General features: G+C 42.3%; 3 protein-coding genes and 1 pseudogene across 8 annotated transcripts; 1 reads left to right on the top strand and 3 right to left on the bottom strand.

Moving 5' to 3' along the window:
• Positions 1-28,898: 28,898 nt before the first annotated feature.
• On the bottom strand, positions 28,899-30,861 carry LOC112255463 (vasopressin V2 receptor-like). Its single transcript, XM_024428442.2, has 2 exons — positions 29,801-30,861; positions 28,899-29,592 (listed from the first exon to the last, which is right to left on the bottom strand). Exons 1-2 carry the CDS (start codon positions 30,663-30,665, stop codon positions 29,387-29,389), a joined length of 1,071 nt encoding a protein of 356 aa, XP_024284210.1. The 5' UTR covers positions 30,666-30,861; the 3' UTR covers positions 28,899-29,386.
• A 9,771-nt stretch (positions 30,862-40,632) lies between these two features.
• LOC112254356 lies at positions 40,633-46,700 on the bottom strand (annotated as a pseudogene).
• A 1,347-nt stretch (positions 46,701-48,047) lies between these two features.
• LOC112254355 (PRA1 family protein 3) lies at positions 48,048-51,414 on the top strand. Its single transcript, XM_024426844.2, has 3 exons — positions 48,048-48,369; positions 49,995-50,212; positions 50,343-51,414. The coding sequence occupies exons 1-3, from the start codon at positions 48,191-48,193 to the stop codon at positions 50,519-50,521; spliced, it is 576 nt and encodes a 191-aa protein (XP_024282612.1). The 5' UTR covers positions 48,048-48,190; the 3' UTR covers positions 50,522-51,414.
• A 5,052-nt stretch (positions 51,415-56,466) lies between these two features.
• On the bottom strand, positions 56,467-120,173 carry frmd4ba (FERM domain containing 4Ba). 6 transcript variants are annotated; one of them, XR_006083724.1, is made up of 25 exons: positions 96,643-96,819; positions 93,612-93,677; positions 93,399-93,493; positions 93,003-93,095; positions 92,438-92,522; positions 89,474-89,530; positions 89,097-89,119; positions 73,170-73,253; positions 72,182-72,247; positions 71,623-71,680; positions 70,776-70,862; positions 64,834-64,910; positions 64,024-64,162; positions 63,250-63,391; positions 62,981-63,111; positions 62,775-62,891; positions 62,378-62,606; positions 62,064-62,120; positions 61,786-61,933; positions 60,974-61,138; positions 60,022-60,752; positions 59,658-59,802; positions 59,033-59,283; positions 58,491-58,655; positions 57,809-58,029 (listed from the first exon to the last, which is right to left on the bottom strand). XR_006083724.1 is itself a non-coding variant. In XM_024426841.2 (24 exons), exons 1-24 carry the CDS (start codon positions 96,802-96,804, stop codon positions 58,019-58,021), a joined length of 3,219 nt encoding a protein of 1,072 aa, XP_024282609.1. In that variant the 5' UTR covers positions 96,805-96,819; the 3' UTR covers positions 57,809-58,018. The 6 variants fall into 6 exon arrangements, 5 of the variants coding, with proteins under 5 accessions (XP_024282610.2, XP_024282606.2, XP_024282607.2 ...); XM_024426841.2 differs by lacking the exon at positions 58,491-58,655; XM_024426843.2 differs by lacking the exon at positions 59,033-59,283.
• Between the last annotated feature and the right edge of the window lie 24,006 nt (positions 120,174-144,179).

Raw genomic sequence — 144,179 nt, 5'->3', positions numbered from 1 at the left:
AGAAAACTGCAAAAGACGCAAAAACAAAACTTAAGAACATAGAAGCATAGAAATAGCACACATAGAACAGATATACAGTTTCTTAGACTTGCTTTCAATGAGAATGACAGATCTATAACTCATAGTTCTATGTGAATTTGGTCAGACAGCACAAAAAGCTGCATATGCAGCATGTGCATGTATTGCTGGTGTGATATGACCTCATGTACTTTGTTGTAATTTGAATGTAAAATCCTAGGCATGCTAGTGCAGTATATTGAGTCCTGTGATTTACAACAGTCAGAATGACACCATCAATAAAATTACTATTGAACAGCTAAAGAGGTATGCTTAGACATATTCTTTACATAGAATTAGGCATAATGATTTTGGCTCTAGATTGCAGGAAGAATCTCCTTCAGGTGTTTGAAAAATGCTAAGTTCAACACATACTTTGTGCCCCCTCAAACATAACGGGTGTATGATGCCCCTGGCCACAGTCTATTATTCTACCTCCCACAGTCTATCTGGACCAGGCAGACACACTGGTGACAGCAGTGTTAGTCATGCTGATTCCCATTCAAATGAGTCTGTGACAGTGCATATTACTGTGGAATATATTATGTTTGCTTCTCAGCTTTGCAAAATTAAAATTGATTACTGTCCTCATATTGTGAGAATTTTCTTATTGCTGCCGTTTTGTAATGGTATACAGTGCCCTACGTAATTATTGGAACAGTGACATTTGTTGTTTGGTGTCTGTAGTTCAGCACTTTGGATTTGAAATGATACAATGACTATGAAAAGTGCAGACAGTCAGCTTCAATTTCAGGGTATGTTCACCCATATCAGGTGAACCGTTTAGAAATTACAGCACTTTTTGTACATAGTCCCCCCATTTAAGGGAACCAAATGTATTGGGAAAAATACACTAATATGTGTTTAAGTAGTCAAAAGTGTATTTGGTTCCATATTCCTAGAACGCAATAATTACATCAAGCTTGTTAATCTACAAACTTGTTGGATGCATTTGCTGTTTGTTTTGGTTGTGTTTCAGATTATTTTTCGCCAAATAGAAATGAATGGTAAATAATGTATTGTGTAATTTTGGAGTCACTTTCATTGTAAATAAGAATATAATATGTTTCTAAACACTTCTACATTAATGTGGATGCTACCATGATTAGGGATAGTCCTGAATGAATCGTGAATAATGATGAGAAAATTACAGATGCACAAATATAATACCCATCCAAAAATGCTAACCTCCCCTGTTATTGTAATGGTGAGAGGTTAGCATGTCTTGGGGGTATGGGTATTTGTGCGTCTGCAACACAGGAGAAGTGAGGGAGAGGTCAACAGTCAGGTGAAACTGCCAGCGGAACAGCTCTTAATAATACAATTGACCTTTACCAGGCACAATGTGACCATATCCTCCTTCACTTCAATGAACCTTTACCAGAGGTGCTGTAAGTGTAATGTAGCTGAAAGGGTAAAAACACAGACTACACTATATACACAAAAGTATGTGGATACCCCTTCAAAGTTGTGGATTTGGCTATTTCAGCCACACCCGTTACTGACAGGTGTAAAAAATTGAGCACACAGCCATGCGATCTCCATAGACAAACATTGGCAGTAGAATGGCCTTACTGAAGAGCTCAGTGACTTTCGACGTGGCAACATTATAGGACGCCGCCTTTCCAACAAATCAGTTCGTCAAATTTCTGCCCTGCTAGAGCTGCCCTGGTCAACTGTAAGTGCTGTTATTGTGAAGTGGAAATGTCTAGGAGCAATAACGGCTCAGCCACAATGTGGTAGGCCACACAAGCTCACAGAACAGGACCGCCGAGTGCTGAAACGAGAAGCTCGTAACAATCGTCTGGCCTCGGTTGCAACACTCACTACAGAGTTCCAAACTGCCTCTGAACGCAACATCAGCACAAGAACTGTTCGTCAGGAGCTTCATGAAATGGGTTTCCATGGCTGAGCCACCGCACACAAGCCAAAGATCACCATGTGCAATGCCAAGTGTCGGCTGGAGTGGTATAAAGCTTGAAGCCATTGTATTCTGGAGCAGTGGAAATGCGTTCTCTGGAGTGATGAATCACGCTTCCGACAGACGAATCTGGGTTTGGCGGATGCCAGGAGAACGCTACCTGCCCCAATGCATAGTGCCAACTGTAAAATTTGGTGGAGGAGGAATAATGGTCTGGGGCTGTTTTTCATGGTTTGTGCTAGGCCCCTTCGTTCCAGTGAAGGGAAATCTTAATGCTACAGCATAAAATGACATTGTAGACGATTCTGTGCTTACAACCTTGTGGCAACAGTTTGGGGTAGGCTCTTTCCTGTTTCAGCATGAAAATGCCCCCGTGCACAAAGTGAGGTCCATACAGAAATTGTTTGTCAAGATCGGTGTGGAAGAACTTGACTGGCCTACACAGAGCCCTGACCTAAACTCAATCAAACACCTTTGGGATGAATTAGAACGCTGACTGCGAGCCAGGCCTAATTGCCCCAACATCAGTGCCCTACCTCACTAATGCTCGTGGCTGAATGGAAGCAAGTCCCCACAGCAATTTTCCAACATCTAGTGGAAAGGCTTTCTAAAAGACTAGAGGCTGTTATAGCAGCAAATGGGGGACCAACTCCATGTTAACGCCACTGATTTTGGAATGTTATGTTTGACGAGCAGCTGTCCACATACTTTTGGTCATGTAGTGTATTTCCTCCATCTTCACATCCTTCACTTTCAACCAGGTAGTCTACTTACAACCCCCATGCGATTACTTTAAATGGACAAAGGCTGTAGGGAAAAGTAAAAAGTTGAAACTATGTCTAGTTAAATTCAGCTTGAATCTTCCACTTTTTGAATGAGTCACCACTCAAGGAAGATTGAATGGAAGTGATTTAGAGGTAAGTGCAAATGCCTTGGTGGAATTTGATGAAATGGTCTGACGAACATTGCTTTCTTTTTGCACTCAGTTTTTTTGTTGTTGATGAAACTGAAAAGGGGACAAAGAACAAGTACCAGCAATCTTCCATAAAAACACCATACAAAAAGAACCTAACTTATGGTAAATTGCAGGAGAAAAAAAGTACAGTCGATTTCTGGTGTAGAGGCTATTTCTCCACTCAGAGCAAAAGCATGAGAATGACTTGAGGGAGAAAGCGTCAAATCTCACTGACAGTGCAATTACAAATAAGTGCAGGGAACGTGAACAGTGATGGGTGTGAGTAGATGTAAGTAATAAGAGGAAATAGACAAGGGAAAGAAAAGTATCAAAAGGTCAGAGGTGTCTCTGCTCTACTGCAGATGATGAAATGGAGTACGCTTCTGGGGTTGTTCTTGTCAAACATTAATATGTGGCTGATCATAGATATAAAAACGTTACATTTTACATCTGTAATAGAGTGTATAATTAGTGACTGATTTTTATGTGGTAACTGCTCGAAATCTCTATTGGAGCTGTAGCTTCACCTCAGGGTTCAAGCCAGAATAAACCTAATAGGCCCTAAGAAGCCTTCCAATGATAAATGCCACATCCATCGCTGTTAATCCTGACATTAAAGTCTCCCGCATGTTCTTTGTGAGAACGGCCCTGTTCCGAGAATAGTATGTTATGGTATGGCCTCAGTGGCTGGTTCTCTCTCCCATTCATACTGAAGCCACCCACCGACAGATCTAAGGGACTGATAAGATGCGATGGCTGCATTCACACGTTCTCAGATACGTCCCACCTGGCCTCCTGCCAGCCTGTCTGCAGTGACTCTACCCCTCAGACTCATTATGGGTTATTGGAACTTGGACCTAATCCTGGCATTTTCTTGGCAAAGCTGGTTTACTTGTGTCAGTGTATTCCCTCAGGATTTGGCAGTCTCATCTAGAGCTATAGGTTTATGTTGTATGAGGTGAAGCATTGACACTGCAACAAGCATTGGCCCAGTACAAATACAGACAAATGCATCAACAACAAAAAATCACACATTACTACATGTACTTTGACAGTTTGTTCAGAGAAGGAAATCATATGATAAATGCCACACAAAAAAACAGGTGTAGCACTTTATTTTTGCATAATAAGTTCATTCACAGGCATGTCCTGACAATACCTAAGATAGGTGGTTTTCTTTCCAGCCAAGAATGCCATTACTTTCAGTGAGCACAAGTGTGGTGAAAGCTAAATAGGCTGTGTAGGTATTTGTACATTTTATCTGAATGAACAAAGACACATACAGTGTGATATTAATGTTGGGACATCAACAGCAGTGTGCGCACATTCCTGGCACCTGCAAAGCACCAAAGTGTTCAGAGCACCAAGTAGATCAACACCATCATCCGGAAACCCTAGACCCACTGCAATTTTCGTAACAGCCAAACAAAACCACTACCATGGGTAGTGCATACGGCCCAGTACTTCACTGGGGCAAAGCTTCCTGCCATCCAGAACCTATATACTATGCAGTGACAAAGGAAGGGCCATAAAATTGTCAAAGACTCCAGTCACCCAAGTCACGCTGTTCTCTCTGCTACCGCACAGCAAGCAGTACCACACCGCCAAGTCTAGATCCAAAAGGCTCCTTAACAGCTTCTAACCCCAAGCCATAAGACTGCTGAACAATGAATCAAATGGCCACCCAGACTATTTACATTGACACCCCCCCTTTCTTTTTACACTGCTGCTACTCGCTGTTTAATATCTATGCATAGTCACTTTACCCCCAGCTACATGTACAAATTACCACGACTAACCTGTACCCCCGCACATTGACTCAATACCCGTACCCCCTGTATATAGCCTTGCTATTGTTATTTTATGTTACTTTTAATTTTTCTTTAACTGCATTGTTGGTTAAGGGTTTTTAAGTAAGCATTTCACGGTCAAGTCTACAGCTGTTGTATCTGGCCCATGTGACAAATACAATTTGATTTGACCAGTAGTCATGACACGTGCCACTCTCCCCTGGTCCTGTGATGAGACATGGAAGTAGTCCCTAATCAGACACTAAGGACTTGTGCCGCCTTAAAGGGACGAATAACTGCTCCACATGAGAGGTTCTCCAGACGCCACTCACAAAGCAGGTGGCCATGTGAATGTATGTGAGCAGAGCTTTTCAAGCTCAAGAGAAACACATCAACAGTTTATTTCTCAGCTTTACAATTCAGCCTGAGAATGGATTCCCACAATAATGTAGCAGGTAACCACAGAGGGTAGGAAGCAATGTAACAACATAGGGTGGTCAAAGACTTAGTAACGTAGTTGTGGTCACGATCTGGTTACCTATAACTACAAACAGTTATGTTTTTGTGTTTTTACATATTTAGAAATGCATTTCCGGAGATCTTCGGAACTACCCACAATGCAATATTTCTCAACATCATATGCAGTGGCGATTTTAGCATGTAAATCTTGGTGCTTGCCAGCAAAGCCACTACACAACACAATATTAAACAATATATGAATTGCACTATGACGGTGACCAAACTGTTAGGGCCTACATAAAGCTGTCCCCACACCTTACCACTGCTACACCTGGCTATCAGCGGAGACTTGTCTGGCAGCAAAAGTAAATACAGACTCATTTACTAACTTTAAAAAAAACATAGATGATATGGCTGACTTGCTTAAACAAATGTGGTTTCCACTAACAACTGAGATGTACAAACTTATGGCATAAGGGAATGAGGAGTGGATAAGAGGTGTCTTTTATACTAATAACAAGTTCAAACAGGTGCCATTAATACAGGTAACGAGTGTAGGACAGAGGAACCTCTTAAAGAAGAAGTTACAGGTCTGCGAGAGCCAGAAATCTTGCTTGTTTGTAGGTGACCAAATACTTATTTTCCACCATAATTTGCAAATAAATTCATAAAAAATCCTACAATGTGATTTTCTTGATTTCTTTTTCTCATTTTGTCTGTCATAGTTGAAGTCTGTCATTAGTAACACACTACGCCGTCATGGATTAACATCCTGCAGAGCACACAAGGTCCCCCTGCTCAAGCCAGCGCATGTCCAGGCCCGTCTGAAGTTTGCCAATGACCATCTGGATGATCCAGAGGAGGAATGGGAGAAGGTCATGTGGTCTGATGAGACAAAAATAGAGCTTTTTTTGTCTGTACTCCACTTGCCATGTTTGGAGGAAGAAGAAGGATGAGTACAACCCCAACAACACCATCCCAACCGTGAAGCATGGAGGTGGAAACATCATTCTTTGGGGATGCTTTTCTGCAAAGGGGACAGGATGACTGCACCGTATTGAGGGGAGGATGGATGGGGCCATGTATCACGAGATCTTGGCCAACAACCTCCTTTTCCTCAGTAAGAGCATTGAAGATGGGTCGTGGCTGGGTCTTCCAGCATGACAACAACCCGAAACACATAGCCAGGGCAACTGAGGAGTGGCTCCGTAAGAAGCATCTCAAGGTCCTGGAGTGGCCTAGCCAGTGTCCAGACCTGAACCCAATAGAAAATCTTTGGGGGGAGCTGAAAGTCCGTATTGCCCAGCGACAGCCACGAAACCTGGAGGATCTGGAGAAGGTCTGTATGGAGGAGTGGGCAAAAATCCCTACTGCAGTGTGTGCAAACCTGGTCAAGAACTACAGGAAACGTATGATCTCTGTAATTGCACACAAAGATTTATGTACCAAATGTTAAGTTCTGCTTTTCTGATGTATCAAATACTTATGTCATGCAATTCAAATGTCATACTTATGTCATGCAATGCAAATTAATTACTTAAAAATCATACAATGTGATTTTGTGGATTTTTGTTTTAGATTCCGTCTCTCACAGTTGAAGTGTACCTATGATAAAAAGAATTACAGACCTCTACATGCTTTATAAGTAGGAAATACTTGTTCTCCCCACTATCTATCCATCATCTAACTAACGTTTCACATTTATTATAATGTACTAGTAACGTTACTAGTAAGGCTACACTGCCTGCAGTGTTTTTGACCAGACAACTTAGCTAATGTGTCATAGCCTCTTCTCTGTTAGCTAGCAAGCTTATCCAGATTGTCCTTGTGACTGTGCACCAAAGACACATGTCAACGCATTGCTGGGATTGAGACATGGGGGCCAGCCAGCCACAACTTGCCCAGCTAGCTAACGTCCGTAAAAGTTATTTTTGCCAATGATCTTGTTTGTCAATGTCATTGCATTGCACACCAAACGTTGTACGCCCAAAATTGGCTGCCAAATTTGGTCAATATCATTGCATACCAAAAGTCCCTCAAAGGACCAGACAGTGAGGGAGTAGATCACGTAAAGTGTAGGTCTTTTTTAAATGCAGGCGGCTTTCCTTATGCCTCAGCTTCTCCGGCCTACTCTGGAACAGCTTGAGATAGTAATAATATGATCTAAATGTTTTACAATATGTGAGAACTTGAGTAACATCCTAATTTATTCTTCTTTCTCCCTCTTCCTCTAGAAACCTGAGTACCACCTCAGTCCAACATCAGAGACCTGACCGTGTGGTGCATGGACAACAACCTCTCCCTCAACATGATCAAGACAAAGGAGATGATTGTGGACTACAGGAAAAGGAGGGCCGAGCACGCCCACATTCTGTAGTGGAGCAGGTTGAGAGCATCAAGTTCCTTGGCGTCCACATCACCAACAAACTAACATGGTCCAAGCACACTAAGACAGCCGTGAAGAGGGCATGACGAAACCTATTCCCCCTCAGGAGCCTCAAAAGATTTTGCATGGCTCCTCAGATCCTCAAAAGGTTTTACATCTGCACCATCGAGAGCATCGGGACGGGTTGCATCACTGCCTGGTATGGCAACTGCTCGACCTCCAACCGCAAGACACTACAGAGAGTAGTGCATATGGCCCAGTACATCACCGGGGCCAAGCTTCCTGCCACCCAGGACCTCTATACCAGGCGGTGTCAGAGGAAGACCCTAAAAATTCTCAGACTCCAGCAGCCCTATTCATAGACTGTTCTATTACTGCACGACAATCGGTACAGGAGTGCCATGTCTAGGTCCAAGAGGCTTCTAAACAGCTTCTACCCCCAAGCCATAAGACTCCTGAAAAGCTAATTAAATGGCTACACAGACTATTTGCATTGCCCCTGCCCCCTCCCTCTTCTATGCTGCTGCTACTCTCTGTTATTATCTATGCATAGTCACTTTAATAACTCTACCTACATGTACATATTACCTCAATTACCTCGACACCGGTGCCCCTGCACATTGACTCTGTACCAGTAGCCCCTGTATATAGCTATTGTTATTTACTGCTCTTTAATTATTTGTTATTCTTATCTCTTACTTTTTTTTAGGTACTGCATTGTTGGTTAAGGGTATGTAAGTAAGCATTTCACTGTAAGGTCTAAATCTGTTGTATTCGGTGAATGTGACTAATAACATTTGATTTGATCAGCCTTCTTAAGTCACACTGCCATTAACACACCTGTATTCAGCCCTAGGTGATTCCTGTCTGTCTGCTAGGATAGAGCTATAACTGTAATTAGGGTTTTGTTACACAGTGTTGTTCCCTTGTACCCTTTGCCTTTGTTTATGTCCCATTTACTGAGCTGAGATCATTGGATAAATTTAAGCATCACCTTGAGCCGGTAACAAGCTGAACTCCACACCTACACACCCGCCTGCGGTCTATGTTCATCGGACATTGGGCTCCTTGACACCTCCTCACACCAAGCACTGCACGTCTTTGCTGCTGCCACCAAGCTTTCAGAGTGGTGTACAAATATTGTTATAACATATATTTGTATAACTGTTAATAAAAACATACAAATGTGTTTGAATTATTTGTATGGTAACTTGAAGCCCGTTTAGGGCATATTATCCTCATTTGGGAACTACAGTATTTCTTATCCCATTGACTGTACATGTTGGAATTGGCGGATGGTTGTACCGCCCAAGATTCCAGATGATGAACTGAACTGCCTGTAGGCAAAGTGTCTGAACTTTCTAAAAAAGAAAGGGGGGGGGGTGTAAGATTATTAGATTGTATTATTGCATTTGATTAGTGAGGATTCTATTTATAACTCGTGTTGACTAGGGACTCTGTCAGCATCCTGGGCGTAGTCTGCCGGTAAGTATTGTAGGCCGTGAGCAGCACATTGACATCCAGGCAGACCTCTGTCATCGTGGACATTGTCTCCGGTATTCCTGACACGACACAGACTCCATGGCTGTCTGCATGGGAATACACCTGGTACGACAAGTAATGTTTCCATGGTTCAGGCGTAGTAACGAAGGAATTGACGTTATAGGATATATTCTCAGTAGGGAACTAACTAGCCATAATTATCAATCAACATCCCCCCACACTACCGGCGCGCTCTACCGGTTAATACTTTGTAGTGCCATCTTTTGCTGCGATTACAGCTGTAAGTCGCTTGGGGTATGTCTCTATCAGTTTTGCACATCGAGAGACTGACATTTTTTCCCATTCCTCCTTGCAAAACAGCTCGAGCTCAGTGAGGTTGGATGGAGAGCATTTGTGAACAGCAGTTTTCAGTTCTTTCCACAGATTCTCGATTGGATTCAGGTCTGGACTTTGACTTGGCCATTCTAACACCTGGATATGTTTATTTTTGAACCATTCCATTGTAGATTTTGCTTTATGTTTTGGATCATTGTCTTGTTGGAAGACAAATCTCCATCCCAATCTCAGGTCTTTTGCAGACTCCATCAGGTTTTCTTCCAGAATGGTCCTGTATTTGGCTCCATCCATCTTCCCATCAATTTTAACCATCTTCCCTGTCCCTGCTGAAGAAAAGCAGGCCCAAACCATGATGCTGCCACCACCATGTTTGACTGTGGGGATGGTGTGTTCAGGGTGATGAGCTGTGTTGCTTTTACGCCAAATATAACGTTTTGCATTGTTGCCAAAAAGTTCAATTTTGGTTTCATCTGACCAGAGCACCTTCTTCCACATGTTTGGTGTGTCTCCCAGGTGGCTTGTGGCAAACTTTAAACAACACTTTTTATGGATATCTTTAAGAAATGGCTTTCTTCTTGGCTCTCTTCCATAAAGGCCAGATTTGTGCAATATACGACTGATTGTTGTCCTATGGACAGAGTCTCCCACCTCAGCTGTAGATCTCTGCAGTTCATCCAGAGTGATCATGGGCCTCTTGGCTGCATCTCTGATCAGTCTTCTCCTTGTATGAGCTGAAAGTTTAGAGGGACGGCCAGGTCTTGGTAGATTTGCAGTGGTTTGATACTCCTTCCATTTCAATATTATCGCTTGCACAGTGCTCCTTGGGATGTATAAAGCTTGGGAAATCTTTTTGTATCCAAATCCGGCTTTAAACTTCTTCACAACAGTATCTCGGACCTGCCTGGTATGTTCCTTGTTCTTCATGATGCTCTCTGCGCTTTTAACGGACCTCTGAGACTATCACAGTGCAGGTGCATTTATACGGAGACTTGATTACACACAGGTGGATTGTTTTTATCATCATTAGTCATTTAGCTCAACATTGGATCATTCAGAGATCCTCACTGAACTTCTGGAGAGAGTTTGCTGCACTGAAAGTAAAGGGGCTGAATAATTTTGCACGCCCAATTTTTCAGTTTTTGATTTGTTAAAAAAGTTTGAAATATCCAATAAATGTCGTTCCACTTCATGATTGTGTCCCACTTGTTGTTGATTCTTCACAAAAAAATACAGTTTTATATCTTTATGTTTGAAGCCTGAAATGTGGCAAAAGGTCGCAATGTTCAAGGGGGCCGAATACTTTCGCAAGGCACTGTAGACACACTTGCTTTACCCAAAGCCAGTGGCATGTCATTAGTAAAGATTTTAAAAAGTAAGGGGCCTAGACAGCTAACCTGGGGAATTCCTGATTCTACCTGGATTATGTTGGGGAGACTTCCATTAAAGAACAACCTCTGTGTTCTGTTAGACAGAATATAGCAAGGGTTGTAAAGTCATAACACATACGTATTTCCAGCAGCAGATTATGATTGATCACATCAAAAGCGGCACTGAAATCTAAAAAAACAGCCCCACAATATTTTATCTTGAGGTTCTGCTCACTTGAGTTAGAATACTTCATGATAAGGGCAAATCCAGAAGTGGTGCTCCTAGTAGCCGCATGACTTGATTTTAATGCAGGAAAACTGAAATACATTTTCTACCTCATTTCTGCACCAGAGCTGTATGGGCCCTCAAACAAGCAAATCTGTGCAACTAGCAGGAAAACTGAAAAACCTCATTTCTACAGAATTGAATCCTACAACACCGGCTCTGACACTTGTTGGATGTTGCAAGTCCTGCAAACTATCGCGGAGTACAAAGGGAAACCCAGCCCCGAGCTGCCCAGTGATGCGAGCCTACCAGATGAGCTAAATGCTTTCTATGCTTGTTTCGAGGTACCAGCTGTTCTAGACGACTGTGTGATCACATTCTCTGTAGCCGATGTGAGTTAGACCTTTTTAAACAGGTTAACATTCACAAGACAACAGGCCCAGACGAATTACCAGGACATGTACTCAGAGCACGCGCTGACCAACTGGCAAGTGTCTTCACTGACATTTTCAAACTCTCCCTGATCCAGTCTGTAATACCTACATGTTTCAAGTCCTTGTGCCCAAGAACGCAAGGGTAACCTGTCTAAATGACTATCGACCTGTAGCAATCACATCTGTAGCCATGAAATGCTTTGAAAGGCTGGTCATGGCTGACATCAACACAATCATCCCAGAAACTCTGGATCCACTTCAATTCGCATACCGCCCCAAAAGATCAAGAGGAACACCTATGTGGGAATGCTGTTTAATGATTACAGCTCAGCATTCAACACCATAGTGCCCTCCAAGCTCATCACTAATCTAAGGACCCTGGGACTGAACACCTCACTTTGCAACTGGATCCTGGACTTCCTGACGGGCCAGCCCCAGGTGGTGAGGGTAGGCAACAAACAACACATCCGCCATGCTGACCCTCAACACAGGGGCCCCTCAGGGGTGCGTGCTTAGTCCCCTCCTGTACTCCCTTTCCCTCCCTCAGCCTCTCCCTCGATGTCAGCAAGACAAAGGAGCTGATCATTGACCACAGGAAACAGAGGGTCAAGCACACCCCCATTCAAATCGGCAGGGCTGTAGTGGAATGGGTCGAGAGCTTCAAGTTCCTTTGTGTCCAAATCACTAAGGATATATTATGTTCTACACACACTAACACAGTCATGAACAGGGCACTAAAATGCCTCTTCCCCCTCAGGTGGCTGAAAATGTTGGCATAAGCCCTCAGATCCACAAAAAGTTCGACAACTGCACCATTGAGAGCATCTTGACTGGCTGCATCACCTCTTGGTACATTCTTAGAAAAAAAGGTGCTATCTAGAACCAAAAAGTGTTCTTCGGCTGTCCCAAAGTAGAACCCTTTTAGTTCCAGGTAGAACCCTTTTGGGTTCTACATGGAACCCAAAAGTGTTCTACCTGGAACCAAAAAGGGCTTATCTGGAACCAAAAAGCGTTCTCCTATGGGGACAGCCGCAGAACACGTTCTTCTAAGAGTGTATGGTAACTGCTTGGCATCTGACCACAAGGCACTACAGAGTGTAGTATGTACAGCCCAGTACATCACTGGGGCCGAGCTCCCTGCCATCCAGGACCTCCATACCAGGCAGAGTCAGAGGAAGGCCCTAAAAATTGACTCCAGCCATCCAAGTCATAGACTATTCTATCCGCCGCATGGCAAGCAGTACCGATGCACCAAGTCTGGAACCAACAGGACCCTGAATAGCTTCTACCCCCATGACATAAGACTGCTAAATAGTTAGTTAACCAAGTAGCTACCCGGGCTATCTGCATTGACCCTTTTTACACAAACTTTTTTTACTTATCACATACGCTGCTGCTACTGTTTATGTGTATTGTCTGTCACTTATTCCTACCACATGTCTACCACAATTACCTTGTACCCCTGCACATTGACTAAGTACTGATTACCCCATGTATATAGCCAAGTTATCATGAATCATTGTGTATTTATTATTACTTTTATTATGTGTTTTACTTGTCTATTATTTCTCTATTTTCTTTCTCTGCATTGTTGGGAAGGGCCCGTAAGTAAGCATTTCACTGTTAGTCTACACCTGCTGTTTACAAAGCATGTGACAAATACTATTTGATTTGATTTGAACAATGGTGGACATCTTGAAGCAAGTGGGGACATCAGACTGGGATACGGAGAGATTGAATATGTCCGTAAACAGTCCAGCCAGCTGGTCTGCACATGCTCTGAGGACACAGCTTGGGAAGCAATCAATGTGTTCCACTATGGATCCCCTCTTTTCATCCCCATCATCAGGGGCAATTTACTTTCACAATAATGCCTGACTTCTACCTCTGAAGCACTGGAGATTCAGCCGAAGATGGTCGATAAATGAAGATGTCCCACTCGGGCCGTTTAACATTGAAAAATATTGTCACAGTTGTGATCTGCTTAAGGGGTGGCTCTCCTATAGGCACCAATGCATTAGCAGCTGGGTCTGGTTTGCTTAGTTCATTGACTGTTAATGAACCAGAAAAAAGGGGGCTCCTCTTCCGTCTCTGATTCAGCCATAGTTGGATCATTGATGGCTGTAGTTTACTTTAGAGATTACTAGTTTCCTAGATATGTTTATGCAGCTTCTTTGTTTCCACTGCGCTCTAAAGACATGCCTCTTTCTTTACCACTGTAACATACTAAGGCGATGCAATAATGAAAACTCTATCCAAGTAGTTTGTGTCCAAAATTACTTTTATCTATTTGATATCAAAGATATGCATGTGCTAACACTAAAGAGGTCCTGAATGTCCAGAGAATTTAATACAATCTTCTACTACAGTAAGTAGTAGTACTTCTACTACTACTTGCCATTTTTATTCTTTGTTGTAATAAGTTTTTGTTTGATACATTCCCTAAATGTATTTTTTTTATTTAACTAGGCAAGTCAGTTAAGAACAAATTCTTATTTACAATGACGGCCTACCCTGGCCAAACCCAGATGATGCTGAGCCAATTGTGCGCCTCCCTATGGGACTGGCCGGTTGTGATACAGTCTGGAATCTAACCAGTTTCTGTAGTGATGCCTCTAGCACTGAAATGCAGTGCCTTAGACCGCTGCGCTGAAACTGCCACGTCCATTTCCTTCCAACAACACAGTTTTTTCCCTCGGACATCATTGCACGTGCAATAGTACAGCAGATTTTTTTGCCAAGATTCTGGATTCTCCTCTCCTCCTTTCACAAACAAAACAAAAATAGCTGAGAGCAGCAATGATTGGGGTTCACAGGATGACACAGTGACAACCCAGGTAGCACATTTATTTCCTTGGAAATTGTGGGAATGTAAGTTTTTGGTCTCCCATTGGTTCAGGGAACAAAGCCATCTGTTTTTTTAAACATTCTTAGAACGGAAGTGAACATTTTGCTTGTTCTAGGAACGTACAGTTAGGTTGCAGGGAGGTTCTGAGAATGTTTTACTATGGTCGCCTGAAAGTTTTCCTAGGAGAATTTATTAACGTTCGGAGAAGGGAAATGATCCGTTTTTGAATAACTTCCATAAAACTTTCTCTGAATGTTTCAATAAGACTTTTAATAACAATGCTAGCTTAGTTTTGGTTCGCTGTTTGGAACTCCAAGCACAGATAGGACATAGGATAAGCAGGATAAACATTAATCATGCAAACACATTTATTCTTTATTGTGGCCTAGGATCTTCTGTTCTCTATCCATGTAAATTAGTCCACTGCGCCTGGATGGAGCTAAGAGACCATATTTTTTTCTTTAATCATACAAAGCTGTTCATTATGGAGTATGTTCAAAGAACACTGAGAATGTTATTGAAAACATATATACTCTATGCTCAGCATCAACAAAACTTGCTCTATCCTCTATCTTGTTAAGTGTATTCCGGGTGTTAGCTAATGCCTCTTAATTGGCCACACCTGGTCTTAATGAGTGCTTGAGTCATGACCGTAGTCAAATTCCACGTGGCTGTTGAGTCACGGTAATGTACTTAGTTTTTAAATTATTATTATTATTATTATTTTATTTTTTACATGCGTTCTACAGGAGGTTGGTTGCACCTCAATTGGGGAGGATGGCTCGTGGTAATGGCTGGAATGAGTGAGTGAAATGGTATCAAACACATGGGTTCCAGAAGCCATTCGCTCCTTTCCAGCTATTATTATGAGCCATCCTCCCCTCAGCAGCCTCAGCTGATACGTTAAGGGGTACCCAATTTGCTAACAACCGCCAGGTCGCTAATGGCCTTGTACTCTGCTCTATTATCCCTCTAACCACTCTGACCTCTCCTCACCGCTCTCCTTCATTCCTTTCTCGAGCACGTAGAGAGAGGGGCAACAGTCAACAGTTCAATTAAATATGTTTTGTTGTAAAAACATGCTACGATCAATGTTCCTGAACAGATATCACTTGGTTTCTTAAATTGAGCACTGGGTAGCTGCAGGAACAGGGTTGGCGAGCCCAAGGCATACAGAGTTTTGGCAGAATACCACCTGTCACGCAGCAAGAGGCTGCATGCTCCTCAAACAGGTTGATGCGTGGAATGAAATATGTGTTCTTAAAAGCCCAGACATTTCTATATACAATCCCGATTGATAGTTGATGGTTGCCAATAAAAAGAGAAGGATCCCAGCTGCTACTGTATTTATGTCTCAGCTGCTAATATTAAGCACATGCTCCACTATAACATTGAAAAACTCCAGAGCGCCCACTCCTTCTGGACAGGAGAAACACAATGAGTCCACTTCATGTTACTTTCACAGACAACAGTCGCCAACTTCTTCTCCACCCAACCTGACACCACATATGGATCAGCCAGAATACAAGGACTCATTCTCTACACATCACTCACTCCCACTGTGCCAAAATCATCCTTGTCATCATCGGGACGAGGCTTGAAATCAGCGGTCTTCACCGCAGGTACTTCACTTGTCAGGTTCCATCTCTGAACTACTGGAGCACGTATCCCTATTTTTGCACTTGACGCCAAACTTCCTCACCACACCGCTTCCCTCTACACTTAGCTCCTTCTCGTCGGTCATCACTCCACCTGGCGGAGCATTGAATTAATCCTCACTCTCGTCACGTTCAATTTCCTTCTCTAGCTCTTCCAAAAGTGCTGTGTAATCATCCATTCCATATTCACTCAAAACATATTCCAATTTTCTATTTTTTTTCTTGTCCATCATCTTGTCCTTCAACAGATACGCCACTCTATATTTATTCATAATATGTTCCACTTTGCTCATTTTTTTCTTGTCTGCCATCTTCCAAGTGCGGTCGTACCCTTTAGACGAAAAAACAACCTTCTGTAACCTGTTTCCTCCCCTGCATCTACACTGATTGAAATGAATTCAATATTTTTGTAATACAGTAAATAGTCTAAAGTTAAGGCTCTTACAAACAAATGTAAGAGTATTTATTCAACCTTACAATGAGTAATAGATCCCATGGTCACATCTTGAGGTTAGCCTACTGTAACTATAAATGTCTTCTTATGTAATCATAGAAAGCATGCATGTTAAAAGTGGCATGCAAAGGTCACAGTTCTGTGGAGATCTTCACAATTGCTTTAATAATCTGTGCAGAACCTTGAACAGCATTGATAATTTGCACTTTTAATGTAATCTCAACTGAAATCCAGGTCATTTGGTTGTGCTATTAGATGAAGCACAGTAATAACACGTTGAGTAGTTAAATAAATACAAAATAACACAAAAATAACACAAAACTCAGACATTGTTTTTCCATTGGAATTTGGTTGTGCTTTTAGATGGTTGAAAGCCTAGTAATAACACATTGTTGAATTCCCAAACTTCTAGCTGGCTTTTTGAGTGGATGAATTGTGGTTGAAATCTCATTGATCAATGTCTCAAACAAATATTACCCAAATGTCCATGTTGAGATGATGTGGTGTGCCCAGTGGGCTGCCACTCCACTTTATAATCAACAGTTGTCTAGAGCATGCGCCAAGATGAGCTTAGGCAAGTGTGCAATTTATCGCAACAGTTTTTGTGACAAAACCATTGTTAGAGTTGAAAATGTGAAATAAACACATCAAACTTTTGATTTTTATTCAGTACATGAAAGCGTATGCAAAAAAACGCCCTTGTGCACTACACACAGCTTTTTATCTGCAACAAGTTAGTTTGATAGAAACACACCACTAGTGGGAAGATGTGCATATTTTCTTTATGCATATTTTATAATATTAGCCTACATAGCTACTGTCAGATCTGAAGTATCAACAATGAATCAAAGTGATACTTCCCAGAATTTATATCAGATATGACTGAGGTAAAAACAGAGTAGCCTAAATTGCCTCAAAATACAGCATACTGTACAATTTAATAGACCAACCTTATATAAGCCCTGAGAGACACATAACAAAGCAAATCATCTACAATACTTGTTTTTCTCAATAGGCTCCAGAGTTTCCATAGCTTAGCATACTATTAAGTAATCAATGACCTTCCTGTCAATCTTTACCTCCGCTCACCTCCCTTCCCACTGGGCACAGACATCAGTTGAACATCTAGTTTTGTTCAATGTCTAGCTTTGATTTACATTTGGTTGAGTTGTCAACTAATATGAATTCAATGTGAAATCAACAAAAAAACGTCACCATTTCACCAAGTCATTGGATTTGGGTTTTAAAAAAAAGACAGAATTCCCTTATGTTGATGACTTTTTGCTAATCCAATCAGTTTTCCATGTTGATTCAATGTCATCACATTGTTTTTTTGGATTGAAATGACATGGATGAAAACAACGTTGATTCAACCAGTTTTTGCCCAGTGGGCTCCCTCGGCTCCCCTCCCCGCGGCTCCCCTCTAGCTCACTTTAACATTGAAGACACTGATGGCTTCAATGATCAGAGAGGCCCTAGCTATCTACACTGAACAAAAATACAAAAGCAACATGTAAAGTGTTGGTCCTATGTTTCATGAGCTGAAATACGCACAAAAAGCTTATTTCTCTCAAATTTGGTGCACAAATTTGTTTATATTCCTGTTAGTGAGCATGTATATTTTCCCAAGATAATCCATCCACCTGACAGGTGTGGCATATCAAGAAGCTGATTAAACAGCATGATCATTTCACAGGTGCACCTTGCGCTGGGGACAATAAAAGGCAACTCTAAATTGTGCAGTTTTGTCACACAATACAATGCCACAGATGTCATAAGTTTTGAGGGAACGTACAATTGGCTTACTGACTGCAGGAAAGTCCAACAGAGCTGTTGCCAAAGGATTGAATGTTAATTTCTCTACCGTAAGCCACCTCCAACGTTGTTTTAGAGAATTTGGCAGTACGTACAACCGGCCTCACAACCGCAGATCACATGTAACCACGCCAGCCCAGGACCTCCACATCCAGCTTCTTCACCTGTGGGATCATCTGAGACCAGCCACCCGGATAGCTGATGAAACTGTGGGTTTGTACAACCTAATAATTCTTGCACAAACTGTAAAAAAAAACTCAGTCTCAGGCAGCTCATCTGCGTGCTCGTAGTTCTCACAAGGGTCTTGACCTGACTGCAGTTCGGCATCGTAACCGACTCCAGTGGGCAAAATACGAATTTCGCATTGAAAAGATGCACAAAAGTCACTTTGTGGTCTGATTGTGTTCAGATGTGTCTGCCCACTTCAGGTGGTCAGGGATTCATTTTGTGTGGATTTCTCCACAGTCTGGATGCAATCAGGCTACCGAAAACGCATACAGTGGACGACATCATCAGCACTCCTCCCACAAGTCTCCAGAGAACGTGTGTTTTCAGACCGAGCAGGAAATACGTTGGAGGAAATAAGTTCCTTGCATGTGGGGAACGTGTTTGCTGGCCTCATAAATGCTAGCCACCTGGCTAATATTTAGAAGAAAATATGACTAAAGTTATGCTAACTCGTTTGCAATCCATTTACGTTGCTTCCTCTGCTAGCTTGCTGGTTACCTACAGCAGCCATCAGCTGTTGTTGTGTTATCATATTTTCCCTACTGGCACAATGTGGACATGGAGGGCACATTTAAATGTAAATATAGACGTATGACAGGTTTGGATCATTCCATGATCAGAATACAAAAGCTGCATGAACTGTCATGTCTAGATACGGCCAGAGATAATGTGACGAGATCCTGAGGTCCATTGTTGTGCCATTCATCCGCTGCCATCACCTCATGTTTTAGCATGATAATGCACGGCCCCATGTTGCAAGGGTCTGTACACAATTCCTGGGAGCTGAAAATGTCCCAGTTCTTCCATAGCCTGCATACTCAACAGACATGTCACCCATTGAGCCTGTTTGGGAAGCGCTGGATCGACATGTACGACAGCGTGTTCCAGTTCCCGCCAATATCCAGCAACCTCACGCTGATTGAATGTGAGGCTGCGCTGCACACAGTCATTGAAGAGGAGTGGGACAACATTCCACAGGCCACAATCATCAGCCTTATCAACTCTATGTGAAGTAGATGTGTTGCGCTGCATTAGGCAGATAGTGGTCACACCAGATACTGACTGGTTTCTGATCCAGGCCCTTACCTTTTTTTCAAGGTATCTGTAAACCACCAGATTCCCGGTTGTGGTGTATTGAGAAATGTGTTAATGAGTTTAGATTTAAAATGGTGCAAATAGCCAATGGGAATTGTTTGCAGGGGTTGAGTTATTTGAATTAACAAATGACAATGGAGTTTCCGTTCTGGCATTGAAGTGATTGGATTACGAGACGCAAGGGCGGTTAGAGTTCAATGATGTATGGGAGAGTTGGGCTGAAGACACTGTAGAGAGTGGTCAACTGTAATGTGATAAGGAGAACGCAAAATAAATCTGTTCCATTTATTATAAACCCGCTTCGGAGGCTTCAGTAAGAGAACCCAGCATCTTAGGATGAAACACCAGTCAGGCGAAATCCATAATGAATTTATTTCAATTGACAGATTTCTTTATAAGAACTGTGCCTTCGTAAACTCTTTGAAATTGTTGCATGTTGTGTTCAGATTTTTGTCCAGTGTACCTGCTCTCTGAAAGAAGTACTCTTTTTTTAAAACACAGACTCCAGAGTCATTTGACAACTCTCTCCCAAACAATCTCATGTCTGCACCTGAGTTTTGGGGGCTTGTCTCCAATTGTTTGCCACGTATTAAGAATGATTGGAAGGCAGAGGAGGCATGAGGATGTCTCTGCTCTTCTTAGTGTCACAAAGTTGTCAACTGTTCAATGTGTGGTACTTAAGAGATATGCATTCACAATGCACTCTGTTACATCTCTGCTTTGTGAGTTTAGCTGAAGCTCTGCTACCTTGACATTTCCTTCAAGCTTTGTGTGCCATGGATGCCGAGAGCCCAAACTTTTTGGATGTGAACAAGGTCAAGCCATTGTTGGATCTAACCAAATCTGAACCAGTGGAAGTGGAGTTTATTGCGGGTCGCATATTCTTGCAAAGTGAAATTGAAACCACAACCAGCAACAACAAATGGAACCCTTCTCAGTGTTCTTCAAGGATATGACAGGCCTTTGTCAGCAATGCCGACTATGCTGTTGGCACTGAACCATTGATTTGGGGCATCTACAGCAATGTTCGAATATTCATTCTCCACCCTGAATAACATATTCAGTGAACACAGCATGTTACATCAAGGAAAGCCCAGCTGGTATTTAAGAGGGACCTGGCAAGTAAATTTCGCCAGGAATGATAATGTAATCAAATGTATCATGAGGTTCAACACATCATCAAGGAGGCTGCAGCTCTTCTAAACGGTAAGCTACAACCTTTATGGCCATGCCAGAATGATTAATGAATTGGTTTTCCACTCATGTAAGCCTGGCAGATTTGTAAAAATGTAATATGTAGTTACTTTAGGCCTTTCCTTTTTACTTCAATGCATTTTAGATTTATCTATGATTCTTAATGTCATTGCTTGCTTTTGCAGGTCTAATTGCTATTGATAGATATACAGCTTTGAGTTATTTTATGTGTTTAGGGACAATTACCGATGTAGCCTATTGGTTGTGCTCAGAGGCGAGCCCTGGCACAATGCTCCTGTTGTCCTGGCTGTCCACTTCGGTGGTGCTGAAATTGGCAGTGCATCCTTTCGTTGCGCTGACTGGCGGTAGCCTTCTATCCATGTCCCTGAATCGATGGTTACGGTGTGTGCTGTTTTAGTGAGTGCATCTTGGGCTGCCAATCTTCGTGGGGCTTCTCTTCAACATCGTGTACTTTCGTGTACTTTTGTTGTGTGCTATATGGCTGCATTTCAGATAGGAATAACGCAAGGAGGCCGAGATGCTAAAATAGTATAATTGAATCCATGCTTGAAAGAATACAAGTACTGTACAAACAAATGAATAAGACACCTACATAAGACACCTGCTGTGCATAACAGATGCAAGCAGATAGTTGATTAGAGACTGGCGAATAGGGAGTCAATGCATATTAACAAGGAATAATATAGACTATCAAATAATTGGAAAGAGACAACTGTCTGGGCTACATAACAATATCAGAAGCAAATATATGTAATACTCTAGTCGGCTAAAAAGCTCAGAGAGCGGCAGGGTACCGAGGTTAAGTTGGTTTTACATTCGGACATTCAACAGACATTCGCCAAAAGATATTTACAAATGTAAAAATCAATACCTAATTCACCGTTTGTCACAGAATCATCAAACTATATATGATTTATTCTATAAATGTCTAGCATACTTTTACAACCTTTGTTTTGAGTAAGCATTCCAGTTCTGATTTGATGGAAATACATAACATCTATCAAATGCCATTTAAAGCGGTATAAATCAATAGAATCATCAAGCTAGATTGGATTTATATGGCTTTTTCTTCGCAATTCCGCCTAGAAGGCCAACATCCTGGAGTCGCCTCCTGTTGACATTGAGACTGGTGTTTTGCGGGTATTATTTAATGAAGCTGCCAGTTGAGGACTTGAGAGGTGCCCGTTTCTTAAACTAGACACTCAAATGTACTTGTCCTCTTGCTCAGTTGTGCACCAGGGCCTCCCACTCTTCTTTCTATTCTGGTTAGGGACAGTTTGCGCTGTTCTGTGAAGGGAGTAGTACACAGCGTTGTACGAGATCTTCAGTTTCTTGGCAATTTAACACATGGAATTGCCTTCATTTCTTATAACAAGAATAGACGGACGAGTTTCAGAAGAAAGCTCTTTGTTTCTGGTCATGTTGAGCCTGTAATCGAACCCACAAATGCTGATGCTCCAGATACTCAACTTGTCTAAAGAAGGCCAGATGTATTGCTTCTTTAAATCAGCACAACAGTTTTCTGCTGTGCTAACATAATTACAAAAGGGTTCTCTAATGATCAATTAGACTTTTAAAAATGATAAACTTGGATTACCTAACACAATGTGCCACTTGAACATAGGAGTGATGGTTGCTGATAATGTGTCTCGGTATGCCTATGTAAGGTGTGGTTAGAGCGTTGGACTAGTAACCGGAAGGTTGCAAGTTCAAACCCCCGAGCTGACAAGGTACAAATCTATCGTTCTGCCCCTGAACAGGCAGTTAAACCCACTGTTCCTAGGCCGTCAATGTAAATAAGAATTTGTTCTTAACTGACTTGCCTAGTTAAATAAAGGTTTAAAAAAAAATGTTTTAAAAAATGTAGATATTCCATTTAACAAAATCTGCCTTTTCCATCTACAATAGTCATTTACAACATTAACAATGTCTACACTGTATTTCTGATCAATTTTATGTTATTTTAATGGACAAAACATTTGCTTTTCTTTCAAAAACAAGGACATGTCTAAGTGACCCAAAACTTTTGAACGGTATTGTATGTTATGGTTCACTCTTAGTTTTCCTTATCTCCACTGTGGAATGTCCATGTTAATCCTCTTGGTTGTCTTGGTCCTCTTGATCCATCCACCTGTCTTCTTTGTTAGTCAGGCCTGACCCCTTCATCCCGTAGTTTAAAAAAACCCTGTAATCTAATTTAATATGACTGAAGATGCAGAATTGTATGCCAGACCCCTTCTAATAGGGTATAACAGACTCGTTAAAACTTTGACCACATGCCCTCTAGACAGACTACGTGCCCTCTATCAAATCAAAACTGGAATTATTACTCAAAACAAAAGTTGTACAAGTATGCTAGACATTTATAAAATAAATCATACCTAGTTTGATGTTTCCGTGACAAACGGTGAATTGGTTATTGATTCATACAGCTTTAAATTGCATTTGAAAGATTTGATGTATTTCCATCAAATCAAAACTGGAATGTTTATTCAAAACAAAAGATGTAAAAGTATGCTAGACATTTATAGAATAAACCATATCTAGGTTTATGTTTCAGTGACAATCGATGAATTAGTTATTGATTTTTACAATTGAATTTTAAATGGCTTTTGGTGAATGTCTGTTGAATGTCTGATGAATGTTTGTTGAATGTCAGTTGAATGTATGAATATAAAGCCAACTTCACCTGGGGGGCTGCTGGTGAGTGTAGACAACACTACAAGAAACATACAAGATCCAGGTCCTCATTAACAAGGATTATATAGGATTAAAAAAATGGACAATTAAATGTCACAAATAATTGGAAAGAGACAACCGTCTGGCTATATAACAATATCAGAAGCAATAGATATGAACTACTCGAGTAGGCTAAAAAAAAAGATCAGAGAGCAGCGGGGGAACATTTTAACATCTAAAAAGTCCATCAAATTCAGTTCTTTCGTGATAAATAAATAATACACCATCAATAGATTAATTAACTGTGGATCTAACGATGTATGGTCTTGTCCATGCGGCTTGCAACACTGGTATTACGCGCAGACAACTACGGTTACGCATCAACGAGCATCGCATTGCCATCCGAAGAAATTACCGAAAATCACCAGTGGCCAGACATTTTCATGAGGCTAATCATGCTGTGACTGATCATACATTCTGTGCCATTGACTGTTTTCTTAAGCCACAGATGCCGCAATTTGGATGAGCGCCTTCTCCAGCGCGATGCCCGATGGATCTTGGACTTAAAAACTCTACATCCCCAAGGGCTTAATATGCATTGATTCCCTATTCGCCAGTCTAATCACGTATCTGCTTGCACATGTTGTAATGCCCAACACGTATGCTCCTTGCCTTTTATATATATATATATATATATATTTATACACCTTGCACTTTCACATTTTGTGAAGTGTCATTTTAGTGTGCAGTGTTTTAAACTTTAACGGTAGGGAATGGCACTTTGTATAGTAAGTATAGTACAGTACCTGCGCTGGGAAAGCTGTTGTCCTGTCAACGTAGATTTGATATATGGACGGATTTGGAGGTATTGTGCTGCAATTTGGTAATTTGCAATCTGTGTGTGGGGCTTGTTTTGAGGTTTGTTGTAGTGGTAATTTTGTGGCCTGTATATGTATTTGTTATTGCAGTAGTAGTGGTAATTTTGTAGCCTGTATATGTATTTTTTATTGCAGTAGTAGTGGTAATTTTGTAGCCTAGGATCAGGAATGTGCAACAAATTAACGTTTACACCCCTGAATCAATCTTATTGAGTGATACATGCTTCCCTAACGCCGTCTCTTTGGAGTCCCCCCCCAAAGTCTTCCCCATGGTGATTTTGTAAACACAAGGCAGTAGCAGGTCATTTGATCATTCAGTTGCCGGAGAAGACACGATTGTTATATACAAACCCGAATATTAGGAACACTTCTCTTCAAGGATCAGAGAGCGAGACAGTCCGCATAAAATTGCATTGGCATTAATTCTCCTGTGAATTTTCCGTTACATCTTGGTCATATTCATGTTTACTCTTATGCAATGCGTTGCATAATTAAAACATGATAAACATGATGCATTTCTTATTATGAACAATCATGTTTGTAAGATGGCTGTTGTTTAAAAAGTAATTTCACAAATATTGGTTCGATGGATGATCCACCAGGAGCAGTGCATTTTTATCTCGTTAATGATCCCGGTTGAATAGCCATCTGGATAGTGGGAACATGCTCTGATAGCGTCAAAACTGACAGAGAAGGAAACATTAAAACCCCAGCAGATGACTTTTCAACATTGATGAACCAATCTGATTCACACTGTAGCCTACGTCATACAACAAGACATGATCGATATTCCCTGCCATTTTGGAAACAGACATCGTCTGCTTTGTCAGTGTCAGCCCAAGCATGGAATCGATCATGATGTTACGTGGCTTCGTGTATTGTGTTTCACAAAATACATCACTTCGAGCTGTCCTATCTTGCATGGGGATCTGACATGTATAGCTGATCTCGATGCATCATACAAACCATCACCTCAACAGTGCATGGAACCAGCCCAGCCTATGGAACAGTCAGCTAATGTATTGGGTTTAGTTGTGTCCACTTCATTTATTTAGCTTTGTACTTAAAGATTAAACATGTACATCCTCACCGGACATTGAAACATGTGCATTGCCCAAAGCGATGTTATTTATCTACCACAAACCTCTGTTCGCATATACTTGGTAAAGCAAGTTTGCCATGAAAACAGATAAGATATTTTGGAGATGTCGAGATCAGTTATTTAGTAAGAGATATTTAAGACAATATATTTTATATACAATGGTGTGAGATTTAATCTTACAAAATATTATGAAAATGTTGAACCATGTTTAGTCATTTTCGCCGTCATTTGATGTTCACAATACTCTTAACAAAACCATACAAAAAGGAGACCGAATGCTTTCACCAGAATAGTTCTCCCCATGCTCTCACTTATCAACTGGTTTTGTTTTCATGCGGTACTCGTGGATCGATGTCGGTGGTCGTTATCACAGTATGAAAATCCACCTCTTTGGAATCGCAGTGAGCTACATTAGTGGATCCTACATGCAAAGTAAAGCTCAAACACTGCGTTAAATGCACTTAGAGCTAGCCCATTTTGCTTTTCTATGTTGACTGTTAGATTTGTTTGGGGTTAATTGAACCCTCTACAATAACCTTTGTGCGAATGCAAACACAGGTGTTTACCAAATTACGAATGCATTTGAGCCATTGAGGTTGATTGTTTAATTTGTATTTCTAATCAAATCTATTCTGTGACAGGCTATGGTAGTTTTAATGAAATACATTTCAACCATAATGTGCGTCATCATCACCTTTTTACACACTTACTTTGAAGCAATTATTGTCAGATGTTAGTGTTTTTTTTGTTTGTGTGAGAGATAGAGAAACAAGTAAATACATGTGTGCAGTAGGCCTATGTGTGGTTTGATTCCTAATGAGTTTTTGAGTCCACTCGCCAGGATGTCTTCCTGAATGAACAGACTTACAGAGTCGTCTGATTGTCAGAAATCTGGCCGATGAATGGTGGGAGCCCTTTATCATAAAAGGTCCAAACTGAGACAGCTGCCACACTGGGGAAGATAACAGGTCTTAGCAGTATTGTGTGAGTGTTGATCCCACTATCCTAAGGCTTTTAGTCCACCAGACTTCCAACGGGATTTTGTGGGAGTGGAAAAGAGTTTCTTGAAATTTCTCAAGTGTCATTGATTCAGGATGGAGAGCCATGATAAGATCCTCATTTTTTATTATTTTTTATTATGGCCTGTGCAGGATACTTTCCAAAATGTCTCATATAAATGGACCATGGTGTACTAAAATAGGAGCCAACTCTTATTTCTTACTTATTTTGTCACAACTAACTTAAGTACAAAGTAACTAAGAGCCAAGGTGTCCTTCCTTGTAAATATATGTTTTATTTTGTCTTGAGGACATCATTAGGCTATTTTATTGGAATTCATCTTACCTCCTATGTCTACCCATCACCTCCCTTGGCCGTAGGACACAGTGCCCTCTGACACTCCTTGAAGTAGCCTACCTCTGCTGTGAATATACCCAACCCACTCTCCTGGATCAAATGAGGAAAACAGATATAGTCTACATTTACTGGCATCCTAGATGTATTGTAGCCTACATCATAAAGTATCTTACTTTCTGCACACAGTTCATATTTTATAATTGATATATTAATAAATTGCATATCTGAAATCAATATATTTTCCACCCAGCATTTTAATGCTGACATAATTTCATAAATCAGATGTGCAAAACACTGAGGCTAACAACAGTTACAATAACTAAATTGCAATAAATATGAATTCAAACACTGACAGTATGTTGGGCATAGGCCCCTTTTTTACATAAGTTAATTTCACTGCGTATATGTCACCTTAACCAGCTCGATGCTTGAATGTTCAAATTCATGCCATGAGAACATTCCTGAATCACAATGACTATCTGTGTTCAAAACATATGCAATGAGGTTTCTTTATAACACTGTCAGTGTCAGTATTTACATCTGTGTACACAGCTCCCTGTCTATATTCATTTTCAGTGCTTGAAAAACATATAAACATAGATGTGCTGTAACAATTTGCAGATGTAGCTAGATCTTAAGAGTTATAGCAGCAGGAAGATGTTTGAGGGTGGGGGTGCTGCGATTTTTATTTTGCCTGCGCTATAGACTGCTAAACTCAGCAATAAAAGAAGTGTGCCTTTTTCAGGACCCTGTCTTTCAAAGATAATTCATAAAAATCAAAATAACTTCATAGATCTTCCCATGCTTGTCGAGGGAACCATAAACAATTAATGAACATGCACCTGTGGAACAGTCGTTAAGACACTAACAGCTTACAGACAGTAGGCAATTAAGGTCACAATTGTGAAAACTTAGGACACTAAAGAGGCCTTTCTACTGTTTCTGAAAGACACCAAAAGAAAGATGCCCAGGGTCCCTGCTCATCTGTGTGAATGTGCCTTAGGCATGCTGCAAGGAGGCATGACGACTGCAGATGTGGCCAGGGCAATAAATTGCAATGTCTGTACTGTCAGACGCCTAAGACAGCGCTACAGGGAGATAGGACGGACAGCTGATTGTCCTCGCAGTGGCAGACCACGTGTAACAACACCTGCACACGATCGGTACATCCGAAAATCCCACAGGTACGGGATGGCAACAACTGCCTGAGTTACACTAGGAATGCACAATCCCTCAATCAGTGTTCAGACTGTCCGCAATAGGCTGAGAGAGGCTGGACTGAGGGCTTGTAGGCCTGTTGTAAGGCAGGTCCTCACCAGACATCACCGACAACAACGTCGCCTACGGGCACAAATCCACCGTCGCTGGACCAGAAAGGACTGGCAAAAAGTGCTCTTCACTGACGAGTCATGGTTTTGTCTCACCAGGGATGATGGTCGGATTCGCGTTTATCGTCGAGGGAATGAGCGTTACACCGATGCCTGTACTCTGGAGCGGGATCGATTTGGAGGTGGAGGGTCCGTCATGGTCTGGGGCGGTGTGTCACAGCATCATCGGACTGAGCTTGTTGTCATTGCAGGCAATCTCAACGCTGTGCGTTACAGGGAAGACATCCTCCTCCCTCATGTGGTACCTTTCCTGCAGGCTCATCCTGACATGACTCTCCAGCATGACAATACTGCTCGTTATGTGCGTGATATCCTGCAAGACAGGAATGTCAGTGTTCTGCCATGGCCAGAGGAGAGCCCGGATCTCAATCTCATTGAGCACGTCTGGGACCTGTTGGATTGGAAGGTGAGGGCTAGGTCCATTCCCCACAGAAATGTCCAGGAACTTTCAGGTGCCTTGGTGGAAGAGTGGGGTAACATCTTACTATAGCAAGAACCGGCAAATCTGGTGCAGTCCATGAGGAGGAAATGCACGCAGTACTTAATGCAGCTGGTGGCCACATCAGATACTGACTGTTACTTTTGATTTTGACCCCCCTTTGTTCAGGGACACATTATTCCATTTATGTTAGTCACATGTCTCAGTTGTTGAATCTTGTTATGTTCATATAAATATTTACACATGTTAAGTTTGCTGAAAATAACCGCAGTTGACATTGAGAGGACGTTTCTTTTTTTTTGCTGAGTTTATATCGGTCCCCTAATACAGGCCTCGTGAAGGCCTGTATTAGTTTAACATAATATATATTTTTTAAATGCCTGCACTACAGACAGCTATTTTGGGCCTTTAATACAGGATTATGAAAGGCCCAGTGCACTACTTTTGTGGAGAAAAAAATACAATTTTCGAAAAAAAATGTGGCTATGCTTCAGATGGCTATATTGGTCAGCTAATACAGGACTCGTAAAAGGCCCAATGTGTGCGAATTTATTATTCTCAAAATTATTCAAAAGGTATTCTGATTTTTCAGGGGGTGCTGCAGCACCACTACTTCCCGCAGCTATGCTTAGTGAGCTGAATATTTAATATATGCTCTTTACATATATATACACCAAGCTCTATCAGCATTAATCATCTGTGTTTGCTAGGGATGGAGAAAAAGTGTGACACCAATCAGGCCCCTGAGGACTGGAGTTGCCCACCCCTGAGCCAGACTGAGCTCCTGTCAACTTGTTTCATCTGGAGTTAGAAAGGCTCTTGGAACTGTACCGCGAGCTAACCACAGTGGCGTCCTCTTGTATGGAGTCATTCATGTCCGACTGGCTAACACACACTAAAGCCACACGTATCTTGGGGCGCTTCCCACTGAAGAGCAGGTAGATGCAGGGGTTTGCACAGCTGTTCAGACTCGCCAGGAGCATCAGGATGGTGAAAGTTGCAGCTGAAATATATGTCAAAAGATGTAAAACACTAAATATTATCTAAAGCATCCTAATGTATTTATATTCCTTAATACATAGGAGGTGGCGCCAAAATGCCAAGTACATAAACTATAGTAAACATACATTGCAAGTAAAGTTGTAATCCAGGTATTAAAACGTGTGACAAAAGGAGGGATTTCTTAGATATACAGATTGAACAGCTCTTACTCTCAGTGGGTGCTTGGACATCCCAGACGGACCACAGCTGGACAGTGAAGAAAGGAGTCCAACAGATAATGTAGGCAAGAACAATGACCAAAGTCATCTTCACGGTCTTGATCCTGGCTTTGGACACCCCAGCAACGCTACTTGCCCTGGAGGGCAGCGGTTTGGCGAGAAATGTCGATACTTGTTGAGTTTTCATGTGAAAGTTGATTTGAACAGCTCGGCAAATACGCACCTGGCACACGATAACAGTTAAGATGGGCAAGACAAATATCACTAGAGTGGTCCAGGTCACGTAAGCTTTTAGCCCCCACGGTTTGATGAAGTCAGCCCAGCAGTCATAGACACCAGGCGCGATTTGAACTCGGGAGAAGATGAACACTTGAGGGAGACTCCCGATGAGGGATACAGACCAAGCAACGCACACAGGCACGTTCCAGCGCGCTCTCCGCCTCTGGAAAGTAACCATTGGGTTACAGATTGCTTGATAGCGATCAATGGTCATCACTACAATCATGTAAGTGGAGGCAAACATGCCAACGACCTGCAGGTATTTCACCAGGCGGCACAAAACGTCAGGACCGAAGAATCTGTCCGTTACATCCCACATCAGCTGCGGACAAACTTGGAAAAATGTGACAACAAGGTCTGCCAGGCAAAGGTGAAAAACAAAGACGCGCATCCTCGACAGCTGCTTCCTCCTCTTCCACAGCACAAATAGCAGTCCAAAATTTAAGATTGCTCCACTGAAAAATATTATGCTTAAAAGGGCTATTTCAACTTGAGCCAAGCGCTCATCCCGGGACAAATTCTCGGCCAATTCCGTTTCCAAACTTCTATTACTAATATTTGGACTAAAGAAAGTCATACTTTGAAGCAAATTGTCAGTTTTACAGATAAAAACGAAAACAATTTGGCACGTACGTCCACAGGTAAAACATTGGCTAGTACAGTAAACATGAACCAAAATCTGCCTAAATGTATACAACTGAAATACACGTTTATGTAAATGTGCAATTGTTGAAAGTGTAGAGTAGAAAACGTAGACGCGGGAAAACTTTGGAGACGGATAGCACCACCACTGCGAATGAAGAGGAGCGGCGGCGGTGGCAAAGCATTTATATCTACGGATGCACCCCAGGAGGGAGGGGCTACCCTTCTGCACCTTTACAATAACCAAACGACGCCTTAAATACATTCACATTTGAGTCATTTAGCAGACGCTCTTATGCAGAACGACTGACAGAAGTAAGTGCATATATTTACATACCTTTTTTTTCGTACTGGTCCCCCGTGGGAATCAAACTCACACCCTGGCGTTGCAAGCGCCATGCTCTACCAACTCAGCCATAAAAAAATATATAATGCAATACATCTGAAAATAATATAGGCTACCAGCACTAAGGATTCACTGCAAACATGCAGAAAAAGGCATGCATTAGTGTTCAAAAATTATTATGATGACTTGTGTAGGCTACACAGTAAATTGCATAGGGAGGTAAACTAAGAATTAAGAATAATATTTGTTCTAGTCAAACTTGGGATTTATTCTTGTCACTAAAGTAACATCCTTTAGCTTGTAACTTTTTATACACCCGCTTTATCCATAAAAAAAGAGTGAGTCCTCGCGAAACCAGGACAAAGAAATGTCATTATGTTGGGGATTTGTATGCAGAACCCTTTAGTTTTCCCACGTTTTGTTACGTTAGAGCTTTACTCTCAAATTTATTAAATGTATGTTTTTCCTCAATCTCCACACAATACCCCATAATGACAAAGCGAAAACAGGTTTTTAGAAATGTTTGCAAATGTATTAAAAATTAAAAACAGAAATACCTTATTTACATAAGTATTCAGACCCTTCCCTATGAGACTGGAAATTGAGCTCAGATGCATCCTATTTCCATTGATCATCCTTGATGTTTCACCTGTGGTAAATTCAACTGATTGGACATGATTGGGAAAGGCACACACTGGTCCCACATTTGACAGTGCATGTCAGAGCCAAAACCAAGCCATGAGGTCGAAGGATTGTCCGTAGAGACAGGATTGTGTCGAGGCACAGATCTGGGGAAGGGTACCAAAACATTTCTGCAGTATTGAAGGTCCCCAAGAACACAGTGGCTTCCATCATTCTTAAATGGAAGAAGTTTGGAACCACCAAGACTCTTCCTTGAGCTGTCTGCCCGGCCAAACTGAGAAATCAGGGGAGAAGGGCCTTGGTCAGAGAGGTGGCCAACAACCCGATGATCACTCTGACTGAACTCCAGAGTTCCTCTGCGGAGATGGGAGACCTTTCCAGAAGAACAACCACCTCTACAGCACTCCCCCAATCAGGCCAACAAGATTATCTGGTCTGATGAATCCAAGACTGAACTCTTTGGCCTGAATGCCAAGCGTCACGTCTGGAAGAAACCTGGCACCATTCCTACGGGAAGCATCGTGCTGGCAGCATCATTCTGTGGGGATGTTTTTCAGCAGCAAGGACTGGGAGACTAGTCAGGATCGAGGGAAAGATGAACAGAGCAAAGTACAGAGAGATCCTTGATGAAAACCTGCTCCAAAGCTCTCAGGACCTCAGACTGGGGTGAAGGTTCACCTTCAAAGAGGACAACCACCCTAAGCACACAGCCAAGACAACACATGAGCGGCTTCAGAGCAAGTCTCTGAATGTCCTTGAGTGGCCCAGCCAGAGCCCGGACATGAACCAGATCGAACAACTCTGAGACCTGAAAATAGCTGTACATCGACACTCCCCATCCAACCTGACAGAGTTTGAGGATCTGCAGACAAGAAATGGGAAAAACTCTCCAAATACAGGTGTGCCAAGCTTGTAGCATCGTACCCAAGAAGACTTGAGGTTGTAATCACTGCTAAAGGTGCTTCAACAAAGTACTGAGTAAAGGGTCTGAATACTTACGTAAATTTGATAGTTTTTTTGTTATACATTTCCAAAAATGTAAAACACACACACACACATATTCGACTTTTGTAGCTAAAAGCATAATTTATAAATAATAAAAAAGTTGTTATATGTATGAAATTTGATTTGGCATTACCCAGTGGCGATTTTAGCATGTAAATCTTTGTGGGGTAAAAAAAAACACAAAAAAAACGATTTGCACTATAAAGGTGACAAAACAGTTTCCACAAACTGTTAGGGCCTACATAAAGCTGTCCCAACATCAGAGTCCCAACACAGCCACTGCTACACCTGTCTATCAGCGGAGCCTTGGCTATCAGCGGAGCCTTGTCTGGCAGCGAAACAGTTCATTCAGCCTCATTTACTGACTTTTAAAAACATAGTTGATATGGCCGACTTGCTTAAACAAATGTGGTTTCTACTGACAATTGAGATGTACAGTACAAACTATTGCATAAGGGGACGACAAGTGGATAAGAGGCAATCCGTAATTTCGATTAAGACATTAATGAGCAAGGTAGGACGGACGTAGTCAATATAACTATTTGTTCAGCACTTTTGAAATGTACAGCAACATAATTCAGAACATGGGCTGTTCTTAGGGTGTTCTCCCTGTACACCAAGTCAGAACAGTAGGATAAATAAAAGGGGGCATATAAGCAGACAATGAAAGCTTTTATAATATTCAATGATTACATTTCTAAAAAACAGTTTAAAGGCTACATGTGCAGAACAGTCGGTGAAATTAAGAGGTGAAAATAGACCAAATGATTAGGGTGAGGCACATGGGCAACTAACAGCTTACTACACAACATACACTTGGTATTACTTTCTTAGTTACAGTATACATATCTCCCTGGCATATTAATAATTTATGCAGCAACATATGAGACAATTTTGGACTCACCTTGTTGTGCTGTGCTCACTTGAACAGGAAGGTGGTGAAGAGAAGGTCCTTTGTGGGAAAATGTTGTCATCAAACTGTCATCAAAGTCTGGTATTCTCTGGATTGATGGTGCTTTCAGGGGGGGCATAACCATGATGACATCAGTGATCTTTAGGTGGTAGCTCTAGACAGGCCTGGGCAACTCCAGTCCTCGGGGGCCTGATTGGTGTCACACTTTTACCCCAGATCCAGCTAAGACACCCAACTCCAATAATGAACTAATCATGATCTTCATTACAGAATGCAATTAGTTTAAATCAGGTGTGTTTGCTAGGGATGGGGAAAAGCATGACACCAATCATGCCCCCAAGTACTGGAATTGCCCAGGCCTGCTCTAGAAAGATGCCCGAGTTCCGAATGTACAATTCCTAGTTGGATGAAAGTTCAAAATGTATTTTTCCAGTCGTAGCTCATTTTTACCGAGGTCCCAGTTGTCTTGAACTCACTAAAGTCTGATTTCGCAGTTCCGAGTTGTTGTTTGAGCGCGGCACAAATCATGCTTCATTGGCCATGCTGTCAATGTTGAATGTATATCATTTTAAACTAGGAAAAGAGACCCTTAATCTTAGATTTAGGACCACACAGCTACTCAACTGAATAGCAGGCTAATGATTGCTTTGCAATGCTTGCAGTTTGCCACTGATTCCTTCCAAACCACTCATTGTTGAATTTGCGATTTCTAACTTTTTGTGTAATGTTTATGTCCAATGGCTGATGAGCACCGATTTGTTTTATCTATAATTTCTCTTCATTATTTCGCTTCATACAGTTGAAGTCGGAAGTTTACATACCATAGCCAAATACATTTAAACTCAGTTTTTCACAATTTCTGACATTTAATCCTAGTAAAAATTCCCAGTCTTAGGTCAGTTAGGATCACCACTTTATTTTAAGAATGTGAAATGTCATAATAATAGTAGAGAGAATAATTTATTTCAGCTTTTATTTCTTTCATCACATTCCTAGTGGGTCAGAAGTTTACATACACTCAATTCGTATTTGGTAGCATTGCCTTTAAATAGTTTAACTTGGGTCAAACATTTCAGGTAGGCTTCCACAAGCTTCCCCCAATACGTTTGGTGAATTTTGGCCCATTCCTCCTGACAGAGCTGGTGTAACTGAGTCAGGTTTGTAGGCCACCTTGCTCGCACACGCATTTTAGGTTCTGTCCACAAATGTTCAATAGGATTGAGGTCAGGGCTTTGTGATGGCCACTCCAATACCTTGACTTTGTTGTCCTTAAGCCATTTTGCCACATCTTTGGAAGTAGGCTTGGGGTCATTATCCATTTGGAGGACCTATTTGCGACCAAGCTTTAACTGCTTGACTGATGTCTTGAGATGTTGCTTCAATATATCCACATCATTTTCTGTCCTCATGATGCTATCTATTTTGTGAAGTGCATCAGTCCCTCCTGCAGCAAAGCACCACCATTTCATGACACTGCTACCCCCGTGCTTCACAGTTGGGATGGTGTTCTTTGGCTTGCAAGCCTCCCCCTTTTTCCTCCAAACATAATGATGGTCATTATGGCCAAACAGTTATATTTTTGTGTCATCAGACCAGAGGACATTTCTCCAAAAAGTACAATCTTTGTCCCCAAACCGTAGTCTGGCTTTTTTATGGCAGTTTTGAAGCAGGGGCTTCTTCCTTGCTGAGCGGCCTTTCAGGTTATGTCGATATAGGACTCGTTTTACTGTGGATATAGATACTTTTGTACCTGTTTCCTCCAGCATCTTCACAACGTCCTTTGCTGTTGTTCTGGGATTGATTTGCACTTTTTGCACCAAAGTACGTTCATCTCTAGGAGACAGAACACGTCTCCTTCCTGAGCGGTATGGCGGCTGCGTCGTCCCATGGTGTTTATACTTGCATACTATTGTTTGCAAAGATGAACGTGGTACCTTCAGGCATTTGGAAATTGCTCACAAGGATGAACCAGACTTGTGTAGGAACACAAAAATGTTTTCTGAGGTCTTGGCTGATTTCTTTTGATTTCCCATGATGTCAAGCAAAGAGGCACTGCGTTTGAAGGTAGGCCTTGAAATACATCCACCTCCTATTGACTCAAATGATGTCAATTAGCCTATCAGAAGCTTCTAATGCCATGACATAATATTCCAAGCTGTGTATTGGCACAGTCAACTTAGTGTATGTTAACTTCTGACCCACTGGAATTGTGATACAGTGAAATAATCTGTCAGTAAACAATCATTGGAAAATTACTTGTCATGCACATAGTAGATGTCCTAACTGACTTGCCAAAACTATAGTTTGCTAACAAGAAATGTGTGGAGTGGTTGAAAAACGAGTTTTAATGACTCCCACCTAAGTGTATGTAAACTTCCAATTTCAACTGTATGACAAGGATTAAAAAGGATTTGCCAGTAGATTGTCAACTTGATTCATGATGACTGCTAGCTAAGATTTTGAAAGTATGATGTTGACATGTCCTATCAAAGCTACTGTAGATATGTGATTTGACGTCATTTTATCTGTGGCCAATGACCTTGAGCCTTCTTGGATGGCCACTTCTAATATAACTCTATGGCAGCACCCAAGGGGCTTGAATTGTATAGCTCTACCCTTAAACTTGGCGGAGAGGTAGTGTTCCCATGAGTGACAGAACACTGAGCCAATCACGGCGCAACGTCTTTTCTGCTGGCTTGCTCCACCATCACAGAAAGCACTGAGATAGGCTGAAACACCTGCATTTTGGAGCTGCCTTACTAAAAAAAAAAGAGAGACCATGTTTGTGGCTTTATTAACACAATGATATATATTTTTTGTTTGCAAACGGATATGTGACATGTATTAATGCCAAAATAACATGCAAAACCGGAAATCCCTGAATGACAGGTTGACACTGGCCTTATCAAGGCCTCATTTAAGACACCATAATGTTTCATCTGTAGGCAGTGCTTAACTTGAGGATAGGATCCGGCACCTATCAGATTTGACTTTGTTTGTTCCGGCACCTATTTGCCCGGATCTGGTACCTCTCGCGGCATGATTTATTAATTGTTTAACTGTTCGCACTATAGACATTCTAATAAAAGCGATCAGCGTTAAATCAAGTTGCCTCCTTGTTATTTCTCCTGCTCCCAGAAAGACCATCGTGTAAAAGTGTGGTGATCCTTCTGTGTAATCATCCTATACTGTTACACTGATTCCAGACCTGCTCTCTTATTTGTACATAGAGGTTATGGGGAGTGGTGGTCAGCTAGTGAAGAGGTCCCTATGTAATCACGTCACCTAGGCTAGTCATTTCCATACTGAATTTTAATCGTGGGAAAGTAAAAAAAAAAAAAAAAACATTTTTTAAAAATGGATAAGAAAAGGCAATCGATTTTGATGACAATTTTCAAGTCCAAAAACCTAGAGAAAGATGGTGAATCAAACTCGGAACGAGACAAACTGTCAGTGCCAGAGGAGAGGAGTACGGGGCAAACTGTTCCTGATGGCGATGCTTTAGCTAGCAGCGATACTGATCCCGGCAGTGTACCACTGGCACCTCCACTAACTAGTAAGCCTACTAGCGAGTCAGACTCTGAGGGAGACGGGAAGCTGGGGGGCAGTGTTTTCACCGACAAAGTGCTCTGAGCAGGTGCAATTTGCAGTTCAACAACAAACAAGCTCGCTGGTCACCATAGCATCTCCCACCTGTAGCACACGCTCCAGCAGGTATATCTCTCTAGTCACCCCCAAAACCAATTCTTTCTTTGGCCGCCTCTCCTTCCAGTTCTCTGCTGCCAATGACTGGAACGAACTACAAAAATCTCTGAAACTGGAAACACTTATCTCCCTCACTAGCTTTAAGCACCAACTGTCAGAGCAGCTCACAGATTACTGCACCTGTACATAGCCCACCTATAATTTAGCCCAAACAACTACCTCTTTCATTACTGTATTTAACTTATTTATTTATTTAGCTCCTTTGCACCCCATTATTTTTATTTCTAATTTGCACATTCTTCCATTGCAAATCTACTATTCCAGTGTTTTACTTGCTATATTGTATTTACTTTGCCACCATGGCCTTTTTTTTGCCTTTACCTCCCTTATCTCACCTCATTTGCTCACTTCGTATATAGACTTGTTTCTACTGTATTATTGACTGTATGTTTGTTTTACTCCATGTGTAACTCTGTGTCGTTGTATGTGTCGAACTGCTTTGCTTTATCTTGGCCAGGTCGCAATTGTAAATGAGAACTTGTTCTCAACTTGCCTACCTGGTTAAATAAAGGTGAAATAAAAAATAGAATAAAATAACCCCTGGCTTGTCAAGCAGAATTCAGAGTTGGGTTGTACAACATGCAAAAAGGTAGGGAGTTTGGGTCTAGAAACGACTGGAGAGGTTAAAGTAGCAAAAGAGTGGGTGGAATGTACGGTAATTTAACATCACATGCCATAGGCGTAAACAAACAACAAAAAGCCCTCAGAAAAAAAGTTTTTTTAAACATGCCCGAACCAAGGCACATTTGGTGGCAGCAAGCCTTTTAGACAAGGTTAAAGAGGACACCCAGGTTAACACTCAAAATGAAAAAATATACTCTTACAGCCAGTCTTCCGGACAGCCGTAGGAGGCTAAACATCACAGCCACAGGCCCGCTCATGGCTTTGTGCAAGAAATTGACTCTCATGAGTTAAATGGACTTGACATGGTGAGAGTCAATGTGGGAGGTTTTGGAAACTAAGGTAGGATTTTTTTCTTTACAAACTTGTTCTGTACTGTGAAGGTAATTTGAATATGTGCTTCACATAGGCAGGATGCCTATATATTCTCATGTGTGTGTTCTGCTGCAGCCGACATTGATTTATTTTATTTGAAGTTATATTCCAATATTGTGATTTGTTCTACTGCTACATTGAGGTCTTACAATATGAAATGTGTGTCTTGTAAGCTTCACAGCTGAGTATGTGTGTATATGCATATGGCATTTTTTCCCCCAGTGTCGTCTAAAAATGTTGCTGTACAATCATGTCTAGAAAATCAGACTAAGAAATTCGGACTTGTGTAAGCCTCGCAAATATACTAAAGTATGTGTGCATGCTGCAGTAACGTCTAAAATGCTTTGAATTAAATCAGCACCTTGTAGAGTGCTGTCTGTTTCCCCACCATGGATAGCCTACTTGGCTGTTTACCCTGTCTGCCACGCTGCTATGTTGTTTGACAAAATGTATTTCTCATCGTGTTCTGGTACCTCAGAGCCCCCCAGGATAACCCCCCTCTTCTCGCGCTCACTGTGTTCCGGGACCTCCCGATTTGACAAATTAAGCACTGTCTGTAGGTGCTACAAAGCAAACATTGGCGTCATCTGGAACTTCACCGCTTGCTCTGTAATATCAGTAGCATTTTGATTTCATTAACACATTTCTTACATTCATTCATGAATATAGAAAAATATAAACATGCATATTGAAAATATACATTTGTTTTTTATTTGACAATTTTTTATATACAATGGGGAGAACAAGTATTTGATACACTGCCGATTCTGCAGGTTTTCCAACTTACAAAGCATGTAGAGGTCTAACTTTTTATCATAGGTACACTTCAACTGTGAGAGACAGAATCTAAACAAAAATCCAGAAAATCACATTGTATGATTTTTAAGTAATTAATTTGCATTTTATTCCATGACATAAGTATTTGATCACCTACCAACCAGTAAGAATTCCAGCTCTCACAGACCTTAGTTTTTCTTTAAGAGGCCCTCCTGTTCTCCACTCATTACCTGTATAAAAGACACCTGTCCACACACTCAATCAAACAGACTCCAACCTCTCCACAATGGCCAAGACCAGAGAGCTGTGTAAGGACGTCAGAGATAAAATTGTAGACCTGCACAAGGTTGGGATGGGCTATAGGACAATAGGCAAGCAGCTTGGTGAGAAGGCAACAACTGTTGGCGCAATTATTAGAAAATGGAAGAAGTTCAAGATGACGGTCAATCACCCTCGGTCTGGGGCTCCATGCAAGATCTCACCTCGTGGGGCATCAATGATCATGAGTAAGGTAAGGGATCAGCACAGAACTACACGGCAGGACCTGGTCAATGACCTGAAGAGAGCTGGGACCACAGTCTCAAAGAAAACCATTAGTAACACACTACGCCGTCATGGATTAAAATCCTGCAGCTCATGTAAGGTCCCCCTGCTCAAGCCAGCGCATGTCCAGGCCCGTCTGAAGTTTGCCAATGACCATCTGGATGAACTAGAGGAGGAAGGGGAGAAGTTCATGTGGTCTGATGAGCCAAAAATAGAGCTTTTTGGTCTAAACTCCACTCGCCGGGTTTGGAGGAAGAAGAAGGATGAGTACAACCCCAAGAACACCATCCCAACCGTGAAGCATGGAGGTGGAAACATCATTCTTGGAGATGCTTTTCTGCACAGGGGACAGGACGACTGCACCGTATTGAGGGGAGGATGGATGGGGCCGTGTATCGCGAGATCTTGGCCAACAACCTCCTTCCCTCAGTAAGAGCATTGAAGATGGGTCGTGGCTGGGTTTTCCAGCATGACAATGACCCGAAACACACAGCCAGGGTAACTAAGGAGTGGCTCCGTAAGAAGCATCTCAAGGTCCTGGAGTGGCCTAGCCAGTCTCCAGACCTGAACCCAATAGAAAATCTTTGGAGGGAGCTGAAAGTCCTTATTGCCCAGTGACAGCACCGAAACCTGAAGGATCTGGAGAAGGTCTGTATGGAGGAGTGGGCCAAAATCCCTGCTGCAGTGTGTGTAAACCTGGTCAAGAACTACAGGAAACGTATGATCTCTGTAATTGCAAACAAAGGCTTCTGTACCAAATATTAAGTTCTGCTTTTCTGATGTATCAAATACTTATGTCATGCAATAAAATGCAAATAAATTACTTAAAAATCATACAATGTGATTTTCTGGATTTTTGTTATAGATTCCATCTCTCACAGTTAAAGTGTACCTATGATAAAAATTACAGACGTCTACATGCTTTGTAAGTAGGAAAATCTGCAAAATCGGCAGTGTATCAAATACTTGTTCTCCTCACTGTATATATTGTAGACCATAATATACTCTGCAGGCAATTCAAAGTTCCCGAGTGGGATCTCTGCTACTTCTAGAGTTATAATCCCGTTTGTAAGCATTAAAAGCAGAGTGAATGTTAAAATGGATTCAAAATGGTTGCGTTTGCTGGTAATTTCCAGGATGTGCAATGATGCAAGTAAAAGGTAATCCAGTGATTGGATTGGTTACATTGCCTACTATGCCATTTTCTCTGTATATAATTTATCATAACTCTAACAGTATCAGAGATCTCACTCTGGAACTTTGAAATTCCATAACGGTAAAGCCAAAATGCAAAAAATATGCCAACTTTGATTCATTATTTCTCATTTTTGCTTTTAGATACATATGTCAAATATATGTCAACAATTCTTCCTAAATCATGGTCTTTTTTTGTCCTGGTTTCATGAGGAATCACCCAAAACCTTCATTAAATAGCCTAAATATTTCACCGGAGAAACCACACTATACACAAGCTGCTTTCACCCTCAAGCCATTTGATGAGTCATTCTCAAAACAAAATGGAAAATTCCTGGATTAACGTTGTTTTTTTTTCGCCCCACAAAGACCGCCTTGCTGAGATATGATTATGGGACATTTAAACCAATCCCACATTACTCAGACTTTCGTTGCTCTAATCTCACCAAGCACCATTGAGAATTGGCAAACTATCCAGTTTTCAGTTACTCTTATTGACTGAATCCAAACTAAACACCAGATTGCCCAATCTCAAAGGCATTTCAGGGCAGGCAATATACAAATGGTCCCGGTATCTATACTACCACAGATGCTGAGAGATTGCAGTGGCTCTGGTTGATTACAAACAAAACAAAAAATGTCATAGACAGCTGTTTAGCTGAGAGCACTATATCTAAACTCTATGTGCTGCACTGGGATAAATTAGTTCATTTCAACGCTGTAAAAAAAAAGTAGGGTTTCTCTCTCATTCTCATATCCAACACTCAAAGATGTGTGTGGGGGTAACGCCTGATGGTTGCAGACGTTTACAGTTCTGTGAACCAGTGCAATCAACAGATTTCAGTCAGGGCCGTGCACACACACACTCAGCCCCTTCTAGCCCTGCACACACTGGGATCATGTCTTGTTGACATGACTAAGCAGCTCGGCTTTGTTCATCTCTTTTTTCCACATGTCTCGTAGGTTCTGTAGGATAGTGCCAATCTCCTTGCCAGAGGTGATGCCAATCTTCCTCAAGTCGTGCTTACTCGCGGGGAAGCGAGGAGTGGACCATCTGCTCATCTCTGCCAGTAACTTGTCCTCGCCCTAGTACTTAAGCAGCTGACACACTTTACTTTGAGCATCCACCTCTCAACTCTGCAAACAATATACATAAAATGATCTACTAGACCATGTGCTGCTGTCAGGTTAGGCCATTCATGGCAAACTCATTTCCAAAAGGACACCATCTTGACAGTCATAAAATTCTAAATATAGTTAGTATCATTACATCAACTCATTTTGTTATGCAATGGCTGTGCTTACATCTATGATATAGTCAGTGTAGGGCTTCATGCTGTCTGAATCGTCCTGCGATTTATGGCGGTCTCGTCTGTGTTTGACCAGGAAGTAATGGGCTTGGGAGAATGGTCCTTCACATGCTGCCAGACCTGCTTCATCTCCTCCAAGTCGCCCTCTGCAGGTAAACCTGGGAATAAAAGCATAACTCTTACACAACTATAATTATGGGACTATCTAAAAAAAAATGCTCTAGCTGAGAACATTTCTAGTGATCTGTCACCATGAGGACCTAAACACAGTGCTTTGAGGTTTGCTTTACGTAATTGGTTGCATGACTCCTACATGCATACTTTAGGGTTTAGTTTGGACTTAGTAAGACTCATTGTAAAACTGGATAGTTTGCCAATTCTCAATGGTGCTTGGTGAGATTAGAGCAATGAAAGGATAATGATTAATGTGGGATTGGTTTAACTGCTCCATAATCATATCTCAGAAAGGTGGTCTTCTTTGACCAATGTATGGGGAGAAAGGTGGTCTCCCCACACCAATGTATGGGGAGAAAAAAAAAGTTAATCCAGATATTTTCTATTTTGTTTTGAGAATGACTCATCAAATGGCTTTAGGTTGAAAGCAGCTTGTGTTGCGTGTTTTCTCCGATTGAACATTTAGGCTATTTAATATCACTCAATTAATACTTGCTAGCACTGCCTTGAAATTGTTAAACTTAGGTCAAACGTTTCGGGTAGCATTCCACAAGCTTCCCACAATAAGTTAGGTGAATTTTGGCCCATTCGTCCTGACAGAGCTGGTGTAACTGAGTCAGGTTTGTAGGCCTCCATGCTCGCACACACTTTTTCAGTTCTGTCCACAAATTTTCTATAGGATTGAGGTCATGGCTTTGTGATGGCCACTCCAATACCTTGACTTTGTTGTCCTTAAGCTATTTTGAACAACTTTGGAAGTATTCTTGGTGTCATTGTCCATTTGGAAGACCCATTTGAGACCAAGCTTTAACTGATGTCTTGAGATGTTGCCTCAATATATCCACATCATTTTCCTGCCTCATGATGCCATCTATGATGCCCTCCTGCAGCAAAGCACCCCCCACAACATGATTTTGCCACCCCCGTGCTTCACGGTTGGGATGGTATTCTTCGACTTGCAAGCCTCCCCCTTTTTCCTCCAAAAATAACGATGGTCATTATGGCCAAACAGTTCTATTTTTGTGTCATCAGACCAGAGGACATTTCTCCAAAAAGTACAATCTTTGTCCCCATGTGCATTTGCAAACTGTAGTCTGCCTTTTTTTATGGTGGTTTTGGAGCAGTGGCTTCTTCTTTGCTGAGCGACCTTTCAGGTTATGTCGATATAGGACTCGTTTTACTGTGGATATAGATACTTTTGTACCTGCTTCCTCCAGAATCTTCACAAGGTCCTTTGCTGTTGTTCTGATAATAAATTTCACTTTTTGCACCAAAGTACGTTCATCTCTAGGAGACAGAACGCGTCTCCTTCCTGAGCGGTATGACGGCTGCGTGGTCCCATGGTGTTTATACTTGAGTACTGTTGTTTGTACAGATGAACGTGGTACCTTCAGGCATTTGGAAATTGCTCCTAAGGATGAACCAGACATGTGGAGGTCTCCAATTTTTTTCTGAGGTCTTGGCTGATTTCTTTTGATTTTCCCATGATGTCAAGCAAAGAGGCACTGCGTTTGAAGGTAGGCCTTGAAATACATCCACAGGTACACCTCTTATTGACTCAAATGATGTCAATTAGCCCATCAGAAGCTTCTAAAGCCATGACATCATTTTCTGTAATTTTCCAAACTTTTTAAAGGCACAGTCAACTTAGTGTATGCAAACGTCTAACCCACTGGATATGTGATACAGTGAATTAAGTGAAATAATCTGTCTGTAAACAATTGTTGGAAAAATTACTTGTGTCATGCACAAAGTAGATGTCCTAACCGACTTGCCAAAACTATAGTTTGTTAACAAAAAAATGTAGAGTGGTTGAAAAAACGAGTTTTAACGACGCCAACATAAGTGTATGTAAACTTCAGATTTCAACTGTATGTGGTGCCAAACTGGATCAGAACATCTACTGCTTTCTCAGCCAGGCAGGAGACCGCTTCCTGCTGTAGATGAGCAACACAGAACTGTGTCAGTGTGTTTGCCTCAAAAAGCATCTTGCTTCAATCAGTTTACTCTAGTTCAGAATAAAAATTAACTGCATTTTAACAGCAATACTTCCAACCTAGACTTGTTTTCAACAATAATTTCTACAGCGAAATGTACAGTAAGCCTGAATTTTTATCTTCATCTGTACTGTTTCTTAGGGTTGCACTATCAGTAGCTAGCTAGGTTGCTTTGGCTAATGTTAGTTATTAGCTGTGTAACGTCACAAGGCCAGGGGATTGTTTAAAAGATGATCTCACATCTACTACTATTGGAGATAGTACTCCCTTATTTCTGCTTACAGTATCATCATCACCTGTTATAAAATGACAACAATGCCTTGTTGGCTGACTTACTTTCCACTGTCGAAGCACTGTTTCCTGAAGCACTGTTTCCTGAAGCATTCTGCCCTGTTCTGAAAGAACTCCCTGTGTTTACCGTCATGTTGTGCCTGGATGTTTGGTCAGGACGTGTCATTTTATTAATTTGTTCATTTTGAGAGACTCATTACTAAACACATCCCCACACAAAACACATTGTGGGTGCTCCTCGTTATTTCTCAAAGTTTGTATGAAAGAGCAGCATGTGGGTCGCGGAGTGAACTTCAAGAAAACTGCAGAAAAAAGATCCGGTAAACTGCAAAGCACACAGGCATCTTCCCCCTTACCTCTCCCACTCGCGCAGCTGTCAAACTGAGCAGAGACCGCTGCTAAGCAGGGAGCGCACTGAACCGAGAGCGCAGTTGCACTTGGCCAAATCAATTCCAGTAATTAATGAAATATTATACATTAACTTCGCGACCCTCCATTAACAGGTCCGCAAACCAAACTTTCAGAAACGCTTATATAGAATCCAATCTAACCCCGTTTGGACAGAAATCAAACCAGACATGTTTTTTGATTTTCTAATGTCAAGTTTGACATTAACGCCAGAAGAGGTGAATATATATATATACTATAAACACACCTAAAAACATGGAGAGGTCTCTACGGCGAGGTCTCTACGTCTTTCTGCCAGTCTGTAAGTGAACATCCACCTGCAGTGTGGTCACCTCAAAGTTCTCATTGTGAAGCTAGAGATGAAAAGACAAATGTGTTTTAAAGGCATACACACCTCCTGTACAGCATAATTTGCACTACAATGACTGTAGTGTTAAAGTAATTATTCCCGTCATGGCAAAATCATAGTGTAAAAAGAAAGGTCGCTAGTGAAAGGCAACATCACTTTCTTTTACAACAGCAGTCTTACATCCTGTATCTTTAATTGGATTGTAAAAGCAGGGAATATTTGTGTATAGCTGGTCGAACTTCATAGTAATCTTGAGATGCGCTTACTCGGGCAGTGATGGTCCCATGCTTCTCCCCTTTATTGTTGATCCTCCTGATCTCTGCAGTCTGGAACGTGCTCTACATATCCTCTGGTGTTGCCATGGTCACAAGTCCACATCCTCTGGCCGTTTCCCAGACAAGAGGTCCCGCACTGCACCCCCTGCTATCCTCAGCTCAAACTTGTACTTCTCAAAGAGCTCTATGGAGAAAGACAGACATGCCTAAATACATAAGTTGATAAGATCTATACTGTTGACATGCATTGGCCCCTGCATCACCCAATTATAATTACAAAAAAGTAGACACACTGATTAATACATTCGGATCCAAACCTGCTTCTCAAGTCCTGGCCTCATCACTAATTAGAGAATAAAAAAACTACTTGAGAGGATCAACTTCTGAACAGTGCTATGAATGAATTTGCATGCCACAGACCTTGAAAGGCAGTTATGAATATCTAGACTTTGATCCAGATAAATTGGTTGGTAGCTAGCTAAGTAAAGGTTTATGAGAATGTGATAGAGTAGACCTGGCTTCTGCTCTCACCTGCTATTCCATTCAGTCCATCACTGAATAAGGACTGTACCTCTGTAGTCTTCAGCTGCATGGTAAGGAGACTTCTGAAACTCGAAGTGAGACGAACTCTGCTAATCACCACAGGATTCAGGATTCTCCCCCACATCTAGATGATGTTGAGCAGCGGGACTGTTAGCTATAGCTAGCTGTGGTTAGCTAGCTATGATGTGCAGTGGCAATGAATGAACTAACGTTAGTGGTGGTTGCAACACACATTCTGCTAATGTTAGATAACCCTAGTGACCAAGCAACTACCGTAGACAATTCATTACAGCTAGTAGTAAATCTGGTAAAGTATACTTATATCGTCATGCAGTTGGGTATAAATTTCATGTGAACTGACCAACAAAATATAAAGAATTTCACTACTTTGGGAGTCTTAGAAACATTTCCATACTATGCTTATTCAACAGCAGGAAGTGTGCTTTCACAACAAGAGCTCGCTGACCAATGAGAGTGCGTTTCGTCGTAAAAAAAAGGGCGGGGTAAAGTAGAATAACGTGAGATGTCACGCAAACATTTGCATGAACTGTTACTTTGTTGTACACTTTTGCGTTCTCGGTCTGTTACTTTGTTACGACTATTGGGCAGTCTCTACCTAAGCCTAACATTTTCCCCAAACTAAATACTTAATGTCATAATTCCACTTGTCAGCTAATTTTGACTGCGCTATACACAGATTAACAGAGACTGGAAATATATGGTTGATGACGCTTACATTGATTCATTAGATCACTCTGAAATATATCAAACTTCATCAGAGAGATTAGTGTTGCGCAGTGTGCCGAAACTTTTACAGTACTAGAACATGAAAAACGGTTCGGTACTATAGTTTGTGTACTTTCGTTACTTCTGTCAAATGTGTTCACGTCATCTACTGATTGGGAGAGGATCAAGTATGTTGGTGCGTTCAAGATTACTGGAAAGTCTGAAAAATATGAGGTCGTGATGTCAGTGATCTTCAGGTCAGAAAGTCCCGAGTTGGAATTCCGAGTTGGATGACCGTTCAAAACGATTTTTCCCAGTTGGAGTTCCCCCCCCCCCCGAGTTTACAGTTGTCTTGAACGCAGTGAAGTCGGAATTTAGAGATTTCTGAGTTCCCAGTTGTTTTGAAAGTGGCATGTCTATCAGTGCAGCAAATGCCCCCTTGTATTATAGTGTGAGAGCACCATACCTGCTCCACTGATGCCTCGTTCAAAACAACGTGCTACTTATATACAAATGATGCTGAATAGTACAATAAAATAAGTCCCAAATAATAAATCCCAAATGGAAGGGAAATAGATTATATTCCCATGAAATCAGCCAAAACAAGCTCAATAAATCAATGCATGCACACACTCATATTAAATATTAATTAAACTGTATTATGAATTGGCCTAGGCTACATCTTTATTTTCCCAGTTTATCAATGTACTAGAGATATACCATTCAAATAAATGATTACCATTATGTTGTTATGTAGTTTGATTGGCAAAAAACAAAGTCAAATCGAGGATATTTAAAAAAATATATATTCATGTTTTATTTTTATGTTTAACTCACATAATATAATTTAAGCATATGCATTAAGGTGTCTAATAGAATACGCGTGGGAAAAAAAACACATTTAGACATTAATAAATGCATTCCTATACCTTCCTAAATATTTGTTTACGCCGGTGGGGTAGTGCCAAGATGGAGGCGAGTTGGCTTCAAAATAGTGCCTAGAATGTCATCTAGTGTGTATATAAATAATTGGTTTATATACATCATTGGTTGACTGGTTGGTTTGAAAGCTATCGCGAGAAATGGAAGGGGTATTTTTTTTAATGATATTTGAGCGTAATCTTCCTTTTGTTGTAACCAGACGCACGTTCTGCAGCCTACAACAAGCATATTAATTATATTTCATAGTCTTCATACAGTAGCAAAATGGCTAAGGTAGAACTCACACCGCTGAGAGCCTGGGACGATTTCTTCCCAGGTTCTGACCGATTTGCTAAACCAGACGTGAGAGATCTACCTAAATGGAACAACAGGGTTGTCAACAACTTGCTTTACTATCAGACGAACTATTTGGCGATGGCTGTCATGGTTTTCCTTATTGTGGGGTAAGTAGCATGAGACGCTTTCCACAAATTGTATCGACAACATAAAATATCTGGAAATCTGCTTTACTGTAGGCCACCATTGCCTAGTCTATTCATCTATGTTAACTCTGGCCATCACCATAACTGTTGTGTTGACGTCTATAAAAGCTGCAATCTGGGATTCGTTTTTGAGCAAAATGACAGCCCCGCCACTTGTTTTGGTATAGAGGCCTACATTATTGGTGCTTCTTGTTTTTTTGTTGTGAACAATAGAGTACATGTTGGGTTATGATAGGGTAAAACAGTTGCGCTAAAAGCTGAGGCATACATTCTTAAAGAATAATTTTCAATGGGTAGCCTATGACCAATGAACATATTCCCATATCCAAGATTGTACTTTTAACTGATGCCAGCCTGAAATTAAAGTGTTGGGTATCATTTGCGAATTTTGGGGGCAGAGAGACTCACTTTAATGTCTAATCATAGGAGCTTTCTGCCATGTTAATTGCTACCAAAGCATATGTTGGCATTTTGTAATTTCTTACAATTCATCTGAATGAGCTTTCTCCTTCTATTGCCATGTCTGAAGGATTGGCAGCATGATACGACTAATGCCAAGGGAGACCGAGTGCATGATTGGTAAAACAAAGTCTCCAGACCTATTTTGGGCATAGAGGATGTGGGCACGCTTCACAGGTTGAGAGACTTGTCTTGCATCCCCCTGAAACTCGACTTGCAACGTCTTATTGCAAATGTAGTTAAGCTTTTCTCTTATGATGTTCACATTTGATTTCACAATAATTTTAGAAAATTAATATAAAGGCCTTGCAAGTGTCTCATTTCTTCATTTGTTTCTAAAGTTCCTCAGATTTATGACATTGTCATTTCACAAATGGTGGAACATGACAGTGCATTACTAACACTTGATCACAAAAAAATGACTTAAGAGGAAGAGTTTCCACTTCAGAAATGTGGAGTTAGGGTTTCTAAAAATAGTCATCTTTTGGCTAGACCTACTTGATTATGACACACTGTTGCTATGGTGGTCAGCTACTAGGCCCCTAATCCCTGCTCACTCATCAGCTGCTGTTCTAGATAACAGGAATATGAGATGAATAGAGCACAGAGAGTAAGCTGTCCTTAATCAAATAAATAAAAATAACTGTGGGTTGGGGAAAGCTCACCATTGGAGTCTGAAGATGTAACGTCAGAGCGTCATATGATCTAAAACAACACTCTAGAATAAAGTCTGAGACAAACTATTGGAAATTCTAACATCCTTAACATAGCCTGTGAAGCAATGTCAAAACTACTTGCTGTTTAAAAGTTCCTCTCATCCTTCATCAGGCCATTTCTTTTGCCAGTTCTAGTAAATGTCACTGCTTTGTAATCTCTTGATGATGTAGATTCACGTCAGTAACACATCACCATAATCTTTGACATTGCTCTTATTGTGATTATGAGTTAATAATGTTTTGTAGAAATACACATTTTCATTAGAAAAATTGGAAGTCATGTTGATGTATTGACAGTCTTTCACCACTAGATGGTATCACTGACTACAATGTATGAAAGATCAACTGTTCCACACTGTTCCAGCCAGTGTATGATCCTACCCCTTCAGTATGTTGTAATTCTCCCTGCAGGTTCCTGAACCCTATGGAGATGTTCATGGGCATGGCGGTGGTGTCATTGGTCTTCCTGGGCTCAGTGTGGGCTGGAGAGAATAAGGCCATGATCAAGGACTTTAAGCGGCAGAACCCCACATTGTTTGTCATGGCAGTGATGCTTGCCAGCTACTTCCTCATGTCTCTCTTCGATGGCGTCATGGTCTTTATATTTGGGATCACGTTTCCTCTTCTCTGTACGTTTTTTTGTTTGTATTAATTGTTTCTTTTAGCCTACACTTCATTATGTCATCACATTAGTTCTAGGCAGAGAGGTGTCGTGCACATTTAAGAATATTAATCTGCATCTATTTCTTTGGATTTCAGTGATCTTTGCACATGCCTCATTTCGCCTTCGCAACATGAAGAATAAACTGGAGAATAAAATGGAGGGGGCGGGGCTAAAGAAGTCACCAATAGGTATTCTACTGGATGCACTGGGCCAGCAGGAAGAGAGTCTGCAAAAGATCCAAGAATTCTTGGAAGGAAAACTAAAGGAAGGATGAGAACTCCACACAGACGCCACAGTCCCTGTGTTGCCGTAGGTCCCCTATCAGCCTCCCTGGCCTCTGACCGGATGGGAAAGGATTATTTTGCACACCCCCTTTTAACGTGCAGTCTCATTGCATGCAGTCAATGTTGAATGGGAATGATTGTAATACATCTCAGCTTGTTTGAAGACTTCAGCTAGAAACCGTATTGCCTATTGCACATGCAAGTGTATGTGTGTCTAGACTAGAGAACATGTGTTGAAAACACAAGCGTTAAGTTTAACCTCAGGGTATTTGTTATTCCACCCAAAACTTGTCAGAGCACTTTTTTTTTTAAAGTAGTGATGTCTGCATCTCAATAGTTCACATGTGAGTCTTCCCCGTTGAATGGATTTGTGTGTGTAGTTGGGCAAGTGTTTCCAAATCCTGTATGCAATATTTATACAACTTGTTTATATTTTGTGACTTTTGTAAATATAAGGAGTGAAAATATTGTGGCGTTAAAAGCAAAACTGTGACCGGACTGATTGAGGTCACTTGGTTTGAAAAATAAACAGAACTAGGTTTATTGTTCCATAGATAAATTCACAATTTATCTCGCAAATTAAGCAGTAGGGAATTAGCTTTTTAAAGTGCTGTGCATTCTCCCTTTTATTGATGCAAACATTGCAATGTGAAAATGCTGATTTGTGGAGAGTAGACCTTTACTTTGCTACTAAGTTGTACTACCTTTCTTATTGCTCTCTTTCCTCAGAAGATCTGGAGGTATTTAATCTATGTTTAATTATTTTCAGTTAAGAGAAACAACTGACCGGCTTGGCTATGAAGGAGAAATTGTGAAATCACTGTAAATTATTAGTTGTGAATTTTTGTTTTCAACAAGTGTTAAATAAATACAGTACCAGTCACGTTTGGACACACCCACTCATTCAAGGGGACACACCCACTATTTTCTACATTGTAGAATAATAGTGAAGACATCAAAACTATGAAATAACACAATCATGTAGTAACCAAAAAAGTGTTAAATCAAAAAATAGTTTAGATTTTTCAAAGTAGCCACCCTTTGCCTTGCTGACGGATTTGCACATTCTTCGCATTCTCTCAACCAGCTACACCTGGAATGCTTTTCCAACAGTCTTGAAGGAGTTCCAACATATGCTGAGCACTTGTTGGCTGCTTTTCCTTCACTCTGCGGTCCAACTCATCCCAAACCATCTCATTTGGGTTGAGGTCGGGTGATTGTGGAGGCCAGGTCATCTGATGCAGCACTCCATCATTCTCCTTGGTCAAATAGCCCTTACAGAGCCTGGAGGTGTGTTTTGTGTCATTGTCCTGTTGAAAAACAAATGATAGTCCCACTAAGTGCAAATCAGATGGGATGGTGTATCGCTGCAGAATGCTGTGGTTGCCATGCTGGTTAAGTGTGCCTTGAATTCTAAATAAATCACGAGTGTCACCAGCAAAGCACCATCCTCCATGCTTTACGGTGGGAATCACACATGCGGAGATCATCCGTTCACCTACACTACGTCTCACAAAGACACGGCGGTTGGAATCAAAAATCTCACATTTGGACTCATCAGACTAATGGACAGATTTCCACCGTTCTAATGTCCATTGCTTGGGTTCCTTGGCCCAAGCAAGTCTCTTCTTATTGGTGTCTTTTAGTTGTGGCTTCTTTGCAGCAATTCGACCATGAAGGCCTGATTCACGTAGTCTCCTCTGAACAGTTGATGTTGAGAAATGTCTGTTACTTGAACTCTGTGAAGAATTTATTTAGGCTGTAATCTGAGGCTGGTAACTCTAATGAATTTATCCTCTTTTCTGGATTGACTGACCTTCATGTTTTAAAGTAATGGTGGACTGTCATTTGTCTTTGCTTATTTGAGCTGTTCTTGCCATAATATGGACTTGGTCTGTTACCAAATAGGGCTGTCTTCTGTATACCACCCCTACCTTGTCACAACACAACTGATTGGCTTAAACGCATTGGAAGAAAATAAAATTCCACAAATTAACAAGGCACACCTGTTGATTGAAACGCATTCCAGGTGACTACCTCGAAGCTGGTTGACAGAATGCCAAGAGTGTGCGACGCTGTCATCAAGGCAAAGGGTGGCTACTTTGAAGAATCTCAAATGTAAAATATATATATATATATTTAACACTTTTTTTGCTTACTACATGATTCCATGTGTGTTATTTTATAGTTTATGTCTTCACTATTATTCTACAATGTACAAAATATTACAAATAAAGAAACCCTTGAATGAGTAGGTGACTCCAAACTTTTGACTAGTACTGAATATGTTTCAAGTAGGAAACCATAGTTCCTGTGCCCATGAACGCCAAGGTAACCTGTCCAAATCGCCCCATAGCACTCACATCTGTAGCCATTAAATGCTTAGGGTGTTTTTTTCTCACTGAATTCAAAGGTTTATTTAATAACAACATGGGACAAAAAGTAACCTGACATTCTACGCTAATAAAAGGACCAAACAAAAGAAACAAGACAATTGTGTCCCAATAAACTATATGAGAGATATTCAATATTGTGAATTTCATAATCAAATGACCTTTGAACAAGCGTTTGATTTAGAACTTCAAAGGAATGTGGGATCCTAACGTATGTCCCATCAGCATTCACTCAGCGCCTCACCCTGTTTTATCTCCACAGTACCTCCAGGGTGATGGATGGCCTAACTTTTACCTTCTCTCCACTTGTCCCAATGCTAATCAATAGGCTGCAGTAGATTATAGTGAAGAGCGGAATACTGCACAGTCAGTGACAGAGTGGATTCATCTGCAGTCACTCAACGCCAAACTTTCTCTGGATTGCTGTTGTCAGCTACTTCGACCTCTCATAGGCGCACATTGGAAATTCATTTCAAATCACAGTGATCATTCTATTGCATTTACAAGCCTGGGAGAGAAAGTTTTATGATTTACATAACGGTGTCTTTTTTAAGGGTGTGTGCGTGAGAGAGATGGAGAGAGAGAAAGATCGACAGCAGGAACTGATGGCCTGGGTGTACTCGGGTGCAGTGTTTTAAGTGTGAGTGGTAGAGAGTTCAGCTGCAAGGCCTTATCGGTCCTCTCGGAGAACTGCACAAGTGTGATTTATGTCTCCTCCTGCGCCACTTTTCCTTCATGCGGACGACATTGAGCAACCTGGGAGCACACAAACGAGCACACAAGCCCAAGCGGCAGTAAACTCAAGTCTCAGAGCAGAGAACACGGTGGAGGCCCTTGTTCTCTCTCTCCCTTCCAGCTTTTGTGCTGATTTACACAAACATGTCTGTTGTGCGAAGCAGCTCGTCCAACAGGCATGTGTTTGGTGTATTGCCTCCTGATCTGAACAGATGTTTAGTGTGAGGCTTTAAGAACATACGTGTTACTCTGGCAAGGAGCCTGGTGAGGAAACATCCTTTGTGCTGCCGAGACTCTCCCCAAAACACACGCATCTTTGCTGTAGTGTGTATGTTTGGAATATTTTGAACAGGGATTCAAAAAAGTGTTTCCTAACTAGCCATTACTGGCAGACCATGACCAGTGTAACCCTCCCTATCAGGCTTTTTAACTTTGCTGTGTGAATGCATTTGACCACAGTTTGCTGACACAGCACATGTAGTTTTGTATTTAGCATTCTTTCGGGCTGTTGTGTTCTCATGTGCTGTTATGGGTTTGGGGATGACAACATCTGTCTCTTGTTTTTGTTGCAACAAGTCAGTCACTGGGCATGAAATGGAGTAATTCAGCATAATGCAACATTCATGAAGTCAGGTCAACACAGTCAGCTGGCTGTGCCTTAATCCATCATGCCATCAGAACCCTGTATCAGTCGGTCATATCCCGCATGAGACCACTTTAATCTGCAGTGCTATGAGACATCTACCCATTATTACTGTTTCCTCATGATCTCACAAACAATAACCCCCCAGTTTAGGTGCAGAACACTGATCCAGCTAACCCCTCAACTACAGGTCAGGAATATTGCTCCCTGAACAGAAGTAAGACCTGCTGCCCTGAGGCGTGATGACCAATTATCATCCGGATTGACAGCTGCTTTACCCTGAGCAGGGTAAGCAGCAGGCAGGGTCTAGCTAGCCACATGTCTGCACTTGACATCAGGGGAGTGTCTTTGTGGTCTATCGACACACACAGGAGCCCATTGTTTATGTAGTCTTGTGTCAGCTGGAACAGCCATCGTCCAGGGAGGAGGTGGAGAGACACTGGGGAAGACAGCTGTTGTCCAGGGAGGAGGTGGAGAGACACTGGGGAAGACAGCTGTTGTCCAGGGAGGAGGTGGAGAGACACTGGGGAAGACAGCTGTTGTCCAGGGAGGAGGTGGAGAGACACTGGGGAAGACAGCTGTTGTCCAGGGAGGAGGTGGAGAGAGACTGGGGAAGACAGCTGCAGAAGTATGTCTCTCTCACGCTCTGCCTCGGGTAAACTCAAGGACCTGGAACCCTCCGAACCCTCCCCAGAGTTCAGTGGCGTTAAGAGCCATAACACTTCAAGGAGGGATACACAATGCAAGCTGGTGAACTGTAGCCCCAATAGTAGGGTCAACAGTGGTGGAATGGTAGTAGGATATACTTGAAGTGCTGAGAAATGTGTGCCGGCTGGCTGGGGAGGGAGGAAAGAGGTGAAGGGTCACATTCTGCTCCATGGATGAGTTGAGGCGCCATGTTCCGGAAACACACTCGCACTACATGGACAGAGTTTTGACTAGTAAGTGAAGTGAAATGTTGCAAAATGTAGATAGAAATCTAATGAATAGAGCAGACTCCTTTCCCTATTCAGCATGACCATTATATCTGTACTGCATTTCTTTTTGAATGTTCTTCAATGTTGTACCCTTGTGAACAGGCCCAGGTTTAGAGCAGTTTACTCTAGCTTGTAATTCATGGGAAGGGCAGTGGGTGTCAGCCTTTAAACAAACTGGTTTGTCTGGTTTACAACTTATGCAGACACATAACCAGCTTGACTACACAGTGGTCAGAAAATGGAGCCCGAGCACCCTAATTGAGTCTTAAATTCTGAGGCTAGCAACAGTTGTTTACAGCTATGACAGGTTATACTCGTCACATTTCACCCCAATAAGTTGCCACAAGCAAGTGCAGGGGGATAGATATACACCGAGCGTACAAAACATTAAGGACACCTGCTCTTTCCGTGACAGACTGACCAGGTGAATCCAGATGAAAGCTATGATCCCTTATTGATGTGACTTGTTAAATCAGCTTCAAAATCAGTGTAGATGAAGGGGAGGAGACAGTTTAAAGATTTGTAAGCCTTGTGACAATTGAGACATGGAGTACGTGTGCCATTCAGAGGGTGTATAATACTGTGACATAAGTGTAAGAGCCGTTTGAAAAGACTGCCTGAGATTTCTGTCTGTTTTGGTGGAATGGCGTTATGGCCTGCCTGGTGACCTCACCAGGTGGTACATTAGTTACAAGGCCAATAAGAAAGAGTTCCAAACCTCTCTGCCAATAACAGTTTTTGGTTTTCCACTCCCCACTCAGACCACGCCCAGGCAGTCTGAGGAAATTTCTTACATGAGAAATTGCTCTTTGACAAAGTTATGTTTCTTTTTGACCATTTTAATTAAACAGAATCACAGTAAGGTACTTAATTGTTACCCAGAAATTATTTGATATAAAACAGATGCATTGGAACTTTAAAAAAAGTCATATTATTGTCCTGAGCTCTAAATTCATAATTTTAAGTTAAAAAAAGCATTGTACTTTCTTTACGGTAAAACCCAATGAACTAATTACCCTGGCTGAACGTAGACAATTTAATTTAAGTGCTTGATTAAATGGATCTGGATTTAAATCCTCTTTTACTGAATCAGTTACTGGAGATATGTTCTTTTCAGGTATAACAGTGTTTCTCATGACACATTAATAGCAACCATTTTAGAGAGTAAAACACAAATGAACTGAGGATATAGTTCAAAATGTATGTTTTAATTCAAATGCATTTCAATTATACAAATAACTAAGAACCAGCTTAATATTTGATTGTTTACTATATATTACATGCTTCTTAAAATACCAAAAGAAAATGCTCTAAAAACAGACAGAACCGTACAATGTATTTACATTATCAACAGGTACATACAAATTCCTTCTTGAGGAATGGAGAGCACCAGTCCAGTCCAGCATGGGATGCAGTAAGCATAAAAAAAATTACAAAAATGAATTTTGTATCGACAAAATAAAGCCCTGTAATAGACTTAGTATTAACATCACAGTCATTGATAAAGTGTTAACGTGGTCTTTGACGGTATAAAAGCCGACACGTTAGACTGAAGCGTTTGGAAGTAAAGATGATCAAATTGCTGAGAATGAGCGAGGTCCAAATGCTTGTAAATGGCTGGTGCAAAAAGACTGACCAACAAAGAATAGCCAAGTGCTGTACATACCTACGAATAACGCTACCATAGAATGGGCTCTGGAAACTGGTAGACTGGAGAATGTTTCAGCAGGTTGCCATTGGTTGGCATCCTTACACTCAAAATCCAATTTCCATCCTTAAATTTCAACATGTCATTGTTTGAAAGATCCTTCATTGTAATGGTGAGCATACCGCTTCCCCATATATTGGTCACGCAGGACAAGTCATGTTCACTGTCCTCCATCCTCCTACTGTCATCCCAGACCCTCAAACTAATCCAACCAGCCACAGCACCAAGTGCAACTCCATGCGCAACACACACACAGAATCTAGCAATACAGAACATTCAGATCAGGTGACCGTGTTGTAATTCTGCTTTCAGAAACTATGACTGTATGCAGATAGACCTACTTTGGCAATTCCGTGTAGGAGAAGTCAAATCAGCTGTACATCGACTTTAGGTCCTTCCCAGTGTGAATTCCATAGTGTTGTTATTTGATTCTTTGGGTCCCTTCTTCCATCCAGAAAAACAGTTAAGTGCAGTCCAAAGCACATGAAAGTGTCACAAAGTGGAAGTTGAGACCGTTCATGATGGGTCTGACCGCTAGACTATAGTTCCAGGTTTGGAGGAGCCTTCATGCCAGTAAAGTCGCTGGTCGTCTGGATCCAAGCTGCAGTTTGTTTGGCTGCCGATGAATGGATCGGTTTGGCTGCCGATGAATGGATCGGTTTGGCTGCCGATGACTGGATCGGTTTGGCTGCCGATGAATGGATCGGTTTGGCTGCCGATGAATGGATCGGTTTGGCTGCCGATGAATGGATCGGTTTGGCTGCCGATGAATGGATCGGTTTGGCTGCCGATGAATGGATCGGTTTGGCTGCCGATGAATGGATCGGTTTGGCTGCCGATGAATGGATCGGTTTGGCTGCCGATGAATGGATCGGTTTGGCTGCCGATGAATGGATCGGTTTGGCTGCCGATGAATGGATCGGTTTGGCTGCCGATGAATGGATCGGTTTGGCTGCCGATGAATGGATCGGTTTGGCTGTCAATGAATGGATCGGTTTGGCTGCTGATGAATGGATCGGTTTGGTTCACATCTACATAGGATCTGCAACACATACAGGATACAAACAGGTTAGGCTAAAAATAAACAAAGCTGGTAACACAATCCAAGCAAATAGACATTTCTCACTGGTGGAAAGTTATTTGAATAATTTAACTCTGGGATATTGATTGGTTGGGATACAGTGCTAGAGAAATGAAAAATGGACAATTCTATGCCGGGTTTGAAAATGCCAAAATGTGTGTGTGTTTGACCCAGGATTAAACTTTTCTCACACCTAAAAACAAAAGCAGATGCACAGAACAACACGCATGAAACACAGAGCATTCAGATATCCGACAGGCAGGGTCACATTTTCTTCCACATATACCACCACTTCCAGAGCTGCACCACCACCACCACCAACAGTGGACACCACCACGAGTAAAGAGTAGAAGAACTGCCACGTACAAAATGAGTCCCCACCAACACCATAGCATCTTTATGGGTAGTTTGTTCTCTCTCACCCTTTCTTTAGTGCGGTGCCTTTGATTAGGCGGTTTCATTTCGCTGGTCAAAACTCAGTACCATGATAGGCACCAGCGTCATACATCTCTAATGACCCCGGAGCCCATGCTGGCCCCGGCTCCAGTCTACCACAGCGCCTCCACTCATACTCTGCTGGGGGACATCTGTGCACGAGAGGGTCAAGGGTGAGTGATAGCAATAACAGAGAGGGAGGAGGCAGCTTAAGTGGTGTATGTGTGCCTTTGCAGACCCCATAAGAGAAATGTGACCGCTGGATGACAATTGGAACTAGTATGGCAGCTGAAAGAGATGGCAGGCGTAGACAACAATTCTAAAAGCCATGCAGTTACCAAAGAGCGAGAGAGACAGAGAGAGAGATGGCTCAAAAACAGCTTTGATACTCATTGAAAAAGAGAAGTCCAAGGTACAGACCAGGACGTTTTTAGCTCACTTAAAAAATAAAAACAAGCAAGCAATGAGGTCACACTGAGGACAGACTGATAAGCAAAACCACAGACAGGCCTGGTAGCTGGTTACTTACTACTATCATGGGCTACACTTAGCAAAGGAGACTTTACTAAGTATCTGGCTTCTGGAGCTGCTGCATGGGGACTAGAGCCCTGGCCTACCAGCCCTGTGCTCAGCCGGAGCCCACAGCGAGGGGAGGAGGAAGAGAAGGGGGAGGGGAGGAGGGAGGAAGTGCTGGCAGGGACAGAGCCACAGCATCTCTGGCCATCAGGGCTGTACCAGGAACGCTTAGAGTGCTGGGAGGAGGAGGAAGAGGAGCCGTATCTATGAAGAGAGCGGTCCAGTGGACAGTTAAAGCAAGAGAGGAACCACCATTCGTAATCCCAGTAAGAGGAAGAGCTGACCATTGGCTGCACAGACAGACGCTATATGCTATAATCCAATCCAAGCAGTCATGCTAATTGGCTTGTGACTGAGGGAGCACCAACTATCAAAGGGTATTTGTAAACGTCTGGGACATATCGTGGTCAAGTAAGGGAGCCTAATGTCGGCCACAATGGTGTGTGACTGATAAACCAAATGGAAGCTTAATTTTTTCCAGCAAGCATCCATTCAACATAATGACACAGTATTGATTCTTAGGGCCATGGGTTAAGTATCTAATTAGGTAAGAAGCTGAAATGGGGCCAGGAGCTCACCTGCTGTAGGCGGGGTGGTGAGCTGTGCCGTAATGTGCTGTGCCATAGGAGGGGTAATGCTGCTGCACCGGCACGTCGTACTCTACCATACCGCCACGCAGGTGACCGGGCCGGCCTCCTGCTGTAGAGGACTGATGAGACGAGACTGGAACAGAAACGGGAAGAAAGTAGCGTCAGAACAGGATGACATAGCTCTGAGATATAGAGCGCTAACGAGTGACTGAACGTTAGCGTTTGTCGACATGCTCGAACGCAGAGTTGGGCGTTTTGCGACGCTCATACAAGTGAAACCAAATAATTGCCTTTGACTAACAGACTGGATGCGAGTGATGTGAGAGGAGAGACTTTGACATGCTGTCTGTACCTGAGGAGTAGGGCATGGTCTGGTAGCCAAGGCTCTGCTGGGAACCCCTCTGATTGTAGTCATAGGCCTGTGGCTGCTTGTGGCTTGCATTGCGGTGATACCAGCCTCTCAGGTGCTCCTCCACCAGCGCCTTCTGGATGTTCCTGGTCACGTGTTCCGTCCTGGGCGGAGCATGGCGGTTCCTGGGCGGCCTCAGCGTGGCGTAGGGGTTCTGGGCCATACTGTCCGTCTCGTCGTCACCATAGCGACTGCTGTACGCATCATGTCTGTGGTAGGCCGGCGCGGCGTTGTAGGAGGGGTGGATGTTGTAATGACCCTCCAACTCGTTGTGGTACATGTAGACGCCGTTAGAGTAGGGCTCTGGCTCTGGGTAGCTGGGGTAGCCCGTCACGTAGTAGGCCGTGGTGGTGGGTCGCGGTGCCCGTGGGGGCTGGTATGTGTTGTAGCGGGCGTCAGTCTGTGCCAGGTTGGGCATGCTGCCCGAGTTGGCATAGACGTTGCTCTTCCTGCCCCGCCGCCGGTCCCTGGGGCGGTGGGTATGGTTCCCGGGCGCCGAGTACTCCACGCTGGACTGGCTGGTGTAGGATGAGCCGTCGTCCAGGAACTCCGTGCTGTTGCTGCGGCGTGCCAAGACGGACGCGGGCGCCGGGGGCACGGTCTCGACCAGGAACTGAGACTGGGACTCCAGACTGCCACTCCGCTGGCGGAAATGCTGAGGGCCGTCCTCCGACCTGGGAATAAACACCATTAGAATAGGATCCTCGGTCCTTTTCATATCAAATAAATATGGAAAACTATGTTACGTCGGGTTACAATACGTTGTACAGAGAACAACACTAGACAGGAGGTTAGTCTAATTGGGGCTCATGGCTGGTGCCGAGACAGATGTGGTGAACATCAGGAGGCAGCTGTGTATGCGAGGCGTGTAATGGGACATGGACGCCTGGCCTACCTGATCTGGGTACTGCTGTAGGCATTGCGGGTGAGGAGTGGAGTCGGAGGCATGCTGCGTGCATCACGTGGCTGTCTGGAGGCAGGCTTGTAAGGGCTGATGTGGCTCGATAAGGTGTCCGCGTGATTGTAGTGGAACGGTTCCCGGACTTCACCATCATGTAATCTGAAGCACATAAGAACAATGCTTTTTCACAGACTTGACGTCCTCAGGGTGAAGCTTTTATCGTGGTGACAGAACCTCTGCGTCTCTACTCAAAACAGAAAAACGTGCCGCGGTTTCAGTCAAAACCTTCCCCTGGGTGACAGTCATTTCAGAGCTCATTAATCTTTCTCTTCATGGAACAGTAAACAAATAACATTACAAAAATGGTAGCTGTATGAAACCTACATGAACCACTGAATTCTGCTCTCCTCTCCCAACAGCACATCATCCATGTAATTTGGTAAATGTTCACACAGTGAGCGAATACATTCAAATTCTGAACGTTTCCGGTCCCAGACTGCTTTTTCCCCCCTCCTTGGGATTGTGGTCTGTTCCTTAGCAGGCAGACACATGCTTACTGCAGTCTATTTTTAAAAGTGGAGCGCGTTTGGGCTGATAAGAGGAGATTGTGGTGGGCAGTAGGAGAGGCGGCGGCGGCTGGTAGGAATGCAGGCGGCCCTCCCTAGTTCTCCTGTACAGGTTTATACTGGCTGCTGCTATGGTTCTCCGGGCCCCAAGAATAACTGAAACACTGAGACTGGATAACAAAACAACCCAGAGCCAGTAGAGCTGAAGCCACTAGCCAGGCCCGTGCCAAGTGTGCCTACCTGCTGTTGGTGCCGAGGTCCTGGAGCTGGTTGTGAGCTGAGGCCCGTCGATCAGACTGGTAGTGGAGACTGAGGGTGTCTGAGTGGTGGGGCCGGGGAGAGTACTGCACCGAGCGGGACCGTTGCCTCTGGTCTCCCAGATCCTCGTCTTAAACACACAGGGGAAGGAATTGTCATTGTCATGGTCTGCTAAGAGCTATGGGGGATGATACAGAGATTTAGCTAATGTATGCATGCATGTATTTATGAATGAATGATATAACCTCCGCAGCACTCACCATCGTCCAGAGTAAGGCTGTCGGACAGAGAGCTGAGTTCGGCGGGGTTCACATCATCTGAGAAAAGGGGAGAGACTAAGCCTTTAGACGTGCTTGTTTTGGGCTTTTCATTAGAAGCCATTAAATAAACAAAACCACATCTGATAAAAATCCATCGCCTTAAGTCTAGTTCATTTCCGGCTAATACAGACAAGGTGCTTCTGGCAGGAATTCTGATCTCTTTGACTCCTCTGTAAGCTACACTCAATATAAACCATGTTATCACTGTGACAGTTTGTGATGTCTGCCAGCTGATATGGCATGGTGTAGGCTACCTGCTATGATTATTGATGCTCTCTGGGTGGGCTTCTTGCCCATCTTGACCCTGTATTCGTTGATCTCGTCCTCAATCTCATGCAGCTTCCTGATGGCGTCTAGGCAGTTCCTCCTCCTCTTCTTCTTCACTGTCTTACAGAGCTCAGCCTCGTTGGCCAGTTTCTTCGCCGCCTCCGCGATCTTCTGCTGCAGGGCAAACCTGCTCTCCAGGTTCCTCAGGTGGGGATCCTGCCGGACAACACACAGCACAAACTGAATTTTACACACAGACGTGCAGAACGAAGTCTAAATATATGATTACAACATTTCACTACAATGTCAATCAAGCCTAAGATTTATTAGCAAACATTGTTATGACAGCCAGCACTGCTCCCATCCTGTGACTGCCACACTAACCGCGTCATAGGGGAAGAGGTCGTCCAGTTTGAAGGCTGTCCCCATGCGCCGACGGACCACGGGGGGCTTCTCGCCCGAGGCTAGAGGGTACTCTTTAGGCAGACTGCCTGTCAGCTCCTGGAGGAACAAAACAACAAAAACAGAACAAATCAGCTGGGATATAATCTACTTGAAATCAGGACCTTGAGAATGCTAAAGATGCTTACAGCTTCTCGCAGGCAAATCTTCTTGAGCTCCTCCAGTTTCTGAGTCAGAGAGTCCTGCAGATCCTGCTGTTTCTTCTTCAGGTCTGCAACCTTCTTCTTCTGTTCCTCACTCACCTCGGAGTCTGCTGATCCTGCAACAGGCAGGCATTATATTTAGACCACGATGACCACTAATTTCATCGAATCTAATCCATCACTTGTCTTAAATGGGAGCCAATAAGACAGATAGGTCCATCCAGCGTAGTTGGATTGTTAAGCTTATTGTCGACCTGCTGAGATGAGGGATCCGTTGCTGGCCATGATGAGCTGGTCTTTACTCTCTAAGCTGGACAGCTTACTGATCCTGGGCGCTCTGATCTCGGTCAGGTCCATGGTGATATCATTCAAACTTCTCGCTGTGGCAACTTTGGACTGGAGAGAGAGAGAGACAAGGAGAGAAGATAAAGTCAGTATTTCATCTTAATGATTGTGCCGTGCGATGAGAGACCCGTTTGCATGCTTCTGTTTAGGCTAGGAGCGGAGCTCGGTCTCTCTGTCATTAATCAGCCTCAGCACTATTCCGGGATGAGCACTGGTAGAAGCCCCATCTGCTTCTGGAAGGCAAAAAAACATTGACTGCAGCCACACGCGCACTCATTCACCCCCTCGGAGCAAATCTCATCGCTCACACTCAACTTGGAAACAGCAGCAGAGCACAACAACCTACTAAAATATGCACAATCTAAACAAACACATCCAAAAAGGCCCTTCAGTTGATTCATCAAATAAAACAACAAAGCAACTCAGCATTACTTCAAGAATCCCCATAGCCAAGCTTGGGCTAGTCTAACAATAGTACAACACACATAAGATACTGGGGCAGAGACATGTTAGCAACTGGGAGGAGTTAAAAGGTAAAGACAAGCCAGATGTGCATGGTGGAGTGGAGAGATGGTGTGTGGAGATAGATCCGAAAGCGTGGCGAGGGTGATGAGGCCTTGAGATAAGGCTAGGAACAGCATAGAGCCTCCAGATGCAGGGGGTAGTGAAGAGAAGACACTCACTTTGCTCTGCTTCCTGTCCAAATAGAACCGGTGCTGACTGATGGCCATCACCCAGATGGTTTTAATCAGAGAGTGGCTGGCATACCACGAGTGGATGACCGATCCAGTCTGCCCGAATGTACGCCTGGACACTGTCCTTCTGTGGATTAACGGAGACAGATAAGACACACACAGTTTTAAAATCACTCATGTTACTGCTAAGGAGTAATTTCATCTCTTTAATCCAGACCGGGAATACATGGATCTCACGTGTGGATACACTTTTAATAACATGGTATGATGGGTGCTGGTATCAGAATCATACACAAATCAGGGATTACAAAAACAATTGCTCCCATAAACTCACTCAACATCCCAAATTAAATCTCATGACTGGTTCCGTAATTCAATACATTCATGGCGGAGAGATCGAGCAACATTAGGTCAGTTTTGCACCAGTGACTGTTTAATTACAGCCAAGCTGGCTAGTAGCACCATGTCCCGAGAACACAGACTGCAGCAGTCCTTTAAAACAGGAAGGAAGGCCTTCATTTGTGACTAGCAGGTTGTTGTATTGGAGAAGAGAGAGCTCAGTAACAAGGCTCTGAAAAGGGCTAGAGGCAGCAAACAGACAACTAAGGCTTCGGATACCAGTTGTAATGTTTCCGAAAGGCTAGTATTGGAATATAAGGAGTGATTTCTGGGTCTAGTCCAGTAGGCACAAAACGTTTTGAGGCGCTTCAGCAACCTGTCCAATAACATTTTGTTGCCATGTCAGGCCCAACAGAACACGACCAAGGATCGATCGATGTATCCAGTATCAGTTCTCACCTGTGAGGGTCGTTCACCTCAACTGCAAATTTCTTCTCACGGAAATACAAATTATCGAGCTGCTTCCACTGAAACAACTGCAGACAGAGGGAGAAAACAGGACACACAACTTAGTACATAGTATACGGGACCATGCCTTGTTTGAGTGAGTGCAGACCTACAAAGAGACGTGGTTTGATACATCTCTGCATGAAAACAAACATTTACATCAAACTGCTTGAGGCGTCCAATGTGTGTACCCATCAAAACACAAAGAAAACGCCACAAGCATGGAAAAACACTCTGGCGTTGTCCCAGACACACCAGCCTCTCGCTTGGCTCTTCGTTAAATTCCAGTGAACTTGCAACATTAACAGCAGCAGCTGTGAACAGAGGACAGCCAATCAGTCAGGTGGAAGGTCAATTTAGTTACTACTCCGTAATGAAGCCGGCGCAGAGAGCAAGACTTGCCTAGCTGAAAACTAAGCCTCTCATTTCATTCTGCCTGAAGGGAGAGCGCTGAAAACAGGGCAAGAAGGAGTGCACTTCAGTCAGGGTGAAACATCTGCTTACAGTGAAAAACAGGATTTCTTTAGAGACTTGGATCTCTCATGTCATGTGAGAAACAGAGAATCCACCACTAACACCAGAATCCGGGGGTGTAGATTTACAGACGAGGGTCTTAATAAACATTCTCTACCAGGTACCGGCGAGCCGGGCAGACAGACAGAGCTCTAAATAATAGAACACATTATCCTGGACTACAGGAGGCATATGGGTAATATATCATAGACAACCTACAGTCCTCAGCGAGAAATCGAAATCATCTCACAAGAAGCCCAGCCCATGACACTGTACTTTGTAGCATGCATCGCAGTGTATATTGGCTATTCTTTCACTCATCTCGGATCTGAAAACTGCTCTTAGTACATTTTTTAAAATGACACCACAAACAGCAACCAAATTGTTGTTAAAAAAAAAAACTTTAAAAAAAAACAGGTTCTACATGTTGCCAGTACACTGTCAGTTTGGTTTAAAATGGTGGATTACACAGCACGTTAACATACAGTTACTAACAGGTAACCCAAAAAAAACAGAAAGACAACAAAATAACTGAATATATCCTAAACTACCTAGTCAGGTAAATGGAAGGCTTACCAAAGCAGGTTTTAGTGCTAAATCCCTGGTGAATTATCAGGGTGCTGTTGAACCCTCTGGCTGTTTCCCACAGGGCTAGAGACTTCTTTGAACAATACGCTCTTGTCTGTTCTCAGGCAGCCAGAAAGGTGTTGGAAGAGTTTCAGCTGAGCAGGCTCCACCCCTCTCCCCCCACTTCCTCTGACATCACAGACACCTCACCCAGCTTGCACCTCTCTCTCTCTCTCAAATTCTCTCTGTGTTCCTCACTCGATCACTCACTTCCTCTTCAGTCAAACCTGATGAACAGGTTGTGTACAGTGCACACAGAAAGGTATTCTACCTCATCTTCTGAGAACTGAGCGCTGTTACCCTCTTTCAGTCTGCTTCAGTTCCGTTTATCCACAGATCTTAGATTAGCCTTCTAGTCATACCTGCCCCTTAGCACCTTCATTACCCTCTGTGATGTTGTTCTATATACCTTGCCAACCCCTGTTGTTTGGAGTGCCATCAACTCCAGCCTCCAAACGCTCCCACAAGGCAAATATGTCAGGAATCTACTACTTTGGTCTAATCATTAATAGCAGGCCCCTCCCTCACCTCGCTGTGACTACAGGACAGAGCTCGGTCAGTTCTTCGAACCGGGCCCTACCTGACAAAGAAGAATCTCTCATTACACCTCTAAAGCCAGTTACTTAAACCAGCAAACCAAACTCTGCAACTGACAAAACAAATGCTGTAGCCAATAACAAACATTTAGTATATTAGGTAGCAATGTATTTCATTTTATTGAACCTTTATTTAACTAGGCAAGTCAGTTAAGAACAAATTCTTATTTTCAATGACGGCCTAGGAACAGTGGGTTAACTGCCTGTTCAGTGGCAGAACGACAGATGTTGTCAGCTCGGGGGTTTGAACTTGCAACCTTCCGGTTACTAGTCCAACTCTCTAACCACTAGGCTACCCTGCCGCCCCAAGATAATAGTTCAGACTTCAAGACTTTAGCCCCCACCCCCCCAAAAAAGCAAAGAGGCAGTAGTTTATGATTTACAGTCTGTAAAGAAAAGCATCTCCAGAGATCCGGAGTAGTAAAGTCAACCAGTTTCTCCATTGCTGCTCCAGATGATACTGCAAGCCTAGCCTAATCAATTAGATTCCTAGTCTCACCGTGGATTGGGAGCATGGTAATTACTGAACAATGAGAACCAGCAGCCTCCATACTTCCCACAGGCTCATCTTCAATTCACAAACCCCCTGGCCACTTATTACTCAATTACTAGTAGAGCACATTCAGAAAAGACACAGATAAGTCATGTTTACGTAACAAGGTCATTCGATAATTTCAACACACACATTTAATAGGTGCTCAAGTGTGGCCGATGGTAGTGACTGCCAAAATATGTCAAAAATGTGACACCTCAAACTCTGATTACAAGACCACACCGTCTAGACAGAGAACAGTCCAAGACAGTGCTGCGAACAGCCTTCAAACCACCACCAAAACTAAAACACGAGGTGGAGAGACACTGTTCAGTCATCTGGAGTACAGAACAGTAGGTCCCCCATCTCGGTCTGATTTCAGTTGTTACACTTCTCATTAGAGGCTGAGTCCATGCCAAAATGCCTGTGGTCATAGATAGTCCCAGAACTTTCTGATCCAGACCCAACCCTGAACCCACAACAACCTCCCCAGACCACCCCCCAGGGCTTTGTGACTTGACAGAGTCATTTCTGAGGATAAAAAAAAAAAAATGATTGTGTGTCAAAGGCCGTGACTCGCACCCCTATGCAGGATGCGTACGGCCACACCCTTCTCATGCCATGTCACATGGCACGCTGGCTGGTAACACGGAACATTTCCACCAGAAGCATAACGGGAGAGATTGCTACAGTCGACTAGACTCCACAAACACGCATTAAGGCTATGACTTTAACCCAATATATACTAGGGTGAAAGAAGTGTGAAAGTGGCTTGTATGGAATGGATTTGTATGGTCCACTGCCACAGCTGGCATTTCATTTTAACACCCTTTTAAATATTTGAGCAGTCTTTTACTGTTCCAAGACCAAAATGTATGGTCTGTCATATGATCATTACCGAAATAATTTCATCCTTACTGAGCTGTGCTTACATTGGTTGACCATGTATCTGGACCTGCAAGTGATTGTTCTTTTATTCTTTTTTTATTTAAAAAAAAAAGTGTCAAATTACTTGCGGAGAAGGGTAAGATGGACTGAAACACATACATAGAGACAGCGAGTGAAAAAGAGCTCATGAATGATTCAAGCCTGTATGAATCAAGCTGGGCTCTAAAAGCGCTCTACATCACGGATGCTTGCTCCTCTGACCATCTTAGAAATCCCTTTTCATTTATAGTACAGCTTTTGTATAAAACGTGGTGCTCTAGCATACATATGATTCTCCTGCATGGTCTTCAGTCCTCTACCCATTCAAATGCAAACTTCCCTTCTTCCATAGTCGTGGTATGCTTGAACACGCAGTTCAATAGACAGACTATCAGAATGACATGTTGGCTACTATTGACATTTTGGGAGAATCCTTACGAGTCCTTTTAACCCCAGCAGGCACGGATAGAGAGTTGTGGTTCATCCCATTCATGACGCTGTGATGAAACTGACATCCATGAGGAGGAGGATAATGAGAGGTTAAGCTACAGTAACTTCTTTCAGCGCATGTCACTGAACTCTGGGAGAAGCTCAATTAAAAGCCTTTTCATCCTGACGCCCCACGATTTCTCCTGGGACGAGTGGAGTGCAGAAGTGGGCTCCTCCTCCTGCAGCTCCCCCTCACAAGCCCCTCCCAGCCTCCCAAGCGTCTCTCAGCCCCCCTGCCAAGGTGATTGTGTTTTATTACTTGATCAATTGTTTGCTCTCCAAGATACAACACACACAATGACAGGCGGCTTTGCATAATGAGCGCAGCATGCTGGGAGAAGGGCAGAGGGGGGCTGCGCTGAATAAAGGCCGCCAGCCTCAACAGGACGCACTATCAATATTATACTAGATGACAGGCCCTTCTAGAACAGCAGCTAGTTGGGTACTTAACAACAACAAAAAAGCATGTACAATTTTAAAAAGTCCACCCTTTCACCAGGGGACTGCTGAGGAGGAGTTTTGGCATGAATGCCCCCTCCCTTTATGGTCAGTGGGTTGGGTTTGTCTGGCTGGAGCATGGTTCTCTCTCAGAGACAGCCCAGGCTGGCTTGGTGCCAGCTCCAGAGCCCTGCCTGCCTGCTCCCCATGGCGCGCCATAATTACACCTTCCACTGGGAGGGCTGCTGGGAAAGGAGCTGCGATACGCTGGGTTTAATAAGTGGGACATGTCCATTAATGCCTTGGCATTCGCTGCAACAGCACATCCAGCTGTGCCAACAGGTATCCGACATGGAACAGGTAAGACACATACAAGTAATGAAGCTGGCCGATTAAACACACAAGACAAAACGTGCATGGAAAGGAACATAATCCCCTGAAAATAGAGTGGGTGAGACGTAGGGCTGGGAATGGCCAGGGACCTCACGATGTGATATTTTCACTATTCTTAGGTGCCGATACGATATGTATTGAGATTCTATATGGATTGTGATTCGATACTGTGATTTTATTGCAATTCAATGTTTCAAATACGCTGCTCACCATATGTCTGCTACAGAGGGACAAGACAAAACAAGTTTTGATCAGTCATGGAAATCAAAAGTGCTGAAAATAAATACTGGACTTTTGCTGCAGGTACAGCCAACTAACGCAAAAATAATATTGCGTTATGTAATTATCGATCCCCACTCACGAGTGAGCAGAGGATGTTGAGAGATAATGAGAGGACAATCTTTTTTTCAAAAGTAGCATTTTCTATATTTAAAAAGGCCAAAACTGTAACTTATACTGTTTCATATTTGTAATTAGTCGTAGTTATTAACATTACACCCTAAATGAGGAATCTTATCTTTCCCTTTCAAGACAATTTGATACGCATCTACATACATGGTCTCCGATACGTTATAGTTTGAAACGATTCGGTGTGAATCAGTTTGATTAGAGGAACGATTCGGCGCGATACGATTCCAGGCACTAACATTTGTTGCATAAACACATTGATTTTCCATTCTAAATGAAAACCTGCTGCTGATGGAGCTCATGAGCTGGGCCTCTCTGAACGCAATCTGTCTGAGCCAACAACAAAAGCGTGTGGGTAAATGATGTCTATGGCGTATGTAGGCACCGGAGCTGAGCCGTAAGGTAAACTGGGCCTCTACAACCCCATTATCAGTTAGAGAAGGAGGGAGACATATTATTTTGAGCATGGTGAAGTTATTCATTACACTTTGGATGGTGTATCAATACAACCAATCACTATACAGGCATCCATCCTAACTCAGTTGCTGGAGAGGAAGAAAACCGCTCAGGGATTTCACCATGAGGCCAATAGTGACTAAAAACAGTTACAGAGTTTAATGGCTGTGATAGGAGAAAACTGAGGATGGATAAACATTGTAGTTACTCCATAAAACTAAGCTGATTTTTCACCTAGTCGGCTCGGGATTCGAACTAGCAACCTTCAAGTTACTGGCCCAACGCACTTACTGCTAAGCTACCTGCCGCCGCTACCTGCCACCCCCACGTTGATAACACAATTTTCACCTCCCTTTCCTCCCTCTCTTTTTCCATTTTTCCATGACGCTGGCCAAGAACAAGCTTTTTGTTTCCGTCATTTACAGTTTGGTTGCTTATTAACCAGAGGAGTGGGGGTGAATAAGAATGACAAAAGGAACAAAAGCCACAAGACATACAAAGGGAGGCCAACCTACCTTCCGAGGTTTCAACTTGTCCTGTAAATCGTACTGTCCGATGCCTTTATAGCTGACTCCCAGCCACCACGGTAGGCCCTGCTTGTCCTGTTGAGAAGGCAAGGCACACCACTCATTAAGAGCTGCTTCAGTGGTACAGTTTTAAACTAAGGGCCATTACTGTGGCAATTACCCCATTAGGCTAGCAGCACAAGGGAAGATCAAATACATTGAAGCAGCCCTAAAAATCCACAGCATGAGGGAGTCATTTTAACACCAGCGTTTGATGTGCTCAGACACCCTGCTTTAATGAGTGAGTTGGGAGGGAGCTGGGGCTCTGGGAGAGAGAGGTGCTGAGAGAGGGATCACTCAGTCATCAGTTAACTAAGCATGCGGCCGGAGCAAACACCCAGCTTAAGTCCCCAATCAGCCTCCAGAGGGAAAATGGCTGTATTTCGATGAGAAATAACTACTTCTTAATAGGGTTGTCACAACACCAGTATCGCGATACTCAGATTTATCGTGGCAAGGAAACCAAACATGAAGCGGACTGAATTTCTTGAGTAAAACAGCCATAACGAAACAAGCAGCCTTATGTTGTCATCAGAATCACATGTTTTTTGCCCCAAAGCTATAGCACACAATATTTTCCATACAGTAGGTTTCTTAAAAGGACCAAAGAGTTCAGCCTGCTTTGTGTTTTCCTTTTTTCCATGGAAAATCAGGTATTGTAGTATCGCGATACTGGTATCGTGACAACTCTACTTCTTAATCTCAAACAGTGTTAGTCCGATGGGAACGCAAACATGAACACAACAGTACAGATATTGGATGCCTTCTACTGTTTGATACAGGGTGCAGCTCTTACCTTTACTGGATAATAATGGACTCCATATGTAGGGAGGGACTCAACTAAGGCCAAATACCTTCAAAACAGAGGGAGACACGTTAGCAGTAATTCAGGCAGTTCCACTTCATCGATGTCCGTGAGCGGCCATTGCACAGAGGTTAGAATGGGCTTCAAGCCCCAGTCATTTACCAGACTGTCATTTACAGTGGCAGAGCCATCGATTTCTGTACATGGCCTTGACAGAGAGAGGGGCAGTCCACTGATCAACTCAAATCATACACCCCGGGTTGTGGATGACCTCGCTAGGCTAATCTCTCCCAGGTAAAACAAAGCAGACCACTGCCACACGCTTCTGGCTGCCCACATTAAGAGCTAGCTGTTCCCTAATTAAATGACACATTCTGGTAGCGCAACAGCAATCCCCTTTAAACAACAACACCCAGGAGTAGCCTGTACAGAGGGGGCTGCAGAGGGAGCAGTGCTGATGAACGTGCTGGACTAGAGGTGCACAGCAGCTCATTTCCTTCATGCACTTGACCCAGATGAACATAAAAGGACAATTCATTACGTTACTTACTGCACAATGGCTTGCCCTCTGCTGAGGCCCTTCAGGTTCTCGTGGCACTCAATCACTCGGTCTTCACTGTAACAGAGAAATAAAAGCTGTAATGATTCATCCATCGCCGATTGTAACATCCCCAAACTGAGGGATGTGGTGAGACAGTCCTTCCCTGACACACATTCTGCCTGTTCATGCAGACAATTCTGGCTGGCCTACAGACCTGGCCAGCCAATGGATCTCATCTCCCTCTCAGCTCCCACACACATCCCATCTCGTTCCCACTGTAATCATCCCCCTTAACAGCATGGATTGATTCAGAGGGGTTGGGTTAAATGCGGAACACACATTTTGGTTGAATGCATTCAGTTGTGCAACTGACTAAGTATCCCGTTTCCCTTTCCTTAACAGTATGGAGGGATTGCAGCGCGTGTGCACTCTCACACACAACCCTGTAATTCCAATCTGCCCATTGATCTAACTCCAGCTGCTGTTCATCAGTGAGCAGAACTGCAGCCTCAGATGACCGCTAAGGCAGAAGACACGGCAGCATGCACTCAAGACACTGGCACAGAGACACGGGAGCTCTAAAACAGTGCCTGGCCTCCTCCTCCTCCCTCCCTCCCTCTCCAGCCTAGCTCCCATGAGGACATGATGAAGTCAGCACCTCCCTAGCTGTGCAGGGTGCACTCAGAGCAGAGCCACTGGCCAGCCAGTCTAATTAACAGAGCACTAATGAATACAGCCCATCTGAAATAAACAGGCTGCTGGTACCAGGCAGAACTCTGGGTGCACATCCACCCTCATCTGCATGGGAAAATAATTGCTTTGTGCATCCAGGTGTTAGCTACAATTAAAAACCCTTTGATGGGGATGGGAATGTGGTGGGGGATGGGTGGTATCGACAGGGCGGCGGTCTGGTATCTATGGGACTGTGTGTAATCCACTTGGATTAATTCCCCCTGTGCATTTGTGGTTAAAGTGCTTCTAATGTGGCACTGCTTACCAGTAAGCCAGGGAGGGGTGCTCTCTCAGGACTCTGGTGGGTAGAACTGGTAGCTTATTCAGGTCCGATCTGGAGCTTTCAACACTGGAAACACACGCATTGTACAAATGATTAACAGAGTTCGTTCACAAGAACATCATTGTAACAGATGTTTTGACTTAAAAGGGGCATTCTTCAATAGGAAGAAAATGCTCATCCAGAAGTGGCACTCCTAGTGGACAGGGAATTTAATGCAGTTATATATATATATATATATATATTTTTTTTATAAACCTCTAGACCACCTTTACTCCACACACAGAGACGTGCACAAAGCTCTTCCTTGCCCTCCATTTGGAAAATATATTTTTATTTTTGGAGAACTTTTTCCCCCTTTTTTCCCCTCCCCAATTTCATGATATCCAATTGGTAGTTAGTTTTGTTCCATCGCTGCAACTTCCGTACAGATTCGGGAGAGGCAAAAGGCAAAGGTTGAGAGCCATGCATCCTCCGAAACACGACCCCACCAAGCTGCAGTGCTTCTTGACAAACTGCTTGCTTAACCCGGAAGCCAGCCGCACCAATGTGTCAGAAGAAACACCATACAGCTGGCGACCGAAGTCAGCGTGCATGTGCCTAGCTGCCACAAGGAGTCACTAGAGTGCGATGGGACAATGATACCACAGCCGGCCAAACCCTCCCCTAACCCGGACAAAGCTGGTCCAATTGTGCGCTGCCTCATGAGTCTCCCAGTCGGGGCCGGCAGCGACACAGCTCGGGATCGAACCCGGATCTGTAGTGCCGCCTCTAGCACAGTGATGCAGTGCCTTAGACCGCTGAGCCACACGGTTGAACCATTTGAAAATTCTGACCATAATTCAATCCTGCTGATTTCTGCTTACAAGCAAAAACAAAAGCAGGAAGTGCCAGTGACTCCCTAAATAAGGAAGTGGTCAGATGACACGGATGCTACAGGACTGTTTTGCTAGCACAGACTGGAAAATGTTCCCAGGATTCATCCAATGGCATTGAGTATACCAATTCAATCACCGGCTTCATCAATAAGTGCATCGTCCGACATCGTGAGCTGCCAGTGACACGAGCCTACCAAACGGGCTAAAATGGCTTTTATGCTTGCTTTGAGGCAAGCAACACTGAAGCATGAGAGCACCAGCTGTTCCGGACGACTGTGTGATCACGCTCTCCATAGCCGATGTGAGCAAGACCTTTAAACAAGGCCGCAGGGCCAGACGGATTTCAACGATGTGCACTCAGAGCATGCACAGACAAACTGGCAAGTGTCTTCACTGACATTTTCAACCTCTCCTTGACCTGTAATACCTACATGTTTCAGGCAGATCACCATAGTCCCTGTAACCAAGAAAGCGAAGGTAACCTGCCTAAATGACTACCGCCCTGTAGCACTCACGTTGGTAGCCATGAAGTGCTTTGAAAGGCTGGTCATGGCTCACATCTACATCCCAGAAACCATAGACCCACTTCGCATACCGCCCCAACAGATCACCCAATCTCAAATCGCACTCCACACTGCCCTTTCCCACCTGGACAAAAGGAACACCTGTGAGAATGCTGTTACTACAGCGCAGCGTTCAACAACATAGTACCCACAAAGCTCATCACTAAGCTAAAAACACCTTCTGCAACTGGATCCTGGACTTCCTGACTGGCCACCCCCAGGTGTTAAGGGTTAGCAACAACATCTGCCACGCTGATCCTCAACACAATGGCCCCTCAGGGGTGCGTGCTTAGTCCCCACCCGTACCCGCTGTTCACCCACGACTGCATGGCCAAGCTCAACACCAACACCATCATTAAATTTGCTGACAACACAACGGTGGTAGGCCTGATCACAGACAAAGATGAGACAGCCTATAGGGAGGTCAGAGACCTGACAGTGTGCCAGGACAACCTCTCCCTCAACGTAGGCAAGACAAAAAGAGCTGATCATGCACTACAGTGCCAAACACGCCCCAATTCACATTGACAGGGCTGTAGTGAAGTGGGTCGAGAGTTAAGTTCTTTGGTGTCCACATCCACAAACTATCATTGTCCAAACACACCAAGAAAGTTGTGAAGAGGGCACAATGCCTTTCCCCCCTCAGGAGACTGAAAAGATTTGGCATGGGTTTTCAGATCCTCAAAAAGTTCTACAGCTGCACCAGAGAGTATCCTGATTGGTTGCATCCCCACCTGGTATGGCAACTTCTTGGCATCCGACCGTAAGGTGCTACAGAGGGTAATGCATACAGCCCAGTATATTACTGGGGCCAAGTTTCCTGCCATCAAGGACCTAGATATTAGGCGGTGTCAGAGGAAGGTACAAAAAAAAGTCAGACTCCAGTCACCCAAGTCATAGACTGTTCTCTATGCTACCGCACAGCAAGCGGTACCAGAGCGCCAAGTCTTGGTCAAAAAGGATCCTTAACAGCTTCGACCCCCAAGCCATAAAACTGCTGAACAATGAATCTAATAGCCACCTGGACTATTTGCATTGACACCTCCCCCCTGCTTTTACACAGCTTCTACTCTCGGTTATTTATGCATAGTCACTTTACCCCTACCTACATGTAAAAATTACCTCAACTAACCTGCACATTGACTCGGTACCGGTGCCAGTACCTCCTGTATATAGCCTCATTGTTATTAAGGGCTCGTAAGTAAGCATTTCACGGTAAAGTCAACACGTGTTATATTCGGAGCATGTGAAAAATACAATTTTATCTGATTCTTTTCAGGTCAGGGGGGCATTTTAAGGCTCCATAATAGCAACACTGCCAATTGGTCAAAATACATATTATTACACTGTTTTTATACGTCATTACTGGCATTATATGTCTAATTACTAACCTCGATCTCTCTATGTTGACTATCTCCGAGTTCAATAAACCCCCATATCCAATAATGACACCAGAACACAGATCATGCGAAATATAAATATTCAAGTATTGTATAGAGTTTGGTTGATGCATTTGTAGTTTAACAGAAGAGTTCAATTCCCAAGTCTTACAGCATGAAAGTGATAACTCATAACAAAACGCAAAGGTGCAATGTCTGAACATTTTTCATATTTTTATCAGGCAGGCTATTAATGCTTCCCAACAGACTTGGCTTAATATCCACTTATGTCTTGCCAAAGTGCCTCAGTGGAAGTAGATAAGAGCCCTTTTAAGTTAACAGAGGGTCTACCTTAAAAGGTCATTCAAATAGTTACATCGTGTCAAGGCCCCTTTAAATGTACAGTTGCAGCCAAATACACCATTGCACTTTTCCCCCTCCCTATTTCTTCTAAAATAAGTTGAACTTTGTCACCACACCTTACATGGATTTGAAGTTCACCATTTTAATTCCTGGGTGCTTTTTAACATGTGACTAGGGTTGTTGTCCTGCTGGAAGACCCAAAACCTTTAACGGAGAGACCGTTTTTGAACACTGTGTTGAACATTGGATTCCAACACCTGATAATTACTTGTAACCTTTATTTAACTAGGCAAGTCAGTTAAAAGAACAATTTATTTACAATGAAGGCCTACACCGGCCAAACCTTGACGACGCTGGGCCAATTGTGCTCCGCCCTATTGGACTCCCAATCACGGGTGGTTGTGATACATTATGCCTTGCGCACGTTCAAAGCACCCTGGAATGGATCAAGAAGAAAATGTTGGAGTGGCCAGCGAAAAGTCTCGATCTGAATCACGTCCATAACCTATGGCGAGAGCTGAAAACAGCAGTTGGTGGAGGGCACCCCACAAACATTGAAGAACTGGAGCAGTTTGCTGCTGAAGAGTGGGCCAAAATGCCTGTAGAAAGGTGCAGCAAGCTCATTGATGGCTTCAAAAAACATTTGTAGGCAGTTACCTTGGCCTCAGGGGGCCAATAATTTTGTCCATGCCAAAAATACAATTGGTTTTGCTATGTTGAAAATTCAATGACAAGGTGGAGCCCAAAAGTTGTTTTATTATTACATTTCTACCTATTTTACTAGAAATAGGGAATAATTTAAGAAAAGTGCAAGGGCGCTAATATCTTTGGCAGCAACTGTATGTGCTGGTACTTATGACTCACGAGTAGGGTTGCAAAATTCCAGGAACGTTCAATACATCCTCTAGTTTTCCAGAAATCCTGGTAGGAGGATACTGGTTTTCCTGCTTATTCAAATCAAATTTAATTGGTAGAGTACACATTTTGCAGCTGTTATTGCGGGTGTAGCAAAATGCTTATATTCCTAGCTCCAACAGTGCAGTAATACCTAACAATACAAAACAATGCACCCAAATGTATTTATTTAACCAGTTAGGCTTTGGGGATGACAAGGATAATATACCTGCTGGAGCGTGTGCTACAGGTGGGTGTTGCTATGGTGACCAGTGAGCTGAGAAGGCGGGGCTTTACCTAGCAAAGACTTATAGATGACCTGGAGCCAGTGGGTTTGGCGAAGGATATGTAGTGAGGGCCAGCCAACGAGAGCATTCATGTTTTGGTGATAAAACGGATGGCACCGTGATGCTCTACTCAACAAACTGGATGTAGTCTGTTGGGGGATATTTTGTAAATGACATCGCCAAAGTCAAGAATTGGTAGGATAGTCAGTTTTACGAGGGTATGTTTTAGAGGTCGACCGATTAATCGGAATGGCCGATTTCAAGTTATCACAATCGGTAAAATGCATTTTTTGACACCGATCATGGCCGATTACAATGCACTCCACGAGGAGACTGCGTGGCAGGCTGACTACCTGTTATGTGAGTGCAGCAAGGAGCCAAGGCAAGGTGCTAACTAGCATTAAAAGTATGTTATAAAAAACAATCAAACATAATCACTAGTTAACTACACATGGTTGATGATATTACTAGTTTATCTAGCTTGTCCTGCTTTGCATATAATTGATGCGGTGCCTGTTAATTTATCATTGAATCATAGCCTACTTTGCCAAACGGGTGATTTAACAAGCCCAATCGCGAAAAAAAGCACTGTCATTGGTTCAATGTTTACCGAACCATAAACAATGCCTTTCTTAAAATCAATACACAAGTATATATTTTTAAACCTGCATACTTAGTTAATATTGCCTGCTAACATGAATTTCTTTTAACTAGGGAAATTGTGTCACTTCTCTTGCGTTCTGTGCAACAGAGTCAGGGTATATGCAGCAGTTTGGGCCACCTGGCTCGTTGCGAACTGTGTGAAGACTATTTCTTCCTAACAGACAGCCAACTTCGCCAAATGGGGATAATTTAACAAAAGCGCATTTGCGAAAAAAGCACAATCGTTGCACGAATATACCTAACCATAAACATTAATGCCTTTCTTAAATTCAATACAAAATCTTTTTTTTTTTTACCTGCATATTTAGTTCAAATAAATCCAGGTTAGCAGGCAATATTAAACTAGGGACATTGTGTCATTTCTCTTGCGTTCATTGCACGCAGAGTCAGGGTATATGCAACAGTTTGGGCCGCCTGGATCGTTGCAAACTAATTTGCCAGAATTTTACGTAATTATGACATAATATTGAAGGTTGTGCAATGTAACAGGAATATTTAGACTTATGGATGCCACCCGCTAGATAAAATACGGAACGGTTCCGTATTCACTGAAAGATTAAACGTTTTATTTTCGAAATGATCGTTTCAGGATTTGACCATATTAATGACCTAAGGCTCGTATTTCTGTGTATTATGTTATAATTAAGTCCATGATTTGATAGAGCAGTCTGACTGAGCAGTGGTAGGCAGCAGCAGGCTCGTAAGCATTGTGCTTCAAGCATTGATCGGTTTATGACTTCAAGCCTATCAACTCCCGAGATTAGGATGGTGTAACCAATGTGAAATAGCTAGCTAGTTAGCAGGGTGCGTGCTAATAGCGTTTCAATCGGTGACGTCACTCGCTGAGACCTTGAAGTAGTTGTTCCCCTTGCTCTGCAAGGGCGTGGCTTTTGTGGAGCGATGGGTAACAATGCTTTGAGGGTGGCTATTGCCAATGTGTTCCTGGTACGAGCCCAGGTAAGGTCGAGGAGAGGGACAGAAGCTATACTTTCACACCGGCAACACTAAAAATGCCTATAAGAACATCCAATAGTCAAAGGTATATGAAAAATAAATGGTAGAGAGAGAAATAGTCCTTTAATTCCTATAATAACTACAACCTAAAACTTCTTACCTGGGAATATTGAATATGTTTAATTATTTATTGCAAAGCAGGACAAGCTATACATACATACATACATACATACATACATACATACATACATACACAGCTCAAAAAAATAAAGGGAACACTTAAACAACACAATGTAACTCCAAGTCAATCACACTTCTGTGAAATCAAACTGTCCACTTAGGAAGCAACACTGATTGACAATAAATTTCACATGCTGTTGTGCAAATGGAATAAACAACAGGTGGAAATAGGCAATTAGCAAGACACCCCCAATAAAGGAGTGGTTCTACAGGTGGTGACCACAGACCACTTCTCAGTTCCTATGCTTCCTGGCTGATGTTTTGGTCACTTTTGAATGCTGGCGGTGCTTTCACTCTAGTGGTAGCATGAGACGGAGTCTACAACCCACACAAGTGACTCAGGTAGTGCAGCTCATCCAGGATGGCACATCAATGCGAGCTGTGGCAAGAAGGTTTGCTGTGTCTGTCAGCGTAGTGTCCAGAGGCGCTGCCAGGAGACAGGCATGGAGTCGCTACCAGGAGACAGGCCAGTACATCAGGAGACGTGGAGGAGGCCGTAGGAGGGCAACAACCCAGCAGCAGGACCGCTACCTCCACCTTTGTGCAAGGAGGAGCAGGAGGAGCACTGCCAGAGCCCTGCAAAATGACCTCCAGCAGGCCACAAATGTGCATGTGTCTGCTCAAACGGTCAGAAACAGACTCCATGAGGGTGGTATGAGGGCCCAACATCCACAGGTGGGGGTTGTGCTTACAGCCCAACACCGTGCAGGACGTTTGGCATTTGCCAGAGAACACCAAGATTGGCAAATTCGCCACTGGCGCCCTGTGCTCTTCACAGATGAAAGCAGGTTCACACTGAGCACGTGACAGACGTGACAGAGTCTGGAGACGCCGTGGAGAACGTTCTGCTGCCTGCAACATCCTCCAGCATGACCGGTTTGGCGGTGGGTCAGTCATGGTGTGGCATTTCTTTGGGGGGCCGCACAGCCCTCCATGTGCTCGCCAGAGGTAGCCTGACTGCCATTAGGTACCGAGATGAGATCCTCAGACCCCTTGTGAGACCATATGCTGGTGCGGTTGGCCCTGGGTTCCTCCTAATGCAAGACAATGCTAGACCTAATGTGGCTGGAGTGTGTCAGCAGTTCCTGCAAGAGGAAGGCATTGATGCTATGGACTGGCCCGCCCGTTCCCCAGACCTGAATCCAATTGAGCACATCTGGGATATCATGTCTCGCTCCATCCACCAACGCCACGTTGCACCACAGACTGTCCAGGAGTTGGCGGATGCTTTAGTCCAGGTCTGGGAGGAGATCCCTCAGGAGACCATCCGCCACCTCATCAGGAGCATGCCCAGGCGTTGTAGGGAGGTCATACAGGCACATGAAAGCCACACACACACTACTGAGCCTCATTTTGACTTGTTTTAAGGACATTACATCAAAGTTGGATCAGCCTGTAGTGTGGTTTTCCACTTTAATTTTGAGTGTGGCTCCAAATCCAGACCTCCATGGGTTGATAAATTTGATTTCCATTGATAATGTGATTTTGTTGTCAGCACATTCAACTATGTAAAGAAAAAAGTTTTTAATAAGAATATTTCATTCATATCTAGGATGTGTTATTTTAGTGTTCCCATATATATATATATATTTTTTGTATTTATTTATTTTTTTAAATATTTTATTTATAAAAATCGGCCAAATAATCGGTATCGGCGTTGAAAAATCATAATCGGTCGACCTCTAGTATGTTTGGCGGCATGAGTGAAGGAGGCTTTGTTGCTAAATGGGAAGCTGATCCTAGATTTAATTTTGGATTGGAGATGCTTAATGTGAGTCTGGAAGGAGAGTATACAGTCTAACCAGACACCTAGGTATTTGTAGTTGGCCACATATTCTAGGTCAGAACCGTCCAGAGTAGTGATGCTAGTCGGGTGGGGGCAGCAAATCGGTTGAAGAGCATGCACTTTGTTTTACTAGCATTTAAAAGCAGTTGGAGGCCACGGAAGTAGTGTTCTAAGATGTTGAAGCTCGTTTGGAGGTTTGTTATCAGTGTCCAAAGAAGGGCCAGATGTATACAGAATGGTGTCGTCAGCGTAGAGGTGGATCAGAGAATCACCAGCAGCAAGAGCAACATCATTGATATATACAGAGAAAAAGAGTCTTATTCTAAAATGGATTCAGTTGTTCCCCCACCTCAATTTACACACAATAGCCCATAATGACAAAGCAAATATAATTAACATATTTTTGCTAATTTAATAAAAAGACAAATATCACATTTACATACGTATTCACACCCTTTACTCAGTAGTACTTTGTTGACGCACCTTTGGCACCGATTACAGCCTTCTTGGGTATGACGCTACAAGCTTGACACCTGTATTTGGGTTTGAGTTTCTCCCATTCTTCTCTGCAGATCCTCTCAAGCTCTGTCAGGTTGGATAGGGAGTGTTGCTGCACAGCTATTTCCAGGTTTCTACAGAGATGTTAGATCGGGTTCAAGTCTGGGCTTTGGCTGGGCCACTCAAGGACATTCAGAGACTTGTCCCGCAGCCACTCCTGTCTTGGCTGTGTGCTTATGGTCGTTTTCCTGTTGGAAGGTGAACCTTCACCCCAGTCTGAGGTACGGAGTGCTCTGGAGCAAGTTTCCATCAAGGATCTCGCTGCACTTTGCTCCATTCATCTTTCCCTCGATCCTGACTAGTCTCCCAGTCCCTACCGCTGAAAAACATCCACAGAGCATGATTCTGCCACCACCATGCTTTACCAGAAGTGATGCTTGGATTTCAGGCCAAAGTGTCCCATCTTGGTCCAAAGTGTCCAGATCATCTTGTTTCTCATGGTCAGAGTCCATTAGGTGCAATTGGGCAAACTCAAAGCGGGCTGTCATGTGCCTTTTACTGAGTGGCGGCTTCCGTCCACTCTACCATAAAGGCCTGATTGGTGGAGTGCTGCAGAGATGCTAGTCCTTCTGGAGGGTTCTCCCATCTCCACAGAGGAACTCTGGAGCTCTGTCATAGTGACCATTGGGATCTTGGTCACCTCCCTGTCCAAGGCCCTTCTCCCCCGATTGCTCAGTTTGGCCAGCTCTAAGAGTCTTGGTGGTTCCAAACTTCTTCCATTTAAGAATGATGGAGGTCACTGTGTTCTTGGGGACCTTCAGTGCTGCAGAAATGTTTTGGCACCCTTCCCCAGATCTATGCCTCGACATAATCCTGTCTCTGAGCTCTACAGACAATTCCTTTGACCTCAAGGCTTGATTTTTGCTCTGACATACACTGTCAACTGTGGGACCTTATATAGACAGGCGTGTGCCTTTCCAAATCATGTCCAATCAATTTAATTTCCCACAGGTGGACTCCAGTAGAGTTGTAGCAACATCTCAAGGACAATCAATGGAAACAGGATGCACCGGAGCTCAATTTCAAGTCTCATAGCAAAGGGTCTGAATACTTGTAAATATTTTTTATAAAGTTGAAAAACTCTCAACCTGTTTTCGCTTGGTCATTATGGGGTATTGTGTTTAGAGTTGATGAGGAGTTTGAATAAGGCTGTAACATAACAAAATGTGGAGAAAGGGAAGGGGTCTGAATACTTTCCAAATGCACTGTATATAGGATGACCCTTGACTATAACACAGTATATACACATATGAAGTGGGTAAAACAGAATGTAAACGTTCCTGACTGATTCCGGGAATCTTCCAACTGGAATTTTGGGATCATCTGGGAATTTATTTTAAGTTCCCAGAATTTTGCAACCCTACTCAAGAGTGTGTTTTGTTAATGCCATCACATATACATTGTCAACATTCCTTGAGGTTAGTGTGTGCAGTACAGGCATTGACTTCAATAATCTATTATACCAGTGCAAAGAATGAGACAGGTCTACAATACTTTGTCATTTTGAATACTATTTCCTCTCACTTTTGAGTACTGATTAGTATGTAGAAGTCTGGAAGTGATCTAAAAACACTGCATTAGCATGTTCTCTCTTTACTAACTGTGCCGCATGTCACTATCAAGGTCTGTGATAGTGAACTATGAGTCACTCCAAAACACACGAGGGGGGAGCACTTGCTCTACAATTACTGATCGCCAAAGAGTGCTATTTACTTGGCAGGCCAGAGCATTGAAGCCCAGAACAAAAGCCATTCACCAGTTCTGGCATGCAGTGTTAAAAAGGTACTGTACAACTCAAGAGGAGAGCTTTTCAAAAATATGACTTGGCCTCTAGGACAGGACTCAGAACGGCAGGTCTTTCATATCTTTATCATGTTCTAAACTACTGGGCCAACTTATAATACTTATGTTTTGGTCCTTTTTTATTGAACGTATTGGATGTGTAAGCTTTATTTAACTAGGCAAGTCAGTTAAGAACAAATTCTTATTTACAGTGACGGATGTACGTACTAACAAAACAAAAAGCATGAGCTGAACTTACATTTTCAAATATCTCACTTGAGGTTTCTCCATCTTCAAAGTTAATGAAAAAAGCTAAACAATCACTAGCATGCAGAGGCCATAATGATCTAGTTATGGGAACCTGCTTACTCCACACAAAGGTGAAACACTACAGAGAGAGACTCACTTGAATAATTGCTCCCAAGCTAGCTGCTTCAAGGTTCACTGGTTTCTGCTGCTATGGCAGTTCACTGCTACGGAGTTTGATGGCATACGTTTTATAGGGCGCTGGGCCTGGTGTTGTCGGGTGATCTACTCTGAAGCCACATCGCCTTGTCAGCAATCTGGAATTCATTACGATGTCTTATCTTCCTGCAGCGTGGGCTGGGGGCAACTCCTCCACCCAGCCAGCCAGCGTGTAGGCTAAACACTCACATGTCAGCTATTTCAGTGGGCTGAGAGTAGTTCATTGGAAAGGAAATCCAGGGAAAGAGACTGGTGTGAAAAGAGATGTGGTCCCCATTGCTGTGAAAGTCTCAGTAAAAGCAGGCTGAATCTACACTCGAGTGAGTGAATTGACAGTGCCAGGCAGGGGTGCTGTAACTCAGGGGCTCCCAATCCCCCCCCCCCAGGGCCCCTTTTTCACATAGCCACTAGCTTGATATTGTTTCATTTGAGGGACCTAGGAAAACTGTTATTTTGAGGTTCCTTTCCTGCAATTCTACATAGATTGACAAGACATATTTTAGATATTAATTATTATTAAATTACGCAAGGAAAATAAAGTCTAGACCCAAATGTTATTCCATTACCAAATATGTTATGATAATTTACATGAACCCTAAATTTACAGAAAGTGAATAGATCAATTGATAGCAACAGAGTCACACATTCTATAAGATTACTTCCCAAGCAAAGTCCAATTTGACTTGTCGACTTTAGGTCGTAACTCTGCTTCTGACTGTCGTAGAGACCAACCAAATATATTGCATGTGTACCAGTGTCGTGTCTTCCTAGGGCATTTTACCTCTTGTTTCAAACTTAAAGCATTACGGATATATGCATAATTGTAGATCAGTATATAAACAATCGCAAATTGTAAAAATTAAAATGCATCAATACTGAACAAAAATAAATGCAACATGTTAAGTGTTGGTCCCATGAGCTGAAAAAAAAAAAGATCCCAGAAATGTACACCCCTGTTAGTGAGCATTTCTCCTTTGCCAAGATAATCCATCCACCAGGTGGCATATCAAGAAGCTACTTAAACAGCATGGACATTACAAAGGTGCACCTTGTGCTGGGGACAATAAAAGGCCACTAAAATGTGCAATTTTCTGACACAACAATGCCACGGATGTCAAGTTGAGGGAGTGTGCAATTGGCATACCGACTGCAGGAATGTCCACCAGAGCTGTTGCCAGACAATTAAATGTTCATTTCTCTACCATTTGTTGCCTCCAACATTGTTTTACAGAATTTGGCAGTATGTCCAACCGGCTTCACAACCGCAGCCCACATGTATGGCGCCGCGTGGGCAAGCGGTTTGCTGATGTCAACGTTGTGAGCAGAGTGCTCCATGGTGGCGGTGGGGTTATGGTATGGGCAGGCATAAGCTACAGACAACGAACCCAATCGCATTTTAATCGATGGCAATTTGAATGCACAAAAATACTGTGACGAGATCCTGAGGTCCAGGTATCTGTAACCAACAGATGGAAATCTGTATTCCCAGTCATGAGAAATCCATAGATTAGGTCCTAATGAATTTATTTAAAATGGACATATTTCCTCATTAACTGTAACTCAGTAAAATTGTTGCATGTTGCGTTTATATTTGTGTTCAGTGTGTGTGTGTGTGTATATACAGTGGGGCAATAAAAGTATTTAGTCAGCCACCAATTGTGCACATTCTCCCACTTAAAAAAATGAGGCCTGTAATTTTTATCATAGGTACACTTCAACTATGACAGACAAAATGAGGAAACAAAATACAGAAAATCACATTGTAGGGTTTTTAATGAATTTATTTGCAAATTATGGTGGAAAATAAGTATTTGGTCAATAACAAAAGTTTCTCAATAGTTTGTTATATACCCTTTGTTGGCAATGACAGAGGTCAAATGTTTTCTGTAAGTCTTCACAAGGTTTTCACACACTGTTGCTGGTATTTTGGCCCATTCCTCCATGCAGATCTCCTCTAGAGCAGTGATGATTTGGGACTGTTGCTGGGCAACACAGACTTTCAACTCCCTCCAAAGATTTTCTATGGGGTGGAGATCTGGAGACTGGCTAGGCCACTCCAGGACCTTGCAAATGCTTCTTACGAAGCCACTCCTTCGTTGCCCGGGAGGTGTGTTTGGGATCAGTCATGCTGGAAGACCCAGCCACGTTTCATCTTCAATGCCCCTGCTTATGGAAGGAGGTTCACTCAAAATCTCACGATACATGGCCCCATTCATTCTTTCCTTTACGTGGATCAGTCATCCTGGTCCCTTTGCAGAGAAACAGCCCCAAAGCATGATGTTTCCACCCCCGTGCTTCACAGTAGGTATGGTGTTCTTTGGATGCAACTCAGCATTCTTTGTCCTCCAAACACGACGAGTTGAGTTTTTACCAAAAAGTTATATTTTGGTTTTATCTGACCATATGACATTCTCCCAATCTTCTTCTGGATCATCCAAATGCTCTCTAGCAAACTTCAGACGGGCCTGGACATGTACTGGCTTAAGCAGGGGGACACGTCTGGCACTGCAGGATTTGAGTCCCTGGCGGTGTAGTGTGTTACTGATGGTAGGCTGTGTTACTTTGGTCTCAGCTCTCTGCAGGTCATTCCCTAGGTCCCCCCATGTGGTTCTGGGATTTTTGCTCACCGTTTTTTATGATAATTTTGACCCCACGGGGTGAGATCTTGCGTGGAGCCCCAGATAGAGGGAGATTATCAGTGGTCTTGTATGTCTTCTATTTCCTAATAATTGCTCCCACAGTTGATTTCTTCAAACCAAGCTGCTTACCTATTGCAGATTCCGTCTTCCCAGCCTGGTGCAGGTCTACAATTTTGTTTCTGGTGTCCTTTGACAGCTCTTTGGTCTTGACCATAGAGGTGTTTGGAGTGTGACTGTTTGAGGTTGTGGACAGGTGTCTTTTATACTGATAACAAGTTCAAACAGGTGCCATTAATACAGGTAACGAGTGGAGGACAGAGGAGCCTCTTAAAGAAGAAGTTACAGGTTTGTGAGAGCCAGAAATCTTGCTTGTTTGTAGGTGACCAAATACTTATTTTCCACCATAATTTGAAAATAAATTCATTAAAATCCTACAATGTGATTTTCTGGAATTTATTTTCTCATTTTGTCTGTCATAGTTGAAGTGTACCTATGATGAAAATTACAGGCCTCTCATCTTGGGAGAGAACTTGCACAATTGGTGGCTGACTAAATACTTTTTTGCCCCACTGTATATATATAAAAAATATATTCAAATCAAATCAAGGAAGACCCCCACAAAATGTTGTTGCCCCACTAGGTTGGAAACCCCTGCTGTAACCTATAGACCTAATGTATTATACTAACAACATCTGACTGGAGGGGGGCTTTGACCACGAGAGATGACATCATAATGGTTAGTCCCTCTGACGCCTGGCAGTTTACAGTGGGCCAGTGGGGTCTGCACTCTTAAGGCTCATCCCTCTTAGAACAGGCTGTAAATTGGAAAGGGGGGTCTCCCTAACTCCTCCACATCTAATCTCAGAGCTGCAGGGCCCTTCGCAATGCCTGTCTTGAGCAGCGTATGTTATATGAGGGGATTTGCCAACCTTCCTCCTCCAAAAAGGTACAAATGAAAACCATCAGAGAGAAAAAATAATGTATTAGCCTAAGAACAACTCAGGAGAGTGTAGGCTGGGCTATATAGTTGGACAGGCTGCCATCCACAATGATTTTACAGACTTTGTTGACAGGGTCTGTTTCATTGTGCTTTCAGTCAGGACAAAGTGCAGCACATCCCCACGCCCTCAAAGGCTGAAACATTAACTCACGTAGCTGCCTGACACCTCAGGGCTAAAGAAAATCTGTAAATCACCCCTAACATACTGCAGTACAAAGCTGTGAAGGGCTTCACTGGCCAGTCTGAATAGAATACAATCACCATCAACTCTGAAGCTTGCTGAAAGGTGGGCTTGAAAAAAAAAAATTGGTCCTAGAGTTTTTGAGAGTACAAAGATGGGACTTTAACGTAGAAACAAACAGCCATTTTCAGCATTAAATATCACGGTGTGCATTCACACCATACAATTCCTTACAGAGCAGAACACAAAGCCTTGTGTTCAGATAATGGCCAGGGGCCTCTAGGGGACCCAAGCTGGGGAAAACGCCCCACAGGTTCAGCAATATAACCAGCTCGTCCACTCTGACAGACAGGACAATATTTACTGATTACCTCAGCCCTCTCCAACTGACAACTAAAATAACAAACCGTATCACTAGGCCAAGCCTTAAAGTGCTTAATACTGCCACAAAAACATATTAGTCCTAGTTCTATATAACATTGAGGGAGAAGATGAATGATTGCTATCTTGTGCAGCCAACAACAATCTAACCCAAGACATAGTTCAGTGTACTGAACTAGATGCGGGGAAAGGAAATGAAATAGCCAGGACACAAACTCAACAGAAAGCAATTGAGGTCAGGTTTTCCAGAGTAGAGCCTATAGCATTTGGCTACTGAGCAATGGAGATTGAAAACAATAAAACACGTCCCATTTAACATGCAATCAGAACTGAGCAGGAAAACTGCATCTAGAAGCATCACTGTGTATGTTCTACAGATGCTTTCATCAACAGGGAATACATAAAACAGGGACCATATAAAACAGAGTAAAGCATGTAAAGCAAATTCCAGCTCAACGCCAAAAGAACAACATCAAGGAAATCATCAGCTACTAAGGGAACACCAAGATAAAACTCCAAATCGGAACCAACGTAATTAACCATTAAATGACCACTGCGACCCTCCCTGCCTGGGTTGTCCACTGAGCTTCGACCCAACACCACAGGTCTCAAACATGTGGGTCAAACTACATAGAAGCATCGATTATGGGGTAAATAACAAATGCGTAGATTGCTTACGGTAATACGACTGTAGACTGCTTAATTAATTAAGAAACTTGAAGCTTACACAAAAACGTGTTGGAAATGCGACTGAGTGAAAAGCCTGTACAAGTTTAAGCAATTTTATTACAATTGTCTTTAACAAAAGACGCATGCAGATCATAATTTCACACACAATTGACTGTATTCTAATAATATTATTTATTTATCGATTTGAGTTGACATGAGTGAATCCTTACTTTGTGTAGTCTCCTTTGGCCTCCTGGGAAAAAAATAGCACCCTTATTAGTGGGAATGATGATACAACAAGTAGCCTGGAGGACTTCAACATCAATAGGCCTATGTCATTGCAAGTCTTGAATGTTCCTTGGGACCACGGGAACACTTTTTAATCTCACTCCGTGTTGAATAGCATTACAGCAAAACATAATTGCACGCTAAAGAACTAAAATCATAGTAAACGATTTCAATATTAAAGTAAAAACGTAACTACTACACATCTCTCAAAATAAAAGTTCCGAAACCCTAACCTTTTTTGTAACAAGCGTGCATGCATGCAGTGTAGATTCAAATCGCTGATGAATGACAACTCCACAAACTACAAAAATACATTTACCTGCAAGGCGTAAGCAGCTAATTTGAAAACGTTTTCACTCTCCACTTCGATGATCTCCTGCCGTGGGGGGGAAAAAAGGAAATTGCAATATTATAGGGTGGAAAAACAAGTGTACCACATTCGAACAGTAGCACTTGATTTGAGGCAAATCTCATTACCAGCCGTACCTCTGCCCCACAGTTACCGACTGAACCATTGTCACTGAAAAGTGGGTGCGCGTGTTTAAGGTTGAGTCGGAATATTAGAAGAGTTTTTCATATTCTTCATCCACGCTCGAAACGAATTATTGTTACGTTTATCATAACATAGAACGAACGTGCATACATTAGTTACAAAAAACCAGTATAATCCCAGTTCTTTATAATTTCAACCCCCTTATCAAAATGGTACATTCTGAGAGCAGGTTCACGTTCCTCCAGTGACAAGGGGAAAAAAAGTTACTCCTGGCAACGTTGGATTACTATCCACAAAATGCACGTATCCCATGACGTATTTATAGTGTGTATGATATCAAATGGATTTATGTTAAATTCAATACAGGGTTATGAATTGGCAGTGTGCGTGAAATTTTTAGGTCACTCGATGGAGGACACGGTGGGGCTGTTGTTTAGCTTGCTAGTACCCTCTAAAGAAGAAAGGCAGACAGTCTTACATCTTGAGCAACCTGTCTCCGTGGCGTGGAGATGATCAAGGGCGCGTAAATACATGGGTAGCCTCCCAGATACCAAAACATGTACCCCCTATCACATCTGAGCTATTGGGAAAGGGATCCATCGTTTCCTCTTAAGTAATTCAGCAACTGTAGGTGATAAACAAATGCAAATGGCTGTTGGCTACTCAGACATACTGAGATATATATATATACATATACACACACACACACAGAACAAAAATATAAATGCTACATGTAAAGTGTCCCATGTTTCATGAGCTGAAATAAAAGATCCCAGCAATGTTCCATACGCACAAAAAAGCTAATTTCTCTCAAATGCACAAATTTGTTTACATCCATGTTAATGATCATTTCTCCTTTGCCAAGATAATCCACCTGACAGGTGTTGCATATCAATTGGCTGATTAAACAGCAGGATCATTACTCAAGTGCACCTTGTGCTGGGAACAATAAAAGGCCACTCTAAAATGTGCAGTTTTGTCACACAGCACGATGCTGCACATGTCTCAAGTTGAGGGAGCGTGCATTTGGCATGCTGACTGCAGGAATATTTAGCTGTTGCCAAATAATTGAATGTTAATTTCTCTACCATCAGCCGCCTCCAACATATTTTTAAAGAATTTGTCAGTACGTCCAACCGGCCTCACAACCGCAGACCACGTGTAACCACCACAGCCCAGGAACTCCACATCTGGTTTATTAACCTTCGGGATCGTCTGAGACCAGCCACCCGGACAGCTGATGAAATTGAGGTGTATTTCTGTATGTAATAAAGCCCTTTTGTGGGGAAGAACTAATTCTGATTGGCTGGGCCTGGCTCCCAAGTGTGTGTGCCTTTGCCCTCCCAGGCCACCCCAAGGCTGCACCCCTGCCCAGTCATGTGAAATCAATAGATTAGGGCTTAATGAATTTATTTCAATTTACTGATTTCCTTACATGAAATATAACTCAGTGAAATTGTTGCTTTTATATTTTCGTTCAGTATAATTCTGTTAAGTTTCAAGTTTTATTAGTCGTATGTACGGGATACGCAGGGTATACATCGTCCAACGAAATGCTTACCTTCTCGACAATGCAACAACAATAAGAAAACAAAAGATACGAATACGAACATAAAGTAAATGGCAGTAGAATTGACTAATACATTTTAGCATATGTATAATACAGGACGAGGAGATCATGCAAGACAGTACGAGTGCTATTGATGATCATTATTCAATGCATCTGCCAAAATCAAATTGCAATAAAAAAAATTAAAAAAGCAATTGATGGTCAAAGGTCAGCTTTCCAATGTCAGACTAATAAGGGAAGTCAACAGTGGGTGCAGCACTCAACCCTTTACAATCACTGGTAGATAACACTACTTTATTTTACAATTCTCACATGTGTGTGTGTGACCATGTGATGTATGTGTGTCTGTATGTGTACATTATGAAATGTTAGACCTGTTCCTCCAGCTGCATTATCCAATGATTTCCTCCTCTTGGTTATCTAATAGGTTTACAGCAACACAGCTCAGAAATTGATTTCTTCTAGTCTGGCTGAGCTGTGTGTGGCATGGGAAATATGCACAGGCCTCAGAGAGAAGAGGCAGTGAATCAGGATATTGTTCTTTTCCATGTTTGTACAGTGCAGTGTTTCCAAATAGAAAGCCCTAAGTCAAATGATATTTTGAAGGATTAGGGAACTATTTGGTACTCTTGGAGAAAGCCTGAAAGCCATCATTGTGTTGAAGAATTTTGCATTAGAGTAGCCTACATAAAACAAAAGCAGGGAAGTCTCTGTGAAGTCAGCAAGTCAAGTGAAGAACTCAAGTATCTCTGTAGAAGAACTACTATAAAGACTGTTTTTGAACGAGCTTAAAATAATTGATAGTAATGAGAGTGGAGAGTGTCCAGTCAAACAGCTAGTCCTTACTGTCTTCTGAAAATAATGTGTAGACATAAGAATTCTCTGGCCACCTACTGTGTTTCTGGCCCACATGATTGTTGTTTTAAGATATTGATGTCTGGAGCCAACTTTCAGTTCCAGCAGCCAGTCATCCTATCAACTAGAATTCCACAACAGGAACCTTTGGCTTGTAATTACATTTGTGGGATTATATTTTCACTTCTCAAAATGATCACAGGTCGTACAATTGGTTTATGTCTGAGCATGCAGTGGAACAGGGTAAGCACAATATGTGCATTGGCATGGAAATTGAAGGACAGGCTATGGAGGGCTGACTCGTGGTAAGCTCAATAAAATCATATTGAGTGACAAATGTAAGAAAAGTAGCTACATCCACTTACATTAAAGACTGACGATTTGGCATTTAGGAAAAACAGCTCTACTGTTGTATTCTCTTTCAAGAATGTTATCTTCTCAATATAAAACCTGCAAAACACAAATAGACATGATGTAATTAAATTAAGTGCTTGAATTAGGTGTAAGGGTAATGCTCCTGGTTGCCTACCCCAATTTCAGAACTCGTTCATATTGCAGAATATTACATTAGCGCCATCTACTGGACATGACTAGCTACATGTGGTCAGGGTTACAAGTACCTCTTATCAACACTGGGGGAATGAACAATGTCGTAGATCTTTGAGCCTGGGCAACATTTATAGATACCTACTTTTTCTTCCTCAATGGATTTTCAAATAAACCACATATAGCCTAATTTGCAAAGAGGAAGGGTAAGTCAATGGATTTAAGAGCATGTAAGACACACTGTCAAAGCCTCAGCCTGATGATAGATGTGGTACACTATAGGGTAGCTGGCTGGTACAGTACGGTGGTCCATACTGTAGGCTACCAGCTGAGAGAGAGAGAAAGCGAGAGAGAGAGAGAGAGAGAGAGAGAGAGATCCCTCACCTGACCAGGAATTTGAGCTCCACTGGACCAGTCTTTTTAGTGAAGTCATGATCCAGGACCCTGCGATCCAGCTGGAGCCAGTTACTCTGACCACTTGGGAAGGATACAAGCAGATTTATAGGGTTATAGGCAGAATACGTGATCATCAACACGACTACTCTGTTAGAACTCATGTTACTTACAAGAGATGCTATCTATTTAACTGTGCGGTCAACTGCTAGACTAATACAAAGTTCTCTCTTAAGTTGCATCATTTCAACTTGTGTCATGGAGATGCAATCAGCAGCATGGAAAAAGAGCTAGACTGGTTTGCACCCATGTACAGTATTTTATATCTGACACCAACATATTGGACATATGTCAGTGAACTAGAATGTAGCTAGGAATTGTACATACGTGTCATCGATGAAGAATAGTCCAAAATACTCCTTCTCCTTCAGGTTAAAGTGTGAGGACACCAAATCTAACAAATCCCGGGACAAGAGCTTTGGCTAGGAAAATGAAACCAGGTAGAGTACAAATGAACACAAACACATGACGTTTCCACACTAGAGAATAACGACAATTCAAAGCACAGAGGTTGAGTTTGTGTAGAGGGTGCGTACCTACCTGGACCAGCAGCTCCAGCTTCCTGTCGTCCAGGAGGTGCACCTGGCATAGCCGGCCCTCCGTCATCTGTGGGAAGGGAACAGACATGATGAGATCCCCAGACAGCATGGTGACACTTTCACGACACCCAGCACAGCGGCTACTACACCCTCACTCTAGCACCACCATCTAATTCCTGGTGTCTCCATGCACTGCTGAGACCCAACCGGCGGCACGGCAGCTGTACACCCTACATCCATGACCTTCCTCTGCACCACTCTCATTAACATGAACCAAATCTAATGATCCAAGCCTTTCCTCCCATGTAAGACAAGAAAATGAATCATCTACGGTATAGCTGTTGAATAGATGAATGGATTCCTTTTCCATTGTCCAAATGGATGTTAGTGTTCGGGTGCTGTCGGCACATTTTACAGGTGTGTGTGTGTGTGCTTGCCGTATATTATTCCATGTCCTTGGGTGAGATGAGTGTGTGGCGGTGTTTGGCGTGAACGGCACGTAGTGGGCATTCAAACTACGGTTGGTGATATTGTTGGTGATATTATAAGACACATAATGTGCTTTCCTTATTCTGTTACTTCTGAGAGTGTGTAGAGGATTAAGGACATTTGTTTCCAACACAGTTGTAAGAAACAAGAAACACTGAATGGTCAGGTAAACCTGAGACAAACAAAGAATGGCCATGTAAGAGGTCTGCGAAAGTTGCAGGGAAACCAGGGAAAGATGCTGCACAGGATTCGTGTCAATGTTGACTCTCAAGGCTGCCTGACACTCAGGAATGTGGCAAAGACGACAACATTTTTTTCTGTGACAAGTTGGAGTGAAAAACATGTGGCTCCCAACTGGCTTGGCTGGCCTGGCTGGCCTGGCCTCTGTGGTGGAAAGTGACTGTCACGTTAGGGACCAGTGACCACAGGGTGGGAATAGACGTTCTGGGCTGATGTTAACTACAGTCTACCAGAACATATTGTTCCCTTCACCACAACAGAGCTGATTTTAAACTGTTATACAGGCTACGTTTTTGCTTTGGTTTTGAATACATAAAACCTCATTGAAATATACTCACTTGTGAACATGTCTGGACCAAGCGTTTTAATTACTGTCACGCAAACACAACATTATGTAAACTCCCCTTTTTCTAAACTCAAAGTGTAGTTTTTAGGCATTTCAAAAACAAAGTTGAATCATTATATCCCTTGAGAATTCAAGCCCTTTTCCGATTGGTTCAATAGCCCACCTATACAGCAAAGAACAAAAACACAATCATGGATTACTGGATGACGATCAAATTCTTAGAGTTGTTGTAACACAGAAGAAACTATAGGGCCGGTCTGCATAGAACATTGTGTGCTTTCTGTGTAATCCATCTTAATATAGAGAATTATTGTAGCTGTTAATTACACAAGCTCCATTGTCTGTGCAGGGATTAGTCACTATAGTAACCCTTTAAGGGATTATGCGGTTGTCCAGTGCATGATCCACACCACATTATATTTATCAATGTTGCATTGTTACGGACAAATGACATCAAAACATAAAAACAAAGAGGCCAGTATCTTCATGGTCTAAAATGTGTTAGTCTTCTAACATTGTTTAACAGGATAAAGTGGAATAACAGTGGTACTCATTTAATTACGCCCCCTGATTTTCTGCTCCTCGCTTGTGCCCTTCTCTTGCCCCCTAAAGCCCCGTCTACCTACCCTCACACCACCACCTATTTTAAATTTGCCTTAGCAACTACTGAGCTACTGCTCAGTCTGAACCCTATCTCCAAAGAATTACGCTACAGCTCACTGCACAACCAATTTCAGAAAGACAGAGAGACTCATAAAACATTTAAACAGACGCCTAAAATACCCTTAGACTATAAAGATGTACAATGTGCTGTGGATCGACAATGTTTTTTTCACTCATTTATTTTTTCCTAGTAGCATGGCAGTAAAATAAGAATTGTTGGTGACTATCTATCCTAACAATTTTTTTACTTTAAGTAACTAAGTTAAGAATCACTAAGGATGGAACCCCCCTCCCCACGCTTGCAGAAGGCTAGAGGCCATGGCTTTAGAGAGGTTGACCCGCAGGATTAAAGGAAGGTCATGTGATGTGTAATAACCATGACACAGAGGTCATCCCCTTGACAGCCTGTCACTGGGGTGGGGCGTTCCAGCCATGGCCTCTTCACACGACCTCCAGACACTGACCTACATGGGCTTAGCTCCAGCCCTGCAGCGTTAGCCCCCGCCTGTAATTCACTGCAATAAGCCCCACATATTCTCACTCATTACCATCTCCTGTCACCATCCATCTTCACTGATAATGATCTACAAATATGAATCATGCCATTTGGTTTAGTAATACTTCATGAAGGCCAACCTTTCCCAATTTGACATATCTGAATTATTGACATTTTTGAACATTTTCAAGATTTAACAGACATGTACATAGAGTTATAGAGGATGTGTCATGTGTGCACACGCAAGATCCCATTCAGGTGCTCCAGCAAAAAAACAGCATTTCAAAGTGCTTCGCTTCTATCTGGGAGATCAAAAGACTGGCCATGCTGCTTCCTGATGACTTCCACATGTGCCATGAGACCCCTGTAAACCTGTCTCTGGGACTCAGTCCTCACAGGTACAAACTGCAAACTTTCACCCAATAGACAACATGAACTGGACACTAACCAGTCCAAGGCAATCTATCAAAAACAGCATATCATTCTGAAAGTGAAATTGAAATGTAGTTCCCCTTTGGACATACTCCGTTATCTCCACAACGTGATGGTTATTCTATAGACCCCAGACAACTCCTGACAGATATGCCCATTTACAGAAAGCAAGATATCAACAAGACAAGTCAAATTAGAATAGAGCAGACATGATCTTGCTCCAGGCACCAGTACCTCCCAGTTAGCAGCTGGCACCGTAACTGTCAACAGAGCAGTCAATAAAAGCCACATTGATTTGAGCAGCATGTATAGTACAAAATTTCCCCTGGAGTAAAGGGATTGATTAGTAATGCAGTTTCAGCGTACCTGATAGAAGTCCCTGAGCTGCCACCATGTCTGTAGGAAGTGGCGGGCTGGCATGAGCCCCTGAGAGGACCACCTTCTGAGGGTCTGCTCCGCCAAGTTCCAAACAACCTGGCTGCTTGAGGCCAGCAGCTCCTCCACTCTAGACATGAAGCTCACAGCCATAGCTGCCCCGTCACCGCTCACTCACTCACTCACTCACTCACTCACTCACTCACTCACTCACTCACTCACTCACTCACTCACTCACTCCCAGAGATCAAGGTTCCCGGTGCCCAGCACAGCCTTTCTCTACTGATCCTAGTTTGTAGAACGTCTGTGATGCTTGAGAGATTCCTGGCCCAAGAGAATGTACGCTGCTGCGTTGAACACGGTGTCTAGATGCTGTTGTGAATGTCAATACCCTGGAGGAACGTCAGTAGTAGTCTACTACTACACACACGCTTTACTATGTCTCCCTGCTGATGTAATCTGTGTGAGTCACAGCTCTGGGCTAGAGAGGCTGGAGTTGTAGAGCTGGAGTGGAGTGTCCCAGCCTCACGCTATGGGTCCTGGTCCAAGACATAGCCTCACACTCACAGGACGAAGAGGAGAGGGAGGGCAGGACAAAGCCACAGAGAACCAGCCTAAAGAAGCTTGGTCTGCTTACCACATAAACACACTTTACACACACATACTGAACACACACACACAGACTGACGGACAGCTCAATCCCTCCATCTCTGCCTCATAAACATTCTATTTTCTTTGACTAGCAGGATCGGTTTTTTTTCTTGAGGTTTCCTACTGTGTTGTTAACTTAGATTGGGAATCTCTGATGCCCGGTCTTTAGGCACACAGTGTACTGTAGTTGTTCACTTATTATCAGGGATATTAAATTAATATCTCATATCACATTAGATATTGTTATAGATTTGAGTGATTCAGGATGGTTTCTGAAGGTCATACATGTTCTCTGTAAAGTACTCCGGGTGCAGTTTCCTGAAGAGAGCAGCTGTCTCCACCCATTATATTCCACAGGAAGACTCAAAATAACCTGTGTGATTTGGACCAGCAGAGGCAGTACAGCAGAAACACTATTGCTAAAACTGTCTTCCTTTGGAAAATGTCAAATGTTGGAAATTGACAATAAACCGAATGTAATGGCTATAGCTTAGGAAAAGTGGTTTCCATAGATTTGCTTTTTATTTCAAACATTGACAATTGACATACTGTGGGGGAAAAAAAATACTAATTATTTAATTTAATTTAGAATAAGCATTTTTACATTCCTTTTAGCAAAGAAGGATCTTCATATTTTCCCAAAGAACCACACACCATTCTGACAGAAACTGAAGAAAACAAGTGAAAAGAGAGAAAAATGTGCTCTCGGCTATAGAGTCCCAATTATATAAGTCTATAGTTCAGTCGGAAGATGTGTCTCATCTGGAAACAATATCCTGCTGTTTATTTGAGTGATCCGAGTCTCCTAGAACACAAAAGATTCTGCAGTCAAAATGTACAACAGGACATGTTGCAAAGCCCTCTGAACAACATCCGAGTGATCATCCGAAACAAAGTTGAGTGAATACTCATAACAGTCCTGATTACTGTTGGGGTAAAAATCAATGCTAAACCATTGGCTACATCATAAAAATGGGCTAATCAAATGTTCCCAAGCAGCACTGTCCACAGAACATTAGCAGCTGAAGGATTGTGACTAGCATGATGACGTCGCAGTTTCAGAAGTGTAAATGGTCATCTGTCGAAAATCTCTCTCTCATCATCTGTGCCATCTGCCCATTGTTCTGACTGGAAGGACATGGATGATTCTTTAAATCTTATAGTTATAGTATAGTTTTCTAGTGCGGTAAAGACAAATACTTATTTAACTAAACAAACAATCACACACGCAAACACATTTACCATTTTGTAATAATGCATCTGCTACAGATAAAAGCACAGTGTATGGCACTGCAGTGTAGCTTTAACATCTAGCTCCATTATGAAAATACCTTCAGGAGGAATTTAATTATTCCATCTCGACGACAAAATTACAAAAAAAACTTTCTGGTTAATATTTCAAATTGTATATTCAAAACATGGGTTTGATAAAAAAGAGTGGCCTGAGTTCGCTAGATAAAGCAAGAATGCAATGTAAAACCGGTGCAGGACCTATAGATGACATACTACTTTAAACAGAGTAAAGTGTCATTCCGTCTGGTCCAGAGACTTGGACCAGGCAGTATCCAGATGATTCCCTCCACAGTGAGAGGGGAAAGGTCTGTTTGCTCCTAGAAAACATATGGCTGTGCAGGGGCTGTCTTCCATAGAGAGACAAAATAACAGCCAAGCCAAGCCAAAGCACACACACACACACACACACACACACACAATGCCTGCAGGTGCCTGCTATTCACAGCTGATGTCCATGTGTGATTTTTATCCAGTCGGCAGCTATGCGGTAGAGGTAGGGGTGAGACCAAAACAAGAAACTGTCTGTGAATTCAGAGGAAAGTAAGAACCGTATACCTCTCATTGGGAGTAACCACTCTTTATCCATTCCTAAATTCATCCATGCCCATGTCTTAAGAGGAGATTCTATTCAGCTTTATAAATGGATGCCTCAGTCCAGTTTGACATTTCCCCCTCACACTAGACTCGCTTTGCCAATCTTATAGTGCACTGTAAGGGAATGAGACTACCCCCCACACAAAATCCACATTTTCAGTTCAACTGGGCCTTTTGAAGAATGGTGGTGGTGATACAACGCAGAGGAGCCGTATTATCTGCCACACTGATCTGGGAAACCTTACATATTTCCCTATAGTCCCCGATGAAAGAAAGTATGGATCTATCTTTCCTCTCGCACTGTGAGTGGACAGCTCCAGCTGTCCCCCTCACGCTCATTCACCCATATGTCTCCATAATGACAGACCCACTGGAGAGGCTGGTACCACTGACTGCAGCATGACCTCACACTCTGGCCCGCTCTTCACTCTGTCACTCTCATAAACACATCACTGACAAGCCCCCTCCAAGTCATAAATGCTCCACAGAGGAATCAATTTATTTCAGTGCTAATTATTGTCCTCATGACTTCAAGAGTGTGCTTTACCACCAATTGTGTTTTTTCTCTTCTAACAACCAGAATACAATCTATTGTTGTGTGGAGAATCAGGGAACTGCTGCCTTGTTGAACATACTGCAGTTTCCAGAAATCACCAGTAGGCGGAGTAATATCACACTACTAGACTAGACTCCACTACTGAATAAGTGTAAGGCAGTTGTCTACATTTGTCATTTTGTTCTAGCCCACAGTGTTAGTGCTGGGCTGAAACAAAAGCCTGCACATCCTGTTGCGCTCCAGAACAGGCGTTGGAGATCCCTGATCTAGTGTAGCCTTTTACACCCATACCTGTATACGGGTTGAAAATAGCACTGATAAATGCCTAAATTGGAATACAGTAGCTATACAGTAACATACTTAACATGACAGCAGACCTCAGGCTCTTGATTTTATTAATTTATTGCCACTGGGGCCTGCCAGTGTAACTGCTAAACAGCTTGCTGACTTTAAGCTGTACTGCATGATTGTAGCGGGTTAACTAATGTGTTAGTTCTAGTAGCTATGTTGACTATGACATTAGCTAATATGGTAACAACGATTTAGGCTGTGTGTAGCAGTTGTGATATGAATGTTTGGCTCTGAAAGGTTTTTTCGCCTGGTCACAGACAGCTAATGTGTTGTGCACTGCAGTGCACAAGCGAAGGGAAAAGGTTAGAGGAAGGGAGCATGTAGATGTGAGAAGGAATTATATAATGAGCAAAGGGATGATGCTGCTTGTATGTGGCTGCTATGAAAGTGAATCGTGTTTGCGTGTGATCAGGGACATATTAATTCTGCCGATTGTGTTGAAAAACGTTTCTTAAAACGGAAGCAAACAGAACGAAACGGGAATCAACATACATGAATTTGTCCAATAGAAACTCTTGTTTGCAACTGTTGGACTAATGATTACACCCTAGGTCAGCTAGATGCAGACAAGAGTGTGCAAGGCGTTACTGAATGTGTCACTGTCACCTTGATTACTCCCAATTTTTCTCTCGACCTTTGCACCTACATTGTAAACTTTAATTAAAAAGCTAGTATTGTAGCAACCTCATGATGGGTACAGGGAAAATTGGAGCATAATGTAGTAGCCTAAACCTATGGATGTTACATTGAGCTGGGTGAATGGAATATGAATGACAGTCATCCGATATGCTGTAATAGAAATAAGGCTCATACATTTATTTTTCTTAAAACGGCACTGACCCCCACTGGATAAGATAGTGTAAAAAAATTAATTTGAACAATTTATCTGTACCATATGTTTGTTAGCTAGCTAGCCAGACAGTTTTAGAGGAATGATTTTATACATTTTTCAAATTCACTGCCAATATTCCATTAAAACAATGCAGACAAGAAAACAGCTTTCCAATAAAACAAATATATATACACACACATACAGCCTTCGGAAAGTATTCAGACCCCTTTACTTTTTCCATATTGTTATAAAATTGATTAAATAAAACCATTTCATCAGCAATCGACACACAATACCCCCCATAATGACAAAGCAAAAACAGGATTTTAGAAATGTTTGCAAATGTATTAAAAAGTAAAAACTAAAATACCTTATTTACATACAGTACCAGTCAAAAGTTTGGACACACCTACTCATTCAAGGGTTTTTTCTTTATTTTTACTATTGTATACATTGTAGAATAACAGAGAAGACATCAACACCATGAAAAAAACACATGGAATCATGTAGTAACCAAAAAAAGTGTTCAATCAAAATATACTTTAGATTTTAGATTCTACAAAGTAGCCACCCTTTGCCTTGATGATAGCTTAGCACACTCTTGGCATTCTCTCAACCAGCTTCATGAGGTAGTCACCTGGAATGCATTTCAATTAAGAGGTGTGCCTTGTTAAAAGTTCATTTTCTTTCCTTGTTAGTATGTTTGAGCCAATCAGTTGTGTTGTGACAAGGTAGGGGTGGGTATACAGAAGATAGCCCTATTCGGTAAAAGACCAAGTCCATATTATGGCAAGAACAGCTCAAATAAGCAAAGCGAAATAACAGTCCATCATTACTTTAAGACACGAAGGTCAGTCAACTCGGGACATTTCAAGAACTTTGAAATTGTCTTCAAGTGCAGTCGCAAGAACCACCAAGCTCTATGATGAATGTATAATTTATTTATTTAACACTTTCTTGGTTACTGCATGATTCCATATGTGTTATTTCATAGTTTAAATGTCTTCACTATTATTCTACAATGTAGAAAATAGTAAAAAATAAAGAAAAACTTTTTTATGAGTAGGTGTACAAACTTTGGACTGGTACTGTATGTAATTAGACCCTTTGCTATGAGACTCGAAATTGAGCTCAGGTGCATCATGTTTCCATTGATCATCCTTGAGCTGTTTCTACAACTTGATTGGAGTCCACCGGTTGTAAATTCAGTTGATTGGACATGATTTGTGAAGGCACACACCTGTCTATATAAGTTCCCACAGTTAACAGTGCATGTCAGGGCAAAAACCAAGCCATGAGGTCGAAGGAATTGTCTGTAGAGCTCCAAGACAGGATTGTGTCGAGGCACAGATCTGGGGAAGGGTACCAAAAGATTTCTGCAGCATTGAAGGTCCCCAAGAACACAGTGGCCTCCATCATTCTTAAATGGAAGAAGTTTGGAACCACCAAGACTCTTCCTAGAGCTGGCCGCCCAGCCAAACTGAGCAATCGGGAGAGAAGGGCCTTGGTCAGGGAGGTGACCAAGAACCCGATGGCCACTCTGACAGAGCTCTAGAGTTCCTCGGTGGAGATGGGAGAAGCTTCCAGAAGGACAACCATCTCTGCAGCACTCCACCAATCAGGCCTTTATGGTAGAGTTGCCAGACGGTAGCCACTCTCAGTAAAAAGGCACATGACAGGCCACTTGGAGTTTGCCAAATTGCACCTAAAGACTTTCAGACCATGAGAAACAAGATTCTCTGATCTGATGAAACCAAGATAGAACTCTTTGGCCTGAATGCCAAGAGTCATGTTGGGAGGAAACCTGGCACCATCCCTACGGTGAAGCATGGTGGTGGCAGCATCATGCTGTGGGGATGTTTTTCATCAGCAGGGACTGGGAGACGAGTCAGGATCGAATCAAAGATAAACGGAGCAAAGTACAGAGATACTTTCCAAAGGCACTGTGTATGTACAGTGGGGAGAACAAGTATTTGATACACTGCCGATTTTGCAGATTTTCCCACTTACAAACTTTTCCCACTTTCCCACTTGTAAAATCTGGATTATTGCTCTACTGCCTTTAATTCCAATTAGACTGGTTTGGATTTCTTCCTGACCAATATGGCTGCCATTTTCACCCCATTCTGGAACTTTGAGGGTTGATGACACAGCTCCTCTAGTAATTTAATATGATCTCTATGGTACTAAGTAGCAGCAACAAACCCAAACCAACCCATGGCATTAGCAAAACATGTCACAGTCGGTTGCATAGTGTATCGTCGTCACCAGCCTGAATCTAATCCAATCTGGAGCCAGTCAGTCTACATCTGTAAAGCACAGCATTAGCTTCCAAACTAGACGGTTATTTCTCAAGATCTATTTTTAATTGAGGGATGATGACAATCATTGACCCTGTTTTTCTTTAAGACAAAGTGCACAGTTGGATCCCTGGTCATGAACAGATGCTGGGACCTACCAGAAGGAGCAAAGAGGGGTATCATAACATGTCAGGCAATGTGATTGCAATGGTTTAGTGACCTCCAAATATAATTTAATTCACTTTTCACACTTGTCAGACAAGCTCAGAATAAGTATCATGCGACACAAATACCCCTGTGACACCACCTCCGTTGCTGCCAGTGTCTCCCTTGACTCCTGTGAAAAGGACACGCCATCATGAGACCTCTGACAGTGACCCGAGTCACTGCCCTGATGACAGACAGCTTCATTAACAATGGTGTGTTATGTGAAAAGTTGTTTGAAAGTTACCCGGTTTGATGAACTAGTAGATTAATTAACCAGCCAAGCAGATACAAGTAGTAGAGTCATTTTGGTTGTGAAGTGCATTATCAAAAAGCTTTGTTCTTTCTTGATAACAAAATGCAATTCACCACTTGGCTGTCTACTGTATCACCTTGTCACAGGCCCTAATAGTCAACACCACCTCATAAGTTGAGGAAGTATATTGTTTATGAGGACTCCCTGCTGCAGTTGTTTGAGAGATGTCCAGTTTGCAGCTGAACATGCAACATAGAGAAGACCAGCTGTGAGGATTCCTATAAAAGGAACAGAGAGGACACTTGAATCAGGTTGGTGACATTTGACCTGGTCAAAGGTCAAAACCATTTAGAGTTTTTTCCCAATTCACCTTCATAACCTAGCCTGGTGGAACCAGCCTGATCACTGTGTTGACCATTCTATTTCACTGATCTACACTGCGATGGCCATCAATGGGGCTCTTGCAAAGACCTTGTCAGATATCACCTATCCTAACTGCCATTGGTAATTGATGTTCACAAATGCATCTATGGAGCCAGCACTTGGAGACTTGCAAGATGTGATGGAGTCTGACCGACACAGGCTTGATACTGACCTGGCACTCTGCATTAAAATCTTAATACACAAAACTTTTACTTGTATCGTCTTTTTTTAAATTATTGAATTGAATGCTATCATTCAATAGTTGGTGGGAGAAACTCTGTGTATTCTGCCATAGGATCAGGGAACTCCGGTTGTATATGGGACACCACAAAGGAAGGTATGACCACTGACATGTTTGCTAAGGTAGCCCCATTACCACCAGACAAAATGCCAATAGGCGCAGTAACTGACTTGCCTAGTTAAATAAAGGTTAATTTTAAAAAAAGTACTACATTTTAAAGTTAGCAAAAACATTTAGTTTAAAATATCTACATAAACTCAGCAATTGCATTCTCATATTACTCTGGAGGCTACTAACCTATTCAAAGCGTCCTCTGGCATCTCACCATGCATCTGCCTGTAGTTATTGAACACAGCCTGCAAGAGGTTTGTTTGTTGTAATTGAGTGTGGCGAAACAGCTGCGGGCAAGGTTCTGACACCCCTTATCAAACCACACCCCCAAGCCAACTCACATTTGGCTTCTGTCATGGCCGCCAGCATTTCAGGAGGAGCAAGCCAAAAAAACGAGGCCAAATCAGTGGATGATTTTTCCCTTTTAAGGAGTACACAATAGTCTTGAGTGTTACCTGACAATTATTCACATAGCGTTTTCATCTGACTAGCAAGTGCTTTGAGGAGACGATTACACACCTCAGGCGTGCTCTGGCTCTGGTACTGCGGCAGCGGATGTCTGTTTCAATTTAGATACCTCTCAGTCCAATTCCATAACTTATCAGTATTAATACGCTTGGGTCTATAGGGAACACAATGAGGGCATGACATTGCTGCCGTGATCATCAAGCATCTGTGTCCCCTAGCTAATTTCATTAGGATGGCAATTACCACGTACTGTAAGCGCTCCGTTAATTGTCTAAAAGAGGATGGCCTCCCACAGCAGTAGACATACAACTTCAGCACAGGGCAACAGCTGCTGACACACAGCTACAGCTGACAGGCCACAGCCCCATTCCACATACAGAGCTACAGCTGACAGGCAGGCAGGCTAGGACACGAACAGTACAGTACGGTTGAGGCAAGGACAGCATGGTGGACAGCGTTGGCATTCCCTTTCCTCTCAGAGATGACGCCCATGCCATGCCTTCAGAGTGACAGGGACAGTGCCATGGCTATACATGGAAAGTATCCTGACTGCTGCCTCTGTTCAGAAGCAGAGCAGGTGTCTAATCTGTTCCAGACCATGATATCCCGATGGGAACATTTTGTCATAAATCAAATATGAGTGGATTAAAGCACTTCAAATAATCAAGTCTAGCAGTTATGCATAAGTGATCGCTTGATTACTATGCTACATGTCTCGTACGTTGTAGTGTTTACCAAATTAAATCAAGTCTAATAACTTACTCTCCCCCTGTGCTCCAATAAACTCTCTATATTCAGAATGGTTGCTATTTAAGCACACATTCTGCATTCAATCAACCAGGGATGAAACTATAGATTCTAAGAAGGATTTGTATTTTCTTTCCCAGTATGTCTATGACTGAGAGGTCCCCATTATGTGTTTAAGGAAAGTTCTCTGTGCATATGTTTAATACACACAAGACTCAATAATACCCCATTAAAGTCATGTGATTAAGCTCCAGTTGGTGAATGAGAGAGAGAAAAGCTTTTTGTGTGTGGTGGGGCGGTACAGTCAAGCCCTGCTTTGTGCAGCCTGGCAAGGGGTGGAGGAAAGGGAGAGGGGTCAGGGGGTCAATACTGCCAACACCGCCCCATTGAGATGTCTGTTATGACCAGGGATTTGGGACCTGGTTCTCTGCTTTCCAGGACACTGCTCTGAGGCCTACTGGAGGCCTGTGACAAACCCTGTGTGCATAACCCAGATGCCTCTGAGCTGAGGGGGTGGGACGCAGGCCGTGGTGTCAGCCGCACACTGTCTGCCCTCATCAAATAAGCCCCCAGCCCCAAGGGATTGTGGGTGCTGCTGAGATTTGCAAAGGCAGAGGCTGTTAGAGAGAGGAAAAATGAACTGGAGTTGCAGGGTTTTAATATGATATGCAAGAGATGGAGGTCATGAATGGCTGATCTCTGTGGGGGTCCTAAGAGACAGACAAAGACAGGGAGAGAGTAAAGAAGCGAGAGAGAGAGAGAGAGAGGAGACAGAAAGACAGATAATGGTTCATATAACATGTATGCTGATATCTCATACTTGATTGTCTAACTCCTCTGACATACTGTATTTGTTTAGGAAGTGACTTTATTCTATAAAATGACATGAGTGTCATGCTATGCCTGGTCAACAAAACATCCCTGTTCAGTCATGTTGTAAAATAAGTTTTTCTTGTCTCGTTTTATTCAACACAATAGCAAAATGCCTGTTTTTATTTATAGCCATGTTCAGCAATGACATCGTACTTGTTCTGTAAATATAGATGAATTACCACCATCATGCATCCAATTTCCACAGTAATGTGAATGGTGTCCAGAGGAAGGTCTGTAGGGACCCAGTGAAAAGGTTATTCTGAATGCTAAACTAGGGCTGTGGCGGTCATGAAGCTTTGTGCGCCGGTGATTGTCAAGCAAATGACTGCCGGTCTCACGGTAATTGACCATTAATTAACATAAACACATTTAGCATCTCCTGGCTTTCACGCATAGCCTACAAGCCACTGATGCAGACCTTTGGAACATCTACATTTTAACAAGTATAATAAATCCACTTAATATAGCCTACACAATACATTCATAATTTATTTTAAACATGATATGAAGAAAATGTAGTATATTTCAGAAGAACAGAATAGCATACTCTTGTTCTTATGTTAGGCCCCGATCTGGCTATGCCATATGGCTGTGGGCTGCACTAGTTCATTTAGCAGACAAGATTTGCTTAGAAGTCTGTGGCATTAATGTATAGTATGAAGAATACAATTTAATATAGCTGAATAAAATAGGATGTTTTCTCCGAACAATTTCTGAGGGAGTGCGCACATTCTGTGTTGAGCGGTTAACAAAGAAACATATTCTCAATTTCTAGTTATTTATGCAAATTTAATTGTGATACAAAATGTTGGGCTATATGTTTAGATGTTATATACAATCTAAGGCTGCATGATGTGACTCTAATGATGATTTGAAAAAAAGTTGAAAGCCATGAGCTCTGCTTTGTTTCTTGCACAGGCTGCACACACTTCATCAGTCTCTCATTCACAATTTGACAAGCACTTGATAATGCCTTGAATTTCCCGGTGGCATCCCCCTAGTGTGGCCGTAATGCCCCATGAAAAAATCTATACATTTTGCGGACAGCCGCCGTTGTTGATATAATAATTATAATTCCCTTCTCCCAGCTGCATGTTCCCGAAGTACCTATCACTCGCATAGCTCTCTCAGATATCGTAATTGTTATTAGCCGATGCCGACATGTGATCAGGTACTCCTCACAGGCATCTATCTCAGCTCTTGAAGTAGGCTAGAAGTAAAAGACAGACCCATCAAGGATGCAACTGCGCGCATCCTTCTTATCGAATTCCAAGGCGCGTATTTAAGATGTTAGAACGGTCCATATTTACTTTTCGTCAGCCAACAAGATGAGTAGGCTTAACGAACAGCAAAATCACTAGCCTACGTCAATCTACTATCCACCACAGTACAGAAGTTAACCTATTCTATTGCGAGAAATCAATATTCCAAACATAGGTCTGGGACAGTTGTGGAATGTGATAGATCCCAAATTAATGCAACCACTCACATCCAAAAACGTTTTAAAAGCAATGAGGCTGATGCAACAGATCAGAAAGTTTATCTTAAGAATGTTGATCAACTATTAGGCTGTTTCTTCACATTATGAGCGCAGCAATGCACACACGGTAGTAGGCTATGCGCGAATGTTCTAAAATGCAATTAATTAGCAGGAAAACGCCATTCTCAAAAGTGACCACAAATGCCATTATGCATGTAATGCTTTATTATAAAGGTACATTTTAAATGGTGAAAATTATCTTCCCCAAACTTGAAACTCACTTGCCAATTATGTATGCCAGTTAGGCTCTACACCGGTTGTAAAGCAGATTAACATGCTTAATTTTAAGAAGTTGTTCGGCCACTTTAGTTGTGATAAAAACCTTATCATAACATATAGGCCTATGGGCTAGGCTACATGAGTTGAGGGACTATAATCTGAAAAAGTCGCAAAAAAGGCATGCGCTGTTTCTTGCCTTACTGCATAAAAGCTGGGCATCATTCACAAGTGACAGGCTAATATTGTCACCCATCAGACTATTTTTGGTTTAATCTTGTCTTTACATATAATATATGTGTGAAATTTGTTTTGATTTAGAATGGACCATTTTCATGCACGTGTCTCAGAACATGTCATGCACTTAAATAGCGAATGGAGGACGCTTTTCCCGTGGTTCATTTTCATGCCAGCCAGGTAGACTATACTCCTGTTGTAAAGCGAAGCAATGTGTTTAACATTAGGAATGTTGAGAAATAAATATAGTAGTCCTAGCCTATAGAAAGCTGATGGGATACTCCTCTTTTTATAGAGGCCATCAAAACTTTGTTTTCTCACGCAATTGCATAGCCTATAGAAATGTTGCACAACATAAGCTTGTGGACTCATGAAATGTTTGATTTGATTTTCGATTACATTTGCATTGATGTCAGAGTGATTAGAGGGACAAGAGAGTGCTGAATACCAGGTAGTTAGCAAGTTTGGTAGGCTACTAATGACCATCAGCAGCATCAGATCTTGAAGAAGCCTAGTTACCGTGACTAAACGGTCACATAGAATTTGACTGTGGTCATGACTCGTGACTACCGGTGTGGCGGTAATACGGTCACAGCCCTATGCTAAACCGACTGTCAAGTATGCAGACACACACAGTAGAAATATGGTATTGTCAATGCTAAAAATCAATGCTTCAAAGCGCTAAATAACCATCACATGTAATACGTACATCTCTCCAGTTAAACTCAACCCCATCATATCACTTACTGACTTATTTGATACACTGCTCTATCTTGTCCTTTAACAAAGATATCATCCATTAGAGAGTGTTTGCCAGGTGATAACTACTATAGCTATTAGATATTGTAATGAGACTATCAAACAATCCTCTAACTAAATAATCAGATCAATTACACAGCTTTATCAGGGCAGCAAAACATGCATAGGGAAGCAAAACATGCATTAGGAATACAGACAGAGTGACAATGAAAACCTCAGACCGTGAATACTCAGAGTGTGGATTTCATAGACAAAACAATCCCTGAGGTATTATGGGAAAAAACGCTAGCGGATACACAGCAGTCAATTTGGATTAGTCACCATTGGTCCATTGCAGCAAACCACCAATGTGACAGAGGACCTCTCAATCTGTCACAGTGTGAACACTTATCCCAGGGTCTGTCTAGTCCACTTCGGCGGGGAACTGAGCTTTTGGAGAATCGTGGTTTGGCATGGAGGGGTGCTGGGGTTCATAAGTGCTGAGCGTAGTAGCAGACTACTTCTGATACTCTACAATCCCTGGAAAGGATTTATAACTCACCGTCTCATATGTACACACAAGCACAACATATACAGCAAGACATTTGATTCCATACTGCTTACAGTTAAGCATAGGTGGTTCGTAGTGTCAAAAGTGCCAACGGGTAAACCTGTCTGTTTTGACTTTGTTACAGCAGGCTACAACAATGATCTTGACAAACTTATCCCTGAAGGGTAGCATATCTTTCAAACATAAACAAGGTCACCACCCTGCACCCTTATACACAACCTCCCTCCCCTGTCTCTGCATTCTCCCTCAGGGGTGAATGTTACTTAACCATTGTGTGGATGCCACCGGTTGCCACCCTCTTATGGGAGAGTGGTGAGATTGTCTCTACTGCATGATTCCGAGGCATCCAGCTTTAGAGCCAAGCCCACTGCATCAGGTTTTCTCAATGTCCAGTCAAGGTATACAAGCTAGATCTGCTAAGGCTTTTATAAAGCTAGCCAGCTTCTGTTAGCATCACATTCCAGGTCAGGCTTTATCCTTACTACAACGGCGGATATTGCTCTTCCGCCTGCTGCTAAGTCAGGCAGGCCAATTGTCTGGGAGAAGAAGGAAAAATCCCGTTGAAAAATAATGCATTTTAACCTATTCATTGATGGAATACCATATGATGGAAATACATTAGACTGGCCATGCTTATCGGTCTATAGGTAATTTGCGATTGTGTACAGTATGTTAGTTATGCATCTTATGTATCACACGCGTACAGCATACAGATATAGACTTTGAGCGGGAAATCTGCTACAGCATCTCAAACAGCAGATGCATAGGCAACAGAAGGCAGGCTTCATCAGCGAGTCACACACCACTTTGCAATGAACTGTAGGCAGTAGGCTATGCATTTTCAAAACATATACTTAAATTGTTTGAAACCTGAATGTATACCTTGGTTTAAAGGAGCCTAGCCAAAATCAGACCACATCCATGGAGGTAATTATTTTATATAAACTTTCTTTCATTGTCCAGTGACCAAAAGCACAATCCTAGTCATATTAGCAAACCATGCAAATTGCTGCGTATTAGATATTTTAATCTCTTACACATGAAACAGCTCACATGTGCTGTGTGCTTTTGGCAACAGTGTTTTCCCGCTAATTGCTTTATGGAACGAACATTTGCCCGTAGCCTATACTGCCTTGTGCGCATTGCTGCGCTTATAATGTGAATAAATAGCCTAATAGTTTATCAATATTTTAAGCGAAACTTTCTGATCTGTTTACATTCACAACAAGTAGGCAAGGTCTACTTGTTGTATGAATTTGGGATCTATCATCCCACAACTGTCCCTGAGTCTGTTTGGAATTATTTCGAGACAAGCTGACTGTTAAGGATACAAATATTCTGTGTGTATCCTGTGTGTGTATTTCTTTTCTCTCCTTCTCCCCTCCTCACAGGTGGTAATCATCACTCCCCAATCACATCCCCTTTCCCTTGGTTTAAAAACCCATTCAGTTGTTTCCTCTGGAGCTCCATCTCTCTGTCAATCTCTCTGGTTTTGTTTTTGCTACTACATGTCACTTTGTCCCCACCTGTGAGTATTGTTTTTGTTATGGTGTTTGATGGTGGGAAAAGGGGGTACTAAGACAAGTCGCCCATGGGCATACACTACCCGTAGGTAAACTTAGTTTAAAACACTAGTTAGAACTGGGAGGACCACCCACTGTATTTTTGGTTAGTTAGCTGTATTGAAGTAGGCTAGTCTAATTTAGGGGTGTTTTCGGACATTTGTTTCTTTCCTTGGGTCCAGCTCAGCCCCTTTTCCTGCCCCCCTTTACCGTGTGTTTAGAAATAAACCCTGAGTGTTTGGCGGTAACTTAGTTGTCTGTGATTTTTGTTCTCACCGTTACTTTGTCACTATTACACCTTGCATGAGTTATGTTACCGGTCTCGATACCACCCCCCCTCCCTAGACTGTAACACTGACCAATAGAATAGGTCAACTTTTCTACTATTTGTATTTTATTTATTTAACAAGGCAAGTCAGTTAACCTCTAAGGGATCTGTCTCTCTATACAGGGACGGTTTTTGCTAATGTGCGCTAATGTGACTAGAATGACGTAACAGCCAACTTTCCAGGACATATGCATGTCTTATATGTGCAGAAAGCTTAAATTCTTGTTAATCTAACTGTACGGTCCAGTTTACAGTATCTATTACCATGAAGGAATACCATGCTATTGTTTGAGGAGAGTGCACAACAACAATTTTCATCAAGGCAACTGGTTTGATACATTCACCTTTGAAGGTAAATAATGTACTTATATTCAGTAATCTTGCTCTGATGTGTCATCCTGAGGGTCCCAGAGATAAAATGTAGCATAGTTTTGTTTGATAAAATGAATGTTTATATTCAAATGTAGGAACTGGGTTCTGCAGTTTGAACCGCTGCTGTTTTTGGTTTTAAATATGCTTAAGTATCAAAAGTAAATGTAGTTGCTAAAATATACTTAAGTATAAAAAGCAAAAGTACAAATAATTAAATTCCTTATATTAAGTAAACCAGACAGCACAATTTAATTTTTTATTTACGGATAGCCAGGGTCACACAACACTCAGACATCTTTTAACAACAAAGCATGTGTTTAGTGAGTCCTCCAGATCAGAGGCAGTAGGGATGACCAGGGGATGTTCTCTTGATAAGTGTGCAAATTGGACCATTTTCTGTCCTGCTGGGAATTCAAAATGTAACAAGTACTTTTGGGTGTCAGGGAAAATGTATGGAGTAAAAAGTACATTTTAAATTAGTACTTCAGGCATTAGACAAGCTATTTAGGAATGTAGTGAAGTAAATGTTGTCAAAAATATAAATAGTAAAGTACAGATAGTATTTTTACTTAAGTACTTTACACCACTGTCTGTAGCATTGAATTGTTTAGGAAGTGACCAAGCCTGTTTGAACCCTACACTACAGTGTGGAGCCACCCATAACAGTATCAAAAGACAGTATACCATTGAAGAACTCTCTATATTGTCTATCACAATGTATCCGTGTGTCTTTATATCAATCTCAGTGTTCCCTTTGTAACAGGCCCGTATTCCCATATAGCTGTCTTCCTGTAGCAGTGATCAGGACTCTCATTGTATTGAATGGATCAGCAGGGTGCTGGTCCATGGGGCAGGTAGTCCCCTGTCCTCTCTGCAGCAGTGAGGGTGGCTGACTGCTTGCTACTGGCTACCTGCTTAGTAGCTTGCTTCTGTGAATGTGAAGAGGTGGGGAGGGACAGCAGTGTGGAGGGGGAAAGGACAGGTGGCCTCTACTGGGGGAGAGAGGGTGTCTCACAGAACACAACATTAATGAGGCAGGGCTCATCCAAGCGTGGGATATACACATTGTCTTCCATCTGCCAAACAGCACAGAAATTACTCCTAAAATCAACAACATATACACATTTCATGATCAGTAGAGTCTTCCAATATGAGCAAACAGAGTATACGCTTGTCCAAGGAGAGGCAATCTCGCAAACACAAAACAATAAGAATAAAGAGTACACTTCAGGCATTAGACAAGCTATTGAGAGAAAACTCAATATATCAAAGGTTCAGAGGGCTCTGTAGCTCGCTAGCCATGTCTTTACCAAGCAAACCCCTCCAGCAGTAGCCATGCGAAACACTCACATGGGGATTTAACCACTGAGCAGTATTGATCACTCTGGTTTCAAGGCTTTGGGGTATGTCTGCTCCCTGAACACATCTGCCTCCGTGAACATCTCTATTGCTGCTACAGTGAGAGAATAATAGCTGCTCAGGTCTCTCCATCCATATCCATACCCCCAATCAGCACAGAGTTCTCTCAGTGGTCATTATCATTCAGGCCCTCAAACCTCCTAAATGAGCACTCCAGCTCCTCTCTCTCGTGTGTGTGGTATAGTGAGAGTAATAAAAAAGGGAGACACACACAGAGACACGGTAATTACAGGAAGGATCATCGACAGCTCCCCCCAGTTTGCAGGCAAAGCAGCAGGATACTGAAGCATCCGCAGACAGACACAGAGCAAGGGCCAGGGATGGGGTCTGCTTTGTTGGTATTCTCAGTTCCCAAGCCTCAGCATAATTGAGTGCTGGTCTGCAACACTGAGAATGAGACAAATAATAACAAAAGGATGGTGCTTTCTACACTGTGGTGCGGCTAATGTTGGCTCTTCTCAAGGGAATTATTACCCTACAGCCTCTGGCCTTCCTCAGTGCACAGCCATTGCCAGTGGTACCACTGGGGAAGAGGTTGGTCTATAGCTCAGGCTCCATCTTACTCCTGTTAAAAGCCTACCTATACACCACAATACCCACTGAGAGGTGGAAGGTGACCAAATGTAGATGCAGCATGGTTTCTCAAAGCAACAAAGTTCATTCTTAGAGCTCCCCATAAATAGGCATATAAAAGATAGGTCAATAACAAGCTATTTTCCATTTTGTGTACGAATGGGGCCCATACCCAAAGACGGAGTGTCTGGAATCTGGATGCTTGGAATTGTGACATTACCTGCATTATTGCCATGAGACAGGGGCACTTAATGTGAAGTGCCTCAGTCAATGTCCACTGACACAAATGGGTAATCTATAAATCCATCCTTATATCCATCCTCTAAATTATGTATAAGGAAATGCATGTGCTCTGGGATTTTGGGTGGAATTTGTCCACAAACTGGCAATCCTCTCTCGTCCTTAAATAGATTGCTTGTTGGCTTAATGCATTCTCTTTCATCTAAATGATATGGGCCCTGCCTCCCAAAGGACTTCCCTGCCAGCTGAGGAGCCCCTTTCAGGCCGAATCCCTGTGCTTTCTACTCTGCATCGCACTGAACTGCACTGCACTGAACACCAAAGCATGAAATGTGTCACAGTAGGGGATTCAAACCTTCCACTCACGTAAGAGGATGAGTACAGTCACTCAAACCATAACAGAAAAAAAATCGAGCAGGACAAAGAAGCACATTTGCTTCCTAAATGTCTGCTAAATCAAACAAAAGCATTATGTTTATGTGTTTCAAAAGACTGTGCCTAAATTGACAAAGGGCCTAGAGGTCGACCGATTATGATTTTTCAATGCCAATACCGATTTATTGGAGGACCCAAAAAAAAGCAGATACCGATTAATAGGAAGATTTTTAATTTTTAATTTATTTGTAATAATGACAATTACAACAATACTGAATGAACACTTATTTTAACTTAATATAATACATCAAAATCAATTTACCCTCAAATAAATAATGCAAAAACAAAGTGTTGGAGAAGAAAGTAAAGTGCAATATGTGCCATGTAAGAAAGCTAAGGTTTAAGTTCCTTGCTCAGAACATGAGAGCATATGAAAGCTGGTGGTTCCTTTTAACATGAGTCTTCAATATTCCCAGGTAAGAAGTTTTAGGTTGTAGTTATTATAGGAATTATAGGACTATTTCTCTCTATACCATTTGTATTTCATTAACCTTTGACTATTGGATGTTCTTATAGGCACTTTAGTATTGCCAGTGCAACAGTATAGCTTCCGTCCCTCTCCTCGCTCCTACCTGGGCTCGAACCAGGAACACAACAACAACAGCCACCCTCGAAGCAGCGTTACCCATGCAGAGCAAGGGAAACAACCACTCCAAGTCTCAGAGCGAGTGATGTTTGAAACGCTATTAGCGCGCACCCCGCTAACTAGCTAGCCATTTCACATCGGTTACACCAGCCTAATCTCGGGAGTTGATAGGCTTGAAGTCAAACAGCTGCTGGCAAACACACGAAAGTGCTGTTTGAATGAATGCTTACGAGCCTGCTGCTGCCTACCATCGCTCAGTCAGACTGCTCTATCAAATCATAGACTTAGTTATAACATGATAACACACAGAAATACGAGCCTTAGGTCATTAATATGGTCGAATCCGGAAACAAGACGTTTATTCTTTCAGTGAAATACGGAACCGTTCCATATTTTATCTAACCAGTGGCATCCATAAGTCTAAATATTGCTGTTACATTGCACAACCTTCAATGTTATGTCATAACTACGTACCTTTCTGGCAAATTAGGTGACCCAAACTGTTGCATATACACTGACTCTGCATGCCATGCAAGAGAAGTGACACAATTTCACCTGGTTAATATTACCTGCTAACCTGGATTTCTTTTAGCTAAATGTGCTGGTTTAAAAATATATACTTCTGTGTATTGATTTTAAGAAAGGCATTGATGTTTATTGTTAGGTACACATTGGAGCAACGATCTGCACCGCATCGATTATATGCAACGCAGGACACGCTAGATAACTACACATGGTTGATGATATTACTAGTTTAACTAGTGATTATGATTGATTGATTATTTTTATAAGATAAGTTTAATGCTAGCTAGCAACTTACCTTGGCTCACTGCATTCGCGTAACAGGCAGTCTCCTCGTGGAGTGCAATGTAATCAGGTGGTTAGAGCATTGGACTAGTTAACTGTAAGGTTGCAAGATTGAATCCCCCGAGCTGACAAGGTAAACATCTGTCGTTCTGCCCCTGAACGAGGCAGTTAACCCACCGTTCCTAGGCCTCATTGAAAATAAGAAGTGTTCTTAACTGACTTGCCTAGTTAAATAAAAAGGTGTAAAATATATATATTTTACTCGGCCAAATCGGTCTCCAAAAATACCGATTACCGATTTATGAAAACTTGAAATTGGCCCTAATTAATCGGCCATTCCGATTAATCGGTCGACCTCTAAAAGGGACATTTCAGAATGTCCATGGTTTAGTACATGAAAATAAGTTAGACTATTTGTTATACACAGGATGTCCTGTGAAAGGACAAAAGCAGACGTAAAACAAGGAAAAGGTCCAGAGATAACCAACCACACAGGCAGTATAACAGCCAACGAGAGAGTCCTGTTGACCGTGTTAACCATGTTTGTGACAGTTCCCTTCCTTGAGAGACTGGGAGCACAGAGGGCATTAAGTGCAAATCATTTGATGTTTTTCTTTTTGCATTGTATGTATATTTCACAGTAATTTCACCCCCTTGTCTCTTGCATTATCTCTGGCATAAAACAAACCATGAACCCTGCCAAACTCCTAATTGGAATTATTTACTGCAACTCTTAACTCAGCTTTCCTTTCTGGACAACCCTGCCATCTACAGTGGGAGGGGCTTTGAATTGATTTCCACTGCTAAGCCTAAAGATTACAGTTGACCCACAAACAGGCATTGACCAGCACTGCTTTGGGGCATGAACTTACATTAGGCACTACCATAATCAAGTTGAGTAGCCACATTAGTATGCCTATTCATTAAAGCAAGCATACTGAACTGGAGAAAATATTTGAAATTCTACAAAAGTTTATAACTTTGAGAAGAGAGAGGTCATTAACTTATTGCATTAGTCTTTTTTTCCCCCCTATTTTGTATTTTTGTCGTAATCTGTAGTCAGTAAAGGGTTCAGAGTATTGCCTGTAGACTAGAATGCCCTGTTCGGAAAATCTATTCAACAGGACCTGCTCACTCTGTCAGATTACATGATTTGTACAAACCTGCATGACCACAGTATCGAATAACTACCAATCTTCCTGTTCAATGTGCATGAAAAACGTTCAAATGATAGGTGCGTGGGAAAAACAGAAAATGCCAGCGACCAAATCTTAAGACAAAAGAAAGGATTGGTCTAAAGGTGAGAAATCACACTATTCCCAGGACCAGGTTTCTACATGTGTTGCCTCTGAAGGCTAAACAGTTACGTCTAGACAGAAAAGGTATGTTTCTACTGTTTACACTCTGAAAGGCTAGATTGTATGGATGAGTCCATTAATGTACTTTGATTGGTAAATAACTTATCTTTGCTGGCTGGGCACCAGCAATGGAATCTTCTGTGACAGTTAATAGCTTTATTGAATTGGAAGCGCTGAGCCCATTAAAAGCAACTGAACATCCTAGACTAAAGTCAACACAATGCTGTCCTGCTTTTGTACTCTACTGTAATTAATGTAATGTGTGTGTACACGTTTTACTGTACTTGTGAGTACCAGAAGTCCTTACAAGAATAGCAAACCAAGAAAAATTCTGAGAAGTGAGGACATTTTGCCAGACCTCACTTGTAAAAAGGCTTCGGGTTAGGTTCAGGGTTAGATTTCAAATGAAGTTTACGGAAAATAGGATTTTGAATGGGAATCAATTGTTGGTCCCCAAAAAGTCCTCAAGTTTAATAAGACAAAGCTCTGCGTCTGTCTCTGCGGGCCTGTGTAACACTTACTTTATGAACTGCAAATTCAATATTGACCCCTTTACAAACCAACCTCATGCTTTTTTTCAATATCACTGTAGCGACAGGCACATTAGCACTGTATAGCTTAACATGTATAGCTATTTCAACGACCATTGAATGACACCAGTGAACTGAGGTAAGCGAGTGAACTGAGCTACTGAGGTAAACTGAGGTTTGTGAATCAAACTTTGTACTGATTGGGTTGCTGTTTACAGTTAGTTGTGGCTTTACTGTACTATAAAGTTCCTACTTTGAGTAGCCTATGCGTAGCCTACAATTGCACTTTATTTCATTACAATCAAATGTGTTATGGCCTTATTTTGGTACTTGAGTCCAGAGTGACACAAGACTCGTACAGGATATCACATGCCCTCTCTCCCATTGTTGGTCTTTCCCAGGAAACAGGAAACTCAGGCAGAAGTTGTAAGTCTGTGGCTGGATGTTTGTTTGTGTCTGCCCATGTCTGTGAGCGTTGTCTGTTATGTCTTTATTGTCCCCCTGGACTCGTGCTGTGCTCATAAATAACACCTTGTTGGTGCATTTCCATACAGGATTTACCCCCGTGTTTTACCCAAAAGGCCGGCACCCGTGTCTCACTGGGCCATGGCTTCGGTGGACCTGCTCTCTTGGGGCCAAAGTCAGGCCACTGGTACTTTTCAGATAACATTTACATAACAATGGTTAACTGTGAACTTTAACACCTTTTCACAAAGCAACTGCTTTGATCATGTAATTGATTCTGCTCTTCACAAGTCCTCACTGTCAGCCCTAGATATGGAAACACGATTTCCCTAGTATAACATTAGGGTGTATACACTAGTGTAAAACTGGTGTTACAGTCGAAAAGCAGCATGTGTGTATGTTTACAGCATATTTACAAGAAAACAAGCATGTTTTGGTTTGGTACATCAGTCTGTCATGCAACCTGGTCTCGGAGCATTTTGTATTATTCTGTACGTAAATGTATTATGTTACGTTTCGTATTAATTTGTGGATATCCGTCACCCATTTCGAATGATGTGTGACAAATTACAATTTGTATTATCTGTTAAGAATTTGCTAAACATGTTTTGCAACTTCGTTACATATTGTATGTTTCGAATTTGCAAAACGTATGATATGTTACGAATTCTAGCTAGGTGGTTAACGTTAGCTAGCTGGCTAAAGTTAGCTAGACTAGGGACTAGGTGCTAGGGTTAAGTTAATGAATTAGTTTAAAGGGTTAGAAGAAGTGTTAGCTAAAAGGGTTCAGGTTGGGGGAAGGGTTAGCTAACATGCAAAGTAGCTAAAAAGTACAAAGTAGTTAAAGTTGCTAATTAGCTTAAGTTGTCCCGGATGAGATCCGAACTCGCAACCTTTGAGTTGTTAGACGTTCGCGTTATACGCCCACCCTATTTATTTATTTTTTAATTTTAAAACTTAGTATCCTTCTCTGTCTTAGGTAACCATAGCAAGCGTAGTGAGTCTGAGACCAGGCTTGGTCATCACCTGATGTTTATGTTCTCTTCTCAAATTGGTAGATAATGACACTATAAACTGGGTCAATACATGACTTTTGTACAATGTCTAAGTAATAATAATAATAATCATAATAAGTATTCATATTGTAGGTTCCTAGCTTGTTTAAAATATTTAAGTATATAACATGTGCCAAGTAATGCACAACGCAACAGGATAATGGAATAGAACTGAGGGAGAGAACACAGAGCAAGTACCAGCTTAGGTTGGTTTATTGCTGAAGAAAAACAACATCTCCGCGTGTAGCCTACAAAAACAGGTGAAACTATAATTTATACCATAAATAAGTTGGGCTTGGCACAAATTACCGATGTTTGCTAGCCTCATCAGTATTGATATCGATAAACGTTGCTTAAATTATCAATAAAACATGATTTGGTTCGTTTGAGAAGCAACTGGGCAGTTCCTTACCTTGTCTTTATTGTCGCCGTTATGATCGAATTGAGCTCCAGGACTCTTTGTATGAACAGAAGGTTTTTACCCGCACGGATAAAAAACAAATTATTCCACCGGGTTTCTCTTCTGCTGTAACCCAGTAAAACTCACAAAGGTACAATTAACCGCTGATCTTTCTCTATAGACAACTGATCTGTTGGAGCCAGGAAGCAAAGCTGCCGGTGCATATCCTTATCGCGCACAGTTCCACCAATCCACACCCTGCCTCCTCCCCTCCTACCTTCAGCCAATTCACAGAACAGACGAACTTCCCACTAGCTGTGCCAGAAACGCGCTCTCCATTGCGTAAACGCACGCTCCACGCACAAGCGATGTGGCACCTGCTGAACCACCCATATCAACAAAGCTCTGCAAGCTGCTCTGGTCTGCTCTGCTCTGCATTGCATGTAACATACTGTAGCTAGCTACAGTGGTTGAAAAATATTGAATGATCTATTAATCATGTTGGTCATTCACATTAGTAAACGTTGAACAAACGTTGCATCCATCAGTTATCAGAGAAGAACTAAGCCCACCTGATGAAACATGTTTTATCCCATCGTTTTAAAGTGTTGATGGTAGAGAGCTGAATGTGTCCTTTCCTGTGAAACCTACATTTACATGTCAAGATATTTGCAGGTGTACATCATTCAATTACACTGCCTTTTCACTTGTATCGAAGAGAAGAATTTCTTTGCAGATCACATAAATTTGGATTTTGGTTTCAGGGGAATTTAATGACAAGATATCAGTCCTGTCCCGACCTGTGATTTCACACATGGCTGGTTATGTGGAGATGATGCTGCTGCTCTCTCACATACATTCATCTTGATCTCAGTGATAGTCTAACCAATGGGGTAATGAGTTTTCTGGAATTTGTCTGCAGAATGTCCCACTTTTATGGGCACAGATAGACCAAGAGATTGTTTTTCTCATACAGTGAACAATGATTCATCTATTAGGTGAAAAAGTAAGCTGGTAGAATTTAAAATGATGAATTAGTAGCTTTTAACAAGCCCATTACTAAAATAGATATTGACTGAGTACTTGGTCAGTAGAATTTATGTGAATGTGCAAAATGGGTATCTTTCAACTGACAGAATTGTGAAACAAGTTATAAGGGGAAGGAAGGAAGTGCCAGATCATTGTGGAGTCTGAACAATGGAACATCTCTGAAATCCACAAACTGCAGGACTAGGAAATGGAAAGGATTTTTAAAAACTGACTAGGTTTACTGTAAGGTACACTACATGACTAAAAGTATATGGACACCTGCTTGTCGAACATCTCATTCCAAAATAATGAGCATTAATATAGAGTTGGTCCCCCCTTTGCTGCTACACATCCTCCACTCTTGTGGGAAGACATTCCACGAATATACACACATTGCTGCGGCGACTTGCTTCCATTCAGCCACAAGAGCATTAGTGAGGTCGGGCACTGATGCTGGGCGATTAGACCTGTTTCGCAGTCGGCGTTCCAATTCATCTCGAAGTTGTTCGATAGGGTTGAGGTCAGGGCTCTGTGCAGGCCAGTCAAGTTCTACCACACCGATCTCGACCATGGAAACCCATTTCTTGAAGCCCCCGCCAAACAGTTATTGAGTTGACTTTGCTTCCAGAAGCAGTTTGGAACTCAGTAGTGAGTGTTGCAACTGAGGACAAAATATTTTTTACAACCTACGCCTTTCAACACTCAGCAACCCTGTACGGTGAGATTTTGTGGCCTATCATTTCACATCTGAGTGAATGTTGCTCCTAGACATTTCTACTTCACAATAACAGCACTTACAGTTGGTTGAGGCAGCTCTAGCAGGACAGACATTTGAGGAATTGACTTGTTGGAAAGGTGGCATCCTATGATGGTGCCACGTTGAAAGTCACTGAGCTTTTCAGTAGGGCCATTCTACTGACAAATCCACTAATTTGAAGGGGTTTCTACATACTTTTGTAAATATAGTGTAGCTCAACCAGGTCAAAGCGTTAACATGCAAACCAAAGGTGGGTGGTACCCATTAGCAATCTCACCCTTGCATACCAATTATTTGAAACCAATTATTATCCTTTGTGTCTAGGCAACTGACTAGTGTGTACGGAGGCAAAATGCTTCCTTCAAATCCGAAATGAGTCACCCATGAGACTGCCCCACCCCCATCCCCCATTTGTGGGGATTTCTGGTAGCGAGTGATTAGGCTCACCCCAGTGCCATGTGTGCCCTAAGAATCTCTACCCCCAAATCTCTGCCTGGCTTCAGGTCCCATGGAGATTACCACTGAAGGCCTTGTCACTTTGGCTGCGTTTAGACAGGCAGACCATTTCTGATCTTTTTCAACTAATTGGTATTTTGAGCAAACCCATCAGATCTTTTCAAATCAGATCTTTTTTTTGACAGATCGGATTGGTCAAAAGTCCAATTCATGAAAGATCAGAATTGGGCTGCCTGTCTAAATGCAGCCACAGACACTTCCTTTATCTGTCATTTTCAATGATACATTAAAAATAAATCTAGATGGCATGCCAATTTTCTTCTCAAAAAGATTAATTAATTATGAGAAAGAAGGTATTGGCTACATAGTCAAACATCCTTAAAATTCATATTGCATATTGTTTGAGGATTAAGACAGTTTTTGTTCAGGTGTGAACAACCAAATGCATCACATAAGTATGTATTTATAGGCCACTGTTCTTTTGTAGTTCAGAATAGGTCCATGAGGAAATGTACAGATCTTTTAAGAAAATTGTAAGTAATTACTGATTTTGAGAATTATGTTTAATAATACAAAAAATAATACATTTGGATGAATGGCATGTACGGTAAGTAATGTTTAAATAGTCTACCTCAAAATACCATGTTGATAAAGTGGAGTAATTCTTGTTTTAGGCAGGGGAGGTTCACACCATGAATATTGAATAGAAGGGATTATGTCCCATCAGTGTTCCTCATGAAGCAGATGTTAACATGGAAAGGAGGGGTAACCTTCAGGACCGGAGAGACCTTGAGCTGATTGACACACTGTGCCCATCTCCCTGCTGGGGCCATTGTCAGTGTGCACCATGTCACCATGCATCTCCAAGAATCTGTCTCCTTTTATAGGCCTCGGGCCAGTTTATCTCTGACTGCCACTACCATTAGACTTGACATTGGTTAACTGGTAATATGGTATTTGATGCTCAGACATCACCTCTCATTAACTTTGCAAACCACAACTCTTTTTTTTGTGTTGTGAACTTGTGTACAATCCCTAATATCAAACAAAGGACACAATAATAATTGTGGGTGTTGAATCCACATGGGCTAGTGTCTATATGGGCTATAGACATCCCATCTCACTCAGCAGAGCAGTCAAAACAGGTTGACTGTACAATGGTATTGTACTGATACAGCCACCAGCCTTCATTCTTCATTTTCCAGGTCATACTGAATTACACCACCATTAGTCTCTCCTTCAGCTTTGTCAGCCCATCCCCCATATAAAATGATGAGGTGTAATGTGGGGATATTGCAGAGGAGGGTAGAGGGATTTTTCATTTGGCAGTTTCCTTTATTTCTCCAATATGTGTCTCTCTGTACCTCCTGTTTCAGGTTCTATGTGCTGTATTCATGCATTATGGTTTGCAAATACTCCAATGTTGATTTATGATCATATTTTGAGCTAAAGCCATAATATCAGCACCCTATGTTTACCTGAATTTATACCTGACACTTTTTATAATGTTTATATTAATGAAAGTGAAATGAATGATGAGCAACATATTAGACCAGACAATGTGACATAATATATCATATGTGAATAGTGCAATTTTGTGGCCCATAATTTTTTTTTACAAAAACGGATCATATTTAGAGATTAAGTGCTTATCATTAACACACTTTTAAATACAATAAAACTAAAATATTAAGATATCTTCAAATATCCTCATGCACATTTGCCCCCCAGGGCATTCATTATATCTGGGCTCCCGAGTGGTGCAGCGGTCTAGAGGGGTCGCTCCAGGCTGTATCACAACCGGCCATGATTGGAAGCGCACAATCGCCCGGCGTAGGCCGTCATTGTAAATAAGAATTTGCTCTTTACACTTGCCTAGTTAATTAAGGGTAAAATAAATATCTGTTTTCAGTATATAGAGATGACAGACAGGTAGAAAGAAATGAATATTCCTGGACTTCCTCTTGCCTTACACTACCATCTAGTGGAGTGCACGTGGAACTGGACAATCTCCTTGCACACTAATTTGCGCAGCAAATAGCTGAATTTATGCTATAAGAAAATTGTCGTGAGGCCTAGAATATTATGGGTAGTCTATTAAAAATTACAACCGTGTGCTGCTATATACCAGCTAAGTATAACACCGTTGAAGTTAGTGTAGGCTAGTTTATTATCTCTACCTGTTGCTTTCTCAGTATCATCATGGAAAACAAGTAGTTGTTGATTAACCCACCCTTTGGTGTTCACAGGATATGACTACAGAAATAACTTTTGTTTTCAAATGACAGTTCATCATAATTATGTTTAGAATATTTGTAGCTATTGTCGCGAGAGTTTCACTTGGAAAGTATGCAGTCAGATTCGGAATTGTTCCAGGTATTGTTGAAGAGCACACGAAAAACTGGTCAGTGCAGATCTTAACAACCTACTGCCTGGAGCTGGCTAAGTAAAACGATGATGATTAGTGATGTCGAATTTATGAATGTCTTTTATGATTACTGATATAAATATTTCACATTGATGTTTAAAAAATAACCATTAGTCTAATAAACTAGAGATATTAAGGATAATAAGAGTAGCTGTGATGTAAACCTTGGGCCATTCTTTGTTTGGACTGGAGGTTACTGAACAGCATTACCCCTGGAATGAAGACTGGCCTTTTCTCATTTGGGAAAAGTCAGTCCTCCACTCTCTCTCTTCTGTCCTCTCTCCTCCTTGACCCGTAAACCGATAAGTGGTAGAGGAGATGTCAATTTGTTAGTAGGTGAATGGGAAGAGTGTCCTCCCCTCCACGATAGCCACCTTGTGTATCCTACCTGAGTCCTTCCTGGAAGAGTTTAGACATTTGGCACACAGCCTTTTTGAATCAGCTTTTGCTTTGTTGGAGGAGAAAAGCTACTGTACTTACGATAAAAATGTCTTGCACAACTAACGTATTCTTTTTTTGTATCACTTTATACATTTATTTTGGGATCCACCACTGTAAACGTAATTTGCCTGATGACATGCGGAGGAGAAGGAGAGCCTAATTTCATTCAAGCGCAATTTCGTCCACGTTCCCTCTCCTCGCTGCTTCTCCTCGATTACTTTTGACCTTTTTCAAAAGGAGGTGAGAGAGGATGGAGGAGACAGGAAGCAAGAGTTGAGCAAATCCAATTGAGAAAAGGCTTTCCTGTGTTCATCCAATTTAATGCTTCAAGCACTGTAGCTGAGCACGTAGATTTTTTTTTTAGATGTAGATCTCATTTCTCAATGGTAAATCTACATCAGTGGAATGTAGCAATTATGGAATGCTGGCAAGATGAACTAATATTCATAGGATTTTAGCCATCTTTATCATGGTAAGAGAATTAATATTGTTGGGGTGTGCTCATCAGGTTTGTCTCTTTGTTTCAGGATTGTCCACAAAGTAATATTGGCACCCAAAACCAAATCTCACGTGTACACTCGTGTGAAAAGGACTCTATTTGCACAAATACAGTACGGGCTATAGTGGTTAGGCAGCTAGGCTACTCCACCATCACCGGTGCTCGAGGTGATGCTATTTTACAGTGAAGCTGACATGCTTTGTTGTGTCAGGCTTGCTCTGACATGCCTCCTAGAGCAGTGGTACCCAACCAGGGGTACCAGGGGGCCTAGTGTGTACTTGAGAAGACTCATGAGACCATAGGCCGAATGGTAAAATGCACATGACGGGGTACTTCAGGGGTACTTCCGGGCCGAACAAAATTCAGTTAGTGGTACAGTATCCAAAAAAGGTTTGGATCCACTGTCCTAGAGTGTGTGGTGTAGGCAGGTCCGTCATGGGGGAAGAGGAATGGCAGGAATTCACCCCAAGGGAAGAGGATGACATGTCTATGAGCGCTACAAACATATCACATGGATTCACTGAACTGGAGGTGTCTGTAGACTCGCCTGAAGCTGTCAATGATACTTATAGGATTCAATGAGATCAGTCATACAGAACACAAATATAAACGCAACATGTAAAATGTTGGTCCCATGTTTCATGAGCTAAAATAAAACATTCCAGAAATTTTCCATACACACAAAAAGCTTATTTCTCCCAAATGTTGTGCACATATGTTTACATCCCTGTTAGTGAGCATTTCTCCTTTGCCAAGAAAATCCATCTACCTCAGAGGTGTGGCATATCAAGAAGCTGATTAAACAGCATGATCATTACGAAGGTGCACCTTGTGCCTGGGACAATAAAAAGCCACTCTAAAATGTGCAGTTATGTCACACAACACAATGCCACAGATGTCTTAAGTTTGAGGCAGCATGCAATTGGCATGTTGACTGCAGGAATGTCCACCAGAGCTGTTAGAGAATTGACTGTTAATTTCTCTACCATAAGCCGCCTCCAATGTCGTTTTAGAGAATTTGGCAGTACGTCTCACAACCTCAGACAGGGGCGCAACATTCACTGGGGACAGGGGGGGACATACCCCAGACAACATGTAACCACGCCAGCCCAGGACCTCCACATCCAGCTTCTTCAGCTTTGGGATCGTCTGAGACCAGCCACCCTGACAGTTGATGAAATTGAGTATTTCTGTCCGTAATAAAGCCCTTTTGTGGGGGAAAAACTCATTCTGATTGGCAGGTCCTGGCACCCCTTCAAATTAGTGGATTCGGCTATTTCAGCCAAATCCGTTGCTGACAGGAGTATAAAATTGAGCACACAGCCATGCAATCTCCATAGCCAAACATTGGCAGTAGAATGGCCTTACTGAAGAGCTCAGTGACTTTCAACGTGGCACCATCATAGGATACCCAACCTTTCCAACAAGTCAGTTAGTCAAATTTCTGCCCTGCAAATGTTGTTATTGTGAAGTGCAAATGTCTAGGTGGAACAACAGCTCAGCTGCGAAGTGGTAGGCCACATAAGCTCACAGAACGGGACCGCTGTGATGAACGCCTGCTGAAGCACGTAGCTCATAAAAATAATCTGTCCTCGGTTGCAACACTCACTACCGAGTTCCAAACTGCCCCTGGAAGCAATGTCAGCACAATAACTGTTCGTTGGGAGCTGCATGAAATGGGTTTCCATGGTCGAGCATCACCATGGCATAACATCACCATGCGTAATGCCAAGTTTTCTCTGGAGTGATGAATCATGTTTCACCATCTGGAGGTCCATACAGAAATGGTTTGTCGAGATGGACAGATGAATTGGAACGCCTACTGCGAGCCAGGCCTAATCGCCCAACATCAGTGCCCAACCTCACTAATATTCTTGTGACTGAATGGAAGCAAGTCCTCGCAGCAATGTTCCAACATCTAGTGGAAAGTCTTCCCAGAAGAGTGGAGGCTGTTATTGACACGTTCGTTATAAGGATCGGACCAAGGCGCAGCGTGGTATGCGTACATTCTCATTTATTTAAAGAATGAACACTGCACAAACGCTATACAAATGAGTGCTGACAGGCAACTACACATAGACAAGATCCCACAAACACCAAAGGGAAATGGCTACCTAAATATGATCCCCAATCAGAGACAACGATAAACAGCTGTCTCTGATTGAGAACCATGTCAGGCCAACATAGAAATACAAAAAACCCTAGACCTACAGCAACCCTAGACATACAAAAACACTAGACAATACTGTTCAACGAGTGTCCACATACTTTTGGTCGTGTAGTATATACATATATACTGTATATTTATACTCCGGACTCCGACATTGCTCGTCCTAATATTTCTATATTTCTTAATGACATTATTTTACTTTTTAGATTGTTGTGTGTTAGATATTACTGCACATTTCGCTACACCTGCAATAACATCTGCTGCATATGCGTTTCGGACCAATCAAATTGGATTTGATTTAGTTACACTTAGGCCTACAGTGCATTTTCCGAGATCTCCAAAATCCATGATTCGTACGGGGTTTAAGTTATGTTCTAATTCAATTGTTAAATGCTTAATGACAAATAACACCATCATAAATGTCGTTAATGTTCGGAAAGAAAGGTTGTGTTTCATGTCACATGACCTGTGAAGACTCCATGCTAATATTAACTCATGAATTTTGGACAGCTCATGAACTAGGGTGTAAAACACGTTTTGAATCAACTTGTATTATATTGAATGTAGGCTACCGGTTCTGCTTGTGTTCATGTGTGTAACATTTCCTCGGCTGAGCGGGTAGGCTACCAGCAGTGGTGTAGGCCTAGTGGAGAGTAAACAGAAGTAAACACCGTTTACCCAACTTTTTCAGATAATTGTATAGGGGGCGTAACTTTTTTTAAATTTGACAACGACCGGCAATCAGATATTATCCACCTATTTTCTTTTAACATAACTGGCTCATGACCATGTGTGTTTTTCACCGGACAGTGTCAGCCCCATTTCAGGTGACTCGACTTATCAGGCTTCAAAAAAGGCACATTTGTCAGTAAGGAGCATCAATTAATGTAGACATAATCAACTGTAATTGTTTTAAGAAGGTCAAACCAAGGAACATTTTGCTGTTTGATTGAGAATTGTAAGACCCCTTGATGCATAAAAAAAGATTTGATGAAAAATGTTATGGCCTTACTGATATTAGACCATAGAAACGCATTGAACAACAGATAGTCCCCCCCCAAAAATCTAAAATAAGTTTTTTCTTAAGTGTCTGTCCTATATCTGAGAGATATCAGAAATATAATTTTACATGTATTTAACCCCTCATTTGAACCCCTTATTTTTGTCACTAAACAGCCTCTGTGTATACTTTTTTTTAGACTGGTACCGGGGGACCTTCAGATGAGTCTTGTGAGGCATGTGTGCATCCTAGAACAAAACATCCGAAATGTACTTCTTCGTGAGAGTCTCAACTTTCCATAGAGGGGAATAGTTTGTAGGCCAATCCGGACGCTACAGACGATTTTGTGAGGAGATCAATTTTGGGGAAGTCTCGTGTTGTGACTAACACGTCTGTTCACTTTGACCGCAGATGCGGAAGTGTTACATAGGCGGATGCAGTGGATTGAGACTCCAGTGCAAAAAAAAAATATATCTCTAGCTAATTTTTATGGGGATTTGTCACTGAATTGGTATCACCAGTGAGTTAGGTACAAGACACCTGCTCCCAAATGCTTCTTCTGAGAGAAGCAATAAGGCCTGAGGTGGTGTGGTATATGCCAAAATTACCATGGCTAAGGCGTAGTGCATAAGAACACCCAACGCGGATACAGCCCTTTGCCGTGGTACATTGGCAATATACCACAAACACCCAAGGTGCCTTGTTGCTATTATAAACTGGTTACCAGCGTAAATTGAGCAGTAAAAGTACATGTTTTGTCATACCTGTGGTATACGGTCTGATATACCAAGGCTTTCAGCTAATCAGCATTCGGGGCTCGAACCACCCAATTTACAATACCAATTAGATGATGCTTTCTTCCCCAGGTGTAAATCTAGAATATTGTTCTATTAAATTGCCCCAGCATATGTGGCAGAATAAATAAAAATGTATGTAAGCTTCAACCAAGCTTTTGAGGGATTTCCCTGGCTACAATATCATACTTTGTAACTTCTAACTAGACCAGAAAATGGAACATATGGATATGGAACAAACAATAACTGCCTTGTTGCATATCTATACTGTTCATAAAATATGTTTCACAGTGTCTCAATAAAAATACATTTCTCAATGGAAGATAATATGCATGTTGTGCTATTGAAATGTATTAGACTTAGGAAGTAGATTAAACATTGAGACATCACTGCGATTTGATGTGCTTAATTGATCTGAATGGTCTTGGACAGGATGGCCCAAAAGATGTTGATGATGTTTTAGATGTTCCTGAAATTAATTCCATAAAAATGTGTGACATTTTGACCTTACCCAAGCCTTCTTTAAGACTCTACAGTGATGTGTCTATAGATGCTACAAAGCCAGTTTAGATTAAGAATGCAAATTATTGAAATTAATTTATGGATAATAAAAATATATAAATATAAATATTTCAAAAGTACCCTTTTTGATTTTGTTTATTCTTAGACATTTTGTTTGGAACAAAATACCCTTAAAAATGTCCAGAGTGGGCTCTCTGGTACTTTTAAAGATAAGGAATTGCTAGTAAATAACAGCAATATACACATTTTGCGTGCCTTTAGACTTTTAATCTGACTTACCTTTAGAAAACACATGTCCTAGTGTTGCGTGACTTCTGTGAAAATTAATATAGTCTATTGCATGATGTTACACTGTACGGTACATAACATTTATCCTTACTGCCCTATATACATGTATAATAATAATAATATTTGATATATACTGTATGCTATTTAGCAGACGCCTTTATCCCAAGTGACTTACAGTACGGTGAGATCCTAAATGTTTTGTATAAAGGTCCCAGCAGGAATCTAACCCCCAACCTAAGAATTACTAGCGCCACACTTTACTAACAGCCACACAGGACCATGCCCTTAATGGTTTGTGGCTATGATCAATGGGGGTCAGTCTGACACAGCCTGAAGATGAACCTACATGATGAGAAAAGACCCTGTTGGGATGGTCCTGTCAGGCCATGTAGTTCCTGTATGGCACAATGATTTGTTATTTGGTTTTGTTTTGTTCATTTTTTTTTAACCCTCCCCTGATGGCTCTCTGTAGCTTAAAACTTCTTAGGGATCGGCGTCCCATCAACCGGACAGTTGTAAATCATACAGCACCTTGTGTCACGATCGCAGATTTTAGAGAAACAACAAATGTCGGTACATAGAAGTGTCTTATAATGGCTGAAAGCTTAAATTCTTGTTAATATAACTGCACTGTCCAATTTACAGTAGCTATTACTATGAAAAAATGCCATGCTATTGTTTGAGGAGAGCTCCTAACAACAAAACACTTTTTTTCACCGCGATAGGTTTGATAAATTCACCTCTGAAGGTGAAATGTGTACTTACATTCTGAAATCTTGCTCTGAATTATCATCCAAAGGGTCCCAGAGATAACATGGAGTGTCGTTTTGTTAGATAAAATCTTTTTTCATATCCTTAAAGTCTGTATAGCATGCACGATCGATTTTGTATTTCCACTTTTTCAATTTGCAGAGAAAGGAATCTGTGAAAATCTAACCCTACACATTGTTTCAACCAGTCAAATCACGTTCATATGTATTCCTCAAAGATCCTAGAATGTAACCAGACTTCACTATATCATTAGGGGTGTAGTATATCCTATAGGACCCTATATTTGGTCAGAGAGCGACCCCTTCATGGCATGCCGATGACGCGGGTGGTCTTCACTTGAATGACTCTAACTTTGTCAAATAAGCACAAATAGGGGTCAATGAAAGCTAGCTAGATAGCCAATGAGCTGGGCTTTACGGGAGTATCCGGAAACCATGTATCTGTCATAAAATGTAGCTACTAACCTTGTGCGGCAGCATGCCTTTCCCTTTGGACAAAAATTATAAGAATATTCAGAGTTATGAAAACTGGTTGTTTTCCAAATGTTGAACTTATAATATGGCTACTAATACTGGAAAAGTCCAAGTATACAGATTTGATGATATTCTTGCAAAAAAATGTCGTATGAATGCAAATGTCTCCTCCATGATTTGCCCAAATGTACCTGGGTGACTTCACACTAAATGTCATGTAGTTTGCTCATACTTCAAGTTATCCGTCTGAAACTTTGCACATACTGCTGCCATCTCGTGGACACAATCGGAATTACAACCAGAGTGATGACTAGAACTGGGACCTTTCTGTTGCATGTTAAAGATGGTGGTAGAAAAAAACAGTTGGTCTTTGTATTTTCTTCTACCAGATCTATTGTGTTATATTCTCCTACATTCACATTTCCACAAACTTCAAAGTGTTTCCTTTCAAATGATACCAATAATATGCATATCCTTGCTTCAGGGCCTGAGCTACAGGCAGTTAGATTTGGTATGTTATTTTAGGCAAAAATTGAAAAAAAAGGGGGCTATCCCTGTGGCCACAAACTCCACAAACCCCATGTCTTTATAAATGTCTGCAGCTTAACATTTGTGTAGTTCCTATAACTGTGTGTACGTGGACGAGAGCCAGAGGACTCTTGCTTGTTGTTTTGGGCAGTTTCAGTCTGCATGAATAGTGGGATTGTCTAGATATTTTAGGGTGGGGTTATAAGATCATGAAGCCTCCACTGCGCTATCGTACGGGCATGGTGATGCTAAGTGATAGTTGCAGTGCGTGGCTGAATTTGACATGACTGGCTAATTAGCGTGATTATCACACAGCTGCGCAGGCTGAGAGGCTTTGCGGTGGTTTTATCAAAAGGATCACTTACCCAGGGAATGCCTCGTCCTGACAGTATTCAGGTTTGGAATCAGGTCTGGGATCGGCAGAGTCCGTCTTGAGAAACACATTGTACATTTCATAAAGGGAGAAGAGAGTGGATGGAAATAACAGTGATAGATGGAGAGGAATGACTTATTTCTCATTTGTATTATTGCACATGATTAAGACTGCAGAGTCTTGTTCCAAGAAGGCAGGTCAATATTGTAGCCAGTCTGCTGTTGCCACGTCTCTGAGGTTATAGGGCCACAGGCCACTTCTAGGAGCTGAGTGGCCCAGTCTTGGTCATAGCTTTCCCAGAATTCCACTCTGATCAGAATAGTCCATGTTTAGATTCTATGTAAGAATCTTCCAGCATCTCTCTCTCCCCCACCAACTACAGGTGTATGATCTTAATTTGAACACTATTTTGTTGTCAATAATTTTCTAACACATGGTTATATTAACAGTATTCCATTTTTCATGCAGCCTAATTTTGGACAGCTGATAGCCTAACCATTATGGACTAATTGTTAAAATCCTGTTGCTACAGGATTATTCTGCTGTGACAATACACCTGTACCTGCAGCTTCCCCTTATTTGATAGCTCCTTGCTACCTACATAATAATGTATGTGCCTCTTTCACATATTGTTCTCCTCATGCTCCGAACAAAATCTCTCATTTCCCTACATACTCATAATGCCTCGGTTTACCTCCCTCTCTTGTTGAATTGTATTCTAATATGATGCCTCATCCTGCTCGTTAAACCTGGATGGCTCAGAATAATGCAATCAGCCTCTCACTGCGTGTGTGTTTGTGTCCTGACTGTGTCTCTCTCCCCAGCTCTGCCTTGCTCTGGCTGGGCCGTGGTCTGCAGAGATCCCCTGGACCTACATGTGTTCTCCAAGCCCCCTGGATTCTCAGTGTCCCCCCCCCATGGTGACGTCACGCATCCTCTCCGCCAGCAGCTGGAAGTGGGAACAGCTCCCAGGAGCAGGAGCAGCGGGAACAGGGGGAACAGGGAGTGAGGAGCACCAGGCACCCCTCACACCACTTTCTACACTTCAGCATCCCCCAGACCCCCACCATCAATGTCACGCCGTCCCCCAACCTGCCCGCTGTGACCCATGTGTCCATGGAAGTCCTCAAGCTAAGACTACCACAATCCCAGGCAGGTAGGGTTGGATACTCTCTTTTCACCGCTCTGGGTGGCGGTACTAGAGGAGCTGCCAAGAGGTATGGGCATGGGCATGGCATCTGTAGCTTTTGTCTTTCACTGGTTCCTAGGTACATGGGTTGCTATTGTTAGTGCTGCAGTGGAATTGTCTTTCAGTGCCCCGTTTTTCAGAATTTCGTTTAGATACTTGATTAAACGTGACTACAAACAGATGACAGTTTATAGCATTTTTTGTTAAGATTGTTCATTTAACATGATTATGGAGTTTCATTACATAAATAACGGTGACTGTGTCACCTTAAAACTGAAAACTACAGCTTTTTAAGACTGAACTGTGTTAAATCCATATCTGGATTATCTCCTGACAAAATCCCTCTGTTTCCAGACATTTGGCATTCAACATGTTTAATCCTATTTGCTCCACTACATTGACCATTTTCATTGCTTTGATTTCTGGTATGTCCTAGTGAACCCTAAAAACTAATGGTTGTGTTAGTATGTTTCTGCAATGAGACAGAAGGATATTACAATGTTTTCCCAAGGCAACTGTTAGGAATCAAGAACAGGTAAGATTTTATATTTTCTAAATTGCATGTATTCGTTTTATTTTACTCTCTCTAGCTCGGTTTCCACCAATTTGCGAAAAGAATATTCAAAAAATCTGCATAAAACAGCACATTTCCCCATAAGAGATGTTTTTTCATCAAACTGACTTTTTGCGGATAAAAGACAGTGCGTGATGACTTAGTGCACATACAAATACATTTGCAGTGGAATGCCAATTTACCGAATGAAAAATACAAGTTAAATGGGTTTCCATGGCATTTTCAACTCTATTGATGGCTTTGACACACAAACTGTTGCGTTATATAGCAAATGTGCCCACACCGGTCTTGACAAGTGCGTTCTTGCCAACAGCTCGCCGACACAGCGTAGTCCTGCTACCTACGTTATTTGATTATTATGGATAAGAGCGATATTATTTGCATTTGTCAAACGGCAGCCAAGCATCGATCATAATGTCACCAGAATAAGACCCTCGATATTTATTGGAATGGCGTATCAAGCTCATCACCTTGCACATTCAGCACCCTTTGAAGTTCATTACAATTTATCTGCAACATATTGCCACGTTCAAGTACTGGTCAGAACTAGGAAACTCCGACATGTCCGACTAACTAACAACTGGTTGTAGTTATACACGCGCCGTGTTCAATGAATTAGCAAATCGGAAGTGTAATAGTTTCCAATTTCCGACTAGCATGTGAATGCGGAATAATAAACTGCACGCTTTCCAGAGTCGTAGTGGGAGAACCATTACACATTTCATCGCGTGACTCCTAATTGACTTCGATAGGATGGTTATTATATCTTGCTCAAAGGAACCTACTGCATGGAGAATGTTAGTTGTGCTTGTTAAAAGAAAGGGGCCAAGCAAAAACCTCTGTTTTAAATGTGTCGTATCCTAAAAAGTTGGCTATTTGGGATTTAGCATGCAAATTGTCTGCCATTTAATCTCAGTTCAGAAAGAAAACACAGTGTACGTTTAACCATTTATTAGAAAAGATAACAATGCATGTGTTGGCGTTAGGGCTCTGCTCCTTCAGGGTAGCTCACTGCCAGAGCGAAGAGACATATTAAAATGATAATATAACTACAGGCAGTGAGAATATAAACTATTTGAAATCGCCCGAAGGAAGAAACACAGAACCCATATAGGTGGTGGTGAGATATCAGAACAGCAAGCATTGCGAGCAACAGCTAGTAACGGCAGCAAGAGACACCAGCGCAAAGAAGGGCTACATAGCCTTCTTGATTGTCAACAAATCTGCCCAATTAGCTGATTCGCTTTCCATTCACTCACTCCTTTCAACAAAACCCACTCGTTCATACTCCAATCGCCATGTTGGGTTGCAGCCCAATATACTCATACCCGCCAGCGCATGTGAGCACGTGACATCTGGCATCGACGAAGCTTGTGTAGAACGGGTCTTTTGAAATGGACCGCATGTAATTAGTGTGAATCCAATTGGTGCAATATCAGCTGATGCACTCGGGTTTCCCTTATGTACTGGTTATGCTTAATTAGTTCTATATGTTTATTACTGTTTACACTGACTGCTTGTTTGGCAGGGTTTCCTCTGCTACTAAATTCTCCACCAGAGATTAATCATCATAAAAATGCATATGCCGCTGTTATGGCTGATAAGATATTTAAGTAAAGAATCTAGCAATATTATACCTGTTCTGATAGAGATGTTATTAGTTATCAATCAGAGATCTATGCGAGCACATTATCCGCTCCTACAGGTGCAGGGTCTTAATTTGAGCCAGTTTCCTAGAGCTGGAAAATAATTCTGCAGCAACAGCAAATGGGATTTATTGTGTGGTTTATAATTAATGGACTTTTTTTGTAGGGGTTGATACATTTTTCACAAGGGAATATCAAGTTTGACATTTTAAAGTGGAAATTACAAACTTCAGAAGCCTTTTGAAAGTCAGATACATTACAAGTTTTACATTTACTGCATAGCAGGAAGTTTTTGAGTTCTACTTACTTTGTGATAGCCAGAGTAGTCTGTTGTGACCATCAGAGTTTGTTCACATTTGATAGCCTTGTATCTCCTTTCTGCAGACTTATCGGACTTCTTGTTTCTATTTTAGTCACATGGTGATTGTGGCCTCCTATAGCCTTGCACAACACATTAGTTCATGTTTTGTTTTGATAAATATTGTGTGTTTTTTTTAAGTTTCTTTGGTTTTTAAGATGGTTGTAATATTTTACAGAACATTATACATTTTACATTCAATAATGTTTAAACAGCTGTGAATCCAATGCTTTGTAGAAGCATCCAGCTGTTTCCAGGAAAGGTTTAGAGAAATGCTTGACATTAAAGAGGTTCTTAGAAGTGTAAGGTTTTCTTTCATTGTAAAAATGACCCACCAACATCTAACGTCCCTAGTAAACACATTGTGGCAGTTTGAATTTGACCTGTCTGTGCCTAGATAAACAGGGTCCCTCCAAAATTATGCATGCAGGCTAAATTAGCTTAAAGGTACCAGGCAGAGCCGCTGGGCCATGAAAGTGAAAACATTCAACACAGATGAGTTTATCTAAAGACTGAGGGGAGCCTTAATTAGTTACCTCTGACCCTGTGAGAAATTAGTAAGGAACCAGTTCAGGGGTCAAGACAATGGCATGCACAGAGTTTTTTTTTACCACACACAGAACACTAAGTCACCAAAGAATGCTCTTAATTAGGCCCAATACTTTCATTCTTGAGCTTGTTTAGGAAAATAAATACTGCATTGAAATAATGCTCACAGGATCATATCCAATGAGCTCAAAATCATCACAAAGAAACATGATCGCAGTTGATGCTTGACATTTGGGATAGCACATACCAAACATGACATTTCATAATTACTACATGAGTGACCCTTAAACATTTTTTATGTCTTGAAAACCTGTTGAAGTTCATAAATCCCCTCCCTAATCCCTCCCTTAGAAGACCACAGTCCTTCTTACTGGATTACATGTGAATAATAAAGGGGCAATCTCCATATCCTACATAAATGTTTGGACTTTTGAAATATATAGCCATTGATTCTTGAAGAATATAACTTATGAATCCCTCATGAGCTTTGTTCAACTGTCATGTACTTCCGGCGCCGACAGAGATGGCCGCCTCGCTTCGCGTTCCTAGGAAACTATGCAGTTTTTTGTTTTTTTACGTGTTATTTCTTACACTAGTACCCCAGGTCATCTTAGGTTTCTTTACATACAGCCGAGAAGAACTACTGAATATAAGATCAGCGTCAACTCACCATCAGTACGACCAAGAATATGTTTTTCGCGACGCGGATCCTGTGTTCTGCCTTACAACCAGTGTAACCGAGTGGATCACATGCAGCGACCAAAAAAAAAAAAAAAACGACTCAGAAAAAGAGGGAAACGAAGCGGTCTTCTGGTCAGACTCCGGAGACGGGCACATCGTGCACCACTCCCTAGCATTCTTCTTGCCAATGTCCAGTCTCTTGACAACAAGGTTGATGAAATCCAAGCAAGGGTAGCATTCCAGAGGGACATCAGAGACTGTAACGTTCTTTGCTTCACGGAAACATGGCTCACTGGAGAGACGCAATCCGAAGCGGTGCAGCCAGCGGGTTTCTCCACGCATCGCGCCGACAGAAACAAACATCTTTCTGGTAAGAAGACGGGCGGGGGCGTATGTCTTATGGCCAACGTGACATGGTGTGATGAAAGAAACATACAGGAACTCAAATCCTTCTGTTCACCTGATTTAGAATTCCTCACAATCAAATGTAGACCGCATTATCTACCAAGAGAATTCTCTTCGATTATAATCACAGCCGTATATATCCCCCCCCAAGCAGACACATCGATGGCTCTGAACGAACTTTATTTAACTCTCTGCAAACTGGAAACGATTTATCCGGAGGCTGCATTCATTGTAGCTGGGGATTTTAACAAGGCTAATCTGAAAACAAGACTCCCTAAATTTTATCAGCATATCGATTGCGCAACCAGGGGTGGAAAGACCCTGGATCATTGTTACTCTAACTTCCGCGACGCATATAAGGCCCTGCCCCGCCCCCTTTCGGAAAAGCTGACCACGACTCCATTTTGTTGATCCCTGCCTACAGACAGAAACTAAAACAAGAAGCTCCCACGCTGAGGTCTGTCCAACGCTGGTCCGACCAAGCTGACTCCACACTCCAAGACTGCTTCCATCACGTGGACTGGGAGATGTTTCGTATTGCGTCAGACAACAACATTGACGAATACGCTGATACGGTGTGCGAGTTCATTAGAACGTGCGTTGAAGATGTCGTTCCCATAGCAACGATTAAAACATTCCCTAACCAGAAACCGTGGATTGATGGCAGCATTCGTGTGAAACTGAAGGCACGAACCACTGCTTTTAATCAGGGCAAGGTGTCTGGTAACATGACTGAATACAAACAGTGCAGCTATTCCCTCCGCAAGGCTATCAAACAAGCTAAGCGCCAGTACAGAGACAAAGTAGAATCTCAATTCAACGGCTCAGACACAAGAGGTATGTGGCAGGGTCTACAGTCAATCACGGACTACAGGAAGAAACCCAGCCCAGTCACGGACCAGGATGTCTTGCTCCCAGGCAGACTAAATAACTTTTTGCCCGCTTTGAGGACAATACAGTGCCACTGACTCGGCCTGCAACGGAAACATGCGGTCTCTCCTTCACTGCAGCCGAAGTGAGTAAGACATTTAAACGTGTTAACCCTCGCAAGGCTGCAGGCCCAGACGGCATCCCCAGCCGCGCCCTCAGAGCATGCGCAGACCAGCTGGCCGGTGTGTTTACGGACATATTCAATCAATCCCTATACCAGTCTGCTGTTCCCACATGCTTCAAGAGGGCCACCATTGTTCCTGTTCCCAAGAAAGCTAAGGTAACTGAGCTAAACGACTACCGCCCCGTAGCACTCACATCCGTCATCATGAAGTGCTTTGAGAGACTAGTCAAGGACCATATCACCTCCACCCTACCTGACACCCTTGACCCACTCCAATTTGCTTACCGCCCAAATAGGTCCACAGACGATGCAATCTCAACCACACTGCACACTGCCCTAACCCATCTGGACAAGAGGAATACCTATGTGAGAATGCTGTTCATCGACTACAGCTCGGCATTCAACACCATAGTACCCTCCAAGCTCGTCATCAAGCTCGAGACCCTGGGTCTCGACCCCGCCCTGTGCAACTGGGTACTGGACTTCCTGACGGGCCGCCCCCAGGTGGTGAGGGTAGGCAACAACATCTCCTCCCCGCTGATCCTCAACACTGGGGCCCCACAAGGGTGCGTTCTGAGCCCTCTCCTGTACTCCCTGTTCACCCACGACTGCGTGGCCATGCACGCCTCCAACTCAATCATCAAGTTTGCGGACGACACAACAGTGGTAGGCTTGATCACCAACAACGACGAGACGGCCTACAGGGAGGAGGTGAGGGCCCTCGGAGTGTGGTGTCAGGAAAATAACCTCACACTCAACGTCAACAAAACTAAGGAGATGATTGTGGACTTCAGGAAACAGCAGAGGGAACACCCCCATCCACATCGATGGAACAGTAGTGGAGAGGGTAGCAAGTTTTAAGTTCCTCGGCATACACATCACAGACAAACTGAATTGGTCCACTCACACAGACAGCATCGTGAGGAAGGCGCAGCAGCGCCTCTTCAACCTCAGGAGGCTGAAGAAATTCGGCTTGTCACCAAAAGCACTCACAAACTTCTACAGATGCACAATCGAGAGCATCCTGGCGGGCTGTATCACCGCCTGGTATGGCAACTGCACCGCCCTCAACCGTAAGGCTCTCCAGAGGGTAGTGAGGTCTGCACAACGCATCACCGGGGGCAAACTACCTGCCCTCCAGGACACCTACACCACCCGATGCTACAGGAAGGCCATAAAGATCATCAAGGACATCAACCACCCGAGCCACTGCCTGTTCACCCCGCTGCCATCCAGAAGGCGAGGTCAGTACAGGTGCATCAAAGCTGGGACCGAGAGACTGAAAAACAGCTTCTATCTCAAGGCCATCAGACTGTTAAACAGCCACCACTAACATTGAGTGGCTACTGCCAACACACTGTCAATGACACTGACTCTACTCCAGCCACTTTAATCATGGGAATTGATGGGAAATGATGTAAATATATCACTAGCCACTTTAAACAATGCTACCTTATATAATGTTACTTACCCTACATTGTTCATCTCATATGCATACGTTGATACTGTACTCTATATCATCGACTGCATCCTTATGTAATACATGTATCACTTGCCACTTTAACTATGCCACTTGGTTTACATACTTATCTCATATGTATATACTGTACTCGATATCATCTACTGTATCTTGCCTATGCTGCTCTGTACCATCACTCATTCATATATCCTTATGTACATATTCTTTATCCCCTTACACTGTGTATGACAGTAGTTTTTTTTGGAATTGTTAGTTAGATTACTTGCTCGTTATTACTGCATTGTCGGAACTAGAAGCACAAGCATTTCGCTACACTCGCATTAACATCTGCTAACCATGTGTATGTGACAAATAAAATTTGATTTGATTTGATACCCCATCAGAACACAACATATAAGCTTGTTTTACTCCATTCTTTTACTCCAGTAACCTACCAGGTACAACCCTAAATCCGTAAACATGGGCACCCTCATAGATATCATCCTGACCAACTTGCCCTCCAAATACAACTCTGCTGTCTTCAACCAGGATCTCAATGATCACTGCCTCATTGCCTGCGTCCGTAATGGGTCCGCGGTCAAATGACCACCCCTCATCACTGTCAACCGCTCCCTAAAATACTTCAGCGAGCAGGCCTTTCTAATCGACCTGGCCCGGGTATCCTGGAAGATATTGACCTCATCCCGTCAGTAGAGGAAGCCTGGTTGTTCTTTAAAAGTGCTTTCCTCACCATCCTAAATAAGCATGCCCCATTCAAAAAATGTTGAACTAAGAACAGATATAGCCCCTGGTTCACTCCTGACTTGACTGCTCTTGACCAGCACAATACATCCTGTGGAGTATTGCATTAGCATCGAATAGCCCCCGCGATATGCAACTTTCAGGGAAGTCAGAAACCAATATACTCAGTCAGTTAGGAAAGCAAAGGCTAGCTTTTTCAAACAGAAATTTGCATCCTGTAGCACTAATTCCAAAAAGTCTTTGGACACTGTAATGTCCATAGTGAATAAGAGCAAATTGTAGACCTCCACAAGACTGGTTCATCCTTGGGAGCAATTTCCAAACGTCTGAAGGTACCACGTTCATCTATACAAACAATAGTACGCAAGTATAACACCATGGGTGTCACATTCTGACCTTAGTTCTTTTATTATGTCTTTGTTTTAGTATGGTCAGGGCGTGAGTTGGGTGGGTTGTCTATGTTAGTTTTTCTATGATTAGCTATTTCTGTGTTTGGCCTGGTATGGTTCTCAATCAGAGGCAGTTGTCAATCGTCCCTGATTGAGAACCATATTTAGGTAGCCCGTTTTCTATTGTGTTTCGTGGGTGATTATTTTCTGTCCTGTGTTTTATGTATGCACCGTACAGGACTGTTTCGGTTTCATTTCGTTCTCTTTGTTGTTTTAACGGGTACAAAAGTATCTATGTCCACAGTAAAATGAGTCCTATATCGACCTAACCTGAAAGACCACTCAGCAAGGAAGAAGCCACTGGTCCAAAACCGCTATAAAAAGACAGACTACGGTTTGCAACTGCACATGGGGACAAAGATTGTACTTTTTGGAGAAATGTCCTCTGGTCTGATGAAACAAAAATAGAACTGTTTGGCCATAATAATCATTGTTATGTTTGGAGGAAAAAGGGGGAGGCGTGCTAGCCGGAGAACATCCCAACCGTGAAGCACGTGGGTGGCAACATCATGTTGAGGGGGTGCTTTGCTGCGGAGGGATTAGTGCACTTCACAAAATAGATGGAATCATGAGGTAAGAACATTATGTGGATATATTGAGGCAACATCTCAAGACATCAGTCAGGAAGTTAAAGCTTGGTTGCAAATTTGTCTTCCAAATGGACAATGACCCCAAGCATACTTCCAAAGTTGTGGCAAAATGGCTTAAGGACAACAAAGTCAAGGTATTGGAGTGGCCATCACAAAGCCCTGACCTCAATCCTATAGAAATGTGTGGGCAGAACTGAAAAAGTGTTTGCGAGCAAGGAGGCCGAAAAACCTGACTCAGTTACATCAGCTCTGTCAGGAGGAATGGGCCAAAATTCACCCAACTTAATGTGGAAGGCTACCCAAAACATTTGATCCAAGTTAAACAATTTAAAGGCAATGCTACCAAATACTAATTGGGTGTATGTTAACTTCTGACCCACTTGGAATGCGATGAAAGAAATAAAAGCTGAAAGCAATAATTCTCTCTACTGTTATTCTGGCATTTCTCTTTCTTAAAATAAAATGGTGATCCTAACACAGGGAATTTTTGTCAGGAAATGTGAAACTGAGTTGAAATGTACTTGGCTAAGGTGTATGTAAACTTCCGACATCAACTATATATAGATTTTTCTATTGTGTTATTGACTGTATGTTTGTCTATCCCATGTGTAACTCTGTTGTTTTGTCGCACTGCTTTGCTTTATCTTGGCTAGGTCGCAGTTGTAAATGAGAACTTGTTATCAACTGGCCTACCTGGTTAAATAAGGTGAAATAAATAAATACAAAATTGTTTGTAAACAATACCATTGTAAACAAACAGTGTATAGCTTCTAAACATGTTTAAAACTATACTTTTGATCTCAGGTATGGTCAGCACTTGTATCCATAGCTCTGTCTATGAATTTGTGAGTGGTTCCATTTCTCAAGCCCCATCACTCAGCTGTTAACCTAAACCAAGGTCAGGTGGCCTCTTTTGTTGTTCGAACTGCAGATTGCCCCTCTAAAGTCTTAAAAGTCTTAAAACACAGCCATTCACATGTAGCCACTATAGATACAACCTTCCATATACAGTGCCTTCTGAAAGTATTTAGACCCCTTGACCTTTTAGACATTTTGTTAGGTTACAGCCTCATTCTAAAATGGATTCAATTGTTTTTCCCACCCCTCATCAATCTACACACAATCCCCAATAATGAAAAATGTTTGATCATTTATTACAAATTTTAAAAAATACATAAGTATTCAGACCCTTTACTCAGTACTTTGTTGAAGTACCTTTGGCAGCGATTACAACCTTGAGTCTTCTTGGGTATGACGCTACAAGCTTGGCACACCTGTATTTGGGGAATTTCTCCCATTCTCTGCAGATCCTCTCAAGCTCTGTCATGTTGCGTTGCTGCACAGCTATTTTCAGGTCTCTCCAGAGATAATCAATCAGGTTTAAGTCCGGGCTCTGGCTGGGCCACTCATGGACATTCAGAGACTTGTCCCGAAGCCACGCCTGCGTTCTCTTGGCTATGTGCTTAGGGTCATTGTCCTGTTGGAAGGTGAACCGTCGCCCCCAGTCTGAGGTCCTGAGAGCTCTGGAGCAGGTTTTCCTCAAGGATCTCTCTGTACTTTGCTCCGTTCATCTTTGCCTTGATCCCGACTCGTCTCCCAGTCCCTGCCGTTGAAAAACATACCCACAGCATGATTCTGCCACCACCATGCTTCACCGTAGGAATGGTGCCAGGTTTCCTCCAGACGTGACACTTGGAAATCAGGCCCAAGAGTTCAATCTAAGTTTCATCAGACCAGAGAATCTTGTTTCTCATGGTCTGAGAGTCTTTAGGAGCCTTTTGGCAAACTCCAAGCTGGCTGTCTTGTACCTCTTACTGAGGAGTGGCTTTCGTCTTGCCACTCTACCATAAAGGCCTGATTGGTGGAATGCTGCATAGATGGTTGTCCTTCTGGAAGGTTCTCCCATCTCCACAGAGGAACTCTAGAGCTCTGTCAGAGTGACCATCGGATT

Source organism: Oncorhynchus tshawytscha, linkage group LG07 (genome assembly GCF_018296145.1).
Source record: "Oncorhynchus tshawytscha isolate Ot180627B linkage group LG07, Otsh_v2.0, whole genome shotgun sequence".
Classification (NCBI taxonomy): domain Eukaryota; kingdom Metazoa; phylum Chordata; class Actinopteri; order Salmoniformes; family Salmonidae; genus Oncorhynchus; species Oncorhynchus tshawytscha.
Note: the sequence above shows the minus strand (reverse complement) of the source record. Positions and strands in the feature narration are given on the sequence as shown.

Excerpts from the sequence above, each read along its gene's own strand:
- frmd4ba (XM_024426838.2), bottom strand. The coding sequence starts at position 96,804 with ATGGCTGTGAGCTTCATGTCTAGAGTGGAGGAGCTGCTGGCCTCAAGC. Across the intron at positions 93,494-93,611 it reads AGCTGGAGCTGCTGGTCCAG|CCAAAGCTCTTGTCCCGGGA; the intron begins GTAGGTACGCAC and ends TCATTTTCCTAG. Across the intron at positions 93,096-93,398 it reads CTATTCTTCATCGATGACAC|TGGTCAGAGTAACTGGCTCC; the intron begins GTATGTACAATT and ends ATCCTTCCCAAG.
- LOC112255463 (XM_024428442.2), bottom strand. The coding sequence starts at position 30,665 with ATGACTTTCTTTAGTCCAAATATTAGTAATAGAAGTTTGGAAACGGAA. Across the intron at positions 29,593-29,800 it reads TGTCCAAGCACCCACTGAGA|CTGCAACTTTCACCATCCTG; the intron begins GTAAGAGCTGTT and ends CATATATTTCAG.
- LOC112254355 (XM_024426844.2), top strand. The coding sequence starts at position 48,191 with ATGGCTAAGGTAGAACTCACACCGCTGAGAGCCTGGGACGATTTCTTC. Across the intron at positions 48,370-49,994 it reads ATGGTTTTCCTTATTGTGGG|GTTCCTGAACCCTATGGAGA; the intron begins GTAAGTAGCATG and ends TTCTCCCTGCAG. Across the intron at positions 50,213-50,342 it reads GATCACGTTTCCTCTTCTCT|TGATCTTTGCACATGCCTCA; the intron begins GTACGTTTTTTT and ends TTTGGATTTCAG.